Source organism: Saimiri boliviensis, chromosome 1 (assembly GCF_048565385.1).
Source record: "Saimiri boliviensis isolate mSaiBol1 chromosome 1, mSaiBol1.pri, whole genome shotgun sequence".
NCBI lineage: Eukaryota > Metazoa > Chordata > Mammalia > Primates > Cebidae > Saimiri > Saimiri boliviensis.
In genome coordinates, this window is record NC_133449.1 from 259,781,802 (window position 1) to 259,909,932 (window position 128,131).

A 128,131-nucleotide genomic window follows, 5' to 3' on the forward strand; every position below is an offset into this window, starting at 1 on the left:
GTTCACGGACAGCACCACCGAGCCAGAAGCAACATTTGTGCTGGTAAGCCATTTCCTGCTTGTCGAAGTGTACTAGGTCCCAGGCCCTCTGGTTTGTCGAATCTGCGGGTCCCGCGCGAAGCACGTATAGGTAAACTCAGCCGGCAGTTTTTCGTTAGCACTTTCGCTATTTGAACACAGTAGGAAATACCGTTGCGGCTCCTGGCAGTCCTTTTCGCCATCCGAGGACCGTGTCCTAAAGTCGGTGTCATGGTCGCAGCACACGGCGTTTCGTTGGCTTTTTCGCCAGCAGCGCCGAGCGGTGGGGTTTTCTGTCACAGCACTTGTCGCACCGAATTTCTCGGTCCCAGAACCTCTCTTTTCCGAGGGTCGACATTTTCTCCGCGACAGCACCGTTAGTTGCGCCAAAACTGATACTGTTCTCGGCAACCCCTCTGGCTGGCGTCACTCGCAGGCTCCCGGCACTGCTATTTCGCCGAGTCGAGCTCTTTGGTCGCGGCACAGTTTGTTGCTGGATGCCTCCGTTTTCTCGGTGGTGGCGGCGCTCAGGTCGCCGGGTTGAGGGATTTGGAGTCGCAGCCGATTGCGCCGAGTCCGGCGTTTCGGGCGGCGGCGGCGACGCGGGGCTCGGGAGGCCGCTGCTCCTCGCAGTCGGAGGCGGGGGCTGCTTGGGCCTCGTCTCTTCCCAGAGCCGCCAGCGCCCCGCACGGGCTCCGGCTCGGCCTCCAGAACCCAGTCCCGTGGCCGCGCCGCTCGCGCCTCTGTCGCAGGCCCCGGCAGTTTCTCGCGTCGTTGGCTCCTTGGTCCTAGCAAGTTTCGAGTTCTCAGTGCCTGTGATTTCTACCTCTTGTCCAAGTCAATAGCCAAAATGGCCGGGCGCGGTGGCTCAAGCCTGTAATCCCAGCACTTTGGGAGGCCGAGGCGGGTGGATCACGAAGTCAAAAGATCGAGACCGTCCTGGTCAACATGGTGAAACCCCGTCTCTACTAAAAATACAAAAAATTAGCTGGGCATGGTGGCGCGTGCCTGTAATCCCAGCTACTCAGGAGGCTGAGGCAGGAGAATTGCCTGAACCCAGGAGGCGAAGATTGCGGTGAGCCGAGATCGCGCCATTGCACTTCAGCCTGGGTAACAAGAGTGAAACTCCGTCTCAAAAAAAAAAAAAAAAATGTGATTTTCTCAGCCCAGGCAGGTCCCGATTTAGGACAAACCCGGGTTTAGTCTTGGCTGAGATTTCTTGGCCCTAGGCAGTCACTATTTAGCTGTGTAGCAAGGGAGACTTAACTGTGCGATGGTGATTTCTTTTCCTTTCTTTGGTTCTCTTTCTTTTCTGTCTCTTTCTGTCTTGAGAAGGGTCCGGCTCTGTCGCCCAGGCTGCAGTGCAGTGGTGCCATCTCGATCTCGGTTCACTGCAACCTCTGCCTCCTGGGCTGAAGTGATCCTCCCACCCAGCCTCCGGAGTAGCTGGGACCACAGGCACGCACCACCACGCACGGCTAATTTTTTTTGTATTTTTTGTAGAGATGGCGTTTCGCCATGTTGCCTGTGCTGGTCTCAAACTCCTGATTTCTTAGTTCCACCAAGCCAGAGTTTAGTTATTTCTTACCGTAGCAAGTTGAGATTTATTCCAGTTTGCGATTTCTAGTCGTAACAATTCTGGCTTTAACCGTGCCTACATAATTTTTGTAGTAGCAAGTTGCTGTTTCATAATAGGAACCCCCTTTATAGCCATGTGTGCGGTTTATAACTCCTGTATTAATCTGGGTACAGCAAAATGCAATTGAAAAAACAATTTAGTAGTGTCTATAATCATATCAAATTAGATTTCGAAGTAGTCTCGTCCTGGCTATGGTGGTGATTTTTCACTCATATAGAAGTTTGAGTATGTAAGCTACAGGAAATTTTTGGTGTCGCAAGTGCCGGTTTCGCTATGGCTGTTTATCCTGAATCCGAGGAAACTGGATAGGCGCACAAGAGAAGCACGGGTTTAGTGCTAACAAATAGAATGGTAGTATGGCACCATTCGACACTGTTTGCAATTTCTTTGTGTGTGTGTGTGTGTGTGTGTGTGTATCTTGTTCTGGGAGCAAGGTTATTGGTGTATTTTTTTTTCATTTCTATTTGCTTTTAAATTTTTCAGGCCAGGTACGGTGGCCCACACCTGTAATCCTGCAGTTTGGGAGGCCGCGGCGGGCGGATCACAAGGTCTGGAGATCAGACCATTCTGGCTAACACGGTGAAACCCTGTTTCTAGTAAAGATACAAAAAAATCAGCCAGGCGTGGTGGCACGCACCTATAATCCCAGCTACTCGGGAGGCTGAGAAGAATCGCATGAACCCAGGAGGCGGAGTCTGCAGTGAGTCAAGATCGTGCCACTGCACTCCAGCCTGGGCAACAGAGCGAGACTACATCTCAAAAAAAAAAAAAAAAAAATCATTACTTTAATTTAAATGTTACGGTATTTTTTTCTTACCCACTGTCTTTCCTGGTAAAGTAAATGTTGCGTTTATTTTCTACTGATTTTCAGTATCACATCTCAGGTTCCTGCTAACTTGCCTTCTCCCGGGAGCACCAGCGGCGAGCTGGTGCCGACCGACCGTTCGGGTTCTCTTCCGCGGCTCTGCTCCTATGCCAAACTGGCGGTTTCGCATCGCACTTTCGCCAGTAGCGGCGACTTCTTGTTTTCTTGTTTTCTCGGTTGCTGCTCCCTTGGTAGCGCTGAATAAAACAACGTTCCTCGTTCACAAGACTCAAACGTTCTTTGTGGCATCGCTTACTGTGCCCTAGCACCGCTGCTTTTCCCGGGCTGGCTGGCTGTTTCAGTACCGTGATTGGCCAGACTTTCGCTGGCAGGTCGTAGACTTGCTTGGCCTCAGTTTTTCTGTCACTAGCGTATTTCACCAGGTAGGAGCTTTCTCGGTGGAAGCACCGTACAACCTTCCAAGCCCCGGTATTTCTGAGAGACAACAGTTTCTTAGTGGTAATACCTTAACTGAGCCAAAAATATAGTTTGCCGCTGGATACACCGCTAGTTGTTCAGTGTCGGCACTTGCTATTGATGCAGGATTTTGGCTCCTTAGTTAAGTCTGGGTTCTTTTTCTTCCTTTTCTTTTCTTTGTTTTGGAGATGGAGTCTCACGCTGCCACCCAGGCTGGAATGCAAGGTGCCATCTCAGCTCACTGCAACCTCCGCCTCCCAGGTTCAAGAGATTCTCCTGTCTCAGCTTTCCGAATAGCTGGGATTACAGGCACATGCCACCACTCCCGGTTAATTTTTGTATTTTTCGTAGAGACGGGGTTTCACCAAGTCATCGTGTTGGCCAGGCTGGGCTTGAACTCCTGACCTCAGGTAGTCCATCCGCTTCGGCCTCCCAAAGTGCTGAGATTACAGCCGTGAGTCATCGTGCCCGGTCAAGTTCGGGTTTTTGTCTCGTGATCAGGAAGAAATGGGCACGTGGGCATTGAAGAGTAAGTGGAGTAGAATTTATTAAGCGGCAAGGAAAGCTCACAGCAAAAAGAGGGATCCTGAAAGCAGGTTTCGGGTTGCCCCCTTTACATTTGAATATAAGAGCTTTTATATAAAAGCTAATGGGACTGTGTTCCCTGTTTGTGTAAGGTGAGAATTCCTGGTGGCTCCACCACCATTCCCCCTGTCGGCATGCGGGTCCTTAGTCTTCAGAGGGCATATTTAGGCCAGCCCCATGTGCAAGTTCCTTTATTCCAGAGGTTCTTTGGTGACTCTTCCCTTACTGTGTGCCTAAAGCAATCTGGCTAACTCCTTTTACTATGCCCCAGTACCCCGTCTCCTTATACTGGTACTTTCTCAGTTACAGCACTGCTCATTCGCCCAAGCAGGATTGATCTCCGTGGCAGCACCGCTGATGGGTCGATCGATCGTGCCGCTTCTCCTAAACAGTAACTCTAGTTTTGGGGTCCTTGCACTACCATAGCGGTTCTTCATGGGTCATAGACTTGCAGGACATTTGCCAACTCCATCCCATGCTGCCTCCCTAGGTTCGACTGCAGGGCAAACGGAATAAACTCCTGCAAAAGAACAACCTCGAAGGTTAGATATGTAGGAACCACATTTATAGAGGCTTTTCTTTCATTAAAAAAAAAAAAAAAAAAAGCACGCGCGCGCGCACACACACACACACACACACACCCCTGGCCATTAGAAGCATGACATTGAGTAAAATAGATATTATAGTTCTTATTTTAAGACATGTTTTCATAGCTGGTACATGCACTTATATTTATCTACTTGTTTATATAATGCAATAAACCCTAAAATTGACACACTCTAATTTTCATTAGTTATTTCAGAGCAGCATGGCATCCATTTCCTGTTGTTCAATTTCTCTTTCCAGCTCCCTTTATATTTCTTTCTTTCTTTTCTTTTCTTTTTTTTTTTTTTTGAGACAGAGTTTCGCTCTCGTTACCCAGGCTGGAGTGCAATGGCGCGATCTCAGCTCACCGCAGCCTCCGCCTCCTGGGTTCAGGCAATTCTTCTGCCTCAGCCTCCTGAGTAGCTGGGATTACAGGCATGCGCCACCATGCCCAGCTACTTTTTTGTATTTTTAGTAGAGACGGGGTTTCACCATGTTGACCAGGATGGTCTCGATCTCCTGACTCGTGATCCACCCGCCTCGGCCTCCCAAAGTGCTGGGATTACAGGCGTGAGCCACCGCGCCCGGCCCTTTTCTTTTCTTTTATTTTTATTTTTATTTTATTTTTTTGAGACAGAGTCTTGTTCTGTCACCAGGCGCCAGGCTGGAGTGCAGTGGTGCAATCTCAGCTCACTGCAGTCTCCCTCTCCTGGGTTCAAGCAATTCTCCTGCCTCAGCTTCCTGAGTAGCTGGGACTACAGGCACGCGCCACGACGTCCAGCTAATTTTTGTATTTTTTAGTAGAGACGGGGTTTCACCATGTTGGCCAGGACGGTCTTGATCTCTTGACCTCGTGATCCGCCTGCCTCGGCCTTCCAAAGTGCTGGGATTACAGGCGTGAGCCACCACGCCCAGCCTCTTTTTCTTTTTCTTTCTTCTTCTTCTTCTTCTTCTTCTTCTTCTTCTTCTTCTTCTTCTTCTTCTTCTTCTTCTTCTTCTTCTTCTTCTTCTTCTTCTTCTTCCTTCTTCTTCTTCTTCTTCTTCTTCTTCTTCTTCTTCTTCTTCTTCTTCTTCTTCCTCTTCTTCTTCTTCTTCTTTTCTTCTTCTTTCTTCTTTCTTCTCTCTTCTCTCTTCTCTCTTCTCTCTTCTTTTTTTTTTTTTGAGACGGAGTTTCGCTCTTGTTACCCAGGCTGGAGTGCAATGGCACGATCTCGGCTCACCGCAACCTCCGCCTCCTGGGTTCAGGCAATTCTCCTGCCTCAGCCTCCTGAGTAGCTCAGAATACAGGCATGTGCCACCATGCCCAGCTACTTTTTTGTATTTTTAGTAGAGACGGGGTTTCATCATGTTGGCCAGCATGGTCTCGATCTCTTGACCTCGTGATCCACCCGCCTCGGCCTCCCAAAGTGCTGGGATTACAGGCTTGAGCCACCGCGCCCGGCCTCTTTTTTTTTTTTTTTTTTTTAATAAAGACGGGGTCTCACCATGTTGGTCAGGCTGGTCTTGAACTCCCAACCTCAGTTGATCCTCCCGCCTTGGCCTCCAAAGTGCTTGGATTACAGGCATGAGCCACGGAGCCCCGCGCATTTCTATTTTTAAAATGTTATTTTTTTTTTTTTCAAATTCCATCCTGCCTTCTAAAACTGTCTCATCATATTCTCAAATCCTCTGGCTCTGTATATTTTCTGATATCATTTTAAATGGTCATATCTTTTCCTGTTATTTCCCTTTTTTTTTTTTTTTTTGCAATTTTTCGCTATAGAATTGTAGAATTTAAGTCTTCTCATTTTATTTTTGTTGCTCCTAACTAAAAAATTGTTTTCCCTTTAAGCTCTGTTGGGCTCGAGTGCCTGTGATTTCTAAGTCATTTCCAAAAATCTGATTCCATGGTGCCCTCAAAGCCCTCATCTCTATTGCTAACATAGGAGGTGAAAGCTCAGTTCCCTGAGTACCCAAACGCCAGCCACTAGAAGAAACAATGAGGAGAGGGAGAGGAAGAAAAGCAGACGGTAAGACTTCAGAACAGGAAGTGAGAATGGTCACATGGGAAGCCTGCTCCATGTCCAAATCACAAAAACACTTTCCAATTCCACTTTGACAATTTATTGCCATTTTTATATTGATAATTGGTATTTAATCAATCTAACAAGAAGTGCAAGGAAAACACAGTTTTATTCTCATGTTCTATTCAGATTGTAGCACCTAAACTCCTCTACATTCAAATTTAGAACTGTGAATGTGTGAAATAAAAAATGTCCTCATAGCTAGACAAAATTAATGTGAACACCAAGTTTCTGGGTTTAGTTTATAACAACTAAGGTGACAGAAAAGCTTCAACTTCCAAAGGGTGATTGCTACTGCATGTTTTTTCCATCTCTTTCTAAAGACAACCGTTTTTCTGTTCCTGACACACTGCAAGTTGAAGCTGTGGTGATGCATAAATTTTTCTTCTGGGATTCCTGCAGGAAGGAGTGAGTCTCAGATGGTGAAGGCCCCAAAATGGTAGAGATTGTGAGAGAACAGCCTCCTTGTGCCAAGTATGCACTGGTGATGTACTTGAGCCTCCAGTATTGTTGAATCTAGAAGTTTTGCTGAATATTGTTTTGCTGTATCCAATCCATGTGGATTTTTGAGGTGGACGGGCCCTACATTGGCAGAATTCTGCAACTGCCTGGAATGTCTGACCTGGAGCTGATACCCTGGAATCCCATGGTTGTCAATTCAAAAGGCACAGGGCTGGGGGTTGTCCTAAATTTAAGTTCCACCTTCACCCTGTTAATGTAAACTTCAGACCATTGAAGGAATGTTTACTGATGGTTGTTCTCTGCTCTCAGCAGGGAGGCCAAGCTCAGTTTCAAGAGAACCCAAGAACAGTGGCCCACTGCCCCTTCCCACCCTGTTGGTATCCATAGCTACTGAAAGGCTCCCTGGAGTTCTGCCTCCAGCTCTGACCTGGGTACCAGTCCCTTTCATGCTGCTGCTCACCTATGTGTATTTCTAATCCTGACTCCACCCACCTCAAATCTATTTCACAGGTGGAGAATATGGAAGAAGGCTGGAATTAACATGTTCAAAGAACTATGAATTCTGAGAAGATCAAAAAGTTCCTTAGCACATAATATTGATTATGCGAATAGAATTTTTCCAATTGAAAAACCTTGAGGCATTCAAGGGGGAAGAACGAAATATAGAAGGATCTCCACTGCAGAGACTTCTAGCTCCAGGCAGGGCACAGTCTTATGAAAGCCCACAAGAACAGCATGACGGCTCCCACTGGGGTACATGAGCTCCTTCCAGGGCATTGATAGAAAGGATGTATGCAATGAGCCATGACCAAGACTGGGGTCCCTTTCTTTTCTGGGTTCTAGTCTGTTGTAAGTCTTAGTTTTCAGCAATTTCTTGGGGGCATCTGGGGCTCTGAGAGTTGCTCTGGTCATCTATCTGTCCACCTTCTCTGGCTGGCATCTCCTGGCTGGTGCAGGGCCCATTGTTTTGTGTTATCTATAGCAAACACCTATTTTTCAAGTGAGTGTAACTCCTTTGTGGTTTCAGCCATTGGTCCCCAGACATGTGGGTCTCAGTAGCATTTTTGTCCCCATTAAGCTCCAGGAATGACTGTAGCCTATGTAAGCCCAGCATGGCACCCTGAATGCACTGCACTTCATATGTGCACAGAACTGGGGACATTGGCAGTGGTGCTTGAGTCCAGTGAAGTTGTCCAGTGTAGAGTCCCAGCTTCTTTCAGGTTTAAGACTAGTGGCATGTGGGATTCTGGAGATGCTGTCTTCAAGATAGCTCTTCCAAAGATGATGAATGGAACTCCATATTTTAGCCTCCAGATCAGGCCAAGCTATGTGGCTGGTTAGGAAAGGCGGTAAATGATTCAGTCCAGTATGGAGTGTGCTTTTATAGTATATTCTGTCATATACAGAATGGCAGACACCAAAGTCCAGATAGTTGGGAGATGATCACTAATTTGCCTGGAAAAATTACTTCGGGACCTGATAGGATTAAGGTGAAAATCGTAGGCACAATTGAAAGTCAGCAAGGTTGTTATGATTGAATCAGGGAAGAAACAAGGAAGTGAGGGAAATTCCGTGGGAGAGTACAGTTCAGTTACTAACAGTATGTATTGTATGGGAGAAGAATAGTTTTTTCCCTGCCCATTGCCAGGGTCATGACTTAGAATCTTATCACAAAACACATATTAACAAGAGAAAGGCATTAAAAAATTATTTAGTGGGCTGGGCGTGGTGGCTCACACCTGTAATCCAAGCACTTTGGAGGCCAAGGCGGGCAGATCACCTGAGGTGGGAGTTCAAGACCAGCTTGACCAACATGGTGAAACCCCCTCTTTATTTTTAAAAATTAAAAAAAAATAATTAAAAAAAATTAGTGAAGTTTTCCATGACAAGAGAGCCCTCAGAGATGAAGATCAAAGACCCAATGAAAAGTATGTATTTTTATGCTTGAATTTTATGGACAGTCATGTAGAAGTATGAGTGAACAAAAAGTACATTATCTAGTGCTAATAAATGAGCTCTGAGGAAGCCAGAAATGGCTGTCTGTTCAGATTCTTTTTAGCTTCTGGGTGGAAAAGTACCCCTCTGGAATAAGGTTTTTATGTCCTACTTTCAGGGAGGTAGGTCAGAGAATTCTTTTATGGCCAGCTGTCACACAGAAAGGCACAGTGTTTGTGATAATACTGACCTTCTTGCTTCTGTGGTTTTCTCCATTGCCAAGGTACCATGAAACCTTCTCATGGCTGGGTGCAGTGGCATGTGCCTATAGTCCCAGCTATTTGGGAGGCTGAGGCTGGAGGATCTCTTGAGTCCAAGAGTTCTGGGCTGTAGTGCGCTATACCAATCGGGTGTCCGCACTAAGTTCGGCATCAATATGGTGAACTCCCGGGAGCAGGGGACCACCAGGTTGCCTAAGGAGGGGTGAACCAGCCCAGGTCGGAAACGGAGCAGGTCAAATGTCCCCTGCTGATTAGTAGTGGGATTGCGCCTGTGAATAGCCGCTGCACTCCAGCCTGGGCAACATAGCGAGACCTCGTCTCAAGAAAGAAAGAAAGAAAGATGGAAAGAAAGACAGACAGAAAGAAAGAAAGAGAGAGAGCAAGCGAGCGAGAGAGAGACAGAAGAGAGAGGAGAGAGAGAGAGGAGAGAGAGAAAGAAAGAAAGAAAGAAAGAAAGAAAGAAAGAAAGGAAGGAAGGAAGGAAGGAAGGAAGAAAGAAAGGAAGGAAGAAAGAAAGATTAGAAGGAAGGAAGGAAAAGAAACCTTCCCATGAAGTTTCTCTATTCAGGAACTGGGTCGCTGTATTATCTGATTGTCATCATACCAGTCCCTCAGTCCTGAGAACAGATCAGTCCAGTTAAACAGTTAACAGGACTGTCTCAAGTCAGGTGGTGGGATTGCAGATGGGCTTCCACCAGTTAGACCTCTATATGATGCAAGCAATCATTCATTTAATAAGAGAGATTTTCATTGAAACAAAAGAAAAAATTAATGGTTAGAAACAACAATAAACTCAGTTTTTTGAGTCCAGAGGGCAGCCAGTCAGGAATTTCTAAATGTTGTGTTTTGTTTTTTTTTTTGAGACGGAGTTTCGCTCTTGTTACCCAGGCTGGAGTGCAATGGCGTGATCTCGGCTCACCGCAACCTTCGCCTCCTGGGTTCAGGCAATTCTCCTGCCTCAGCCTCCCGAGTAGCTGGGATTACAGGCACACGCCACCATGCCCAGCTGATTTTTTTTATTTTTAGTAGAGACGGGGTTTCACCATGTCGACCAGGATGGTCTCGAACTCTCGACCTCGTGATCCACCCGCCTCGGCCTCCCAAAGTGCTGGGATTACAGGCTTGAGCCACCGCGCCCGGCCCTAAATGTTGTGTTTGAAGCATTTTCAGTTTGATTGGGGGTGAGCAGTGGCAATCTGACAGTATATCCTGGTTTGCAATTTGCATGAGGTATTCTGATGAAATTTCTGAGTAGTCCATACATTAGTTGTGGTGATTTCTCTGCAACCTATATTAAACTATCCAGCTTCAGCTTACAGGACTTCAGGAAAAGCATAGTTTAATTTCAGCAATTCCAAGCCAGAAGGGTAGAAGAAAAATCAGATATATTAGTTTGAAGAGCCATAGGTAGATGTTTTCTTCTTTTCTTCTTCTTCTTCTTCTTTTTTTCTTTTTAGACTAGTCAAATGCAGTAGTGAGAAGGGGGGAAAGAGTAGAACAAGGAGTTCAATCTGTAACTGACTGAACAGTCAATTGAGATAACTCACTACCTTCGGACCAGCCTTTATTTTTTTTATTTTTATTTTTATTTTGTGATGAAGTCTTGCTCTGTCGCCCAGGCTGGAGTACGGTGTCACCATCTCCACTCACTGCAACATTCACTTCTGGTTTCAAGCAATTCTCCTGCCCCTGCCTCCCAAGTAGCTAGGATTACAGGCACACACCACCACACCCAGCTAATTTTTGCATTTTTTTGTAGAGATGGGGTTTCACTTTGCTGGCCAGGCTTGTCTCAAACTCTTGGCCTTAATTGATTCACCCACCTCAGCCTGCCAAAGTGCTGGGATTATGTAAAGGCGTGAGCCAATGTGCCCAGCCCCCTTTATATTTTTCTCTTTTTTGAGACCGTGAGGGAAAGTGTTCTCTTTCCAGGTCCACAAGGGGGCGCAGGTTTAAGGGCAAGAACTTCCCAGTGCCATGCCCCCATCCCATCTCTCTCCAACCAGGAGATTTAACTGTGTCTGTTTTTATTTTCGTAGCGGGAAGAATCAAAAGTCAATCACTCCAGCAGAAGTTCTAAGGAACTATTTTCATTGGCCAGGGGTCTTGGAGAAGGTGGGGGTTCCTCCCACGTTAAAAGTCCCCTTCTTCCACACCCCTTTGGACTCCATGTTTGGATCCCCTTCTACAAACACTCCCTTCGTGGAAGCCGTCTTTCACTCTCCTGGATTTACCCCCTCTGGGGTCCCCCTTCCACCCAGAGGGTCCTCCTCCTCTCCTCTTTTCTTTCTCTATCTAAATAAATCACTTCCTGCAAACACTTGAGTCCGGTATTTACCCTGATCTCCTCTCCCATTCTTGAGAGAGTGATAGACCAAAAACCTGGAGAAACATCCTCTCAGGGGAGCTGAGGGCTCCCCTGAGCCCCAAAACCTCAACAAAAGTCTAGCTTTGTCATTGAGGCTGGAGTGCAGTGGCACAAACAAGGCTCACTGCAACCTCAACCTCCTTGGCTCAAGCAATCCTTTCACCTCTGCCTTCCAAGCAGCTGTGATCACAGGCACATGCCGCCATGCCCAGCTAATTTTTGTACATTTTGTAGCAACGATGTTTCGCCTTTTGCCCAGGCTGGTCTTGAACTTCTGGGCTCAAGAAATCCTCCTGCCTTGGCCTCCCAAACTGCTGGGATTACAGGCGTGAGCTCTGACACCCAGCCCATTGCCAGATAAAAACAAAAAACTCAAGATCTAGTCTAGATTTCAGGTAGATGACAAAACCTCAAAAACAATGAGCTAGAGTCTAATAGGTGCACTGTAGTATTTTTTTCTGAAATTTTTTTCTCTATACTTACCCCCCCCTTTTTTTTAATCAAACATCATCAAAGTATTAGTAATTTGTTTGCAAAATAAATTCAGTGTATTTAAAGTTGGCCTAATTATTTACACAAATGCAGCAGGAACAATGGTTTAGTACACAGGCTCTCTTTAAGTTGGCTTTTGGACCTTTTAATAAGGAGTCTCAAATTAGACTTTTGATAGCCTCTCAAGGCTAGGAAACCCTACCAGGATCTTGGTATTATACTTTGCCTGCAATACCTATAGATTTGGGTGAATTCTCCTTTTGTCAAAGTCCTCCAAATATCCTGACGTTCCTGAGCCTGCCAGGAAGTGACATTTCTTACTCACCTGTAAGGCCAGGAACCCTTTTAAGCCAGGCCAGTGTTTCATGTCTGAGTGTGTTCTATTCCTAAAAACCACAAAAGAAATAAAGCAGTGATATTATATTCTACATGGTAACAACTCTGAACCTTGGTCCTAGCAGTGGAAATATATCTAGGGATTAAGCCCACTCTCCAGAATGTACCCAAGGCCATAGGAAAATAACATGTTTTTAATCAGCACCTCCAGGTATGAGCTGAGGGTTTGTCAGTATAGAGGAAACTGTCACAAGGTGAACCATCTTTTCTTTTGAAGCAGTAAAGGAAGTTCTCATTCTTCCACATTATTTGGTCAAAACATGAGATATGACCCAGTTTTATCGTTTTTGTCATGCTACCTTACATGCATGTAAATCTGTTAAGGCTAACTCAATACTAGTGTTCTCTCTCTCTCTTCTATTGGGTACACAGGGGTCTTTTTGTTGTCATGATTGTTTTATTTCTCCCACAGTGGATATATTCTTCCCCTTTCTTTCCTCCTAGGTGAATTATCCTTAGAAGCAGTCATAGATAGGGCTTCCCAGAAGATGGTTCCATGTGATCAAACAAACTATTGTGTTCAGAGTAGGTTCAGTTCATAGAACCCAATGTTCATACAAGTAGTGGGGAATTTTCTTTAAGAAAAAGAATTAAAAATTTGAGTACAAAATTACAAACCTGTTCAAAGGAATCCTAAAAGCTAAGCTTCCTTAGCTGCATGGCAATTTGCCTCTGACCCTGCATGATACCCAGTAAAGGGCAATGAGGTAGCACAGCACTGAATTGTCTCTTACCCCTTCCTGTTCTACTTACCCTCTCTTTTAACTCTCACTTTCTGAAAAAAACTTTCTGAATTTAAGTGTCACATTGTCCAGGTGTGGTGGCTCATGCCTGTAATCCAAACAATTTGGAGGCCAAGGCAGGTGGATTACCTAAGGTTGGGAGTTCAAGACCAGCCTGACCAACATGGTGAAACCCTGTCTTAAAAAAATAAAATAAAAAAAGTGTCACGTAAGTTTTCACCTTAGTTAATGCTTCCTGGGGAAGCCAGGCCAATAAAATATGCCTCTCTGTTTACCTTATTGATATGCTTTGACTCTTTTCTTCTGCTGTCTGAATCCTCAATAATTCAATCTGTATTGAAAAGATTATGGGGGTACCTATAAAACTAGAATGATTCAGTCCACTATTGACCTTCAAATGGCCCTGAATGAGACATGATACCAGTATTTAATAAGTCTGCCTGAGTGGGGCAGAAAAATAAAAAGACCTTAAGTATCAAGCAGGTGTGAATATTTATATGCCCATTTTATATAACACTCTTGTCAGTCCCTCAGTTTGTTGGTTAGCAAATAGCTCTCATGATCACAGGTGTTAAAATTATAAATAATGTATTGGCATACTGAATCCAACAATATATATTTTTTAAAATACATCATGATCTAGTGTGATTTATTCCATGAACTCAATATTGGTTTAGCACTTCAAAATCAGTTAATATTATTCACCACATCAACATTAAAAGGGAATTAAGCCATGTGATAATATCAGTAGATGTAAAAAACCTTTTAAAAATTTAACCCCTTGTCATTATTTTTAAAAAGCATTTCTTAAATTAGAAAACGTGGATAAACCAAATTTATTTCATTTGGTTCCGTTCTTTTTTTTTTTTTTTTTTTTTTTTTAGACGGAGTTTCGCTCTTGTTACCCAGGCTGGAGTGCAATGGCGCGATCTCTGCTCACCACAACCTCCGGCCTCCTGGGTTCAGGCAATTCTCCTGCCTCAGCCTCCTGAGTAGCTGGGATTACAGGCACGTGCCACCATGCCCAGCTAATTTTTTTGTATTTTTAGTAGAGACGGGGTTTCACCATGTTGACCAGGATGGTCTCAATCTCTTGACCTCGTGATCCACCCGCCTCGGCCTCCCAAAGTGCTGGGATTACAGGCTTGGCCCGGCCCTGATTTTTTTTTAACTTGCAATTTGGTTTGCTATTAATTTTCTAGTTCCTTGAAATGTGATGCCAGGTAATTAATATGTCACCTTTCTACTTTTTTGATGCAGGCACTTAGACTATAAACTGCCCAATTAGTACTGTATTTGCTGTATCTCACAGGTTTTATTATATTGTATTTCTATTTCCATCTTCTTTCCCACAAATTTATAATTTTCATCTTTATTTTCTTTCTGTCTTTTTTTTTTTTTTTTTTTAAGACAGGGTTTCACCATTTTGGCCAGGCTGATCTTGAACTCCTGACCTCAGATGATCTTTTCCTTTTCCTATTTTTTTTTTTTTTTTTTTTTTTTGTATTTTTAGCAGACACAGGGTTTCACCATGTTAGCCAGGTTAGTCTCGAACTCCTAACCTCAAATGATCCGCCCACCTTGGCCTCCCAAAGTGCGTGAGCCACCGCGCCCGGCCTGTAATTTTTTTTTTTTTTTTAATGTATTTTTGGTAGAGGCAGGGTTTCACCATGTTGTCGCGCCCGGCCTGAGTTTACGTTTTTTTTTTTTTTTTTTTTTTTGAGACGGAGTTTCACTCTTGTTACCCAGGCTGGAGTGCAATGGCGCGATCTCGCCTCACTGCAACCTCCGCCTCCTGGGTTCAGGCAATTCTCCTGCCTCAGCCTCCTAAGTAGCTGGGATTACAGGCACGCGCCACCATGCCCAGCTAATTTTTTTGGATTTTTTAGTAGAGACGGGGTTTCACCATGTTGACCAGGATGGTCTCGATCTCTTGACCTCGTGATCCACCCGCCTCGGCCTCCCAAACTGCTGAAATTACAGGCTTGAGCCACTGCGCCCGGCCTTTTTTTTTTTTTTTTTTTTTTTAAGTAATTTTGAGAGTCTCAGCTTGGTGCTCCTTGACTTTCGTTCTTTCAGGGGCGGGGGAGCCAAGTTCCGTCTCAGCCTTGCTGCTGTCAGGACCCGGGTTCTGCCTGGCGGCTCCGCTTCCTTTGTGGAGCTGGCTGTTTTGTATCAGCACGTGTGCCAGCCAGTACCACCCACTGGCGTTTTCTCAGTTGTTGTACCCAACCTGACCTTTCATTTTCGCGTGGGGTCCTTACGTTCTTTGTGCTGTCACTTTCTCGGTACTAGAAACGCTAGTGTCTCCTAGATACTTCCTGAACCCCGTTTTGGCGTACAGAACAGTGATTGCACCGAGATAACCGTTAGCCGGCGCTTTTTCTGTCACAACACATTAAAACAGGTTAAAATACAATATAACGGGTTAAAATACAATATAACGGGTTAAAATATATTAAAATAACGTGATACCGTTAGCCGGCACTTTTTCTGTCACAACACATTAAAACGGGTTAAAATACATTATAACGGGTTAAAACACATTAAAATAACGTGATACCGTTAGCCGGCACTTTTTCTGTCACAACACATTATAACGGGTTAAAATAAAATATAACGGGTTAAAACACATTGTAATGGGTTAAAATACAATATAACTGGTTAAAACACATTATAACGGGTTAAAATACAATATAACGGGTTAAAACACATTATAACGGGTTAAAACACATTATAACGGGTTAAAATACAATATAACGCGTTAAAATACATTAAAATAACGTGATACCGTTAGCCGGCACTTTTTCTGTCACAACATGTTAAAATGGGGTAAAACACATTAAACCGATTAAACACATTAAATCGATTAAAACACATTAAACCGATTAAACACATAAAACGGATTAAAACACATTAAAATGCCACAACACATTTGTCTGTCACAACACGTTTAAACAGAGTCGGTTCATTTCTCCAAACAGGATGTTTAGACGTGGAAGCACCGCTCCTTTCTAGGAGCACGCTGTTTCTCTCTAGCAGCACCGTTTGCGGCGTCTAAACCGATATTTTTGGCAGAACACCCGCTGTCCCCTAGGTGCCGGCGCTTGCCAAGTTCAACACGGTTTCGACTTTGCGAGATCCTTAGTAGCTCAGAGCTCTAGCGGACACTTTTCCGATCGCAGCCATGTTCATTTCCGAAAACAGATGGGTCTCGGCCCTTGAAGCGCTCTTTAATACCTGCGTTCTGTAGCGCTAGTTCTCTGCAAGATTTGCTTAGTGTCTGTTTCATTTCGATTTCTTTTTGTTGGGTAGAAATAGCCCATCCCCCATATCCAGGATCCCACATCCAGCAGGCCGCCTCTGGAAGTTGGTCGGCCCAACAGGACTAGCCAATCGCTTTCCCGCGTCAGCCTGCCAAAAGCCGTACACGCCCCAGCAGCCCGCCAAAACCTAGCCACTCCCCTCTGGCCACAAGGCTCTTCCCTCTTCTTCGTTTAACCTCCACCAACCATCTCCCACTCCAGCCCGCCAAAGCTAAGCCAACCCTTGCACGCCAGATATTCCCCCTCCGCCCATGTCCAACCGCCACCAATCACTCCGCAACACCTCGCCTAAACAGGCCGCCGCCCCTATAAAAACCCTCTCCGGCAGCTGCTGGGTGCAGCTCTTCCCTCTCCCGCTCGAGTTGCCCGCAGATCCCAATAAACCTGGACTCGGCTTAACAACTCCTCGCTCTCATTTGCTTTGGGAAGGGTCTCTGCGGGTCGCACACTTTTCTTGCGATTTTTTTTTTTTTTGTCGAAATTACAGTTCGTTTTGGTGCGTTCTTCGGTAGCGCTAGTTCTCTGCAAGATTTGCTTAGTGTCTGTTTCATTTCGATTTCTTTTTGTTGGGTAGAAATAGCCCATCCCCCATATCCAGGATCCCACATCCAGCAGGCCGCCTCTGGAAGTTGGTCGGCCCAACAGGACTAGCCAATCGCTTTCCCGCGTCAGCCTGCCAAAAGCCGTACACGCCCCAGCAGCCCGCCAAAACCTAGCCACTCCCCTCTGGCCACAAGGCTCTTCCCTCTTCTTCGTTTAACCTCCACCAACCATCTCCCACTCCAGCCCGCCAAAGCTAAGCCAACCCTTGCACGCCAGATATTCCCCCTCCGCCCATGTCCAACCGCCACCAATCACTCCGCAACACCTCGCCTAAACAGGCCGCCGCCCCTATAAAAACCCTCTCCGGCAGCTGCTGGGTGCAGCTCTTCCCTCTCCCGCTCGAGTTGCCCGCAGATCCCAATAAACCTGGACTCGGCTTAACAACTCCTCGCTCTCATTTGCTTTGGGAAGGGTCTCTGCGGGTCGCACACTTTTCTTGCGATTTTTTTTTTTTTTTTTGTCGAAATTACAGTTCGTTTTGGTGCGTTCTTCGGTAGCGCTAGTTCTCTGCAAGATTTGCTTAGTGTCTGTTTCATTTCGATTTCTTTTTGTTGGGTAGAAATAGCCCATCCCCCATATCCAGGATCCCACATCCAGCAGGCCGCCTCTGGAAGTTGGTCGGCCCAACAGGACTAGCCAATCGCTTTCCCGCGTCAGCCTGCCAAAAGCCGTACACGCCCCAGCAGCCCGCCAAAACCTAGCCACTCCCCTCTGGCCACAAGGCTCTTCCCTCTTCTTCGTTTAACCTCCACCAACCATCTCCCACTCCAGCCCGCCAAAGCTAAGCCAACCCTTGCACGCCAGATATTCCCCCTCCGCCCATGTCCAACCGCCACCAATCACCCCGCAACACCTCGCCTAAACAGGCCGCCGCCCCTATAAAAACCCTCTCCGGCAGCTGCTGGGTGCAGCTCTTCCCTCTCCCGCTCGAGTTGCCCGCAGATCCCAATAAACCTGGACTCGGCTTAACAACTCCTCGCTCTCATTTGCTTTGGGAAGGGTCTCTGCGGGTCGCACACTTTTCTTGCGATTTTTTTTTTTTTTGTCGAAATTACAGTTCGTTTTGGTGCGTTCTTCGGTAGCGCTAGTTCTCTGCAAGATTTGCTTAGTGTCTGTTTCATTTCGATTTCTTTTTGTTGGGTAGAAATAGCCCATCCCCCATATCCAGGATCCCACATCCAGCAGGCCGCCTCTGGAAGTTGGTCGGCCCAACAGGACTAGCCAATCGCTTTCCCGCGTCAGCCTGCCAAAAGCCGTACACGCCCCAGCAGCCCGCCAAAACCTAGCCACTCCCCTCTGGCCACAAGGCTCTTCCCTCTTCTTCGTTTAACCTCCACCAACCATCTCCCACTCCAGCCCGCCAAAGCTAAGCCAACCCTTGCACGCCAGATATTCCCCCTCCGCCCATGTCCAACCGCCACCAATCACTCCGCAACACCTCGCCTAAACAGGCCGCCGCCCCTATAAAAACCCTCTCCGGCAGCTGCTGGGTGCAGCTCTTCCCTCTCCCGCTCGAGTTGCCCGCAGATCCCAATAAACCTGGACTCGGCTTAACAACTCCTCGCTCTCATTTGCTTTGGGAAGGGTCTCTGCGGGTCGCACACTTTTCTTGCGATTTTTTTTTTTTTTTTGTCGAAATTACAGTTCGTTTTGGTGCGTTCTTCGGTAGCGCTAGTTCTCTGCAAGATTTGCTTAGTGTCTGTTTCATTTCGATTTCTTTTTGTTGGGTAGAAATAGCCCATCCCCCATATCCAGGATCCCACATCCAGCAGGCCGCCTCTGGAAGTTGGTCGGCCCAACAGGACTAGCCAATCGCTTTCCCGCGTCAGCCTGCCAAAAGCCGTACACGCCCCAGCAGCCCGCCAAAACCTAGCCACTCCCCTCTGGCCACAAGGCTCTTCCCTCTTCTTCGTTTAACCTCCACCAACCATCTCCCACTCCAGCCCGCCAAAGCTAAGCCAACCCTTGCACGCCAGATATTCCCCCTCCGCCCATGTCCAACCGCCACCAATCACCCCGCAACACCTCGCCTAAACAGGCCGCCGCCCCTATAAAAACCCTCTCCGGCAGCTGCTGGGTGCAGCTCTTCCCTCTCCCGCTCGAGTTGCCCGCAGATCCCAATAAACCTGGACTCGGCTTAACAACTCCTCGCTCTCATTTGCTTTGGGAAGGGTCTCTGCGGGTCGCACACTTTTCTTGCGATTTTTTTTTTTTTTTGTCGAAATTACAGTTCGTTTTGGTGCGTTCTTCGGTAGCGCTAGTTCTCTGCAAGATTTGCTTAGTGTCTGTTTCATTTCGATTTCTTTTTGTTGGGTAGAAATAGCCCATCCCCCATATCCAGGATCCCACATCCAGCAGGCCACCTCTGGAAGTTGGTCGGCCCAACAGGACTAGCCAATCGCTTTCCCGCGTCAGCCTGCCAAAAGCCGTACACGCCCCAGCAGCCCGCCAAAACCTAGCCACTCCCCTCTGGCCACAAGGCTCTTCCCTCTTCTTCGTTTAACCTCCACCAACCATCTCCCACTCCAGCCCGCCAAAGCTAAGCCAACCCTTGCACGCCAGATATTCCCCCTCCGCCCATGTCCAACCGCCACCAATCACCCCGCAACACCTCGCCTAAACAGGCCGCCGCCCCTATAAAAACCCTCTCCGGCAGCTGCTGGGTGCAGCTCTTCCCTCTCCCGCTCGAGTTGCCCGCAGATCCCAATAAACCTGGACTCGGCTTAACAACTCCTCGCTCTCATTTGCTTTGGGAAGGGTCTCTGCGGGTCGCACACTTTTCTTGCGATTTTTTTTTTTTTGTCGAAATTACAGTTCGTTTTGGTGCGTTCTTCGGTAGCGCTAGTTCTCTGCAAGATTTGCTTAGTGTCTGTTTCATTTCGATTTCTTTTTGTTGGGTAGAAATAGCCCATCCCCCATATCCAGGATCCCACATCCAGCAGGCCGCCTCTGGAAGTTGGTCGGCCCAACAGGACTAGCCAATCGCTTTCCCGCGTCAGCCTGCCAAAAGCCGTACACGCCCCAGCAGCCCGCCAAAACCTAGCCACTCCCCTCTGGCCACAAGGCTCTTCCCTCTTCTTCGTTTAACCTCCACCAACCATCTCCCACTCCAGCCCGCCAAAGCTAAGCCAACCCTTGCACGCCAGATATTCCCCCTCCGCCCATGTCCAACCGCCACCAATCACTCCGCAACACCTCGCCTAAACAGGCCGCCGCCCCTATAAAAACCCTCTCCGGCAGCTGCTGGGTGCAGCTCTTCCCTCTCCCGCTCGAGTTGCCCGCAGATCCCAATAAACCTGGACTCGGCTTAACAACTCCTCGCTCTCATTTGCTTTGGGAAGGGTCTCTGCGGGTCGCACACTTTTCTTGCGATTTTTTTTTTTTTGTCGAAATTACAGTTCGTTTTGGTGCGTTCTTCGGTAGCGCTAGTTCTCTGCAAGATTTGCTTAGTGTCTGTTTCATTTCGATTTCTTTTTGTTGGGTAGAAATAGCCCATCCCCCATATCCAGGATCCCACATCCAGCAGGCCGCCTCTGGAAGTTGGTCGGCCCAACAGGACTAGCCAATCGCTTTCCCGCGTCAGCCTGCCAAAAGCCGTACACGCCCCAGCAGCCCGCCAAAACCTAGCCACTCCCCTCTGGCCACAAGGCTCTTCCCTCTTCTTCGTTTAACCTCCACCAACCATCTCCCACTCCAGCCCGCCAAAGCTAAGCCAACCCTTGCACGCCAGATATTCCCCCTCCGCCCATGTCCAACCGCCACCAATCACTCCGCAACACCTCGCCTAAACAGGCCGCCGCCCCTATAAAAACCCTCTCCGGCAGCTGCTGGGTGCAGCTCTTCCCTCTCCCGCTCGAGTTGCCCGCAGATCCCAATAAACCTGGACTCGGCTTAACAACTCCTCGCTCTCATTTGCTTTGGGAAGGGTCTCTGCGGGTCGCACACTTTTCTTGCGATTTTTTTTTTTTTGTCGAAATTACAGTTCGTTTTGGTGCGTTCTTCGGTAGCGCTAGTTCTCTGCAAGATTTGCTTAGTGTCTGTTTCATTTCGATTTCTTTTTGTTGGGTAGAAATAGCCCATCCCCCATATCCAGGATCCCACATCCAGCAGGCCGCCTCTGGAAGTTGGTCGGCCCAACAGGACTAGCCAATCGCTTTCCCGCGTCAGCCTGCCAAAAGCCGTACACGCCCCAGCAGCCCGCCAAAACCTAGCCACTCCCCTCTGGCCACAAGGCTCTTCCCTCTTCTTCGTTTAACCTCCACCAACCATCTCCCACTCCAGCCCGCCAAAGCTAAGCCAACCCTTGCACGCCAGATATTCCCCCTCCGCCCATGTCCAACCGCCACCAATCACCCCGCAACACCTCGCCTAAACAGGCCGCCGCCCCTATAAAAACCCTCTCCGGCAGCTGCTGGGTGCAGCTCTTCCCTCTCCCGCTCGAGTTGCCCGCAGATCCCAATAAACCTGGACTCGGCTTAACAACTCCTCGCTCTCATTTGCTTTGGGAAGGGTCTCTGCGGGTCGCACACTTTTCTTGCGATTTTTTTTTTTTTGTCGAAATTACAGTTCGTTTTGGTGCGTTCTTCGGTAGCGCTAGTTCTCTGCAAGATTTGCTTAGTGTCTGTTTCATTTCGATTTCTTTTTGTTGGGTAGAAATAGCCCATCCCCCATATCCAGGATCCCACATCCAGCAGGCCGCCTCTGGAAGTTGGTCGGCCCAACAGGACTAGCCAATCGCTTTCCCGCGTCAGCCTGCCAAAAGCCGTACACGCCCCAGCAGCCCGCCAAAACCCAGCCACTCCCCTCTGGCCACAAGGCTCTTCCCTCTTCTTCGTTTAACCTCCACCAACCATCTCCCACTCCAGCCCGCCAAAGCTAAGCCAACCCTTGCACGCCAGATATTCCCCCTCCGCCCATGTCCAACCGCCACCAATCACTCCGCAACACCTCGCCTAAACAGGCCGCCCCTATAAAAACCCTCTCCGGCAGCTGCTGGGTGCAGCTCTTCCCTCTCCCGCTCGAGTTGCCCGCAGATCCCAATAAACCTGGACTCGGCTTAACAACTCCTCGCTCTCATTTGCTTTGGGAAGGGTCTCTGCGGGTCGCACACTTTTCTTGCGATTTTTTTTTTTTTTGTCGAAATTACAGTTCGTTTTGGTGCGTTCTTCGGTAGCGCTAGTTCTCTGCAAGATTTGCTTAGTGTCTGTTTCATTTCGATTTCTTTTTGTTGGGTAGAAATAGCCCATCCCCCATATCCAGGATCCCACATCCAGCAGGCCGCCTCTGGAAGTTGGTCGGCCCAACAGGACTAGCCAATCGCTTTCCCGCGTCAGCCTGCCAAAAGCCGTACACGCCCCAGCAGCCCGCCAAAACCTAGCCACTCCCCTCTGGCCACAAGGCTCTTCCCTCTTCTTCGTTTAACCTCCACCAACCATCTCCCACTCCAGCCCGCCAAAGCTAAGCCAACCCTTGCACGCCACGATATTCCCCCTCCGCCCATGTCCAACCGCCACCAATCACTCCGCAACACCTCGCCTAAACAGGCCGCCGCCCCTATAAAAACCCTCTCCGGCAGCTGCTGGGTGCAGCTCTTCCCTCTCCCGCTCGAGTTGCCCGCAGATCCCAATAAACCTGGACTCGGCTTAACAACTCCTCGCTCTCATTTGCTTTGGGAAGGGTCTCTGCCGGTCGCACACTTTTCTTGCGATTTTTTTTTTTTTTGTCGAAATTACAGTTCGTTTTGGTGCGTTCGGTAGCGCTATTTCTCTGCAAGATTTGCTTAGTGTCTGTTTTATTTCGATTTCTTTTCTTGCGATTTTTTTTTTGGTCGAAATTACAGTTCGTTTTGGTGCGTTCGGTAGCGCTAGTTTTCTGCAAGATTTGCTTAGTGTCTGTTTCATTTCGATTTCTTTTCTTGCGATTTTTTTTTTTGGTCGAAATTACAGTTCGTTTTGGTTCCATGCGCTCTCTACACTGTTACCGTTTTTCTATTGTCTACTAATTTTCGCGCATTTGTTACTATTGAGTTTCCTAGTTTCCGGCTGGCCTCCGCCCATCCGCTCCGGAGGGCATAAATACCCAGGCTCCTGGATATTTGGTCTGCAGAAGGCTCTCGCTCCTGGATCAGCGGAAACATCTGTTTCCTCGTGGTCTGAGGCTTAAGAGATGGAGCAACATTTTCTTGGCTGTGTGAAGCGTGCCTGGGATTCCGCGGAGGCGGCGCCAGAGCCCCAGCCTCCGCCTATTGTGAGGTCAGAAGACTGTGGGCCGTGGCCTCTTCCTTTGTATCCAGTACTGGGAGAGTGCTCTCTGGACAGCGGTGATTCGGGACTGCTTTCCAGTCCTTGCTGGCGGCTACGCTGGATCTACCCACAAAACGCACTCTTTCCCGGAGTCCAGAGCGTCTTGGAACCAAGTACAGCCCAGCCCGCTGAGTTCAGTTGGCCCGGGACACAGAAGCAGCAAGAGGCACTTGTAGAAGAGGTGGACCAGGCAGAGCAATCTGAGAGACTCGCACTCTGGCAACTTCCCTTGCGCAGTCCTCCCCAGCCCTGGGAGAGACTGGAGGACACCGAGGCCTGTGACAGCGGGCGCCTTTCGGAATGCCACCGTCCTCCAGCCTTCCGTTGGTGGTGCCACCTCCCAGGCTTCTCAGACTGCCTGGAGTGGATTTGTCGCATTGGTTGTGCCGCGTTCTCTGTACCCTGGGCGTGTTGCCCACGGATCTGTGGAGCTAAGCAGCCTTAGATAGCGGCAGAAGCCTTTTTGGATTCTCCTCCTTGAAAAGATTCTCAGTTACCAAATGTCTCCACACAGAAAATAAAAATACATTAAGATGTGCCTTCATTGCTGGTTGTCAATTTTTAAATTCTCTTTTGCTGATGAATCTCCCTTCTGTCAGGTCGCTTATTACTTGCAGTTTCCTTATATTTTAAACATTTATATTTATTTTGTTGCATATTTTATTTTTATGTTTCAACTTTGAGAAATTTTATGATTGTAGAATTCTTAGTTTTGACAAATTTAAAATTTATATTTTTCATTTTATAAGTTTTATTCATACTATTTTTCTAGTTATTGCTTCCTAGATGTATTGTCTTTGTTTTCATTAAATTTTATTTCACATATTTTAGGTTATAATTTTTTTAATTTTAATTGTTAAAATAAAAATTTTTTGTTTTAACAGCTCGTCTGTGTGTGTGTGTGTGTGTGTGTATAGCAATTCATTATGTTTTACACTCAGGAATTTCATTCGTGGCCATAAGACTGAGGGGTTTATCAATCTTTGCTGTTTCTCATGGAAGGACCATGCAACCATTTATACAACTGCACAGATGATCAGTTCTTAATATTACTTATTCAGACAGGGCAGTGTGGCTCATGCCTGTAATCCCAGAACTTTCAACAGTGGAGGCATGGATTGCTTCAGCTCGGGAGTTTGGGACAAGGCTGGGCAACGGGTGAAACCTGTCTCTGCAGAAAATACAAAAATTACCCATTGTGGTGGTGCATACCTGTAGTCTCAGCTACTTGGGAGGCTGAGGTGGGGGACTGCTTGAGGTCAGGAGGTCGAGGCTACAGTGAGTTGGATAGCGCCAATGCACTCCAACACAGTGAGACCCTGTGTCAAAATAAATAAATAATTTCAAAGATTACTTATTCATGAAGCTCAGGGCTAGCAGTGCTCCTGTGTCTTTTTCTTTGGAATAAATAATTTAGCGTGGTTTATAAGTGAACTACCAATTACTTAATCGTACCACACTTGGATTAGCAATTCCAGTTGGTAGAGCAGGTCAGGGTTGGCCCTGCCTGTTTTGTCTCTCTTTTCGGGAGTGTTTAACCTTCTACACTCAGAAGATGGCCCTGATTGTGGTTTATCTGTATAGGGAGTCCGGATTTAAGCAAAACAAGTATCCGTTTATATCTCCTGCGATACAGAGGCTTAATCCTGCATCAAAATATCTTATTCTTAGCGAGTCCTGGGTTAGGGATTTCTTAGAGTAACAAGTGCATGCTTTGATTCTACGTGACCCGGTGAATTCGATTTCTTAGGCTCTTGTAAGTCCAGATTCTTTGGAAACCAGTACTAGCGCAGCCATGCCTGCGACTTCTTAGTCCCAGTAACTTTCGGTTTCATAATAACTTGTCCTGCTTTAGTTATGCCTGAGTTTTAAATATAGAAATCCGGGCATGTCGGTGAAGAAGATTTTCTAGGAGTAGCAAGTACAGGTTTAGTAGTGCCTGCAGTCCCTTTAGAAGTCCCAGTGAGACCAAGCAGATGTTGATATAGGCGTGACAGCGATCTCACAGGTGTGAAACCACACTGTTTAGAAAGGTTTTGCCGGGCGCGGTGGCTCAAGCCTGTAATGCCAGCACTTTGGGAGGCCGAGGCGGGTGGATCACGAGGTTGAGAGATCGAGACCATCCTGGTCAACATGGTGAAACTCCGTCTCTACTAAAACTACAAAAAATTAGTTGGGCATGGTGGCGCGTGCCTGTAATCCCAGCTACTCAGGAGGCTGAGGCAGGAGAATTGCCTGAGCCCAGGAGGCGGAGGTTGCGGTGAGCCGAGATCGCGCCATTGCACTCCAGCCTGGGTAACAAGAGCGAAACTCCATCTCAAAAAAAAAAGAAAGGTTTGGATTTTCTTCTTTGTAGAGTCTGTTTTCTATGTTGTGCTTAGTTTTGAATTTTCATTTGATGAATTTTTTCCAATTTCGGCTCACCGCAACCTCTACCTCCCGCGTTCAAGCGATTCTCCTTGCCTTAGTCTCCTGAGTAGCTGAACCCCGGAGGCGGAGGTTGCGGTGAGCGGAGATCGCGCCACTGCACACTCCAGCCTGGGCGACAGAGGGAGATTCTGTCAAAAGAAAAAAAAAGGCAAAAATTACAGAGAACCAACCCTACAAAGAAGTAATTACAAACCTTGCTAAAAGATGTAAATCCTACGATTAGGACATCTCTGGCACATATAAAACAGCAAATATTACACCTAAGACTGAATTTCCTACGGAAAACGAAAACAATCAAAAACAACAGAAAGCAGTGGTTAAATCTTTTTAACAACGACTAAAAAATCGCAGTAGCTGGTGTATTCCGATTTGGTCTACAAGAAGTCGCGCTCGGCAGGACTTGCTATTGTCAAACCAAGCTTGGTCATCAGAAATATTGCTTGCCGGAATTTCCTGAGTTCCAGGGGAGTTTAACAAAGAAACAAGCGCCTGTCGCAGTGGCTCACGCCTGTAATCCTAGCGCTTACGGAGGCCTAGGCGGGTGGATCGCTTGAGGTCAGGAGTTCAAGACCAGCCTGGTTAACATGGTGAAACCCCGTCTCTACTAAAACACAAAAATTCGCTGGCATGGTGGTGGGCGCCTGTAATTACCAGCTACTCCGGAGGCTGAGGCAGGAGCATCGCTTGAACCCGGGAGGCAGGGATTGCGGTGAGCCCGGGTCGTGCCACTGTACTCCAGCCTGGGCGACAAAGTGAGACTGTGTCTGAAACAACAACACAAGCATAGCTAACGCGGGACTCGATATTGTGAAACCAAACATGGTATAAGAGCTCCCAGGCACTGCTAAATTGGTCATAGCTAAAACCTAAAACTAAATAAATAAATAAATAAAAATAAATAAAAATAAAAATAGCATTCTCTGATTTCTACAGGGGTTAAACATCTGCGCAGCTAAAGCAGGGCTTACTAGTAGGAAACCGGAACTTGGCAGGACTAAGATCCTTGAGGCAAGGCTAACACCCTGGGTTGTTACGATTTGAAATCCTAGGCTACGGGAAACCCGGAGTTGCTGAGAAATGGGTTACAGGATAACTCCAGTTTTCTACGGCGAAACAGTGACTTCCTACGACCTAGAAATCGCAGCCCGGTGTTTGTCCTAAGTGGGGACTTGCTTGGGCTGAGAAATCACACTGTGGCTCTTCCCGGACTTGGACAGCGGGTAGAAATCGCAGACACTGCGAAATCGAAGCTTGCTACACCAAAAAGCCAACAACACGCGAAACCCGCGTCTGCGTCCTGCTACAGAAACGCTGGCGGCGCAGCCACAAGACCGGGTTCCGGAGGCCGAGACACCGCCCGCGCAGCTCCCAGGTCACCAGCTCCGAGGAGCCGCGGGCTCCCCTAGCCCAGCGCCGCCGCCGCAGGGAACTCCAGCCGCGGCGCGACTGGGGATGCTGCGACTCCGAATTCCGAATTCTTCAGATCGGCCTCCCGAGCGCTGCTGTCACCGAGAAAATGGAGGCACCAAGCAAGGAACCGGGCCTAGACTAGGAGACCCCGGCTCGGCGAAATGGCGGTGCCCGGAGCCTGCGAGCGCAGGCAGCCCGCGGAGTTGTCAAGAACGAACATTCGCTTTGGCTCTACCGACGGTGCTGTCACCAAGAAACAGTCGTCTCTGAGAAAAAAGAGAGGTTCGGCCACCGAGAAACGCCGTGCAACAGGTGCTGCGCTGGCAAAACCGCCGGCTCGGCGCCCTGGCAAAAAACCCGTTGAGAACGCCGGCTGCGGCGACCGCGGCCGGCACGAGACGGCCTCGGACGGAGAACGTGACGCGCAGAGCGAGCAGGGCGGCGTTTTGTTCCGCTCAACTAGCGTCGCCGCCGGCGGAAAGCTGTCAGGCCAGTGCTTAGGAAGTGCTTGGAGAAACTGTGATCGGTGGGAGGAGCGGCGCTGGGCGCTGGACCCTCGACTGTGAGAATCTGGCGGCGCTAGGACGGGTCAAGTGCGGAAGGGAGGCAAACGCCAGCGCTACGGCCAAAGACAAATGCGCGTTCTCTGTGTCTTCAACCGTGCAGCCAGCCACCATTCCCAGGCTCGGAGTAACAAGTGGAGAGGTCAGCCACAAACCCGTTCAGGGAAAGGAGTGTCGCTGCGACGGATCGACTGGCCACTGGGTGCAACTTTCTCTGGTGGCCTAGTGACTAGAAAATAAGAACAAAAACGAAATAAAAAACTGCTGTTGGCATTACTCACATTCTCCTTCCTCAAGTCAGTGCCATTAGGCTTACGAAAACATGTATTTTTCTTGACTGAGCCATGATCGGTGATTGCCGAGGCCCCCAGAGACCGACCAAGTGCGATTCTTGGAGGGGAAGGAGCTGGAATAAGGACCAGGAAGGAACAGGGCGGAGGGGCTCGTCCTGGAAGAAAGCCAAAAGCTGTGCCCCGCTTTTGCTGGGTCGCCAACAGCTTTACACTACAGGAAACTGCTCTTGCCATTGCCGTGGCTGGGTCCTGTCACACCACCCATCGGTCCTACACCCTTGTCTCTGTTCAGAGCCCTCAGGGATTCTAGGGGAGCGAGAATCTCTTACCGCATCTCTTTGGAACGCGGAAACTTTAGGTTCAAGATCTTCGTGGAGAATGAAAGGCCCAGTGTCGCTTGACCCAGGTATGAGGCCTGCCCCGCAGATCCAGTCCCTCCCCTACTGGATGGAACTCTGTGGGAATCGCTCCATATTCTGATGCTTAACTCTGTCAAATATCCTTGATATTTGGGGATAGTAGTTCAAAAAAAAAGTCGGGGAGAAAAGGGGTTGCAAGATTCCAGCGTTGGGTGTAGAATTGACAGAGAGATATACACTTCCTCTCTTAAGCCCAGGGAAAAGCTCAAGTGTGATTCTCTGTCTCTAGGATCATGATTTTTGAAATGCGTCATTGATTAATGTTCTTTCTTCCAGGAAATGCAATGCAGGTGAACTTTGAAGTGCTTTAATCCTCCCTCTCCTCACTTTCAATCAGACTGAGGCCTATTTTTTATCTAATAAGAAATATGAGACTGCCACTGCTCAGTAGGAAAATGTTCTTTCCCACAAGCCTTTATATTACAATAAAAATCTGAACTTTGTAAGGTGAGCCCCTGCAGAGACCTACAGAACCTACCACAAACATCTCCATCCACACTCATCATTTCGAATTTTCACCACTGCTGCTTCTGTGCAAACCAGTACTGTCCTTTCCTGGGGGATCCTAGGCAGAGGCCATTCCAGGACAAAGGCAGAGAAGTGAAATCTTTACTGCTGCAATTATTTGTTTGAATGCATGGAAGAGGTGAAAGCCCTGGTAATCCACTGCCCTGCATGCAGCAGAAGCCTGGGTCTAAGAAAAAGTCTGTTGAACTGAGGCTCAGACTGATGCCTGAATTCTTATTTATTTATTTAGAAACAGGGTCTCATCCTGTCACCCAGGCTAGAGTGCAGTGACATGATTACAACACTCCATCTCAAAAAATAAAAAAAATAAAATGATATATACTAGTATGCTAGCCAGAAATGCTTTTTTTTTTTTTTTTTTGAAATGGAGTTTTGCTCTTTGTCCAGGCTGGAGTGTAATGGCTGCAGCCTCTGCCTCCCGGGGTCAAGTGATTCTCTTGCCTCAGCCTCCCAAGAAGCTGGGATTACAGGCATGTGCCACCATGCCCAGTTAATTTTGTATTTTTAGTAGAGATGGGGTTTCTCCATGTTGGTAGGGCTGGTCTCAAACTCCAGACCTCTGGTGATCTGCCCACCTTGGCCTCCCTAAGTGTTGGGATTACAGACCTGAGCCACTGTGCCTGGACACATTTTTTGTTTTAATCTGCATTTCTTTGATTTTAGTGAGCCTAAGCTTATTTTTTCTATAGGTTTGAAGGCAACTTTTCTCTTTATAGAAATTAACCTTTTGTCAGCAAATTAAAATATTTTTCTCAATTTTTATTTGGCTTTAAAATTTAATTATATGTTTTTTTAAAAGGGAAAGTGAACAAAGAACAGCATTGGATATTCAAATGTGTCAGTCCTTTTCTTTGAAAGTTCAGAGTCTACATTCTGTCTTTCCATTATTTTTTTAATGTAATAAAATATAAATAAAAAATTTACTTTTTTAACCATTATTAAATGTGTAGGTCAGTAGCATTAAGCATATTTGCAATGTTATGCTGCTATACCTGAGAGAGTTAGAAGGAAAGCCCACACTCTGAGTTCCAATTTAGAGTCCTTTATTGGCCGGGCATGGTGGCTCACCCCTACAATCCCAGCACTTTGGGAGGCTGAGGTGGATGGATTGCTTGAGGTCAGGAGTTTGAGACCAGCCTGTTCAACATGATAAAACCCCGTCTCTCTCAAAAAAAAAAAAAAAAAAAGAGAGAGAGGCCTTTATTGCCAGCGACCAAGAGTCAGCTCCGAGCTCAAAATCTCTCAGCCCTGAAGAGGAGAATGGGGGATGTGATTTCCTTTTATACCTAACCTAGAAGAGAGAAGAGAGGGAGTCTAGCTGAAGCAGAATTTTACAGAAGCAGAACAAGCAAGTTAGTAGGAGGAAGCTGGTAACCAGGAGGCAGGAGGTTCCCATAGTTGCTGGTTACTAAGAGTATTTCTATACAATTATCAAGGTGGGTAGCGGGGGGACTTTCCATACAATCAATTACCAAGGGGGGATTTTCACAATAGCAGGTAGACTTGTCAAGCAGGATGAGGTTACAACAGTTACAGGTACTGAGAACAGCATGATCCAAACCTCAACAATTCAAGGCTTCGAGTACAGCATGACCCAGTAATGCACCTGAGGGGGCCGTGGCAGGGAGGGCAAAGCTAAGCTGGAGCTTGTCAGGCTTATTTCTAAGATGGAGTCAGGTTAGTTTATTTCAGTGCAACCAGCAAACTGAAACTCTATACCCATAAACAAAAACAGCCTATTACCCCCTACCTCCAGTTCTTGCAAACCACCATTCTCTATAAATTTACCTACTCTAGGTACCTCACACAAGTGAATCATGCAGTGTTTGTTCTTTTTGACTGGCTTGCTTCACTTAACCTGTTATCCTCTGGGTAAATCCACATTGTAGCATGTGTCAGAATTTCCTTCCTTTTTGAGGCTGAATAATGTTCCATTGCACGGATACCGTGTACACATACATATATCCATAGGATGGAACGTTATTCATTCATCCACTGATGGACACCTGGGCTGTCTCCATTTTTTGGCTTTTGTGAATAGTGCTTTTATGAACACAGGTTTATAAATATCTATTCAAATGCCTGCTTTCAAATGTTTGTGTATATCCCCAGCAGGAGAATTGCTGGATCACACGCTAATTCTATTCTCAATTTTTGGAGGAACTGTTATGCTGTTTTCCATAGTAGCTGCACCATTTTATACTCCTGCCAACAGTGCACAAAGTTTCCAAGTGCTCCACATACATACCAATACTTACCTTCTGTTTTAGCTTTTTGTTTGTTTTGATAATAGTCATCCCAGTGGGTGTGAGATGGTTACATTCACTTTCGCAATTGGAAAACTCAACAAAAGCTGAGGACATGAAAGAGTGTAATAAAATGTGTAAAAAAATAAGAAAAATATGTATTTACTTTGAATTTAGTGGTATTTGAACCAGGAGACGTGCCAAGTACCTCTGTAGCAGGAGCAGCCAGGGAAAATGGATCTCTTGAACACCGAATGCAGGAGGAAGAAGGGTTTATTATGTCGGCCAGGAGCCTGAGCAATAATTTGTCCAAAACCCAGCTCGAATAAAAAAGGGAGATTCAGCCTTTATATAGCCTTATACATTAGATATTACAGGTGAAAGATGCTTAGGTTCATAGTTTTAGAAATTGCATGTGAAACGGTTTCTGTTTACAGTTTCAGCAGTCACATAGGAAAGGGCTCCGGTTTATAGTTTAGGACTCATATGTGAAACGGTTTCTGTTGATCGTTTCAGGGGTCACGTAGGAAAGGACTCCGGTTTACAGTTTTCGGAATCACATGTGAAAAGGTTTTCTCTTTACAGTTTCAGAAGTCACAGAGGAAAGGTGTCCGGTTTACAGTTTTAGGACTCACATGTGAAATGGTTTCTTTTTACAGTTTCAGCAGTCACATAGGAAAGGGCTCCCGTTTACAGTTTTAGGACTCACATGTGAAACGGTTTCTGTTTACAGTTTTAGCAGTCACATAGGAAAGGTATTGGGTTTACAGTTTAGGACTCACATGTGAAACGGTTTCTTTTTACAGTTTCGGCAGTCACATAAAAAAGGGCTCCCGGCCGGGCGCGGTGGCTCAAGCCTGTAATCCCAGCACTTTGGGAGGCCGAGGCGGGTGGATCACGAGGTCAAGAGATCGAGACCAGCCTGGTCAACATGGTGAAACCCCGTCTCTACTAAAAATACAAAAAATTAGATGGGCATGGTGGCGTGTGCCTGTAATCCCAGCTACTCAGGAGGCTGAGGCAGGAGAATTGCCTGAACCCAGGAGGCGGAGGTTGCGGTGAGCCGAGATCGTGCCATTGCACTCCAGCCTGGGTTAACAAGAGCGAAACTCCGTCTCAAAAAAAAAAAAAAAAAAAAAGGGCTCCCGTTTACAGTTTTAGGCCTCACACGTGAAACAGTTTCTTTTTACAGTTTCATCAGTCACATAGGAAAGGGCTCCCATTTACAGTTTTAGGACTCACATATGAAACGGTTGCTGTTTATCATTTCAGGGGTCACATAGGAAAGGGCTCCGGTTTACAGTTTTAGGACTCACACGTGAAACGGTTTCTTTTTATAGTTTGATCAGTCACATAGGAAAGGGCTCCCGTTTACAGTTTTAGAACTCATGTGTGAAATGGTTTCTTTTTACAGTTTCAGCAGTCACATAGGAAAGGGCTTGGGTTTACAGTTTAGGACTCGCATGTGAAACGGTTTCTTTTTACAGTTTCATCAGTCACATTGGAAAGGGCTCCCGTTTACAGTTTTAGAACTCATGTGTGAAACGGTTTCTTTTTACAGTTTCAGTAGTCATTTAGGAAAGGGCTTGGGTTTACAGTTTTAGGATTCACATGTGAAACGGTTTCTGTTTACAGTTTCAGCAGTCACATAGGAAAGGTATTGGGTTTACAGGTTAGGACTAACATGTGAAACGGTTTCTTTTCACAGTTTCAGCAGTCACATAGGAAAGGGCTCCTGGTTACAGTTTTAGGGCTCACATGTGAAACGGTTTCTTTTTACAGTTTCAGCAGTCACATAGGAAAGGGCTTGGGTTTACAGTTTAGGATTCACATGTCAAACCGTTTCTTTTTACAGTTTCAGCAGTCCCATAGGAAAGGGCTCCGGTTTAGAGTTTAGGACTCACATGTGAAACGGTTTCTTTTTACAGTTTCAGCAGTCACATAGGGAAGGGCTCCGGTTTACAGTTTTAGGACTCACATGTGAAATGGTTTCTTTTTACAGTTTCAGCAGTCACATAAAAAAGGGCTCCAGTTTACAGTTTTAGGCCTCACACGTGAAACAGTTTCTTTTTACAGTTTCAGCAGTCACATAGAAAAAGGCTCCCGGTTACAGTTTTAGGACTCACATGTGAAATGATTTCTTTTTACAGTTTCAGCAGTCACATAGGAAAGGGCTCCCGTTTTACAGTTTAGGCCTCATATGTGAAACGGTTTCTGTTTATCGTTTCAAGGATGACATAGGAAAGGGATCTGGTTTACAGTTTTAGGACTCACATGTGAAACCGTTTCTTTTTACAGTTTCAGCAGTCCCATAGGAAAGGGCTCCGATTTAGAGTTTAGGACTCACATGTGAAACGGTTTCTTTTTACAGTTTCAGCAGTCACATAGGAAAGGGCTCCCATTTACAGTTTTAGAACTCACATGTGAAATGGTTTCTTTTTACAGTTTCAGCAGTCCCATAGGAAAGGGCTCCTGTTTACAGTTTTAGAACTCATATGTGAAACGGTTTCTTTTTACAGTTTCAGCAGTCACATAGGAAAGGGCTCCCATTTACAGTTTTAGGTCACACATGTGAAACGGTTTCTTTTTACAGTTTCATCAGTCACATAGGAAAGGTCTCCCATTTACAGTTTTAGAACTCACATGTGAAACGGTTTCTTTTTACAGTTTCAGCAATCACATAGGAAAGGGCTCCCGTTTACAGTTTTAGGACTCACATGTCAAATGGTTTCTTTTTACCGTTTTAGGGGTCACCAAAAAAAACGGCTCCGGTTTACAGTTTTATGACTCACATGTGAAACAGTTTTCTCTTTACAGTTTCAGCAGTCACAGAGGAAAGAGCTCCCGTTTACAGTTTTAGGACTCACGTGTGAAACGGTTTCTTTTTACAGTTTCATCAGTGACATAGGAAAGGGCTCCCATTTACAGTTTTAGGACTCACATGTGAAACAGTTTCTTTTTACACTTTCAGCAGTCACATAGGAAAGGGCTCCGGTTTACAGTTTTAGTACTCACTGCTGGGCGTGGTGGCTCATGTCTGTAATCCAAGCACTTTGGAGGTCAAGGTGGGCTGGTCACCTGGCGTGGGGAGTTCAAGAGCAGCCTGACCAACACGGTGAAACCGCATCTTTTAAAAAATAATAAATAATAAATAAATAAATATATATAAAGTACTCACATGTGAAAAGGTTTCTGTTTGCTGGCGGGCTGTGTTGGCGGCAGGAGATGGCGACGTGAAGCTAGGCACCGTCGGGAGTGGAAGTGAGAGCGGTATGGAAGGCAGCCAGGAGAGGCTGGGTGGCGCGGGAGCGTCAGCGGAAGGGGGCGGCTGGGCGGCTTTGGGGTTGGCTCTTCCGCCGGGGGTCGGGGAGATGTTGCTGAACATGGCGCTGCTGGCGCCGGTGCTGCTGGGGGCGCCGGTGCTGCTGGGGGCCTAGCGGCTGTGGGTGCGCTGGGGGCGGCGGGGTCTGGCGGCCGGGGAGGGCAAGGATAGAGGCGTCGCCTCTCTGCCTCGCATGAAGAAGAGGGACTTCAGCTTGGAGTAGGTGCGCCAGTACCACGGTCCCACAACCAGCGCATCCTGCTGGCGGTCAATGGGAAAGCCTTCCACGCGACCAAAGGCAGCAAGTTCTGCGGCCGGCGGGTCCATATGGAATATTAGCTGGTAGGGATGCCTCCAGAGGACTGGCAACATTTTGCCTAAAGATGCACTTAGAGATGAATATGATATCTCAGATTTGAATGCACTACAAATGGAGAATGTTCAAGAATGGGAAATGCAGTTTAAAGAAAAATATGATTATGTAGGCAGTGGAAGAACCATCAGAATATACAGATGAAGAAGATACCAAAGATAACAATAAACAGGATTGAACTTTGTAAACAACCAAAGTCAGGGGCCTTCATAACTGCAATTCTTACTCCCTTTCACAGAATGTCCAGCATCTTTGGGTTTGATTTACCTACTGCGAAAAACATTCAACAAATTGTGTACAAGATAAATGAATCTCACTATGAAGATTTGAATACTAGACATTATTTATGCTGCCAATTCATTTGTTGCAGTTGTTTGTAATGTCTAGTGGGGTTTCATCATCCTGAAAAGAGACAGGGATTTTTTTAAAGAGCAAGAAAGTCACAAGATTATTTCTTTTCTTTCCTTTTTTTCCTTCCTTCCTTTCTCTTTCTTTCTTGTTAAAATATATTGAAGACAACCAGATATGTATTTGATACTCAAGTGTACAATTCTCCTCAAGAAACATCAAGGGACTCCTATGTCACATACTGTGTTTCTATTTTACCATTGGTGAGGGAGGAGACGCGAGCAGGGGAGGTGGCAGGGATACACAACAATTTGAGTAGTTTAGGCTACTGAAATATTAAAATGTGAATTCTCAAGCTTTCTTTTTGGCTTTGTCAGGGAAAAGAAAAATATCTTTATTTCTAAGAAATCTTTGGAAATTGAGAGAAGGAATTTCAAGTGGGTTTAAGTCAGAACTAATTCCCCAATAGAAAGATCATTTGAAACAAGTTTTTAATCCCTTCTCTTTCCTTCCCTTCCCCTCAATCAAATCAATATTAATTGTGCCTTATTTCACTTAACGTAGACTTGAATTATTTTTAGGGAAAGCCCCTATAATGAATTCAGAAGTTACTGCAAGCAGCATTAAGACTGAAGTTGGAGGGCCGGGCGCGGTGGCTCAAGCCTGTAATCCCAGCACTTTGGGAGGCCGAGGCGGGTGGATCACGAGGTCGAGAGATAGAGACCATCCTGGTCAACATGGTGAAACCCCGTCTCTACTAAAAATACAAAAAAATTAGGTGGGCATGGTGGCACGTGCCTGTAATCCCCGCTACTCAAGAGGCTGAGGCAGGAGAATTGCGTGAACCCGGGAGGCGGAGGTTGCGGTGAGCCGAGATCGCGCCATTGCACTCCAGCCTGGGTAACAAGAGCTAAACTCCGTCTCAAAAAAAAAAAAAAAAAAAAAAAAAAAGACTGAAGTTGGAATATTCTGTTGACCACAAAACCTTGATATCTTTCTGTATATATAGAATGTAAAAGGAATATTCAGTGTTAACTGCCGTATATGTAATATACACAAACTTAATTAGCATTGTAATGGCCAAATGCATTTTCCCATGCTTTTCTCTTTTCAAAGAAACTGAAATACAAATCAGTTCTTATCCTCTACAGCTGCCTAATTTTAGGAGTCTGACCCTCCATATCTCACTGGTGTGGGTGCATGGGACTGTGGAGTGGATGTCTGCGTGGGTGTGTCTGAATGTGTGTGAGAGCACCTTGGAAGGGACTCTTTCTGCAGATACTGTAAATACAAGTATCATTTTAATAAAGCATGTACAATAAACTAAAATAAGCTTGAGTTGGACTTTATATAAAACACTGTAAGCCAGTGCATTATGATACAGTTGTAAGATTGTGCATTTGATTCAAGATAAGGAAAATCTTGGAAATGAAAAGCAGACACTGGTTAACCAAGTTTGTACACATTGTACCACATTCAGCATAACTTTAGGAAGAAATTTCACTTTGTGGAACATTCTCTGGAGATCTGAGATTATTCAAGTAAGAATTGGTATATTAAAATATACATATTTTTACTTTATATTTTGATGCCAACTGATTATACAAGATTATAGCACTCCAGGTGGTAGTTATTGAACACAAGACATAAAAATATTATACTAATAGATATTAAGTTATTCCTATGTTGAAAAAGCCCCACATATGTCAGTTAGTTGATTTCATTATTTCTATTTAGGTTCTGGGTTGGGGACAAGTTCACTTAGACAAATTTAACAAGTCACCAGTTAAAGACTTCTGCTGTATAGATCCATGCAGAAGCCATCAAACAAAGGGTAACTTTTAACTGCAACAATAAGCTAAAGTATGTGAAATACTACATTCTATTTGGTCTTGGAGTGTTGTGTAGGAAGTTATCTTTAGCCAAATCTTTGCTGAAGACTGGTTGTGGAGTGTTGGTAAATGCTTTGTGTGTTTTTATGTAAAACGTTTTCTTTTTTCTTTTTTTTCTTTCTTTCTTTTTTTTTTTTTGAGACGGAATTTCGCTCTTGTTACCCAGGCTGGAGTGCAATGGCAGGATCTCGGCTCACCGCAACCTCCGCCTCCTGGGTTCAGGCAATTCTCCTGCCTCAGCCTCCTGAGTAGCTGGGATTACAGGCACGCGCCACCATGCCCAGCTAATTTTTGTATTTTTAGTAGAGACGGGGTTTCACTATGTTGACCAGGATGGTCTCGATCTCTTGACCTCGTGATCCACCCACCTCGGCCTCCCAAAGTGCTGGGATTACAGGCTTGAGCCACCGCGCCTGGCTGTAAAACATTTTCTAAACAAAAAATTTTGTTGCCTGTCTTTGGAAAGCTACACAGGAAATAGTAAGAAAGGGTGAAAAGAAATAAAACACGCAGATGCCTAAGATGTTTATATCTTGTTTTGTATCAACCCAGTGTCTTTTGCCAAGCATGCACTTGCCAAAGAGCTTATACTTTACATTCTCTTATTTTTCTTTATGATCCATAAATGTTTTCTTTTTTTCACTCTCCAAGACACCAGGAAAGAAATTTTTTAAAGATTTCAAGTTACAGCCAGGCGCGGTGGCTCACACCTGTAATCCTAGCACTTTGGGAGGCCGAGGCGGTTGGATCACCTGAGGTCAGGAGTTCAAGACCAGCCTGGCCAAAATGGTAAAACCCCGTCTCAAAAAAAAAAAAAAAAAAAATTCAATTAAAAAAAATTTTTCACGGAAGGCAGAAAACCACACTGCCATGTGTGTACCTATGTATGCAACAATCTTGCATGTTCTTCACATGTACCCCAAAATCTAAAATGCAATAAAAAAAATTTTTTTCCAGTTAAGTTTTTAAAATATCTGTTTATATAAGACCTGAATGATAAAAACAAGTTTAATTATTATTTATTCTTAATCATTTTATAGTTTTTAAAATTATTTTATTTATTTATTTTGAGACAGAGTCTCACTTTGTCATCCAGGCTATACTGCAGTGGGACAATTTCCGCTCACTGTAACCTCCACCTCCGTGGTTCAAGCGATTTTCCTGCCTCAGCCTCACAAGTTCCTGGGGTTACAGGTGGGCACCACCATGCCCAGCTCATTTTTGTATTTTTTAATAGAAATAGGATTTCAACATGTGTTGAGCAACCCAGCCCAGCCCTGTACGTGGGTGCCCTTAGTCCCAGCAGTGACGAAGTGCTGAGAAAAGAAAATGAAGATGGAGACACAAGGGTAGAATTTACAGCACGGGTCCAGGGGACCAACACAAGCGTGGGAACCTCATTGGCCCCAAGCGCTGGGCTCCAAACACTTTTATTACATGCATAATCTCATTGATCTTATGGGCATGGAAGGGGAGGGTGATGGGGTAGAAGGTATGATGGGGGGAGCGGGGGTTGGTGGGTGGGGAGAGCACTTGAGATCCTTCTACATGCTAAACTAGTACTCTGAGTTTATCACCGATTGTTATCAGGGTGCGGCTGCATCAGAAGTGTAGTGGATGAGGAGCCACCCAGTCTGACCACACCCAATGCATCCAGGGGCTTTTATCTCCTGAATAATTAGGACATAGAGCAATTAAAATCACTCCAAATTCCGAGAACCTAGGCAAAGCCTGAGTCGTTCCGTGATCTCTGCCCTGCAAGGCTTTTCTCCTCCTTGCCAGCTCCCATCTGCAAAGACCTTTCCAGATCTTGAGAGCAGAGTCGCCTCCCTTCTCAGAGATCTTTGCACAGGCGTTCTTTAGAAGACGCTCACGCGGTCTCCATGTTGGGAAGGCATTCCTGGGACCACAGCAGTATTCCCTGCTCTGCAGCCACCCCTCGGCGTTCCCCGGTGTTACTGCGCTCTCAGATGGTCTTTACCTTAGGCCTCCTGCTGCTGCTTGATTTCTAATTAACTGCACCAATAATATAATTTAGTTCAGTGTATAAACTTCAGTGTACTCTGAGCCAAGCAAGCTTAGAATTATTTAGCTAGAATTAACATAGGTCTCCCCTGGCCATCTTGACCCACATCAAAATAGGACTAATGCGTTGGGACAGTCTGGTTAAACAGAAAGCAGAAAACAGGTACTAAATGATCTGAACAACAAGAAATAATCCTCGAATGATCTCGGGGTAAACGCTGCAGCTGCATGTGCCACCCACTAGTATTCTTGGGGTAAAGGGGAAATGGGTTTAAAAATTGCCTATAGTATTTTGCTTTTACATTTTTATTTTTTCTTATATCTTGGAATAATTCATGTGTCATAACTTAGAGAATAAAGAGGTCAGCTGAAATACGGGTCAACTAATCTGATATACTCAGGGAGAGATGTAGAAACACAGGGTCAAAGTAAAGCATAATCAGTTAGAGCTCCCTTAAAAATGTTTTGACTACAGACCGGGCACGGTGGCTCAAGCCTGTAATCCCAGCACTTTGGGAGGCCGAGGGGGGTGGATCACGAGGTCAAGAGATCGAGACCATCCTGGTCAACATGGTGAAACCCTGTCTCTACTAAAAATACAAAAATTAGCTGGGCATGGTGGCGTGTGCCTGTAATCCCAGCTACTCAGGAGGCTGAGGCAGGAGAATTGCCTGAACTCAGGAGGCGGATGTTGTGGTGAGCCGAGATCCTGCCATTGCACTCCAGCCTGGGTAACAAGAGCGAAACTCCGTCTCAAAAAAAAAAAAAAAAAAAAAAAAAATGCTTTGACTACATCTTTGGCCAACCTCATAATTTATGGAGTCAATATCATATATATGGGCACTGTATCATCAATAATTAAATAATTAAATCAAAACTAAATCAAAACTTTCATCTTTAGTCATTTCAGTTTGCCTGGAGGCCGCCGGCCATCTTGGGCAGAAGACTAGAAGATTGTAATCTAGATACCTCCCACATGGGTCACTGAAAGCCATTATTTGTTTTCTCTCTGTCCATAGCTGTAATAAACTTTTTTTTTTAAAAATTTTTGAACCAAGATCTCACTATGTAGCTCAGACTAGAATGCCGTGGTACCATCATAGCTCACTTCAGCCTACAACTCCTAGGCTCAAGCAATCCTGTTGCTTCAGCCTCCTGAGTGGCTAGGGATACAGGCCTGAACCACCACACCCCGATAATTAAAATTTTTCTTTTTTTGGTAGAGCTTGTATTTCACTATGTTGCCTGGTCTGGTCTTGAATTTCTGGACTCAAGGATCCTCCTGCCTCAGCCTCTAAAAGCGCTTGGATTACAGATGTAAGCCACCATGCCTAGCCCCTAATAAAGTTGTTCTATTCTTAGAATCTTCTCTCTTGATGGTAATTCCACCTTCAGATTCCTTTTTTTTTTTTTTTTTTTTTTTTTTTGAGACAAGGTCTTGCTCCGTTTCCTAGGTGGGATTGCAGTGGTGAGATCTTAGCTCAGTTACCAAAAGACAAAAAAGGATGTGTGATTGCTTTTCCCCATGGGGAGACCCTTTATATAACCTGCAAATGAAAAAGGTGCTTGAATTAATTAGACATAGGAAGAGTGCGCCCTGGGTCATAAGTGAATTTTTTTGGTTTCATAGAATAATTTATCGGTGGCTCATGCCTGTAATCCCAACACTTTTGGAGGCTGAGTCGGGTAGATCTCCTGAGGTCAGGAGTTCAAGACCAGCCTGGCCAACATGGTGAAACCTCACCTCTACTGAAAATACAAAAATTAGCTGGGTGTGGTGGCAGGCTGTAATCTCAGCTACTCGGGAGGCTAAGGTAGGAGAATCACTTTAACCAGGGAGGTGGAGGTTGCAGTGAGTTGAGACTGCGCCACTGGACTCCAGCCTGGGTGACAAAGCAAGATTCCATCTCAAAAAATAAAAAATAAAAATAAAAAACACCAAACCCCCCCAGAAAAACAAAAAAACAAACAAAATGGATAAAAAAATTCTTAAAAGTGCAGAATATATGTGTTGACCAACTTAATCTCTGACGAAAAAAACTTTTGGCCAGGCTCGGTGCCTCACGCCTGTAATCCTAGCATTTTGGGAGGCCGGGGTGGGTGGGTCACCTGAGGTCAGGAGTTCAAGACCAGCCTGGCCATCAAGGTGAAACCCCATCTAAAAAAAAAAAAAAAAAAAAAAAAAAAGAACAATTTAGACATATTTTATTATTTATTATTTATTAATTTATTTTTGAGACGGAGCCTCTCTCTGTCACCCTGGCTGGAGTGCAGTGGCGCAATCTCGGCTCACTGCAACCTCCGCCTTCCGGTTTCAAGAGAATCTTAGGAATTCAAAGAGGCAGAGGCTGGGACTCTGGCACCACCTCTGCAGAATCCCAAGACAGCTTCACATAGCCAAGAAAATGTTGCTCCATCGCTTAAGCCTCAGAGCAGAAGGACAGAAACGTTTTCACTGATCGAGTAAAGGAGGCAGAGCCTTCAGCACTCCCATCGGCCGGCCTGGGTATTTATGCTCTCCGGAGCTCCTGGGCCGAGGGCACCCAGATATTACGAAACTCAATTGTAACAAATGCAGGAAACTTAGTAGACAAACGAAAAACGATATAATTTTAGAGAGCACATTGAACTAAAACGAATCGTAATTCCGACAGAAAAACATAACTAGAAACGAAACCGAAGTGAGCCCAGGCATGGTGGCTCACGCCTGTAATCCAAACAATTTGGAGGCCAAGGCGGGTGGATCACCTGAGGTCAGGAGTTCAAGACCAGCCTGACCAACATGGTGAAACCTCGTCTTAAAGAAAGAAAGAAAGAAAGAAACCGAAATGAAACGGTCACTAATTAAACCTTACAGAACTCAGGGATTAAAGAGCCTGTGTCCGGGAAATGAGCACTGCTGCCACAGGAAAACTGTCCTCTAGGGCTCTGCACAACTCCCGACCTCGATAACAAGAATCTGGCGGCGCTCGGAATCAGCAAGCGCCAGCACCCAGCGGCTAGCGGTGGTGTTACCAACGAATTACCTGTTTAGGCGCCATAAACCGTGCTGCTAGAAAGAAACTGCGGGCTCTTAGGAGGGGTGCTTCCATCCCGGCATATCCTGTCTGGAGGAATGAACCGGCTGTGCTTGATCCGTCTAATATATTTTAACACCTTTTAATGTGCTATGACAAAAAGCGCGAGTTAACGGCATTACGGAAGTACAGTTCGTAAAGAGGCTCGGTGCAATCACCCTTCTGCACCGTAAAACAGGGTTTAGGAAGTTCCTAAATGATACTAGCGGTGCAAGGACAGACAAAAGGACGGCACGGAGAATTTACTGGCTTGGAATAACCTACCCTATGACTCCGTCTTAGCTGTAAATTCCAAAGTATCTTCCTCCTCCCTACCACAGCCCGGTTGGGTGCATAACTGGGCCACACTGACGGTGTACTTATGTCACGCTGACTGTGCTTATCTTACCAAATTACCAATGTAACTACATCCCGATTGGCAAGCACACCTGCTATTGTGTAAAACTCTCTTTGACCCCCCCCTCCCAACCCCGGTGATTGTTTGGAATACCCTTAGCAACCAGCAATCCTGGGAACCTCTTTCCCCTGGTTACTAGCTAACTTGCCTGTTCTGCTTCTGTGAAATTCCGCTTCAGCTAGGTACCCCCGCCCCTACCTAAATCAAGATATAAAGGGAAATCAAGCCCCTTCCTCGAGGCCGAGAGAACTTTGGGCATTAGCCGTCTCTGGGTCTCCGGCTAATTAATATACGACTCTTAATTTGGAGCTCAGTGCGTGGCGCATTCCTTCTAACTCCCTCGGTTATTAGAGGCTCCGCGTTCGGGAGACGTCACGCTGCGCGCTAAGAACCGTGCCGCAACTGAGAAAACCCCGAGTGGGCGCTACTGACAAAAGCGCTGCTGCGGAGCCGCCAGACAGAAAGCGGGACCTGACAGCAGCAAGGCTGAGACCGAGCTCGGCTCCCCGCACCCTGAGAGAATTCACGAAGCTGTGACACTCAAAATTAGTATAAAAAATACACAGCATTTAAATTGAAATAAAATTTAAAAATAACACATTCTAAAATGCAAGTAAAAAGGCAAAGCAAAACACTGGTAACATCGTTCTGAGAGCAAACGAAAAAAGATAATTTGAAAATAAGCTGAAATTACAGAGAACCTACACTACAATGAAGAAATTACAAATATTGCTAAATGATGAAATTCTACGATTAGGATATCTGTCAGATCTAAACTGGTACACGTTACACCTAAGTCTACATTTCCTACGACAAAACCAAAAACGAAACAAAAACGAAAACCAGCAAAACACCCGAAAACCCAGTCACGGTTAAACCTGTTTACGACTAAAACGTCGTAGTAGCTGGTATATCCCGACTTGGTCCACAGGAGAAAAAAGTCGCATTCGGTAGGACTCGGTATTGCCAAAAGGGGCTTGGTTAACCGGAAATCGCGCTTGCCAGCATTTTCTGCATAGGCCCGGCGCGGTGGCTCACGCTTGTAATCTCAGCACTTTGGGAAGCTGAGGAGGGCGGACCCCAAGGTTAAGAGTTCGAGACCAGCCTGACCAACATGGTGAAATCCCATCTCTACTAAAAATACAAAAATTAGCCGGGCGTGGTGGAGCGCCAGTAGTCCCAGCTACTCATGAGACTGAGGCAGGAGAATCGCTTGAACCCGGGAGGCAGGTTGCAGTGAGCAGAGATGAGGCCACTGCACTCCAGCCTGGGCGATAGAGACTCCGTCTCAAAAAACAAACAAAAAACTCCACCAGCATAGCTAAGGCGGCACTTAATACTGCTCAACCGGTCATTGCTCAACCTAAATAAATCGCATTCGCTGGTACGCAGATTTCTAAAGGACTTAAATATCTGCGCAGCTAAAGCAGGGCTTACTAGTGGGAATCGAGAACTTGCCAGATCTTATAAACTTGAGGCAGGGCTAAGCCGGGTTTGTTGTGTTTAGAAATCAGAGGCTACAGGAAACGCGGAGTTGCTGGAAAATGAGTCACAGGATAATTCTACCGTGACTTCCTACTACCTAGGAATCACAGCCAGAGCTAGAGCGGTTTTCGTGCTGAGTGGGGACTTGCTTGGGCTGAGAAATCACATTTTGGCTACTCCCTGACTTGGATCGGGGGTAGAAATTGCACTCACCTGCTGGGAGCGGTGGTTTATGCTGTAATCCCAGCATTTTGGGAGGCAGAGGCAGACGGATTACTGGAGGTCAGGAGTTGGAGACCAGCCTGGTCAATATGACAAAATCCCGCCTCTACTAAAAATACAAAAATAAATAAAATAAAATAAAACAAAAAAATACAAAAATTAGCCGGGAGTGGTAGCGCGCACCCGTAATAATCCCAGGTCCTCTGGAGGTTGAGGCAGGAGAATCGCTTGAACCCCGGAGGGGAGGTTGCAGTGAGCTGCGATCTCGGGCACAGCAAAATCGAAACCTGTAAGGACCAACAAGCCAACGACGCTCGAAACCGTCGGGTACTGCGACAGAGACGCGAGCGGCGCAGCCACAGGCCGGGGTTCTGGAGGCCGAGGGGTTCTGCGCGGTCTGCGGTGCAGGGGAGAGGCCGCGCCTGCGCAGTTCTCCTGTCACCGACTCCGTCGCACTGGGGAAGCTTCCAATCCCTCAAATCGGCGACCAAAGCGCTGTCGCCCCGAGAAAATGGAGCCGCGGAGCTAAGAGATGTGCGGCGCGACCAACAGGCCTCAGTTCTGCGAAATGTCGGTGCCTGGAGCTTGCGAGTGACGGAGGCCGGCGGGGTTGTCAAGGACAACATTCCTTATGGCGCAACTAAAGACGCTGTCACCAAGAAACCGTGGACTCTGAATAAAAAGAGGGGTTCGGCCACCGAGAAACTGTGCAACGTGTGCGGTGACATCAAAACCGTCCTCTCCCCTCCGCTAGCGAGAAAGCCAACGGAAACGCTGGGGGCTGCCACAGTTAACACCTGGACTAGAGGGCCTCGGATGGAGAACGGGACACCCGGAGCAATCAAGAAAACGTTTTATCCGGCTCAAGCCGAGTGGGCTCTACTGGGCAAAAGCGCTGCTGCAAAACAGCCAGCTCCACACAGAAGAGGAGCCGCCAGACAGAATCTCAGATCTGACAGCAGCAAGGCTGAGACCCAGCTCGGCTCCTCGGCTCCTGAGAGAATTCAAGCCAAGGAGCACAAAGCTGTGATACTCAAAATTAGTAGGAAAAAATACATAATATTTAAATAAAAATAAAATTTAAAAACAAATTCTAAAATGCAAGTAAAAAGGCAAAGCAAACACACTGGTAACTACTGGTAACATCGTTCTCAGAGCAAAAGACACAAAAAGAGAATTTAAAAATAAGCAAAAATTACACAGAACCAACCCTGCAAAGAAGAAATTACAAATATTGCTAAACGATGCAATTCTATGTTAGGATATCTCTGTCATAACTAAACCCGAACATGTGACACATAAGTCTACATTTCCTACGACAAAAACAAAACAAAACAACAACAACAAAAACCCAACAAAACCCCAGTTAATCCAATCACAGTTAAATCAGTTTACAACTGAAATATCGTAGTAGCTGGGTCCACAAGAGGAAAAAGTCGCGCTCTGCGGGACTTACTATCGCCAAACGGAGCTTCGTAAACCAGAAATCGTTTCTGCTGCCATTTCCCGACTTCCATGGAAGTTTGAAAAAACACCAGGCCGGGTGCGGTGGCTCAAGCCTGTAATCCCAGCACTTTGGGAGGCCGAGGCGGGTGAATCACGAGGTCACGAGATCGAGACCATCTTGGTCAACATGGTGAAACCCCGTCTCTACTAAAAATACAAAAAATTAGCTGGGCATGGTGGCGTGTGCCTGTAATCCCAGCTACTCAGGAGGCTGAGGCAGGAGAATTGCCTGAACCCAGGAGGCGGAGGTTGCAGTGAGCCGAGATCTCGCCATTGCACTCCAGCCTGGGTAACAAAAGTGAAACTCCATCTCAAAAAATAAATAAATAAATAAATAAATAAATAAATAAATAAAAAACACCAACATAGCGAAGATGGGACTTGATATTGTGAAACCAGACTTGGTATTGTTGTACTGGACCGAGCATAGAAAGTCAACACCAAAACAAAAGTATGTCAAACTGCAGGTCATTTATTATGCCGGGGACCACGGAGAACTCACGTCTCTCCAACCCATGGCCCTGAGTTCAGGGGAGCGGGGTTTTTAAGCTGAAAAACCACACCCTGGTTTTAGGGTGAGGGGATGCAGGGCAAGCAACTTTTCAGCACTTATTGATAAGCAAAAGCAAGCACTTTTCATAGACAAGGTCAGCAGTAATTGCAAAGAGAATGGGGAAGCCGTTACAGCTTATCTTAAGAACAGCTTTGTCTTTTATAAAATGGCATTTCTCAGGTTCTAACTTTTAGGCTAGCCATGTTACATTCCCCCCACCCCCTTTTTTTTTTACACATTAAATCTTTAATAGGTTTTCTCTTTTTGGCTTAAGGGCCCATAGCTGGATTTTAGAACTATTAACTTGATTGAGTCTATTTTTTTTTGATAAATTTGAGGAGTATATTTAAAAGGCATGGTCCAAATATTAACCCTAGGACCATTAGAGCCAAGGGTCTTGCTAATCTAGTAAGTAGGGACGTTATGCCAAAGACATTTCCTGGCAGTCAGTGATTAACACACAAGATGGGATGAAAAGAGACAACACTATACTGAAAACTACTAACACCCAAGTGTAATTTGCTATAGTTAGCATCAAGTGGCAATTATGAAGCCTGTGGTCCCTAAAATGACCTCAGTCAAAAGTATTTGGTATGGCCCAGGCAATACTTTATACAATAAAATGTAGACACTATTTGCACTAAAAAGCTCTTTTCAGTGGAAGTTACAAGGCAGAACTAGCAAGGAGCAAAAGGGACAGATACACTGCTTTTTTAAAACCAACATATTCTATACATTTATTAAATTTGACAAACATGGTAAATATTAAAGATGTCTGAAACACAGGTCCTGTCCTTAAGGACACAATTTAGTTGATAGACAAGATACACATATATAGACATTTGTTAATACATCTTGAGTAACAGTGTAACCTAATGTATGATTTATTTATTTAAGAACCACTTATTAAGCAGCTACTATGTGCCTGTTACTTTACTGACTTTAGAGAAATAAAAACACCTTTGTGACTTGGAATCTATTGAACAAACAAATATAGCAAGTATGAGATAGGACAGGGGTCTTCAACCCCTGAGCCACTGACTGGTATGGGGAAAATTGTCTTCCATAAAACTGGTCTCTGGTGTCAAAGAGTTTGAGGACTACTGAAATAGTAGGTATAATAGAGATACAGAAGTTTCTACAATTTTTTTTTTTAACCAATTCTATGGATTAACCAGTATTTTTATCTCTTTGGAGAACACTGAAGTCCAGGGCACATTAAATACTCACAGCTAATAGACTATATTTTATAGTTTAACATACATTTTGGTCTCCATGGTAGAGTTATATAAATTTAGCAAGAGTTAACTAGGTTTTTTCCAAACCTGTTTATGCCAGTTGTACTTGTACTTGTCACTTGGATGAAATAATTTAATCAAATATTATATAAACATAAAAAGGAAGAATGTCTTGGTAAGGCAAGACAATAAAGGAGACCCACTAAAAATATTGCTGTCTAATTGGATGTGGGTGAAACAACTGTAAAAGACTGGGGTGGGGATAACAAAAAAATCTAGGATTTTTGCATTCACTCTGTTTTACTGGGAAAACCAAATCTAGAAAGTAAATTTTTTTTTTTTTTTTTGAGACAGAGTTTCGCTCTTGTTACCCAGGCTGGAGTGCAATGGCGAAATCTCGGCTCACCGCAACCTCCGCCTCCCGCGTTCAGGCAATTCTCCTGCCTCAGCCTCCTGAGTAGCTGGGATTACAGGCACGAGCCACCATGCCAGCTAATTTTTTGTATTTTTAGTAGAGATGGGGTTTCACCATGTTGGCCAGGATGGTCTCGATCTCTTGACCTCGTGATCCACCCGCCTCGGCCTCCCAAAGTGCTGGGATTACAGGCTTGAGCCACTGCGCCCGGCCCGAAAGTAATTTTTTTTTTTTTTAAAAAAACCACATGCCGGAGGATTAGGATGGTTACCGCAAAGAGTGCAAAAGTCTTAGCTTCAGGGGGTCTGTTGAAAATGAGACTACCTTTCATTTCGCGTTGGGGGAGGGGGGCCAGTCTTGACATATGAGTGGTGAATCCAGGCAGTTAGTCTGTTCACCTTGATTGCCATGGGGGTGACCAGGATCAGGATGTAGGGTCCCTTCCAGCCAGGAGTTAGTGAATTTTTTTACCAGGACTTCATCCCTGGGCTGGAAGGGGTGTACCAGCTGATCAGTGAGGTCCACTGGGGTAAGTTGAATTTCCCTGATGAGCGGGTGCACCTGGGACTGAACAGGCTGGAGTGCCTGTAAGGAATTAAGAGTGTGTGGTTATGGACTTTAGCAGGTATGGTGTCTGCAAGTTTGGGGAGTAAGGGAGGGGGCCTTTCAAACATAATTTTAAAAGAAATAAAGCCTTTTTTACAGGGAGTACATCGGGTGCAGAGGAGAACAAAAGGAAGCAGGTTGACCCAATTTTCACCAGTTTTTAGAATGAATTTTGTTAAAGTTTTTTATGGTCAGGTTTATCCTTTCAACCTGTCCCGAACTCTGGGGGTGATAGACACAGTGTAGTTTCCAGGATATGCCCAGGGCTTTGGCCAGGCCCTGTGAAACCTGTGCTGTAAATGCAGGGCCATTATCTGATCCCAGTGTTAGGGGCAGGCCAAACTGAGGAACCAGGTCCTGCAACAATCTTTTTGTTACTACCAGTGCAGTTTCTGACCTAGTGGGAAAAGCCTCGACCCATCCATAAAGTGTCTACAAATACAAGGAGGTATTTATAGCCGCATGCTGGGGGCTTTATTTTAGTAAAATCTACCTCCCAGTGTTTTCCTGGGCTAATACACCTAAGTCTTATTCCTGCCTGACTAGGCCTACTGGTTTTTTTTTTTTTTTTTTTTTGGGATTTACCCTGGCACGTACATTACATTGAGTCGTAGTTTTTCTAACAATCTCATGTAAGTGTGGGATGTAGTATCTGGCCCTCAGCAGCTTAGTTTTGATTGTCTTAAGTGAGTGGCCTGGTGTGTGTGTCCTTAACTAGAGTTCATTCTAGAGCCTCAGGGAGCACAATTTTTGTGTCCGGTAGAGTCCATCATCCTGTGGAATCTTGCCATCTCCCTTGTTTTTTAGAGAGTTGGGGCCAGCAGAGTTACAAGAAGAGTCAGAGGTTTTACTAGCCCCAAGGCCACCTGTCTGGCTTGCAGGTCAGCTGTCCTATTTCCCCTTGCCTCTGGTGAATTTCTCTTCTGGTGTTCTTTGCAGTGTATTAATGTCATGGCCTTGGGCTTCCATACAGTCTCTAGTGGGGCTAGGATTTTCTCTTTGTTTTTGATGACTTTTTTCTCTGAGGTAAGCAGCCCTCTTTTTTTATATATGGCTCCATGTACATGGGCCGTGGCAGAGGCATATTGGCTATCAGTGTAGATGTTGACAGTCTTTCCCTCCGCCCAGTCCAAGGCCTTTATCAGAGCTATGAGTTTTGCTTTTTGGGCTGAGGTTCTGTGTGGAAGAGCCTGGGCCCAGATAACTGCTCTAGGGTGACCACAGCTGCCCTGGCATACCTGACTCCGTTGACCATGAAACTGTTGCCATCTGTATACAGTACCTCCTCTGGGTTCCGCAGGGGGATGTCAGTGATATCCGGTCGCGCAGCGTGGAGGACATCTATTGTCTGTTGGCAGTCAGGTGTGGGCTCTTCCGGCTCGCTGTCAGGTAGCAATGTGGCGGGTTTTAAAACTGTGGTTTTTGAAAATTTTATGCAGGGCTCATCCAAAAGTAAGGCCTGGTATTGGACTATGTGGGCATTAGACATCCATTTTCCCAGAGCTCCACAGATTAATGACTCCACCACGTGGGGAGCCACTAAGTTTAACTTCTGCCCCAAAGTTAGCTTGTCTGCCTCCTTGACAAATAGGGCTTTGGCCGCTACCACCTTTAGGCAAGCCGGCCATCCAGAGGCTACAGGATCAAGTCTTTTAGAGAGGTAGGTGACTGGCCGGGACCAGGGTCCCAGAGTTTTGGTGAGCACCCGCTTAGTGACTTTCTGTTTTTTATGCACAAACAACCGGAAAGGTTTAGAGATGTCTGGCAAGGCCAAGGCTGGAGCTGCAGTCAGGGCATTCTTGAGCTTGTTAAAAGCCTGTTGCTCTACCTCTGTCCATGTCAAGGGCTGATTTCCTTCAGTGCAGGCATACAGGGGCTTGGCAAATCCCAAAATTCATAGCCTGCAGTACCCTACTGCCCCAAGGAATTCTTGAACTTGGCATTTCGTGGTGGGGGTGGGTATTTGCAGCACTGCTTGGACTTGGTGGGGTGCCAGTGCCCGGTTGCCTTTCTCTTTAATATAGTCCTGGTAAGTAACTTTTGGCTGGCAGAGTTGGGTCTTTGTTTCCCTAGGCCCCTCTGCTGGATTCCTGGTTCCTGTGAGATAACTCGGGTTTCCTGGAATGTTGTTATCATGGCCTTAGTAACTCTCTTATCTTGCTTGGCCTCTAGGGTGTCTCTATTGTTAAAAATCTTTTGGGCAATCTTTAATAACTGAGTTAAATTTATTTCCTGGAACCCCTCTAATTTTTGCAATTTTTTTTTTTTAACTGTTCCTTTCCCTGGACCTATGTTGGCTTTCAGGGCTTCCTATCTAATTCTTCCTCTTTTTTCTGTGGTGAACAGAATTAGTAATAATTGTAGGCAGTTGTTTCAAGTGGGGCCATGACTCTGGAGTACGGATTTTAAGAGCCCTGCCAAAACCTGGGGCTTCTCAGAGAACGGGGGATGTTGCGCTCCATTGTAAAACCCTGTCACCGCCAATACCTTAAGTTCTCCAGCCTCCCAGCCCAGGGAACTTTCCATTTCAGCAGGTTTCTAACCCTCCCCCCTAGCCATCTCAGCAGTTCCTCAGTACAAACCTCTCTTGGGAACTCTCAGCAGTTCCCCAGCCCCTTCCCTCCTGCACAGCCCCTCACACTGGATGCATCTGCCAGCTTGCAGGCCATAGGAATCCCCTTTGCCATGCCACGGGTGCTGCCAATTTTGGGTTTAGCCCAGTAGCTTTTTTTCCCTTGCTTTTAATAAGGCTCATGCCAGCACTTGGCATTTTGGCCCTCTCTTTGATTTCTATTACCTTCCAGTTATATAAGTCACTTGAAAAGAAGGGTATGTGAACAAAGAATGGGCGACCCCAATTGTCTTCTATTGGGGTTGCCTCATGGAGAGGAAGGACCGCCGGTGGGTGTGAGGCTCTGCTGCAGGTGTGCAGGGTGGACAAGGTTTGGTTACTAGTACTGTTGAGGGGGGTGTTGAGGTCCTGGTTCAGAGGGCCTTGAGTAGGGTGCAGGTAATTCCTGATCCTCCGATGGGGTGAGGAGAATGGCTGGCCCAGAAGGGGCTTTCTTTGGTCTGGCTAACATGACCTGAAGTCTAGCCTGTTTTATGCAGCGTTTCAGCCACTGCTGGGTGGTGGTGGTGGTGGGGGGGGTGGGGTTGTTGGACTAAACCCAACCATTGTTCAATGTACGGAAAATGGTCAGGGTGTCCAGGAGTTTCTGCGACCATTTTTCATATAGCCTGGGTAATTATTAATTTTTTTGAGTGTAGGTCCCAGTGTCGGGCCACCCAGTTTTGAAAGACGGCCATTTTAGATTAGATAAAGAGCAGAGTTCTCCATGGGTTAATTTTATTTCATATTGGCCTGAAAACCCAATCTTGGGGTTGGCCGTCATGCATTGGAAGGGGCTACAAGGCCGGGAGCTAGACAACCCCATTGGTTTTTTTTTTTTTTTTTAAATTTTTGAATTTTCCCCCCAAAGACTACCCAAAGACTACCTTCACTGAGGCTTTGAACCTTGCAGTTGCAGGCCCCAAACCTTAACGACTGTGTTAACAAGCCACTTGTGTTACAAAGGGTTAGAAAGCTTTTTTTTTTTTTTTTTTTTTTTTTTTTTTTTTTTTTTTTGAGACGGAGTTTCACTCTTGTTACCCAGGCTGGAGTGCAATGGCGCGATCTCGGCTCACCGCAACCTCCGCCTCCTGGGTTCAGGCAATTCTCCTGCCTCAGCCTCCTGAGTAGCTGGGATTACAGGCACGTGCCACCATGCCCAGCTAATTTTTTGTATTTTTAGTAGAGACGGGGTTTCACCATGTTGACCAGGTTGGTCTCGATCTCTCGACCTTGTGATCCACCCGACTCAGCCTCCCAAAGTGCTGGGATTACAGGCTTGAGCCACCGTGCCGGCTAGAAAGCTTTTCTTAAAGCCAGATTCTGAATCCAAATCTGCACCCTGAGGCAGTGTGGCCTGCCTCAAAGCCGGGTGGGGCTGCCGGCTGGCAGAGGAAGGGAAAAAAAAAAGCTTTTTGTGTCAGTTTAAAAACTGAGCTTGCAGCCGCTGGGCGGGCTGTGAGTTTTCCGCCCCTGCAGCTTTTGGTCACCTTGACACAGGGAACCTAAAAAAGTATTAAATCCCTCTCTTCGTATCTCTTTTTCTTTTTGTTTTTCTGTCTTTGTCTCTTTTTTCCTACTTTTTTGTCCACTTTTTTTCTCCTCTCTTTTTCTCTGTCTCCTCTCTCCTCTTTTACTTTCTTAGTCCTCTCTTCTCTCTTCTGTCCACTTTCTTTTTTGCTCTCTGTTCTCTGTCTCTCCTCTCTCTTCTCTCCTCTCTGTCTCTCTCTTTTTTTCTTTTTTTTCTCTCTGTGATGCACCACTGGGCACTGCCCATAACAACACTGGACACTTTTCTGGCAGAATAGGCAGTTACCAATTTTCCATCCCAGCCTGAAAAAAGAGTACTCGTAGACCCTGATCTAGGACTTTGTCTCCTACGATCCCAAAGAAACTACTTCCAAGTTGTTAAGGGCACAACTGCCTTCCCGACATGAAATCAGACCCAGCACAGGCAAAAAGTACTCCTTTCCTGGTGGAGGTGGCTGGGAGAATTTACAAGCCACAATAATTATAACAAGGAAGAAAATAAAGACAACTAAAGTTAAGACTATCTGCCACATGGCAAAGGAAGAAAGAGTGAAGCCTCAGTGATAGAAGAAAAAATGAGAAAGAAGGAGAAGAAAGTAATCTCTGCAGGGGTATAATCAATAAAAGTTCCCTGCATCCAGTGGTTCATCAACCACTGTAAAATATCCCCTACCTCAAGGGAAGATGGCCTGAACCAGTGCACGTCTGCTAGCAGGAGTCTAAGAAAACTGACAATTTTACAGACAAGACAGGACCCCATAAAAGAGTGACAGACAAAGGGTGGGTGCCCCCCAGATGGGAGACCACTCAGTTGCCTCTCCGGCCACTTTCCCAAAGGAAATTTCAGGGTGCGTCTTGGCTAAGGTGTGCTCGTATAAACCCCGGGCCTGGTCATCTCAGGATGGAAGTCCAAGTAGGACAGCTCTGAGGTGAATCACCGTTATGCCCTATGACGCTCCCGTGGAACCGCGGGTGGAGGCCCACACAAGCCCCGTAGCCTTTCAGCCGTGGGACTACATATATACACACTCACTCTCTCACTCACACAGAGGTTACGGAAAACAATCAAATGCTGACACCCCCTGCCAGCTACCAGAAGGCTGGCATCCACTACGCCACACCAGAAGGCTGTCGCCCACTGCAACCAGCCACCAGAAGGCTGTCACCCACTATGACAGCCACCAGAAGCCTCAAGTCTCTGTGAGGCTTGCCAGGTCAGAGTTGCAATGACTTGTCAGTCCCCCGACTCAGGCCCTTTCCTTTGAACTAGTTCCCAGTTTCCAGACCAAACTTACCTCCGGAGATCTTTAGGACCCTGAGGAATTTGGGGTGAATGTTGGCCGGGTGGTCGCTTATCCTCTGCGGTGGCACAGGGGCCCTGGGACAGTCAGGGGGCACTTCCCCTAGAAGCTTCCGAGGTGGGAGTGGCTGCCCAGGCAAGACTCTGAGATGGCTTTTGTCTGGTGATGAAAATAAAAGATCTCGGTGGAACCTCCAAATGTACTGGACCAAGCATAGAAAGTCAACACCAAGACAAAAGTATGTCAGATTGCAGGGTCATTTATTAAGCCAGCGACCACGGAGGACTCGCGTCTCTCCAACCCATGGCCCCAAGGTTAAGGGGAGAGGGGTTTTTAAGCTGAAAACCCACATCCTGGTTTTAGGGTGAGGGGATGCAGGGCAAGCAACTTTTCAGCACTTATTGATAAGCAAAAGCAAGCACTTTTCATAGAAGCCAAGGTCAGCAGTTATTGCAAAGAGAATGAGGAAGCCGTTACAGCTTATTTTAAGAACGGCTTTGGGCCAGGCGCAGTGGCTCAAGCCTATAATCCCAGCACTTTGGGAGGCCGAGGCGGGTGGATCATGAGGTCAAGAGATTGAGACCATCCTGGTCAACATGGTGAAACCCTGTCTCTACTAAAAATACAAAAAATTAGCTGGGCATGGTGGCGCATGCCTGTAATCCCAGCTACTCAGGAGGCTGAGGCAGGAGAATTGCCTGAACCCAGGAGGCAGAGGTTGCAGTGAGCAGAGATCTCGCCATTGCACTCCAGCCTGGGTAACAAGAGTGAAACTCCGTCTCAAAAAAAAAAAAAAAAAAAAATCATCAGAGGCTACAGGAAACCCAGAGTTGCTGGGAAATGAGTCACGGGGTAACTCAGCCTTTTTGTGGCCAGACAGCGACTTCTTACGATCTAGAAATTATAGCCAGGGTCAGATCGGTGTTTGTTCCAAGTGGGGACTTGCTTGGGCTGAGAAATCACATTTGGCTACTCCCCGACTTGGAAAAGGGGTAGAAATCTCAGTCACCTGGTGGGCGCAGTAGCTCCTGCTGTAATCCCAGCGCTTTCCGAGGCCAAGGCAGGCGGATTGTTTAAGTCAGGAGTTCGAGACCAGCCTGGTCAGTATGATGAAACACCACCTCTAGTAAAAATGCAAAAATTAGCCGGGCGTGGAGGCGCGCGCGTGTGATCCCAGCTACTCGGGAGTCCAGGAGGCTGAGGAAGGAGAATCAAAACAAACAAAACGAAAATAAATCACAGGCACCCTGAAATTGAAACTTGTTAGGATCGACAAGCCAACGCCAGCGAATCCGCGGGGTCCTGAGACAGAGACGCCAGCGGCGCCGCTACAGGACGGGGTTCTGGAGGCCGAGCCGTTCAGCGGCGTCGCTGGGAAGGGACCGCGCCGCGGCAGCTCCCGGTCACCGGCTCCGGGAGCGGCAGCCTCCCACCCCCAGCGCCGCCGCCGCCCCGGACCCCTGGCTCTGCGCCCCTGGGGAAGCTCCCAATCCCTCAGACCGCAGACCTGAGCGCTGTCACCCCGAGAAAACGGAGGTACCAAGCAACGAGCTGTGCCGCGACCAAGAGACCCCAGTTCTGCGCAGCGTCGGTGCCTGGAGCTTGCGAGCGACGGGGTCGGCGGGGTTGTCAAGGTCAACATTCCTTGTGCGCAACCAACGGCGCTGTCACCAAGAAACGGTGGACTCTGAGATAAAAGAAAGGTTCGGCCACCGAGAAGCTCCGAGCAACAAACAGGTGCTGCGACAGCAAAACCGCCCGCTCCGCTCGGCTGGCGAGAAAGCCGAACTAGAGGGCCTCGGATGGAGAATGTACTCCCGGAGCAAGCAGGAAAACGTTTTGTCTGGGTCGGCTAGCGCCGCTGCAACAGGAAAATAGTCAGGCCAGTGCTGCCAAAGAAGTGCGTGCGAGAAACCGGTCGGGGGAGGAGTGGGAGGAGCCGCCGGGCCTGGGGGAGGAGTGGGAGGAGCCGCCGGGCCAGGGGGAGGAGTGGGAGGAGCCGCCGGGCCAGGGGGAGGAGTGGGAGGAGCCGCCGGGCCAGGGGGAGGAGTGGGAGGAGCCGCCGGGCCAGGGGGAGGAGTGGGAGGAGCCGCGGGGCGCGGGCGCCGCGAGGGTGGGAACATGGCGGCGCTAGGACCCGGCAGGCGCGGGCACGAGGCGAACGCCAGCGGCCCGCGGAAGACTGAGGCGTTTTTGGTCGCCGTCCAGGCTGCAGCGGGCGATCCACCCCCGCCCTGACGAACACGTGCAGCGGTCAGCCGCAGACCCTCCGTGCGGGGAAAGGACGTCGCTGCCACAGAGCCACTGGCCGTTGGGTGCCACTGTCGCTGGTGGTCTAGTGACTAGAAAATAAAATCAAAAACTGCTGCTGGCATTCCTCCCACGCTGCCTCCTCAAGTCAGTGCCTTCAGGCTTCAGAAAACCTGTATTTTTCTTGGCTGAGCCACGATCCCTAGTTACCGAGGGCCCCAGCGACAGACTCAGTGCGATTCGCAGAGGGAAAGGTGCTGGAATAAGGACGGAGAATGGGACGGATTTGGCTTGTCCAGAACGGAAGCAAAACAAATGCAGGTCGCGAACAGCTTTACAGTGCTGGAAGCTGCCCTTCCAGTGGCCGTGCCTGGGTCCTGCCACACCACCCCTCTGTCCTAGGCCTTTGTACCCGTTCAGAGCCATTCCAGGCAAGCGGTCAACAACCGCATCTCTTCTAAACTTGGAGACTCTAGGTCCAAGATCACCGTGAAGAATGAAAGGCACAGTGCCGCTCAACCCAGGCCCCAGGCCTGCCCCGGCTGCCCCTTCCCTTCCCTGCGGGATGGAGCTCTGTGGGAATCGCTCCTTATTCTGACGGTTCACTCTCTCAGATATCCTTGATATTTGGGGATAGTCGTCCAAAAACAGCCAGGGAGAAAAATGGACTCCAAGACTCCAGCGTTGGATGTGGAATTGACAGCGAGACATCCACCTCCTCTCTAAGCCCAGGGAAAAGCTCAAATCGTGGTTCTCCGCACCGTGATCTTTGAAACGCATCACTGATTTATTTTCTTTCTCCTGGGTAATGCAATGCCGGTGAACTGGTAAGTGCTTGAATCCTCCCTTTCTTCACCTTTCAATCAGACTGAGGGAAGAGGTAACCGGTCTTGATGGGAGTCCATAGGAGGCTGCAGGCTGCTTCCCTACAGAGACTGACATCAAAGTAGCTGCAGAATTCAGATTATGATTCCAGTGTGGTTGGACGCAGGGTGGATTCCAGGGAAGTCAGAAAGTGGTCAAATACAATATTGTACTCCTTTGGAGGAGGTCGTAGGAACTTTATAGTATGACAATGGCTAGTATTTGGGTAGAATTAGAGCAGGCTGATAATGGCAGTTTTGTGTGGGTGGCTCTAAGATTCAAATTTCAGGGCAAATTGTGGAGCACATAGGAAAAATGACATAGAGCCTTTCCTATTTCCCTTCCCTGTGTGTCATCCAAAACAACGATAATTTTTCTTCATAGAAAGACTGATATTTTTGTCAATTTCATTAAGAAAATCTTATCAAATCAGGATAACTATAATAGTCAATCTTGTCAGAATATTATTCACCAAATGAAAGTGACACGAAACAGAAAAACGGGGTGGGCAGTAGGTGGGATGAAAGAAAATAAACATTATTTGCATAAGTGCCATAAGAATGTTTTCTTTTGCAACAGAACACCACTGGAGAAACTGGTTATTTTACTAAGGCTTTGACTAAAATGGTGTGCTTTTCTTTAAGGATTCAAACTTGACTTACAGAGCCAATAAAAGCCCTTTGGGAAAAATGGCCTCAAACCTTGTCTACACAGTCCCTATACAGGCTTCCTGACCTGTGGTAAGTAAGGAATGTAACTTTCTGACAGGCCCAGGAGCCCCAAGTAAGCTTGGGACCTCAAGAGGAGGGGAATTTGCCCAACACATTTGATGGTACAAAGCCATGGCTGGGCTCAGCTTTCAAGTCTTATCTGAGAATTTTTCTATGAAACAAAGCTCCATCAAAGTCATTTAAAAAGCCTGTGTGAAGGCCGGGAGCGGTAGCTCAAGCCTGTAATCCCAGCACTTTGGGAGGCCGAGGCGGGTGGATCACGAGGTCAAGAGATTGAGACCATCCTGGTCAACATGGTGAAACCCCGTCTCTACTAAAAATACAAAAAATCATCTGGGCATGGTGGCGCGTGCCTGTAATCCCAGCTACTCAGGAGACTGAGGCAGGAGAATTGCCTGAACACAGGAGGCTGCGGAGGTTGCGGTGAGCCGCGATCGCGCCATTGCACTCCAGCCTGGGTAACAAGAGTGAAACTCCGTCTCAAAAAAAAAAAGCCCGTGTGAAAAATAATTGTTCTTGTGGCACTTTATACAAAAAATTAGACCAAGTATAGTAAAGCAAATAGGTCCTACCATGATTTCTTTATAGTAAAAATGGGGAACTGGAGAGAGACGACTTGTGTTTCAACAACTATAGTACACATTAGATTTTAGTCTTGCCTAATGTTATTTCATTTTTACTATTTTCCATAGTTTGGACTAAATTCTAAAATGTTTCCTGGCTAAAAGTCTCCAAAATAATGTTTTCAATTATTTTCTTCTTTCTTTTTCTTTCCCCTCCCCATTTTTCCTAATTTGAAATCACTGAAAAGTAAACTGTGCTTTCTTAAAGCCCTGCAAACTGAAGCTAGACAACTTAAACTTCAGAAGAAAATAACAGCAACCTACATACACACATTAAACCACTCTCATACCTGCCTACTGATGTATGGACTTCATAGTAATATGGCTTATATTGATTTTCCAGAATTATCCCTTTTTGTTTGCTGCTGTTTTTCTCCTTTCTTCCCCCTATATTCGCTTCACAGGATGTGAGACTTCACATCCTGCTAAAAATGAGCTCTCCTAATAACATGGGTTCTACCCATCTGGGAATAAACCACGCTAGCCGTGAGAGATCAGATGAAACCTGAGACCACAGACTCACTTTTTTGTAAAATGCTTTATCTGAAAGATTTTAAAAAGAAAAGGGGGAAAATAGGAAAATAAATCCCTGCACCCCAAAAATCACTAAGCCAAAGGGAAAAGTCAAGCTGAGAACTGCTTAGGGCAAACCTGCCTTCCATTCTATTCCTAAAAAATATAGCTGTTAAGTTGAAAAAGTTACTTACCTCCCTCACAAGGAATTTCTTTCTGGACAAAGCACAGACAGTGTAGGGCTAAGGGCCCCACAGGGTCGTGGGTATCCCTTATGCTGTGCTGAGGTGCAGGATACGAGAAATAAAGAGACAGGACACAGAAGTACAAGGAAAATGCAGCTGGGCTCAGGGGGAGCACACCACCTATAAGCGGAGACATGTGTGTCCCCGAATATCCAGAAGTGTCTGTATTTATTGAGTACAGGTTAGGGGGCAGGGTAGTGAGTGAAGTCATCTTTAAGGATAGTGATAGGGTTGTGAGCCATAAAACAAGGGGAACACCCCCATTAGGTCACCTAGACTAGGAGGTGGACAGTGAGCAGCAAAGGGCCCACCCATTAGGTCATCAAGGCAAGGAGGTGAGCCATGTGCAGTAAGGGGTCCACCCCCATTAGGTCACCGAGGCATGGAGGTGGGCCATGTGCAGCGAAGAGGGTGCAGTGTGCAATACCTCTATCTATAGGCATGCTACTCCCAAGAAGATCTATAGGAGGATGCTTAAGTAACACAGCAGTGACAGAGCTGACAGGGTCTCCCGCTACCTGCTGGCAGCTTCCAATGAGTTCTATAGGAGGATGCTTTTCGAGCTGGCACAGTAGCAAGAGCTAACAAAGTTCACAGTCACCAAGGTGCGATTATCCAGAGGGGTTTGAGCCCTCAGATGCTCGAGGGATTGCTGGTCTGAGGGCAGCCTTCCACAAGAACTGAAGCAAGGTCCTGCAACTCCTTTATCAGGAGGAGTGGCTCTTGCCCCAAGCCTGCCATACAGCAGGTATCTTTACAATACTGAATGCTGCCGCCTGGGCCATGGATTCTTGTCCTGGTATAACTGTTTTTCCCTTAAATCATGCTCTGCACTGTGTCTGCTCCAGACATTCCTTTGATTATAAGCTGCTTATTCCTTAATTCATGCTCTGTACCGTGTCTATTCCTCTGATTATGAACTAAGATATAGTTTTATATATATATATATATATATATATATATATATATATATGGAAATAACTGAGTGGTAAGATATTCTTTAGGCATTCATTCTATGAACTAATATATGATTGTATATAGAGAGGATTATATAAAGGGAAATAACTGAGTAGTAACACTATAAACTGAGATATTCTTCAAGCCCTAATTCTATAAACTAATATATGATTATATAGAAAGGATTATATAAAAGGAAATAACTGAGTAGTAACACTATAAATGGAGATGTTCTTCAGGCCCTAATTCTATAAACTAATATATGATTATATATAAAGGATTATATAAAAGGAAATAACTGAGTAGTAACACTATAAACTGAGATATTCTTCAGGCGCTAATTGTGCCGGGATTCTGCTTAGCTCTCTTCCTCAGTACCTATATGGGAGGTTACCCACAACATAAGAATTATTTTGATAAAATGTAATGTTTTTCTCAGGCCAGTTACCAAAAGACAACAAAGCTTGTGTGATTGCACTTCCTTAAGGGGGGTCCATTTAGATAACCTGCAAGTGAAAACTAATAAAAGGGTACTTGAATTAATTAGACATAGGAAGAGTGTGACCTGGTTCATAAGTTTTTTGGTTTCACAGAACAATTTGGACATATTTTAAAAAGTCAAGAGCACAGAGTGTTATATTGGAAGAACACATTTCCTTTAGCTCCTAAAGGTAACATAATTTTAGCATCAGACCAGAAACAGCAGTTAGTACCTAAGAAAAAAAAGGAACAAGGCTGACACAAAAGTTGAAGCAGAGTTATTATCTCAGGTCTTAAAGGGGTGAGAAAGCTGAAAACAGTAAGATGCACTAAATGTTGAATGTTTGGGTTCAAAATTAAAATATCTTATAATTTTTTAAGTGTAAATCAGTACTTTGCAAAAATGTTGTTGTTCTAACCATCTTTTGTCTATTAGTGTATTTTTAATATCAAGGCCCAATCTCTAGAAAGACTATTATCATTTCCTCTTATTTATAGCCAACTTAATTACATAGTTTTAAAAAATAACTTCTCTTTATGAACTTCATTACAACTTAAAACATTTATGATATGCTGGCACTTCCTGTTTTATCCTAAACATCCCTTTTTCTTAAATAATCAGTCATTTTAGTTTATGACAAAAATTTACCATACAGAATTCTTTCCCATATAATATTATTTTGCTTTCAGTCTTTCTTACCAAAAATATCTTTTTATATTTTTTACTTTTTTTACATCTCTCTCTCTCTTTTTTTTTTTTTTACTGGTTTGTTTTACCTTGTTTCATAAGTAACCTTTGAATTAGACGAAAAATGTTTTCCTACAATATAATTTTTTAATGAATAACTTTTTAATAAAACTACCTCTATGCCAGGCACTGTTCTAAGTGCTATTCATGATTACTTATTTAATCTTCATAATCACCCTATGAGATGATTATGTTACTCTTTTTAATCCACATGTCTTAGTTCAGGTTGCTGTAACAAAATAATAGACTGGCTAATTTATAAACAACAGAAGTCTATTGCTCATTGTTCTGGAGGCTGGGAAGTCTAAGATCAATGCACCAGCAGATTCAGTGTCTAATGAGGGCTCACTGCCTCACCTTTGGCACCTTCTTTCTGTGTCCTCACATGGTGGAAAGAGACACAAGCTCCTTCAGGCCTATTTTATACGGTCACAAATCCCATTCGGGAGGACAGAAACCTCGTGACTTCATCAATTCCTGAAGTACCCACCTTTTTTAATTTTTATTTTTTATTGTACTTTAGGTTCTGGGGTACATGTGCAGATCATGCAGGTTTGTTGCATAGGTGCGTACATAACCAGGTGGTTTGCTGTCTCCATTCCCCCTTTTTCTATATCTGGCATTTCTCCCCAGGTTATCCCTCCCCACCCTGCTCAGCCTCCCCACTCCCTGCTGTTCCTCCCCTCACCCACCCCGCAACTGACCCCAGTGTGATTCTCCTCTCCCTGAGTCCACATCTTCTCATTGTTCAACACCTGCCTGTGAGTGAGAACGTGTGGTGTTTGGTTTTCTGTTCTTGTGTCAGTTTGCTGAGAATGATAGTTTCCAGATTCATCTAAGTCTCTACAAAGGACACAAAACATCATTTTTGATGGCTGTATAGTATTCCATGGTGTATATGTGCCACATTGTCTTTGTCATCTATCATTGATGGGCATTTGGGTTGATTCCAGGTCTTTGCTATTGTACACAGTGCCGTGATGAACATATATGTTTTTATAATAGAATGATTTATAGTCCTTTGGATATATACCCAGCAATGGGATTGCTGAGTCAAATGGAATTTCTATTTCTAGATCCTTGAGAAATTGCCACACTGTCTTCCACAATGGTTGAACTAATTTACACTCCCACCAATAGTGTAAGAGTGTTCCTATTTCTCCACATCCTCTCCAGCAACTGTTGTCTCCAGATTTTAAAATTATTGCCATTCTAACTAGGGTGAGATGATACCTCAATGTAGTTTTGATTTGCATTTCTCTAATGACCAGTGATGATGAGCATTTTTTCATATGTTTGTTGGCCTCATGTATGTCTTCTTTTGAGAAGTATCTGTTCATATCCTTTGCCCACTTTTTTTTATTTATTTATTTATTTATTTTTTTTTGAGACGGAGTTTCACTCTTGTTACCCAGGCTGGAGTGCAATGGCGCAATCTCGGCTCACCGCAACCTCCGCCTCCTGGGTTCAGGCAATTCTCCTGCCTCAGCCTCCTGAGTAGCTGGGATTACAGGCACGCGCCACCATGCCCAGCTAATTTTTAGTATTTTTAGTAGAGACGGGGTTTCACCATGTTGACCAGGATGGTCTCGATCTCTTGACCTCGTGATCCACCCGCCTCGGCCTCCCAAAGTGCTGGGATTACAGGCTTGAGCCACCGCGCCCGGCCCTTTGCCCACTTTTTAACCGGTTTGTTTGTTTTTCTTGTATATCTGTTTTAGTTCTTTGTAGATTCTAGATATTAGCCCTTTGTTAGATGGGTAGATTGCAAAAGTTTTTTCCCATTCTGTTGGTTGTTGGTTCACTCTAGTGATTGTTTCTTTTGCTGTACAGAAGCTCTGAAGTTTAATTAGATCCCATTTGTCTATCTTGGTTTTTGTTGCCATTGCTTTTGGTGTTTAAGTCATGATGTCCTTGCGTATTCCTATGTCCTGGATGGTTTTGCCTAGGTTTTCTTCTAGGGTTTTTATGGTGTTAGGTTTTATGTTTAAATCTTTAATCCATCTGGAGTAAATTTTAGTGTAAGGTGTCAGGAAGGGGTCCAGTTTCTGCTTTCTGCACATGGCTAGCCAGTTTTCCTAACACAATTTATTAAACATGGAGTCCTTTCTCCATTGCTTGTTTTTGTCAGGTTTGTCAAAGATCAGATAGTTGTAGATGTGTGGTGATGTTTCCAAGACCTCTATTCTGTTCCTTTGGTCTATGTCTCCGTTTTGGTACCAGTACCATGCTGTTTTGATTACTGTAGCCTTGTGGCATAGTTTGAAGTCTGGCAGCATGATGCCTCTGGCTTTGTTCTTTTTGCTTAGGATTGTCTTGGCTCTGCTAGCTCTCTTGTGGTTCCATATGAAATTTAAAGTGTTTTTTTCCCAGTTCTGTGAAGAAGGTAATTGGTAGCTTGATGGGGATAGCATTGAATCTATAAATTACTTTGGGCAGTATGGTCATTTTCACTATACTGATTCTTCCTAACCATGAGCATGGAATGTTTTTCCATCTATTTGTGTCCTCTCTTTGAGCAGTGGTTTGTAGTTCTCTTTGAAGAGGTCCTTCACATCCTTTGTTAGTTGTATTCCTAGGTATTTTATTCTCATTGTAGCAATTGTGAATGGGTGATTGCTCTTGATTTGGTCTCTGTTAGTCTGTTATTGATGTATAGGAATGCTTGTGATTTCTGCACATTGATTTTGTATCCTGAGACTTTGCTGAAGTTGCTTATCAGTTTCAGGAGATTTGGGGCTGAGATGATGGGGTCTTCTAAATATACAGTCATGTCGTCTGCAAATAGAGACAATTTGACTTCCTCCTTTCCTGTTTGAATACGCTTTATTTCTTTTTCTTGCCTGATTGATCTGTCTAGAACTCCCAGTACTATATTGTAGAGGAGTGGTGAGCGAGGGCATCCTTGTCTGGTGCCTGATTTCAAAGGGAATGCTTCCAGTTTTTGCCCATTCAGTATGATATTGGCTGTGGGTTTGTCATAAATAGCTTTTATTATTTTATGATACATTACATTGAATGTATCATAAAATAATATATAAGCTCTTCATGCTAAAAACTCTCAATAAACTAGGTTTATTGTTAAAGTCTCTCAGTATTATTGTGTGGGAGTCTAAATTTCCTTTTAGGATATTAAGAACTTGCTTTATGTATCTGAGTGCTCCTGTGTTGGGTGCGTATATATTCAGGATAGTTAGGTCTTCTTGTTGGATTGATCATTTTACCATTATGTAGTGCCCTTCTTTGTCTCTTTTGATCTTTGTTGGTTTGAAGTCCGTTTTACCAGAGACTAGGATTGCAACCCCTGCTTTTTTTTGTTCTCTATTTGCTTGGTAAATCTTCTTCCATCCCTTTATTTTAAGTCTGTGTGTGTCTTTGCACATGAGATATGTTTCCTGAATACAGCACACTGATGGGTTTTGACTTTTTATCCAGTTTGCCTGTCTGTGTCTTTTGATCTCGGTGTTTAGGTCATTTACATTCAATGTTACTATTGTTATGTGTGAATTTGATCCTGCCATTTTGTTACTGGCTGGTTTTCTTGCCTATTAGTTGACTCAATTTCTTCATCACATTATTGGTCTTTGCCATTTGGTATGCTTTTGTAGTGGCCAGTACTTGTTCCTTTCCACGTTTAGTGTTTCTTTCAGGAGCTCTTGTAAGGCAGGTCTCATGGTGAAGAACTCTCTCAGTAATTGCTTGTCCATAAAGGATTTTATTTATCCTTCAATTATGAAGCTTAGTTTGACTGTACATGAGATTCTGGGTTGCAAATTCATTTCTTTATGGATGTTGAATATTGGCCCCCATTCTCTTCTGGCTTGTAGGGTTTCTGCAGAGAGATCCGCTCTGAGTCTGATTGGCTTCCCTTTGTGGGTAACCTGTCCTTTTTCTCTGGCTGCCCTTAGCATTTTTCCTTCATTTCAACCCTGGTGAGTCTGACGATTATGTGCCTTGGGGTTGCTCTTCTTGAGGAATATATTTGTGGAGTTCTCTGTATTTCTTGGATTTGAATGTTGGACTGCCTTGCTAGGCTGGGGGAGTTCTCCTGGATATCCTGGAGAGTGTTTCCCTGCTTGGATTCATTCTTCCTGTCATATTCAGGTACATTGATCAAGCATAGATTAGGTCTTTTCACATAATCTCATATTTCTTGGAGGCTTTGTTCATTTCTTTTCACTTTTTTTCTCTTGTCTTACCTTCTCTTTTTATTTCATTGAGTTGGTCTTCAATCTCTAATATCCTTTCTTCTGTTTGATTGATTTGGCTATTAAAACTTGTGTTTTTTTCTTTTTCTTTTTCTTTTTTTTTTAAATACGTTATCTGATTCAACGAAGTTGCTTGTGACATTGATGAATGAGTGAAGTTCCAATGTTCTGTGTGGAAGCTGTAAGACATGTCAGCCTAATTCATACTATTTGTATGAGTGGGAGAAACGTGTGTCACACTCAATAATTACGCACTTTTTGAGACTGAGCTAATAGATGGGGGTTTGCCTCTGCTTGTCAAATCATGGTCCAATGCAGCCCGGATTGGCTTACAGATCGGAGTTTGCTGTGAGAATCGATTAGCTCTGTGAATGTGAAATAGCATATCGTGTATCTCACTATACGTAGTTTTCGTGCTGTGTTTTTCAGCTCCATCAAGTTGTTTATGTTTTTCGCTAAGCTGGTTATTCTAGTTAGCATTTTGTCTAACCCTTTTTTCAAGGTTTTTAGTTTCTTTGCATTTGGTTAGAACGTGTTCCTTTAGCTCAGAAAGTTTGTTATGATCCACCTTCTGAAGCCTGTTTCTGTCAATTCATCTAACTCTTTCTCAGTTGTGTTGTGTTCAGTGAGGAGTTGCGATCCCTTGAAGGAGAAGAGGAGTTCTGGTCTTTGATTGTTTCATCTTTTTTGCACTGTTTTTTCCCCCATCTTCATGGATTTATCTAGCTCTGATCTCAGGAGCTGCTTGATGAGGTCACTTGTCTGCCTGTCAAGGCCTACTGGGTTTCCAGGGACTCCTTCAGGTACTAGGTAGGCTTCCTGTGTCTTTTTTGTTCACACTGGGAGGTTAGGCCTGCCTCTTTAATGGTGGGCACCCCTCCTTCTGCCGACCTGGAGGCGCTGCTGGGTTGTCAAGGACACCATCCTGTTGCTATGGAGGCTTCTAGTGTTTTTTGTTAAAACATGATGCCTAGTCCTGCCTCTTTAATGGCGGGTTGCTCCTTTCCTCCATGGAGCTGGATCATTCAGGTTCAGCTCAGACTTGAGTTACTGGCTGTGGAACCCATTAGAGTTAGTGCTTCAGCCTGTTGGGATTTGCGGGGGAGGGACCTACCCAGCCACACCAGGTATCTTCCCACTTTCAGCTTCCTCTCTCTCCCGGCTAGGGGAGGGAGTGATAGCTCAGTCTGCAGGCTCACTGGGTAGGCTTACTTACAGGCTTATACGTTTGTTTGCTTAGATCTGTGCGACAATCCGGGGCACTGTCATGGATTGCTATTCAACTCTGCACTTGTAATTCCCGGTGTTGGTGTTTTGACTGACAAAGATCCCTTGTTCTGTGGATTGCTGAGGTTCTGGGGGAAGCCCCGTATCTGGACCGGGGTGAGGGAGGGGAGCCCCGGACTCACCAGTCAGATGCACTTTCTGGATGAAGTAGCACCCCTCCCCACCTCGGTCTGCCTTGCCTAGGCTTTGCTCACTGTCCGATCAGACCAGTTGAAATGCCTTGGTTGGAGCTAGGAGATCTTTTGACTTCTGCATCTCTCTTGCTGGGTTTTGTGCACTGGAGTTGTCTCTATCTGGCTAACTGCTGAAGTACCGCTCCTGCAATATTTTTTTAAATTGAAAATGATCCAGACATTTAATAACTATCCATTGTTTAATTTAAATTACCTTTACGTTTTTTTGTTGTTGTTTTTGGAGACTTTGTTACCCAGGCTGGAAGACAGTGGCGCTTCCTAGTCTCACTACAACATCTGCCTTCTGAGTTCAAGCTATTCTCTTGCCTCAGCCTCCTGAATAGCTAGGATTGCAGGCACACACAACCCTGCTCAGCTACTTTTTGCATTTTTAGTAGAGATGGCATTTCATCGTGTTGGCCAGGCTGGTCTCCAAATCCTGACCTCAAGTGATCCACCCACTTTGGCCTGCCAAAGTGTTGAGATTACAGGCCTGAGCCACTGTGCCCAGCCCTAACTTGAAGATTCAAAGTTATATAAGTTTACTTATCAGCACTTATTTCATTATTTACCTAATTAATTTTAAAAATAGTTTACCTAGATTACTTATGAAACCTGTGATACTAGAAAAAGCTAGCCATCATTTAAAGCCATGAAACTACCTTTCTAAAATTAAAACAGTGAGAAAATTATGACAGTGAATGAGATCTCACCTAACCAACTCTATCTTACCTTTAACCTCCAAACACCCTTGATCACTTCTGAGCATAGGCCAATCTAACTCTGGGAGAAATTTAGTTTACAGTTTATATGATAATATCCCTTCCCCAAACCAAACCATCCTTATAAAACTATTGAAAGCCCACCAGGAAGAAAGAAAAAAGAAAAAAAAAAAAAAAAAAAAAGAAGAAGACAAAAAAAAAAATAAAAAAAAATAAAAAAAGAAAAAAACTAAAAAACAAAAGAAAAAAGAAAAAAAAGAAAAAAAATTAAAACAAACAAACAAACAAACAAAAATAAAAGAAAAAAAAAAAGAAAGAAAAAAAGAAAGAAAAAAAAAAAAAAAAAAAAGAAAGCCCACCAGGTTAGGAGGATGAGAGAGACCTGCATTCTGGTTAGATGTAGGCATAGTTAAATGATTACCAGCCATTATTCCATTGGTCACAAGATTTGCAACTTCCCTAATTACTGAAACCTAAATTTGGCTTTTCAAGATGACTTTTCAGACCTTTGCATTTCTGATGATCAGATGTCCCCAACAGCATCAGCCACTCCTATGTGGCCCCCACTCAAGAAATGAACTGAGTGCTGGAGGACTGTTTTCTACACCCATGACTGCCCACTAACCAAGAAGCAGCACCCATTTTCTAGCCCCCTTCTGCCAAACTATTCTTGAAAATCCCTGGCCTCTGAATTTTCTGGGAAGCTGATTTGAGTAATAATAAAATTCAAGTCTCCAATTTAGGTGACCCTACATGTATTAAACTGTTTATTACAACTCCCCTGTCTAGATAAATCAGCTCTGTCTGGGCAGTAGGCAAAACAAACACCTAGGCCAGTTACAGTTATGTCCCTGTGAACCATTGTGATAGCCTGTGAATATCAGGTGTTTACCTAAGTAAGAACCTTAAAGTTAAATAAATGGGTTTTTCTTTTCTGTCAGTAACCCAGGATTTAGCTGTTTTCATTAAAGCAATGCTAAATGCCTTATTTACCAAAATTACACACACAAAGATAATTTTGTTTTGGGCTGCATTTATAGCTTAATAACCTTCATGCCAAATTTTCATGCTTTATATTATCTAGTGGAAATAAATATAAAACCACGGACCAACAAATCTAAACAATAATGTATGTTGACAATTCTGAAGCCATTTCTAATTTTATAGTCAGCTTACTTGTTAAAGATTTACTTGAATCTTGTCATCTTGGGAAAGCATTTTGGCCTAAAGTTTCTATTTTTCTGATAAAGTATTGAATTGAAGCCACCAACAAGGGATGGAAAGCAGTTCCAAATCACACCTCTCCTAGTACTGGATACAAAGGTTGAGGCCTACAATCCTCTGGGACTCTGGGGCCACCTCTGCGAATCCCAAGCCTGCTTCATAGGGCCAAAAAAATGTTGCTCCATCGCTTACCCTCAGGCCAGGAGGACACAAGCGTTTGCGCTGATCAAGGAGGCTGAGCCTTCAGCACTACCCTCAGCCCGGGTATTTATGCTCTCCGGAGCTCGTGGGAGGCAAGCCAGATATGAAACTCAATAGTAACAAAGGCATGAAAATTAGACAAATGAAAACCGATTAATTTTTAGAGAGTACATAGAACCAAAACAAACCATAATTCGGACAAAACACACACACACACACACACACACACACACACACACACACACACAACAGCATAGCGAGAAAATAACCCGAAATGAAACGAACGCTAAGCTAACCTTGCAGAGAACTAACGCTACAGATCGCAAGGGTTAAAGAGCGCTTCAGGTGCCAAGAAGCATCTGTTTCCGGGAAATGAGCATGGCTGCCATCGGAAAACCCTTCGCTAGGGCTGTGGCTACTAACGACCTTGCTAAACAGAAACTGGCGCGTGGAATTTAGCAAACTCCGGCACCTAGTGGATAGCCGAGGTATTGCCACGCGAGTATTCGTTCAGGCGCCGTCAACGGTGCTGCTGGAGAGAAACCGCGTGCTCTGTTAAAGGAGCGGAGCTTCCACGCCTAAACGTCCTGTTTGGAGGAATGAACAGAGTCCGTTTAAATGTGTTGTGACATTTTAATGTGTTTTAATCTGTTTAATCCGTTTAATGTGTTTTAGCCTGTTTTAATGTGTGCTGACAGAAAAGCGCCGGCTGACGGTATTACGGAAGTACTAGGGCGTATGGCAGCTGGGTGCGATCACCGTTCTGCACCATAAAACCTGGTTCAGGAAGTTCCTACGAGATTTACTGGTACTAGGACCGAGAAAGTGACAGCACAGATAACGTACCGGCCACTGGAACGGGACACTTTACGTCGGGCGCTAAGAACGGTGCAGCAACCGAGAAAACGCCAAGTGGGCGCTGGCGGCGAAAGCTGTAGAAATCTGGGTACCAGCGAAAGCAGGGCTTACTGGTAGCAAACCAGAACCTGGCCAGGACTAAGAAAGTCGAGGCAGGGCTAACTCCAGCTTTGTTAAAATGAGAAATCTGAGGCTACGGCAAGCCTGGAGTTGCTGAAAAATGAGCCACAGGCTAACTCTGCCTTTATCTGCTTAAACAGTGACTTCCTACGACCTAGAGATCGCAGCCAGGGCTAGACCGGTGTTTGTCTTAAGTTGGGACTTGCTTGGGCGGAGAAATCACATTATGGTTATTCCCCGACTTGAACAGCGGGTGGAAATTCCAGGCACCGCGAAATCGAAACTTGCTGGGACCAAGAAGCCAGCGACGCCCGAAACCGCGGCGCCGCCACAGGACTGGGGTCCGGGGGCCGAGCCGGAGCCCGTGCGGCTGCGCTGGGAAGAGATGGCGCCCGGCAGCGCCCCTGTCACCCGCTCGGAGGAGCGGCGGGCTCCCCCAGCCCAGGCCCGCCGCCGCCAGGGAAAGCCAGGCTCGGCGCAACGGGAAGCTGCGACCCCGAATCCCTCAGATCGGAGACCGGAGCGCTGCGGCCACACAGGAAATGCAGACGCCGAGCGACGGGTCGTGCCGCGACCAAGAGACCCCGGTTCGGCGAAACGGCGGTGCCGGGCGCCTGCGAGTGACACTAGTGGCGGGGTCGTCAAGGAAAGCATTCGTTACGGTCGAACCAACGACGCTGTCACCAAGAAACCGCTGACTCGGAAAAAAAGACGTTCCGCCACCGAGAAACTCCGTGCGACACGTGTCACTTGTGCTGTGACAGAAAAACCGCCGACTCCGCGCTGTTGGCGAAACGGGAGCCGGGTGCTGCCACCGTGACACCCGGACTAGAGGCCCTCGGATGGCGAACGTGACGCACAGAGCGAGCAGGAAAACATTTCCTTCCGCTCAACTAGCGCCGCCGCAACCGGAAACGTGTCGGACCAGTGCTGCCAGTGAAGTGCGTGAGAGAAACCGGCGATCCGCGGAGGAGCCGCGTGGGGCGCTGGGCCGCGCGCGTGTGTGAATCTAGCGGCGCTAGGACCCGGCAAGCGCGGGCTCCAGGCGAACGCCGGCAATGTTGCCTAAAACAAAACCGCGTTCTTTTGGCTGCCAGCGATCGCTCCCAGACTCTGAGAAACTAGCCGGAGACCCTCGGTTCCGGGAAAGGAACGGGGCTGCGACGCATCGATTGGTCGCTTTCTCTGGTGCAACTTTCTCTGGTGGCCTAGTGACTAGAAAATAAAAACAAAAACGAGCCGGGCGCGGTGGCTCAAGCCTGTAATCCCAGCACTTTGGGAGGCCGAGGCGGGTGGATCACGAGGTCGAGAGATCGAGACCATCCTGGTCAACATGGTGAAACCCCGTCTCTACTTAAAATACAAAACATTAGCTGGGCATGGTGGCACGTGCCTGTAATCCCAGCTACTCAGGAGGCTGAGGCAGGAGAATTGCTTGAACCCAGGAGGCGGAGGTTGCGGTGAGCCGAGATCGTGCCATTGCACTCCAGCCTGGGTAACAAGAGCGAAACTCCGTCTCAAAAAAAAAAAAAAAAAAAAAAAGCCGAAATCAAAAACTGCTACTGGCATTACTCCCACTCTCCCTCCTCAAGTTAGTGCCTTCGGGTTTAAGAAAACCTGTACTTTTCTTGGCTGAACCTTGATTCTTAATTATCGAGGGCCCCAGCGACGGACCCAGCATGATTCGCAGAGAGAAAGGAGCTGGAATAAGGAGCCGGAATGGGGCGGATGTGGCTCCTCCGGGAGGAACGTAAAAGCCCTGCGGATCGCGGACAGCTTGACACTGCAGGAAGCTGCTCTTCTAATGGCTGTGGCTGGTCCTTCCACACCACACCCCCGTCCCAGGCTTTTGTCCGCGTTCAGAGCCCTCAAGGAGTCTGGGAGCGGTCGACAAGCACATCTCTTCGGAGCTTGGAAGCTCTAGGTCCGAGATCTCCGTGGAGAATGAAAGGCACAGTGCTGCTCGACCCTGGCCTCAGGCCTGCCCCGCCGGTCTAGTCCCTCCCCTGCGGGATGGAACTCTGGGAATCGCTCCTTATTCTGACGGTTCACTCTGTCAAATACCCTTGATATTTGGGGATAGTAGTTCAAAAACAACGGGGGAGAAAAATGGGCTGCAAGACTCTGCTTTGGACATGGAACTGACAGGAGACATCCACCTCCTCTCTAAGCCCAGGGAAAAGCTCGAGTTGTGGTTCTGTCTCTAGTATCAGGATTTTTGAAATGCATCATTTATTTATTTTCTTTCTTCCCGGAAATGCAGTGCAGGTGAATTGTTAAGTGCTTGAATATCCTCCCTCTCCTCACTTTTCAAACTGAGACCTACATCCTTTCTGATGGGAAATATGGTCCTGCCACTGTCCAGTAAGAAAATGTCCTTTCCCACAAGCATTTATATTTCAAAAAAACAAAAAACAAAAAAACCTGCACTATCTGAGTTGAGCCTGCAAGGAGACCTACAGATCCTACCATGAGCATCTGTGTTCACACTCATCATTTCCCATTTTCACCACTGCTGCTCCTATGCAAACCAGTACTGTCCTTTTCTGGGGGATTTTAGGCAGAGGCCATGCCAGAACAAAGGCAGAGAATGCCCTGCCAGATAAGGAAATCCATTTTGGCCTTGAAATACTCACACTTTCTCAAGGGATTTGCCTCAATTTCTCCATCCCATCATACCTCTTCTTCAGCTAGCCAAAACCTTCCCTGTTGTTTGAGGCCTATCCAATTGCCTCCTGGTCCTGTGGGTGGGAGAATAAGGGAAAACTGCACTGCTCCCACCCAAAAAGTTACAGCCTCTTTACCAATAGATCAGTATGGAGTCATTGCAAAGCAAAACAACTACCACCTGTCTTCTCTTCCCATTTCTACCCCAGCTTCCCATCTCAGCAAAAAAGCTGGGATTAGCAACCCCTAGACAGAAGGGGTAATCTGTTTTGAAGGTAGTCCAGAGGAGGCTGCAGGCTGCTCCCCTACAGACTGACATCAAGATAGTTCCAGAATTCAGATTCTAATTTCAGTGTGGTTGGAGGCGGGGTAGATTCCAGGGAGGTCAGAAAGAGATATAGTACAGGATTGTGCTCCTTGGGAGGCAGTCATAGGAACTTTGCAGTATGACAATGGCTAGAGATTGGGTAGACTTGGAGCAGACTTGCAATGGCAGTTTTGTGAGGGTGGGAGGACCTGGATTGAAACTTGAGGGCAAATTGTGGAGCCCATATGACATATGATGTATTTCCTATTTCCCTTCCTGATGTGTCATCCAAAACAAATACACAATAAAGAATTAAGAAAGACTGAAATTTGTGTTGTATTTCATTAAGAAAAATCTAATCAAATCAAGATAAATGTAATGATAAATCTTGTTAAAGATATGCAAGTGACACAAAACAGAGAAAGAGGGGGTAGACGGTGGGAGGGACCAAAGAAGGGAAAAGTCTCCAACACTCAGGCCGTGTGCGCAGGTGAACCTGCTGGCCAGTTGCTATGTTGGAGGAAGCTGTGCAACTAATGAATGAGGAGGCAGGAATCCACATTAATACTTTCCCGATACAGAGAAACTGTTGGTTTTAACAATCTGCTTCTTTGTCAGGTATTGACTCTTGATTTTAGGCTCAGAAAAAAATTTAACACTTAAACCCAGTAAGTCTAGTAGAGTAGGTAGAAACAAAGACCATGGAGGAGGCTAGACAGAAAGTAAAAGGCAAAAATGCCCCAGGGAAAATCACCTGGAATTAGAAAGTGAAGAATTTTGCTTGGTGCCAAAGCAGAACTCAACTAGGTCACTAGGTTCACCCATGAGAAAAAAACGAACCATTTGCTGTTGGTCTCTGGGACTGAAGATTCCCCTTTCCCCCTTCCTGCCTATTCTCTGTTTGACATTCACTGTGTCGCTGAAAGTTTTCTTGGTTGTTGTTGTTGTTTTCGTAGGCCTGTGACTACCACACCAATGCACTTCCACATGTGTTCTCTTTCCTGGTTACTTCAGGACTTTCTTCTTCCTGGTTCCATTTGCTTCTAGTAATTTAGGGCTGTATTGACTGACAGGTTCCAAGAACTTCTGAAAAAGTCTTGACTGACAATTAAATGTGTGTGTGTCTTTTCCATGGGAGAAAAATCAGTGGTGATTTGGGACATTGTGAACTTGGGATTCTGAAAGCAGAATTCTGATTTAACAGTGTAACAGAATTCATGAATGTCATGGTGCTAATTTGAACAAATAGCAGCTCCGTGAGAGGAATATGCTTTTCCTTAAATCTAGGGAACACCAGGAGGATCTTTCTAGATGGACTTCCCTGGAAACCTCTGAGGAAAGTGAAAGGGAAGATGCCATTTCTCCTGGGAATGAGGATGCTGATGTAGAGGATGACAGATAATATGCCATGAAGTATTCAGTCACCTGGATAGATTTAGGGTTAGTATAGTTAAGGAAGAAAGGAGGGAAAAGAAAGAAGATGAAGAAAGGAAGCCAGAAAGGATAAAATGTATTTTAAGATAAAATTTCTGCATTGTACTAAAGTAATAATTTTTCTGGCTGTCATTAGCCAAGATGAGGGATCCTCAAGTTGCCTAAGACTGGATTTAGAATTGTCTGGGGGCTTCCAAAAAAGGCGTTCAGTAAATAAGAAGGAATACATGGCTATAGCCTCAGGGTCTGAGCTGAAGGTATAGATTTGTGTGAATTTTGATGGGCATGGTGGCCTGGCCTATAATCCCAGCACTTTGTGAGTCTGAGGTGGAGAATTGCTTGAGCTCAGGTGTTTGAGACCAGCTGGGGACCATGAGGAAACTCTGCCTCTACAAAGCATAAAAAAAATTTACCCAAGGTGGTGGCATGCACCTTGGTGCCAGCTACTGGAGAGGCTGAGGTGAGACAACTGCTGAAGTCCAGGAGGTCGAGACTGCAGTGAGCCTTGTCTGTGGCACTACACTCAGGCCTGGGCCACAGAGCGAGACTCTGTCTCAAGTAGGAGAAAGAAAAGACTTATGTGAATTTGGTGCTCCTTTGTATTTCAAAATAGGGAAATAGATAAGTGAATGTATGGAATAAAGAGTTTGAGATGCCGGACCCCAGTGAACTCAATTGATTTGAAGGTCTGACTTTAACCTTTCTAGGCTGGACAGTCTGGAATGACTCAAATGTTTCTAGTGCAGCTAAAACTTTGCCTCCATTGAAGTGAGCCTATAGAGGACTTGAAGGTACTTAGAGTGGATCTGAGAGGTATCTGCTTCCAGAATAAATTAGAATACCTGGATTTGAGCCATAATCAGATGGCTGTTAAGGGGTTACTTGAAGAGATATGATTCTTAAATTCATCGTATTGAATTCCGCTGAATATTTTAAGTATTTGTAAGTTGGATTGTATTATGGAAGTACGTGGTAAAAATAGCCATGCAGAGAAATATGTAGATATGGGACTTCAGAGTCTGATTATTAAAAAAATAAGTGGAGCAGCACTGGGGAACCCCTGTTCGTGTTTTAGACGTCTATTCTTTCATTAGAGTGTAACTGCTATCCTCTGAACCTTATTTTTGAAAAAATTTATTTACAGATCTGAAAAACATTGATGAATATATACCAAGAACGAGCCTCCTGATTCCAAGACCCCATTCAAAGGACTAAGCTTCAGTCTAATAAGATGTGTAGGCTTGGAGCCAATGGGGTCCAATAGGAGGTCCAATCGACCAAGGCCCCAGACTCATGAAAAACCTCAAATTTAGATGTTAGATTTTTCCTCCAAATGAGATTGTAAACTACAGCCACAGAGCTTCATGGATGGGAATGAAAACGGTCATGTCTTAACTGCACATGCTTGCATCACAGCTGAGGGACGCCAATAAGCAACCCACTTTGGGTTTTCTACCCCAGGTTCACTTGACACACTAGGCTAAAGGATTGAAGGCTATCTTGTGCCAGGTGGAGACAGGAAAAGAGCCCAGGCTGTTCTAGCAAGCTCCCCCTTATTTTAGGATGTTGCACTCCCAGCACATTCTACAGTTATTCTGGAGGACTACAAGCAAGGAAGTGGGAGAACTGGGTTGGTCCAAAGCCACCCAATGAACTTTTCTGCAATCAGTTTAGTTATTATAGTGAAAAGATATTTCTTAAAAGAAGACATACAGATAGCCAACAGATACATAAAATATTCTCTCCATCACTAATAATCAGAGAAATGGAAATTTAAACCTCAATGAGAACCTTTGGATCCTCCCTCCCCACCAGGTTTTTGTTACTGTTAACAGCACAGATACCAACATTCTTTTACATATTTCCTGGTATATATTTATGTGAAGATAGTATATTTCCTAGTTTACAGGATGCCAAAGTCATTCTTTGAATGACTGTTTTGATAAACAAGACTAATTTAACATTGTTGGTTCCATAAGAATAACTAATTTTTCTTGGGAGTGTACTCTGAAATTGAATTGGTAGGTTTTGAGATATGTGACTTGCAGCTTCATGAGACAACAGATTGTTTCTCAAAGTGATAGTACCAATACATGTTACCACTTATAATATGTAAGATACTCTAAAGTTTCATATACTGTCTAACACTTGGTATTGTCTGGTATTTAACATTTAATCATTGAAAGGGTAAAATAGCAGTGGCCCACAATTGTTGTGCAGTCAGACAGTTTAACCCCATATGGACATTGTTGATTGCCACAGGATTCCCTCCACAGATGCTCCCTCCTGGTTCATCATTTTGGTCTCTCATATTCTGTTCTTGATTACCATTGTTACAAGATAATCCTGACACTGTAAAATCCTCCCAAACCGAGAAGGAGCTAAGGTCCATTTTGTGTATGCACCACTTATGATACTGCAAATTGAAGGCTATTGGAAAGTTTGCTTTTTGAATGCAGTTCAGCCAGTTCTAGCTAAGATGTAAATATTGGAAGTTCATTTGAAACTGAAGGAAAAAATGGTTAAAAACAAGCTTTAGATATAAAACTACTATGGAAACTGCTTTAGCCAAAGGTTTGGTCCACGGCGTTAATTGGATTACCTATCAAGGCAGATAAAGAAGTTTAGCCATGTGGACAGATTCCAATTTTGTTCTGTCCTGAAATAATTTGGATCCAGCTGTCTTTTGTAAAATAATGGGTTTATGATGCCATGTCATGACTAGAGTTTCACGGTGACATCTATTTGATCTTTGTGTGTATGGATACGTGTTTCTATGTGTTTCTGTGCATGTTATATGTATTAGGTTATATGTTATGTCTACAATGGCACCATATTGGCTTATAAGTAAATGAGTGTTCATAAATTTAGTAAGAAAGTCCAGTACTCACTTCGGCAGCACATATACTAAAATTGGAACGATACAGAGAAGATTAGCATGGCCCCCTGTGCAAGGATGACACACAAATTCGTGAAGCATTCCATATTTTTTATTATTTTTTTTAAAAAGAAAGAAGGTCCAAAAGCTTTTCAAATTTGCGTGAATTTAGTAATCTTTTAAAATAAGCTTTTAAATTATTGACAAAACAAAAATAGAAATGTCTGGAATTGTCAGCATACATTTTTGCCTGGGTTTACTAATTAAATAAGTTTTGTGTTTGCCTTTGCTAAATATTTTAATGTGCTAGGATTTTACATGAAAGTTATAAGACCATAAACTCAATGAAAAACAGAATAATCTTTCTTTGAATGAATTTTTTGATAAATAAGACTGACTTAACATTGTTGGTTCCATAAGAACAGCTAATTTTTCTGAATTATAAGCAAAATTGCCCATGTGTTTAAGATTTTTGCTTAGGTGAACACCTGATTTTCACAGACTATGCAAATGGTTAACAAAGAAATAACTTGGAGCAATGATTACCTTTATCTAATGTCTTAGTTCTAAAAACTAATTTAGATAAACTGCTAAAAATGAATAAACCGAGTAAATATAAATGGAATCAATGCTTGTAGATGAACTTTTTTTTTTTTTTTTTTTTTTTTGAGACGGAGTTTCGCTCTTGTTACCCAGGCTGGAGTGCAATGGCGCGATCTTGGCTCACCGCAACCTCCGCCTCCTGGGTTCAGGCAATTCTCCTGCCTCAGCCTCCTGAGTAGCTGGGATTACAGGCACGCACCACCACGCCCAGCTAGTTTTTTGTATTTTTAGTAGAGACGGGGTTTCACCATGTTGACCAGGATGGTCTTGATCTCTCGACCTCGTGATCCACCCGCCTCGGCCTCCCAAAGTGCTGGGATTACAGGCTTGAGCCACTGCGCCCGGCCGTAGATGAACTTTTAATGTAATTTAAAATCTTAAAATTATTTCAGATACCATTGAATGTCTGGGTCATTTCTAATTTAAAAAGAATTGTGACATAGGGCATGGGTCACACTTTTGAATCCATTAATGTGAAATAAAATCTGTGCTATGAGTTAAGCATTAGCGGACTTAAACGAGCTGAATAAGGTCTGAGTCTGGAAAGTAATTGCTATAAAAAGAGGATGCCTGTATACTTGCCCCCACATAGGCAAGCAATGAATGTGAAACAATACCACCTGAATATTTGGGCACTGAAGTAACCCAAATAATTCAGGGTACTGGAGTGAGATGCTGTCTCAAGATTAATTAATTAATTAATTAATGCATTGTATTTTCTCCTGCACTTTCTTTCTTTCTTTTTTTTTTATTTTTTAAATCTCTATCCTCTGAAATGCCTGAAGAAATGAGTCTCAGTTGCTGCAGGGCCTGAGATGGGCAGAGGTTATGAGAGTATCACATAGACTTGGTGCTATGGGCTGAATTGTGTCCCCCAGAATTCATGATAATTTTGATTAGCTAATCCACAAGGTAATGGTATTTAGAGATGGAACCTTTGGGAGACAATTATGTTTAGGCGAGGTTATGAGGTTGGGGCTTTCATAATGGGATTAGCGGCTTTCTGAGAAAAGGAAGAGACACGTCCTTCTCATTCTCTCCCCTTCTCTCTCTCTCTCTTTCTCCCACTTTCTCTCTTTCTCTCATTCTCCCTTTGTGCTGTGTGAGAACACAGCTACAATATGGCTATTGCATGACAGAAGGAGGCACTCACCAAGAGCTGAATCACTGACATTTTGATCTTGGACTTCCAGATCCTGGGCAAGACTCACCAGAGCAGACTTCTGTAGCTGCCTGGAACTCTCTGATCTCGAGTTAATGCCCTAAAATCCTGTGGTTGTCAACTCAGAAGGCATAAGGCTAAGACTCTTCCTGTGATCCTCTTTAATCTGCCTCCACTTCTTCTTTTTGTTTTGTTTTGTTTGGATTTTCAAGTAAGAAGTTTATTTTTCCAGTTAACATAACCAGCCCATGGTACAGCACACTAAATCATGAACTACAAATCTAAGCAAGGTAATACCTTTATTAGGTTGCAAAACTTTGGCAAATCAATACAGTATATTTTATTACAATAAAAGTATATATTTTAAGAGTCATATATTGTTTTAGTGATAATTTTAACTCCACATGTATTTAAGTACTAAACCAAAACACTGTTTTTTTGTTTTGTTTGTTTGTTTTTTTGAGACAAAGTCTCACTCTGTCACCAGGCTGGAGTGTAGTGGTGCGATCTTGGCTTATTGCAACCTCCACCTCCCGGGTTCAAAAAATTCTCCTGCCTCAGCCTCCAAAGTAGCTGGGACTACAGGGGCATGCCACCATGCCCAGCTGGTTTTTATATTTTTAGTAGAGACAGAGTTTCACCATATTGGCCAGGATGGTTTTGATCTCTTGACCTCGGGATCCACCCGCCTTTGCCTCCCAAAGTGCTGGGATTACAGGCATGAACCATTGCGCCTAGCCTGTTTGTTTGTTTTATGATATAGAGTCTCACCCTGTCACCGGGGCTGAAGTAAAATGCCTCGATCTCGGTTTACTGCAACCTCTGCCTACTGGGTTCAAGCAGTTCTCCTGCCTCAGCCTACCAACTAGCTGGGATTACAGGTACCTGCCACCATGCCTGGCTAATTTTTTTTATTTTTAGTAGAAACGGGGTTTCACTATGTTGGCCAGGCTAGTCTTGAACTCCTGACCTTCTGATCTGCCCGCCTCAGCCTCTCAAAGTGCTCGGATTATAGGCGTGAACCACAGCACCCAGCAAACACCCAGCTTGCAAAGCAAGTTGTTTTATACAAATTAGTATGTTTGAAAGCTATACAAGTTCTCCTTTTAAATTGAATTTTCTCATGCAAGCTGTTGAAGTTTACAGCAGTAGGGCAATTGTTTGTATATAAGTGATGGTTCTGTTTTATTCTGGGGTTGGACCAAAGCCAGGTAGGGTTCCAATGCATGAAAAGCTTTAAAATTCTATCTTAAGTTGATATAATGTCAATGCAAACTTCCAAGTACTTAAAAAAAAAAGTTAAAGTTTTGCTTATACATTATTGGTGACAGTATAAATTAGTTCAACCTTTGTGGAAAACAGTATGGTGATTCCTCAAAGACCAAAAAACCAGAAATACCGTTTGACACAGCAATCCCATTACTAGTATGTACCAAAGGAATATAAATTGTTCTACCATAAAGACCATGCATGCATGTGTACTGTTCACAATAGCAAAGACGTGGAATCCACCTAAATGTTCTTTTTGGTAGACTGGATAAAGAAAATGTAGTATATATGTAACCAGGGTTTTTTTTTTGGGGGGGTGCTGGTGAGGCACAGCTCCCCCCAAGAGAATGCTGTGGGTTTTTGGCCTCCAATTTCTTAAAGAATAAGAGATGGGACCACTGCAAGTGCGCTGTATGCTTATAAAAGTAAATACTGGACACAGGAAGTGTTGCAGAAAGGTGATTTTATTTAGGTAGAGAAAAGAGAAGGAAAGGAGAAGAAGAGAAAGACTCCACGAAGAGTGTGGACGGGGATTCCAGAGGGGAAATCCCGGAGGGAAAATAGAGCTTCTTACTATGTGGGAGAGGATTCCATAAAGCTGGAAATCCGGCATGGGTGAAGGAGCAGGGGAATTTATCCTGGGAGAAATGGCCACCTTCCCAAGTTTCTCTGGCTAATGAAAGGAGTTCCTTTAAATTTCTGCTGGGGTGGTCGACTCTTAGTTTCTTCCCATGCCTGCGAAATTCAAACATAAACCGTTAAATCTTTTGGATGGAGAGAGATGGGTGGGGGGCATGGCGCTGGGAAATTCTTGCCCTTAAAACTATGCCCCCTCATGGACCCGAAAAGAGAACACATTCCCTCACATATACACATGGTATATTATTCAGCCATAAAAAAGATCATGTCTTTTGCAGGAACATAAATGTAGCTGGAGGCCATTATTCTGAGCAAGCCTAAAGGAACAGAAAAGCAAATACCACATGTTCTCACTTATAAGCTGGAGCTGAATGATGAGAACACGTGGACACAAAGAAGGGAACACCAGACACTGGGGCCTATGGAAGGGTGGACGGTGGAAGGAGGGAGAGGATCAGGAAAAATAATAATGGGCACCAGGCTTCATACCTGGGTGATAAAATAATGTGTACAACAAACCCCCATGATACATTTTTACCGAAATAACAAACCTGCAGATGTATTCTGAATTTAAAATAAATATTAAGAAGAATAATTTCTTTCAACAATTGTTAAATTTTTCATAAACACTGGAATTTCCAATATTAGACAATTATTTCAAACAACACTAATTTCAGACGATCCCTTTTATTTAGACACAATGAATCTCTTTTTTGATCTAAAGTCATTGTCTTATATCAACCTACTTAAAAAAAATTCTACTTAAAATATATTTATAGTTTTAAAATAAATATATTACCAGCTTGGAGATACATAGGGTACTTGTCTACACATGTTCATTATCAATTCTCTACCAAGGCTGCTGCAGCCTCCACCAGAGTTCTTATGACTCCTCTTGTGGACGCCATCAATTCTTCATTCTTAACATGTAATTTATGTATGACCCATTCCAGTAAATCTCTTTTTCTTTCCAACGTGGGACCCTTGGTGGGTAGTGCCTAAAAACATGGAAGCAACTACAGGTTTCTGACCATGGCAAGTGAAACTGAGGGGTTTCCATGTGGAGAGGGCTGATCACCATCCCCCAGTCCTCTTAAGGAATCTGGGTCTTTTTTATTTCTTTTCCTTCCTTTCTTTTTCAGTCTTTCAGCAGCTGTTTCCTTGTAGCACCTTAGAAAGTGAGAGCAATTGGCTGATATCACTCCTGGTACTGCCTGAAGGCCTAGAAATGAATGGGAATAACTGCCCTGCCCCAAAGGGGGAAGGATCTTTTAAGATATTTTCTGGAAGTGGTCCCTAACCCTACAAGCGACACAGCTCTGAGCAAACTCGCACACATTTTAGGCAATTTAAAACTTCTTTTCTTACTAAATTCTTCTCTTCCTCTATTCAACTGGCTGAGGGCAAAGGAAACCCACCCAGCCTCCAGTTCTTGTCATTAAAGTTCATGGACTGGGAAGCATGGCAAGTGTCATCAAATTATAAGGATGCTAAAAGTCGGGGATTACACCCAGGTATAAAAGGAAAGCTCATAGCAGGCTCTGGAGGGAACACATGCAAAGTGGCACTGATGCTCACCTAAGTAAGCCCAGAGATGTCTGGAATTCTAAGATTGGACCCCATAGAAGGAAGGATGCTGCAGGGGATCCTGTGGACCTCAACCTGCCCAAAGGGGATGCCCTTGGCAAAGGTTCTGAAGTCTTGTATTAAGTCCTTCTTAGAATTTTATCTCACAGTTGCAATGCTGCTTGACCACAGAATTGTTTAGAATCTTTCTAATGGGAAAGTTGGATAGCATTGCATGTATCCAGGCTTTTGTGCTGTTGTTGTAAGCACAGGCCTGATTAACATGTGGTGCCCTCCTTTGGTACTGTTTGGCCCCAGTGCTCCTTGCAATCTGGGGAGGTTTAGCCTTTGAAATCAAACTGCCATGGAGACGGCTTTATCCAAAATTTTGGTTAACAGCCTTCTTTGTGTTGGAGATAAAAATGCTTGATGCTTCAAAGTGGAACCAACACTCAGGCAAAAGTTTTCTCAGCAAGGCAATTTACTTCTATAGAAGGGTGCCTCCAGCATACAAGGCAGAGACAAGAGAGAGCACCTAGAACAAAGGAGAGTAGCAGTAGAGATTTTAGGCAGTAGACATTTTAGATTGGTACAGCCCTCTGGGGAGGCCCAGGCTGGATCTCTTGTGGTCCAGCTGATATCTGCCCATTGAGAGCATATTTCCCAACTTGGGGTGTCCTGGTGCCCCTGCCATGAGCAGGATGCAGGGTCAGTGGCTTCCCTGTATGGACAGAGATATTTTTCTAAAGTGGAGATTTGTCTTGCCATTCATCTTCCTCACAGTATAAGAAGGCAAGCATCAAAGATAATGATTTGAGGTGAGTCTGACCTAGTTACATTGATAACAAAGTGTCAGCAATAGAATGAGAAAAGAGAAAAAGTAATAGAATAAATGAAAGAGAGTTAAGCTTTTCTTAGTTTGAGTTTGAGAGGGCTTTCCCCCTGGATAATGGCCTATGACTCTGGAGGTGGTGGTGTTTTCTTGACTTGGGTGTGATGGGTCTATCCTTTTCCTGCTCTCTGGACTCAGGCAGTTGCAGTGGTTTGAAGCACCAGGGAAGGCCCTTCCCTGACTGGCTCAAGTTCCTCCTTATTCCAGCTTTTGATGAGGACACTTTTGTTGTAGGAAAAGGAAGAGTAGAGGAAAGACCAAGTATATAATTCCTGAGGGAAAGACTATTTTTAACTGCGCAATAGGAAGGCATTTGGTAACTAAGTCTTTAGAACTAATTTGCTTAGGTGGTTCTTTAAGGTAGTATGATATTTTTATTTAATGTCTAGGGCTTGGGATAGCTTTTTAATAATAAGCACTGTCAAATAGGTGCTATTGCTTTAGTTAATATTTTCTATTAGCCTAAACTTGAGCACTATGTTTTTATTTAATGCTTTAACTATATTATTGGCCATTGCATTTGAAAAGGGAATAGCTTTGATCTAGTGAGTGAGGTAATCTACTATTATTAATAAGTATTTTAGACGAACTATTCGAGGCATCTTTGTGTAATCAATCTGGGTACTTTGGTATGGTCTTAAGCCTGGACTCTTTCCCTTAAGAGGTAATCTGTAGTTTCTGTAGTTTGTTTATTAGTAAGCAACTATCTGTAACTTGTTTGGCTAGGATATAAATTCTTATATATTTGTAAACTCTGAAAACTGCGTCACACATGGCTTGGGGTCCCTAACGGGTCCTCTGATGCAGATGGGACAGGATTTCTTTTATAAAGGGGTTTGGACAACATTTCTTTTTGGTCTGGCAATATCTGTTTTCCTTCTGAGTTCTCATTAGCACCCATTTCTATTAGCTTTTCTTTCTCAGTAGAAGAGAAAATGGGGATCATTGTAGGAGCAGGGAGGTAAGGAGTTAAGTGGAAAACAGGCATAGAAGAAACGGCAGCTTGCTTGGCTTATCTGATCTGCTAAGTTATTTTCCTGACTCTTAAAAGGCAGATTTTTCTGGTGTCCAGGGACATGGACAATAGCTATTTCTTTTGGCAACTGAGGGTAACTCAGTGATTAACTCTTTGTGAACAAGGTTTTGATCTTTTCTATTAAGAAGATCTTGTTCAGTTTAAAATTTTTCTAAATGTTAAGAGCCACCCTAAAGGTGTACTTAGAATCAGTATAGATGCTTCCTTCCTGGTTTTGCAGGTAATTTAAGTCTTGACTCAGTTGCAAACAAGTCACAAGTTTGGGTAGACTAGTTATTCGACAATTTTCTTGACTCTATTTCTTTAAGAGCTTTTCCATTAATTACTGAATATCTGTTGTACCTTTTTGCTCAATCATGTGGGAAGACCCATCTATAAATGAATGCCACCCTCTTTTAAAGATGGGGAGGCCCATTTTTTGAATTGGGCCTGACCTTTGTGTGATAGTCAATTAAATCAAAACATGTGTATTCTCTTTTTAGATTTAGACTCCCTGTTAAGAAACCTACTAGGTTAGGTTTGGTGGTTAGTGTGAAATTATCTCTTTTTAACAGAATAGCCTTGTACTTTAAGATTCTTGAGTCAATAAACCACCTTTTTGCTTTTTTAAAAAAAAGATAGTTCTAGCTTGATGAGGCGTGCTTACAATTAAATTTCCTCCAAAGATTAGGTTTTGACTCACTCCTTTTACCCTTGGAGGGTAAAAGACATGTCACTGCCACCAACATAGGACAAAATCTATTTCCTCTTGGGAGGCAGGTCGCCCACTAGCAACATTTGCTATTAAAAGTTCACAAATCCATTCTTCATTTGATCCAAAATTTGGACAGAAAACTAATAGTTTGGGGATTGGTTCTTGAGTCCAAATGAAACAGCAATGCCTTATCATTTGTTGCTTTTTCTTATGTTTAGTCTTTTTATTACCTCTCCGATGTTTTAACATGAGACCTAGGGGTCTATAGGGCCGGGAGGCGGTCTTTGTTACTAATTTTATCCTTTTTAATCTTGTCTTGCTTGAGGTATTTCCCATATTGGGTCTTATGCTCAATCTATTGCCTTAGAAATGCCTCGCCTATCTTTCTCTAGAGGCTTGCTACTGCTATTAGGCTCAACGTTTCATATAAAAAATGTCTTGCCTATCCTTTAGCCCCACCTGCTGGAGGTTCCTTGCACCTTTCTCTCCCTTATCTCTGGCCGCTTTCCTGAGGCAAATTAGGTTCCTCTTAGCCTAGGTTCTTAGCAAGCATTGGCGGGCCTAGGTTCTTAGCAAGCATTGGCGGGTCTGTACAAACCCCAACATTACGATCCCTGCAGGAGGGATCCATTAGCCTTATGAGGTAACCACGGAACCACAACTGAACTCACTCCGCACAGCGGTAGTGCTTGACGGTTCACACACTTTGAACCTCCAGAATCCTGACCACCAAGAAAACGGTTTGCAGCCCCGTGGCTTTTTTTTTTTTTTTTTTTTGACCTTGGTCTGTGCACAGAGTTACTTCGTCGCTGAGGTATCTGAACCTCCTTTCAACAAGCTGCTGGCCAGCTTCTTTCCCGTGTCGCCGAGTCCAAGTTTATTCGTCGCACCCGGTGGGTCTCGACTACTTTACTCCTGAGGCCACTGTAAAGAGGCAGCGCGGTGTGCCTCCGCATGAGAGAGGCCAGAGACCCTTCCCCAGAGAAGAACGGGGATCCCAGATGAGCCCCCAGATTGTTGGAGATAAAAATGCTTGGTGCGGCAAAGTGGAACTAACACTCAGGCAAAGTTTTCTCAGCAAGGTAATTTACTTCTACAGAAGGGCGCCTACTGCATGCAGGGCAGAGACAAGACAGAGCGCCCAGAACAAAGGAGAGTAGCAGTTTTTATTCCTAACGCAGACCTTATTGCAGTGTTTTCCCCAGCCCCACCACGGTCTGGTGTCAGTCCGCGCAATCTAGGCTAATTCCAATTGACATCATCAAAGGAGGCAAGGGTGGGATTTTGACGGGAAAAACCGGTACATAGGTGATGGGAAATGCTTGGGCGTGTTTGGCCACAGCAGAGATAGGGAGGGCTGATAGATGAATCGGTAAGATTACTTTTTAGCATAGAACGAAGAACCCGAAACCAGAAACCAAAACCCTTTGAAGAGGAACTAATTTTTTTTTTTTTTTTTTTTTTTTTTTTTTTTTTTTTTAACAACACTTGGATTATCTATTGGGGCAAAGCAAAACGGGCAAGCTTGTATTGCTATCTCATGGCTAAGGTTTCAAGCTATTGGGTCTTTGTTTATGTGTGTGTAGACATGTCTAGATGTGTTTATTTGTATGTACACTTATTGCTACATGTTGTGTCTAACAAACTGGCTTATAAGTAAAAGAGTGCTCATAAATTAAATCTAAGCAATTTTCAAGTTCACGTGACCTAAGTATAACTTTACTATACAAGCTAGCTTTAAAATTATTGGTGGAATAAAAATTGAAAAGGTCTTCAGAATTTTCAGCATACATTTTATTTGAATTTTGTGTTTGCCTTTGCTGGATATTTTTAAATGTCAGTGTTAATTCAATCTGGGAAGTGCGTGGGGCGACCCTGCCTCCCATTCTATTCAAAGAGTCAGTGAGATAAATGCATGTTTGATTGCTTCTTTTGGAAAGGCTAATCAGAAACTCAAAAGAAGGCTACAGTTTGTCTCCCACCGGTGAAAAGAAAGCTACCAAGCCCCCTCCTTCTCTCAAGTTGCCTTGCCTTTCTGGACCAAACCAGAAGTTCATTTTACGCATGTAGATTGATGTTTTGACCATCTCTCTTGTTAAAAGTTAAGTACAGTGAATAGGATCATTGTTTTAGGTAAACTTTTTGTGTAAATTAAACCTTAAAGTTGTTTTTAAGACTCATTTGATATCTGGGACTTTTCCAATTAAAAAAGGGTTGTAATATGGAGAAATGTGTTTCTAAAATTGTGGAATTGTTCTTATCTATAAATGTCTATATCTGATAGCTCAGGATTTCTTGCTGTTTAAGGTTTCACTGAAGTTTAGTTTACTAAGGATAAAAATTTTAGTTAACACGTAATTCTACCTACAAAATATTCCAGAAGAGCTTGTTACTAGTGAAAAAAAAAATTTTTGTCTAATTCAGAAGTTATCTAATAATTAGTTCGAATTACAGATTTGAAAAGATTATTTATGAAACAATATAGTAAGGAATCATTAAGTAGGGGAGAAAGATGTGGAAAAGTTTAAATAATAAAATATTCTTTAAAACCTGATAGAGAATTGGAGACATTTGGCTAATATTTTCATAGTTAAAGCTCTTAGTCTTGATTAAAGTAAAATAGGAAGTATTAAAAATGCATCAGCAGCTTGACAATTGTTTTTTAATATAGTTATGCATGAAGCTGAATTTAGCGTGGAACAAAATTTCACACATTTGCATTGCTTCCCACTATGTTTACTGTTTTGTGCGGATAGCGCTAGAGTACTTACTGGTCATGTGTCTAAAATGGATTTCTTGATTACACAGAATGTATGATGATACTGATGAACTTAAGGATATTAATTGTTTATCAGGAATAAAATATTCATTATGTGGGTTTTTTGGTGCCCCAGGTAACACTGTAACCTCCAGGGTAAATTAAGCAGAAAAATTTTGGGTTGATTGCCTGCTTATTTGTTTTTCCTTCTAGTTTTTATTTGTTTGCTATTTATTCTCCTCTGGCTTTGCTTGTGTATGCATATATATATATATATATATCTCCATGATTTTTTTTTTAGTTCCTAGCAGAAGGTTTATGTTTAGTTCTGTGTTCCTATGCATTTCTAGCAAATCACCATTGTTCCGTTTATCTGAAGTTCCTAAGCTATTTTTGTCAAGCCTGCAGGAGTTAATGGAACAGCCAGCTTTTTATCAATAAACTAATTTTTTGGATGTTAGGCTTCCCGATTCTTAAAGTGTGTTGAATATGCTCTCACAAATAGAATTTGATTCATATTTCTCTTTCTTCCTAGATTCTCCAAAATTTGTTAACTATCTCTGAAGATTCTTAATTCATGGCAATGTGTCTGTTTGCATACAGTCAAGCATGGTTGTCAGGGCTGCTCAGGGAGAGAGAACCCAAAAACCTGGCATGCTGGCAAAAGGGTAAGGATTTCTTACCAGTTTCTCTCCTCTTTCTCTTTGTGTAAACTCTGTGTAAACTGGATAAATACAAAGTAAAAGTCACTTTGTACTTCTTCTGTAAAGTTTTAATTAATTGGCTTAATAATAATAATAATAGCTTAAATCAAATATTTTGTCAGAAAAGTAGAAAGTGTAATGACTTTTAGTTTATATGATGCTAGCATCTTTGGGAAATAAAGATGGTTTTCAAGATTGTTGGTAACATACAAATAAATGTCTTCAAAATGTAAACATGTTGTCTAAATTATGTTCAAATTTAGGTTGCTAAATGCTTTAAGGTCATAAACTGCTTCTTTGGCTTTTGAAAATTGTTTACATTGACTGCCTTCCAGCTAGGTAAGGCCTGGGGACATCTGGAGTTGGCCAAGTCCTAACTATGCTGGTAACAGTTAAACCTTATTAGAACATCACTTATCAGATTTTATATTAAAGTTAAAATTGCTAAGACTCACCATTGTAACACACAATTAAGGCTAATAAAAACGGTTTTACTTGCAAGGTGTGTAAGAACAGTAGAGAGAGAGAGAGAGAGAGAGAGAGAGAGAGAGAGAGAGAGAGACTGTGTGTGTGTTTAAAGGTTATAAAAGGTTTTTGCTCTTTAAAAATGAGTCATCATTTTGGTAAAATAAATAATTTATAGTAATCTGAAATTCCAAAATCAAACGTAGTTTCAAAATTGTCTTTCCTAATGCCTGGCTTTCTGGATAGTTGAGGGCACCTGAAAACATCCAGAAAAGAGGTAGGGATTATTTGATGTGTTTGGTTACATGGGATTGCCAAAATGATGTTCAATCCTCTTTAGGTTATATTTCTGTGAATAATACTAATATGTATTCCAAAATTGTATGGGATTTCTAAAATTCTAATGTCTAAGTATATGCTGCAAATCACAATTATAGTTATAATGTTAAGTTATTGTAAACCACACAGATAACCAAATTTCCCTGTATAAAGCTACTAACTGAAGTAAAACAAAAAATTAATTAAATATCAAGAAAATATTTTCATGTTAAACCAGTTAATACTGAAATTACTTAAAATAGTTTATAACTAATGCTTAATCCCCATATTCCTGGGAAAACAATTAAAGCTTCAGGTATATTTGGTCACCCACTGGGCCATTTAAACATTTATAAAGGGATTTGATTTGATTGTTATTTTCACTGCATGTTTTCTGGTTGTATAAAAGCTTTACTATGCAAGAGGGCTGATGTTTTAACAGTAGATTATTATGCTACAGTGTATTTTCACCAGGTAAAGAAAGCTTTTTATGGTTTGAATCTCCTGGAAACATCAGAGAAAGACTGTCCTTGCCATCCACATGACAACAAAACTTGGGGATCTTGAACTGTGGGGTTCATAATCTCACAACTGAGAAGAGACCCTCCAGGCTCTTGGAGCTGTACACTCATGGGAAACCTTGGGATAAGACTAACCAGGGAAGTTTCTTCCCAGAAGAAGATGGCATCCTTTGGGTTCATGGTCTCACAACTAAGAAGGGTTTCTGCACATGTTTGGAACTGTGCACTCATCGGAACCCTTGAGGTCAAGCTAACCAGGGAAATTACTCCCAAGAAGATGGCATCCTTGATGTGAACAGCTTTCCTAAATTCACAGATTAAGACTTCTACTGTCATGAAACTCTTATCTTTGAATGCTTTCTCTTGCTTATGCCTCTATGAACAACAGAAGTGGAAAAGGGGTCCATTATGTGCACTAAAGGGGTGTACTTTTATTTGTGAAGGGGTCTACAACCAGCTTTCTACATGGATTAACTTATAACCTGATATATTAAAGATGAAAGCCCAGTGTTGGTAAGAAACTTTAATGGTACATATGTTGCCTCGTAATCAATCAATAACACAACACGCCTTTTAACCCACATCATGGGCTAAAGAGAACATTGCCAGGCTGGACGTGGTGGCTCATGCCTATAATCCTAGCGCTTTGGAAGGCCAAGGCAGGTGGGTTACCTGAGGTCAGGTGTTCGAGACCAGCCTGGCCACAGTCTTACCTAAATGAGAACCTGACAAAAAAGGGGGAATTTTTAAGCCAAAATTCTGGGAGTCCATTGTTTTGGACTAATCTCATGCACTAGGCACCAACAAATCAAACCAAAATGTACTAAGTCTTTAAGGAAACACATGGATTCTAGAACAAACCAAGTTTTTTTTTCTTCTTCTGCAAATCTTTGTAACAAACATTTCTAACAGCATAGGTATCCACTCTCTGAAGTTCCCTTTAAATCTTTTAACCAGATTCATTTCCTCTTGCCTAGAGACCACCAAGCTTCAGATCATGTGACGAAAGTTCCAGCCAGTTCCATGTGGAGACACCGCCTCTAGCCATCAAGGAGCTACCCTGCCTTCACTAGATGGAGCAGGGTGAGAGTTCCATGATCCCCAATAGGAATGGACAATGCCCCAAGTCAGCATGAAGCAGTTAAAGAAAAAAGACCATCAGTCTCTCTGCCTCCCATGAAGATTTATGGGGATCACATCTCTCAGAGGGGAGATAAGGCAGGAAAATAGGGTCTGGAGGCAGGGAACATAAAGCTGATTCCCAATTCAGCTATAACAGGAATATCCTCTCCATGGGGCATACACTGAGTAAATGAATGTTACTTTACTTCATCCTCTTCATTTACGATGGGCATACCCCCAGTAGGAAGTATTTAAACTCATAAAAACTCTGTAACAGAGCCTTTGAGACCCTATGCCCAGGCCCACTACCACACTGTGGTGTGTACTTTTGTTTTCAATAAATCCCTTCATTCCTTCCTTGCTTTGCTTGTGCGTTTGTCCAATTCTTTGTTCAAGATGCCAAGAACCTGGACACCCTCCACAGTTAACATTAGGAACCCTGAGGCACAGCAGGAAGGGAGTGGCCAGTAGCCGAGTGTTACCGCCTGAGCTCCGTTTCTTGTCAGATCAGCGGAGACATTAGATTCTCATGGGTGTATTGAACCTTGTGGTAAACTCTCATGCAAGGGATCTACCTTGCACACTCTGCCTGAGAATCTGATGCCCGATGATCTAGAGGTAAACCAGATTCATCTCAAAACTATCCCTGTCTACCAACCCCCCATCTATGGAAAAATTGTCGTCCATGCAACCAGTCCCTTGTGCCACAAAGGTTGGGGACCGTTGATTTAAAGAACACTGTTAATAATGTCTGTTCCCTGACTTCGTCTGGAGGGTCACAGTCAGATTTTTTTTTTTTTTTTTCCCACAGTCAGTTTTAAAGCAACTCTAGCAAGTGATCCACCCAGCTGTCCCCTCCCACCCTGCTACTAGCCACAGCTCCTCAAAACTCCCCTGGAATTTAGACTACCGCATGATTGTGCCGCTGCACACCAGCCGAAGCGACCCAGGGAGAGCAGAAAGACACCAGCTCAAAAAAAAAAAAAAAAAAGGCTCTGAGCTGTCCCCTTTCGTCTGCTTCAGGACCATCTATACCAATCTTGATTTACCAGCTTGAAATCAATTCCACTGGTGAAGAATAGGGAAAGGCTTTATTGAATACATGAACAGTTTCAATGGAAGAACCATAGCAATTTTGAGAAGATCTAAAAGAAGAGTTCCTTAGCACATTGCATGGTATTCATTATGTAAAAAGAGTTTTTCTAAATGAAAAATGTTTAGGGTGTTCAGGAGAGGAAGAACAAGTTAAGGCATGTTCTCCACAGCAGATACCTCCAGGCTCTTATGCGTGCAGGGCACAGTTCCAGCGTAAAAGTCCGCAGGGACAGAATGAGGGCCCCCACTGGGGTACCTCGGGCTCCTTCCAGGGCAGCGGTTGAAGCAGGTGGTGCTGCAGGCCTGCAGAAAGGCGGGGGATCCTCTCCTTTCCGGGTTCCTTCCAGATGGAATCCTGGTTTTTCAGCAGCTTCCAGGTGCAGAGTGCGCCCTGGGCGTGTGTCCTTCTGCCTCCGCAGGCGCTGGCATCTCCAGGCAGCTTCAGGCCACCCTGGACCCCACCGTCAGTGGCATCTGCGTCTTCTTGAGGTGACTGGAACCCGTCTGTGGTTTCAGCGAGTGACTCCTGGACATGGGTGTTTCGCGGGCGTTTTCGGTCTCTCTCATCTCCGGGAAGGGCTCTGTGCCTGGTGGAGGCGCAGTGCAGCAGCCAGCTCGCAGCTGAGCTCCTGTGGAGCAGATGGCATTGGCAGGAGTGGCGGCTCAGCACAGGGAAGTTATCCATTGCCCAGGCCCAGGCTTGCTCTCGGTTCAGGTCCCATGGAATGTGGGGCTCTGGACCTGCCTGCCTCCAAGACAGCTCTTCCAGGGTTGATGTGTGCTCCATAGCTTCAGCCTCCCAAGGCTTGACCAGGCTCAGCTGTAGCTGGTCTAGGAAAAGAGCGAATGGCTCAGTCCCTCTCCGACTGTGGGCTTTTATAGCAGAATGTCTTGTATAAGAAGTCGTAAACCAAAATCCAATCATGTGGGGATTAACACTTATTTACTTTGCTAATTGCTTCAGACTGTGATAGGATTAGGGTGAAGATTTCATCATTCCTGAAGGCACTTTAAAAACCCTTTGGGTTTTTATTGGATTAGGCAGTAATAAGGTGGGGCAGGGTGTGAGAGAATGGGTCCAGTTATTGGCAGTTTTCTTATATCAATAAGAAATTGGCAGTTTGAAATATTTCAATATTTTGCAATTTGGTGAGATGTTAGGTATACATCTCTAATAGATGTTTTATCAAATTAAGGAAATTCACTGTTTCTAATTTGCTAAGATGACTTTTATATTATTAATAAAGCAGGGTTGAATTTTTTAAAAGATTTTTTTTGTAGCTACTGAGATTATCATTTATATTTTCTGCTGTTAATGTGGAGAATAATAGAGATTGATTTTTAAAGTTTCAAACGAATGTTGAGCTTCCAATAAACTCCATTAGATTATCATGCATTTTTTTTTAAAAAGTATATTACTGGATTCAGAATGTTAACACACTGTTTACAGTTTTGCCATGTGACTGGGAGAGATATTGGATAATCAAAAAATTGAGGAGGGGGCGTTAGTGTGATGCATGAAATGGGCATATAAATATTTAAATTTGTTGATATTTAAAAAGGCCTTTCTATATATGTAGTTGTTCCACTCATTCAAAGACTTTTCAAATATAGGGAACATGTCTCATTTGTAGCATTTCAAGAGTGAAGATTGGCCTGAATCATTCTATTTTTGAAGGCACTCTGAAATAAATTTTAATACAGAGTGAATTTTTGAGGATTCCAACAGCTGGGAAAAAACATTAAGGAACATGAGGTGAGCAGAGAGGCATATTTTAATGGCCTGGCTTCCCCCCCACAAAATCACTGAAATAAACACTCCAGTGAGATTGCTTTATTCAAGAGTTCTGTTCTTAGGAAGTGGGAGTGAGAAGAAAGAGAAGGACAGCGATGAGCATATTCAGTGCTGTGCTTCCTAGCTGTCCAAGCTTGATATCAAGCATGACCAGAGGCGACTTTACTACTGACTCAATAAAGTTTAACTGTAACGCAAACTTCGAACGAGTTTGTAAAACATTTGTCCTAAAACATTTTCCTAATTCTCTCAAAGAGAATCCCCTACTACCTGTATGAACACTGACTCCACAAATTTGAAGCCGCTCTGAACAATAATAGTTGTTTGATCTCATGAAACCATCTTCTGAGAGGCCTTATGAAAAACTGCTTCTCTGCACAGTCCACTTAGGAGGAAGAAAAGGACGGAATATATCCACTGTTGAAGAAATAACACAGTTGTCACAACAAAAGACTGCTGCATACCAAATAGAAGAGAGAGGGAACAGTAGTTTTGAGTTGGCATTCACAGATTTACATGCCTGTAAGGTAGCCTGACAACTACAAAGTTAGCCACATCTCATACATTTTAGCAGAGCAGGGGGAAGCAGGGTGAATTCCTTTCTCTCTTCAAAAAAGAGAGAACACCTTACAATGGTATCTTCCTATCTGCTGAGAGACATTCAGTTCATTCAGGAGGTACTTTAAGAAACATCTACATATTTGTCCCATGACCTTGGATAAATTACTACATTGTATAAACTTGAGATTCAGCTTTATCTTTAGAGGGATTAATCTAAATTCCAATGGTTCAACTAAGAATTCAGACTCACCATATTAAATGTGAGGTTACTGGTGTATTTCTCTTAAGGTTTTTAGGAAAAGAAACAAAACACTCTCAAATAGTATAAGCATAAAAAGATTTATTATGGTATAAATGTCACTTAAAAATCTGATAGAGGCCAGGTATGGTGGCTCATACCTGTAATCCGATCACTTTGGGAGGCTGAGGCAGGAGAATTGCCTGAACCCAGGAGGTGAAGGTTGCGGTGAGCCGAGATCATGCCATTGCACTCCAGCCTGGGTAACAAGAGCAAAATTCTGTCTCAAAAAAAAAAAAAAGAAATTACATGTGAAAGGGTCTTGGGTTTACAGCTTTAGAAATTACATGTGAAAGGGTCTTGGGTTCACAGCCCAAGGGTCTTGGGTTTAGAAATTACGTGTGAAAGGTCTTGGTCCATGGAGTAGGCATGGGGTATGTGGCTTAGGTGGGGATTTGATCTTGTGTAGGTAAAAACAATGCCTTCCAGAAAGATTCCTCCATACCATGCCTGCGATCTATAGGAGAGGTACTGTGGTAAGCAGCAGGGTCTTATTTTTAACCTGGCTGATGGTGCCAACCAGTCCTCCTTCTGGCTGACTTCTAGCTTCTCCTTTTGAGATGCAATGTAGAAGGCTGAAGAAGATTAAAGGTCTCCTTCCTCATTCCCCTCTTTGAGACCCCCACTCTATAATATTAGTGAGAAGTCGCACTCTCATTCTTATTTTCCTAATCCTCCAAAGAAACTGATGGATAATGATTTATGTAATATACTTGTGATGTCATTTTCTGGCTACAGGGGGAGTAAACAAGGGAGTAGCAAGCAAACACCTATTATTATTATTATAACACTTATTATGAGAATCCTGAATCCTCCTAAGGATGAGAACCAACCTCCAAACAAGGACTTGGTTCAATCCGTGCCGTACCTGCACAGGCACTTTGCCAGTTTGGTCATGTCTCTTACAACATCCTCAATGGCTTGACCCTGGTCGTCTATGTAGGCAGCAGCTGGTTAGATTGAATTTTTCACAGACTCCTCCTTCAGCTGCCAGCAAATAATCTAAGGCCAGCTGGTTCTGATAAATTGCATTTCTCATTTGAGTTTCTTGTCCAGCCAAAAGGGACAGAACTTGGCCTGTTTCATTAGTATTTCCAAAACAGCCTGCAACTGGATGATCCAATTGAGCATGTAAATAGGGGTCCGGTATCCCCATGAGCCATCCTCTGCCCATGTGGCCGGCCCATAATACTCAATAATTCTCTCTGGTGGCCACTCATCATCTTTCCATTCACCTATCTTTAGACTTCTTTTCTCCCAGGCAGAGTAGACTGGATATCCTAACAACTCACCTGTCTTAACAGACAATAGAAAAAAAGAAGGCTTGATGATCCCTATGACACAGCTACCTGTCCATCTTTCAGGCAGCTGTGTGTTATGTTCTATGTCCGCCTATCCAGTACAACCTAGGTGGGGCTGTACCCAGGATGATTCCAAGCATCCTGTAATTTTGAAAATTTTAGGAGGGGGTTCTTTTCTGTATAGTTTGAGCTCCATCAGGTTACGGTATCTACTGTTCCATTATATAGCCGCTGCCCTAAGCAGCTAAGCTTTCCAACTGGAAGAGTGAAGTCTGTTCTTTCTCTGGCCGAACGGTATTGTCCAATAATCAAAACTTTTAAAATCCAGAAACTGTTGGTTTGAATCCTTTGAACTGAGGTCAGGTCAGGGATAGGATCAGAGGGTAATAACTCACTGGCTTCCCATGGCCATCTATCACCCATAGTGATCCCTCCACATACATAGCACGAGGTGACATTAAGGGAGTGGGCCACATTTTCAGCAAGTTGGTGGAACAAGTTGTCTTTTTCAGAAGCTCCACCATTGGCTCATTTAATATATCACAGAAGTGCTGGTATGCTGGCCGGGCTGATTGTTTCTGGATTTTCCCCTGAATCCAGATGCTGACTCCAGAGTCACATCCTTTTCCATCATTTCCTAGCACTATATTCTCCCCTTTTTCCCACTTGGGGTCTTGGGGGTTCATGATTATTAATTCTACTGAGTTACAATGTCCTGAGATGCAGAGGACATTACCCCATGGAATGGTGTCCCTCCCTTTTACAAGGTGAATGGGATCATTTGTATTATTTTTCCAAGTGGCCCAGATGACGCATGATCCCAAAATGCATTTATTGCACCAGTAGCTTTTCTGGCAGATGTAATTATGCTCTCTTGGGTAACTTTGTTCCCATCCGAGGGAACCACAGCACCCCCTACTGGAATGATAGGCATTTGATGGCTGCACAGGCATCAAACCTTAGGGTAACCTGTTTTGGGCTTCCCTTCTCCTCTATTTTAGCTATTAGCTTAGTAGGGCTGTTTCATCACCCTGTTAGAAGTTTAATTTCAAAAGTCATGTGCGTAGGTGGCTTTGATGGTTTATAGCAGACATTGGGCTGTCCATTCCCTGGATTACACACATTATACTGAGTATCATTATATAAATAGGTTCCCTTCTGTGTCCCTGTACATTCATAATTACTGTAGAATAAAAGAATGGCAGTCACTTTACGTCCTACCTTAGTAACCTGGTGCACACACTGAGAGCATTCTTCAAAATTAGTTAATGTCCCCACTGCCCTACTGTACAAGTCCAAATATTAAGAAGAGTAAGTCCCACGATGAACTTCCTCATGCTTCAGCCATGCGTGTACCAGCCAGCTTCCGGGATGTGGCTGGAACAGGGCTTCTTGCTCTTCTTAAGGTGATTCTGCAGTCATTGTCTGGGTCTGGTCTAGCTTCCCAAGTTTCAGCTGCTGCAGGTTTGACGTGGCTGTGGTAGATCCAGGCTGGGATTCTCTCTACCTTTACAGCTGTGGAAGTGGTCAGGATCCAGGTTTGGGATCCTTTCCACCTGGCTTCGGAGGGACTGCATCCCAGTCCTTTAATCACATGTGATTACCTGGTGAGAAAGGGTGAACTGGGGAGATAAGCTTACAGGGCATCTTTCATTTACCCAGGATGAAATATCTTGAGTGATTTTCCCTAGAGCTTGCAGCTGTCATCCTAGCTTAATCTTCCCCCACTCCTGAGGAGTTCCCAGGGGTGCCCACAGTATGAGAGGGAGCCTATGATATAAGACTTCATAGAGGGAACATTGGGAGTACATCTAATGTTGAATAACACCAAAGGAAGTGCCTGTACCCACTTTAATTGTTTTCTGACACATTTTCCCTAAGCTCTGTATCCGCTCCACCATTTGCTTGGAGAAAGTCCTTTCCCTCCTGAATTTAACAGTCCTTTTTCTTTGTATGGTGCTCCATGTACTTGAAGAGTTAGAAAGGCATACCTGGAATTAGTATAAAAGTTCACAGTCATATCTTCCTCAGTTCTAGGGCTCTGGGTCAGATCAGTAAGTTCAGCCTTCTGAGCCGAAGTACCCTGAGGCCATGGCACAGTCCGGTCCCTATTACTCCTCTAGCAGGCTCAGGTATTCAGTTAACCTAGCATTTGTTAACAAATGATGTCCTTTGGTATTCATTAGAGTTACTACTGTGTGGGGTGCTTTGATATTTAAATTTTGCCCTACAGTTGATGTTAGAACTTTAACTGCCATTTTTTCTTTTTCTGACACATACAGAGTGAGAGGCTTTGATAAATCCGGTAGCCCCAAAGTTGGAGGTAACATAAGTTTTGCTTTCTGTTCCTGCTAGGCCTGACACTGCTGGGATCCACCATTTAAAGGGTTCCTGGCCGGGCGCGGTGGCTCAAGCCTGTAATCCCAGCACTTTGGGAGGCCGAGGCGGGTGGATCACGAGGTCAAGAGATCAAGACCATCCTGGTCAACGTGGTGAAACCCCGTCTCTACTAAAAATACAAAAAACTAGCTGGGCCTGGTGGCACGTGCCTGTAATCCCAGCTACTCAGGAGGCTGAGGCAGGAGAATTGCCTGAACCCAGGAGGCGGAGGTTGCAGTCAGCCGAGATCGCGCCATTGCACTCCAGCCTGGGTAACAAGAGCGAAACTCGGTCTCAAAAACAATAAATAAATAAATAAATAAAGGGTTCCTTGTCTCCTTGTCTTCCTTCTTTGTTACATTGTATAGGGTTTGGTCAGTACTGCAAGGCTTGGAATCCACAATTTACAGAAACCACGACTCCCAGGAACTCTTTTGCCTGCCTTTTAGTTTCAGGTTCTGGCAGGTTGCGAATGACTTGTTTCCTCTCTGCTCCTAGTCTGCACTCTCCCTGCCGGACGGTGAACTCCAGATATTGAACTTGCAATTCGCAAATCTGGGCTTTCTTTTTAGACACTGTAAAGTGTATAAGTGGGGATAAATCCACACTCCTCCAGGGGCCAAAGTAAAGCATTTGTTTCTTTAGCGCACCCGACTGCCGTGGGGTGTCCCAGTAAAAGGTCACCAGCATATTGGAGCAGCATAAAACCTAAGTTCTTAGCAAAAAATTTCTGGGGGGGTCACAGGCTAGTGCCTCCCCAAAGATGGTGAGAGAGTTCTTCAACCCCTGGGAAGCCGGGTCCAGGTGTATTGGGTGGTCGCACCTGTTTCTGGATTTTCCCATTGAAACGCAAATAGTTTCTGACCCTCTGAGGCCAGTTCGATGCTAAAGAAAGCATCCTTTAAGTTCAAGCAAGTGAACCAACTATCCTCTGCTGGCAATAATCCTAACTGTGTGCATGAGTTGGGTGCAAGTGAGTGCAAAGTTAGTGCAGCCTGATTAACCACACACAAGTCCTGCACTGGGCTGCAGTCTTTGCTCCCTGGTTTAGGAGTAGGCAAGTGAGGGAGAGTTCCATGGAGACTGGCAAGGAACTGTAAAAGTCCTTTAAGCATTTTAGGTGGACCTGAATGCCTGTTAGTGCCTCTCGGGGAACTGGATATTGCTTTTGCCTAACCGGCTGAGCCCCAGGCTTGACTTTTAATGAACACAGGGGCCTGGTTGATTACAAGTCCTTGCCAATTGTCCTCTGCCTGGACCTGTGGCCATTGCTTGGCTAGGGCAAGGGGTTGATTTTCATCCTGGTTAGGAAGAGTCTCCACCCCTCCTCCCGAAGGACTGTGAGAGCCTTGCTAATCCCTGCCTGAGGCAGTTTTAGCTTCTGGGATCCCTTATCAGTGAGGTGATAGCAGTAGTTCTTAGTTTGCATAATAAGTCTCTCCCCAAGGGAGGTAGGGGCAGTCCAGCATATACAAGAACTGATGTATAACTTCATGGCTTCCTGCCGAACAGGTCTGAGGCAAACAGAAAGACTGTTTCTCTGACACACTGGTATCTCCAACAATATTGGTTGTTTCCTTTGATGCGGGGTTACAGGACTGTCATCTGGACCATGGGCTCTTTAGAGGCAAATGAGCCTGGCCCCCCTTTCAGTCCAGTGACCCTTTCATCAGACTGAACAGAGCTCCTCCACTTTTGTCTGAAGCCTGGTGCTTAAGATCTCCCTGTTTTCCTGTTAGCTGGGGGCACTTGTCCTTCCAGTGTCCCACTTCCCTACAGTAAGCACACTGGTCATGCTGCAGGTGCAGGCAAGTAGACTGGGGTGGCTTTTCAGGAGTCCCACCTTTCCCCGCCCTCTTGGGGGGCACTCCTTTAATAGTGGCTGCTATCAAGTTGGCATTTTGTTGAGCTTGACACTCGCTTTCTCTACGACTTTCTCTATGGCTTACCACGTCTCTATTCACAAACACCTGGTTAGCTAGTTCCAATAACTGTGAAGTATTCATGCCTGCAAATCCTACCTGTTTCTGCAATTTTCTCCTAATGTCTTCTGCACACTGACTAATGCCATATTTATCATACGTTTGTTTTTGGGGCCCTCAGGATCGAAAGGAGTGTACATGCTATAGGCTTCACACAGCCTTTCATAAAATTGAGTGGGGCTTTCCTCTCTTCTTTGAGTCATAGAGAAGTGAGCATCAGGCTCCACAAAATGCTGACTTGATAGCTGCCACTATTAAAGGAGTGCCCCCAAGAAGCTCTCAGGATAGAAAGGTGTATACATACATAGGTTACACACGGCCTTTCATAAAATTGTGCGGGCTTTCCTATTTTCCTTGAGTAACCTCAGAGACTTTATTGATGTTTGTAGCCCTCTGGGCTCCCTTTTTCAATCCTTCCAGTAAGGCCTCTCTGTACTGGATTAACCTCTGCATGCCCTCTGGGGTATCTTGACCCTGACATACTCTTGGGGGTTCTGATAATCTGCAGGAACATATTCCTCCAACCATTTAGAAGTGGCTTGGAGTACTCTTCATCATTCATCCACGTTCAAAAGATATATAAGCAGCTGATACATAATCAGCCCAAGTAGGGTTCTAAGTCTGAATAATAGTTCGCAGTAGGTCAATGAGAGCCTGTGGCTTCTCGGTATAAGACAGGTTGTTATATTTCCAGTTGAGAAGATCAGCCAAGGTGAATGGTAGGTACGTGAAAACATGCCTTTCTACCATGTGGCTGTTCTCATCCCCTCCTGTATACCTTTGCTCTGTTAAAGGCATCTGCACCCCTGCCTTGGGTCACTGATGGGAAGTGGGCAGCTATGGGAGAAGTCTCTCTGCCTTCTTTCTTGTCTACTCTGGGTGGTTTAGGGGTGTGCAATTCTGGCAGGAGTGCTGAGGTTTCAGGCCCAGAGGCAGGGAGTCCTTGAGGAGAAGGGGGTATTATTGGCAAAAACCCTTCTGCTGTTGGATCTGCCAGGACCTTAGGAGTTGGTGTCTCTGCCACTGAATCTGCCAGGACCTTGGGAGTCCATGTCTCTCGGCAGGTAGAATGGGGTTTTTTCCTAGCTGCCTGTCCCATCACCACTAGCATGGTTGCTGCCTGTCCTTTCAGCCACTCTGGAGGGTTTAGAATGAGCTACAACCATGAATTTATGTACAGGAATTGATCAGGGTGTCCTGGCTCGCCACATATAAGCTCATGCCATACTTTGGAGACAAGAGACCTGTCTAGGCTCTCCTCTGAGGGCCAATTCACCCCAAATGCTGGCCAGTCTACCTCACGTAAAGTCCTTAGCTTCTCTAGTGTCATAGTTACTTCATAAACCCCACCAAATCCCTTCTTGAAATGTTTCAGCATGGTGCCTAAAGAAGTGGGCTTGCTATGAGTGTGACCCATGTTTATGCACAGAAAGACAGTGCTCACAGACAGTTAAGAGAATGTTGCCACAGCAGTTCCTGCCCAGCAAGGTGTGCCACACTCTCTGTATCACATTCACTTCAGGCTGGCAGAATTGCTCCCCGCCCCCCGGCTTCTCCGGGAGTGTTTTAAATGCTATTTGGCATTGGCATGTTCGTTAATCCCTTCACAACACCTAGATTGTTAAGATGTCTCTTCTAATAGTTGTACGCGGATCGTCTCTAATCCCCAAAAGTCCCACAAGTCACTCGGAGCTTGGGGTCCCCTCTAACAGTTCTGCTGCTCCCACATTTCATGGCTGAAGAGTTCAGTTGGACCCCTCTATTCATCACTCACAAGAATCGCACTCCTCCCTCCACCCATCACGAGGGTCCCCACTTGGGTGTGAGGAGCTCCCTTCAGGGCATTGGTTGAAGGCAGTGGTGCTGTTGATGCAAGAGTACCCCCAGAATTGGAGTTCAGCCAGGGAAGCTGAGTGGACACTTTGCTTGTGCCAGAAAGAATTTAAGGGCAAGCCAACAGAGTAATGTGGAAGCAAGTTTATTAAGGAAACGAAGGAACAAGAAGAAGGCTACCTTGTAGTCAGGGTAGCACCAGCGGATGAGGCAGCTAGCTGGCTATTTTACGGCCAGTTCTTGGTTATATGCTAAATGAGGGCTGGATTATTTCTTTAGTTACCTAGGAAAGAGGCAGGAGCTTGTGGACTAGGGGTTTCTCCCCCTTACAGAACATACACAGTAACTTTTGGGCATTACCACGACATTTGTAAACAGCCATTGCTCAGATGGTAGTGTCTTTTAGCATTCCAATGCATAAAAATTAACATATAATGAGCAATGAAGGTAACCAGAGGTTGTTTTTGTATTATTCGGGCTTTAGCTGGTTTGGGCTCTTTTTTTTTTTTTTTTTTTTTTTTTTTTAAAGGAATCTTCTGTGGGATATTGTGACCTGTGTGTGTCTTGGGGACCTAGCCTCCTGTTTTTCTCAAGAAACTGGTCCTGCCAAACTCCTGTCTCACTGTGAGCCACGAGCAAGATAAGATTTTTTTCCCTTTCTGGGTTCTTCTGTATTTCAGGCCTTGATTGTGAGCAGTTTATGGAGGCATCCTGGGTATGTGTGTGTTCAACTCTGAAAGTGTTGGAATCTTATCTGATTAGGACCGGCCAATTGGCAAGAAGAACATAACAGTGTAAACTGGTGTTTCCTGTTGTGAGGCTGTATAGAACACCTTTCCTGTGTTCAGGAGCCCTTGGATTACACAATTCCATATCGCTTTCAGATTGGCCAGCCCAGAGGGACCCATAGTGGGTAATCTAACCTGGGTGTTGCACACAGAGGCAGCCCTAAGGGAGCCAAAGCCAGGGCTGCATTCATACTTTCTTTATCCCCTAGACCTTTAAAAGGTTTCAAACAGAAATCACCGTCATGTCATCTAAGATAATTAACTTTTCTTATAATTGGGAAATCTTTAAGGTACTTTGGAGAAAAAGAACTAAATAAGGAATAATCGCCATCATAGAGATGTTGTGGTTTGAATGTTTGTCCATTCTGAAAGTGATGTTGAAACTTAATTCCTAGTGTAACAATATTGAGAGATGGAGCCTTTAAGAAGTGATTGGGGCTGGGTGTGGTGACTCATGCCTGTAATCCCAGCACTTTGGGAAGCCGAGGTGAGCAGATCACGAGGTCAGGAGTTCGAGACCAGCCTTGCCAACATGGTGAAACCCCATCTCTACTAAAAATACAAAAATTAGCTAGGCATAGAGGTGTGTGCCTATAACCCCAGCTACTTGGGAAACTGAGGCAGGAGAACTGCTTGAACTGGGACCAGGAAGGCAGAGGTTGCAATGAGGCGAGATCATGCCACTGCACTCCAGCCTGGGTTACAGAGTAAGACTCCGACTCAAAAAAAAAAAAAAAAAAAGTGATTGGGTCTTGAGGGCTCTGCCCTTTTGATATCTCAATCCATTTATGGATTAATCATTAATCAGTTAATAGAATAATGGGTTATCAGAGGAGTGGGAGTGTGGTTTTATAAGAGGGATATAAGCAGAACAATTATGTGTACATAGGAGATAGCTCTGCTTTGTTCTGTTGTTGGACAAAAGCAAGGTAGGGTTCTAATATGTAAAAAGCTTTAAAAATCTACCTTAAGGTGACTCAATGTCAATACAAACTTTCAAGTACTTAAAAAAATCAAAATTTTGCTTATACATTATTGGTGAGAGAGTAAATCAGTTTATCCATTGTAGAAAACAGTGTGGTTACTCCCCCAAGACCAAAAAAAAAAAAAAAAAAATAGACAGAAATACCATTTGATCCAGTAATACCATTACTGGGTTTGTACCAAAGTGTTTGTACAAATTGTTATAGCATAAAGATACATACTCGTGTTTGTTCATTGCACATAAACATTCATGCAATAGCAAAGACAGTAAATCAACCTAACTGATCATTAATGATAAACTGGATAAAGAAAATGTGGTACATATACACCATGGAATACTATGCAGCCATAAAGAGGACGAAATGATGTTTTTTGCAGGAATGTAGACAGAGCTGGAGGTCAATATCCTTAGGACACTAATGCTGGAACAAAAAAGCACATACCACATGTTCTCACTTATAAGCCAGAGCTAAATGGTGAGAACACATGGACACACAAAGGAACAACAGATACTGGAGTCTATTGAGGGGTGGATGGTGGAAGGAGGGAGAAGATCAGGAAAAGTAACTAATGGGCACTAGGCTTCATACCTGGGTGATAGAATAATGTATACGACAAACCCCCATGACACAAGTTTACCGAAATAACAAATAACAAATCTGTACCCCAAACTTAAAAGTTAAAAATAACTTCTTTAAAAAATTGTTAAAATTTTACATAAACTCAAAATTAGAGTCATTTCAGACAACATTAATCTCAGATGATCCCTTTTATTTAGACACCATGCCTCTCTTTGTTTTGATCTAAATTCACAGTCTTTTATCAGCCTACTTTTTAAAAATTTTGCTTAAAATATATTTTTAAAATAAATATATTGCTAGCTTGGAGAGATGTGGAGTACTTGTCTACACATGTTTATTATCAATTCTCTACAAAGTCTGCTGCAGCCTCCATGGAGTTCTTATGCCTCCTTTTGCAGAAGCCGTCAATTCTTCAGTCTTAATAGGTAATTTAGTATGACTCATTCCAGTGTTTCTTGCCGTTTATTAGCATTTGGAGATACCATTCTTGCCATCAGTCCTTCAAGGCAACTGCTGAGGCTGACTGCTTTCATAATGATTATAGCTTCTTGAGTCAAAATATGTATATATTTTCTGGGTACAGATGATGTGGTTTGCATGTAAGTCTCTCATCTGCTGAAACCATATTTGTAAGTGAAATATTAGTAGATTTAAGTTCCATTGTCTTCTCTACAGGATTAATTACAGAATATTCTAGCATGTATGTTTTGGTTCTTGCTACCCCAATAAGAGACCTGCAGTTCCCAGTCTTTTCGGAGAAGTCTGCATCTGTACAACTCTCCAGAGGGATTTATATGTCTCTCCAACACATCAACCCACACCGTGCTCGGGTTCATAGGGCTTGGGTATTTGTGCATTGCAGCTGCTGTAACAGTTTCCCACAAGTGGTTAAGGTCGTGCTCTCAAGTCCAGATCTTCATGGTGCAGGCAGTTGAGAGATGCGTGGGCGGCGCAGGGGAAAATTAGACTAAGAGACTACACCTGCCCCACCCCACCCATAGCACCCTAGGATACTTTGCAGTGCTCAGGTGCCATTGACCCCACGGGAAGTACATCCCAAAGCCAGCCTTCAGCCCTTATTATAATTTAACATTTAAAGCAGATGTCCCCAACACCCCAGGCAGCGGATCGGTTTGGGTTTGTGGCCTTTTAGGTCATAGCAGGAAGTGAGTGGCAGGCAAGGGAGCATCACTGCCTGAGCTCCCCCTCCTGTCAGATCAGCGGAGACGTTAGATTCTCATAGGAGCGCCAACCCTATTGTGAACTTACGCGCTCCTCCTGAGAATCTGATGCCTCATGATCTGAGGTAGAACAGCTTAACCTGAAACTATCCCTGTCTCTCCACCTGCCACCCATAGAAAAATTATCTCCCATGCAACCAGTCCCTGGTGCTAAAAATGTTGGGGACCCCTGATTTAAAGAACACTGTTAATGTCTGTTCCCTGCCCTTATCTGGAGGGCCACAGTCAGTTTTGAAGCAACTCGAGCAAGCGATCCACCCAGCTGTCCCCTCCCACCCTGTTAGTAGCCACAGCTCCTCAACTCCTCAAATCCCCTGGAATTTAGACTAAAGCATGATTGTGCCACTGCATGCCAGCCTGAACAACCCAGCCAGACACATCTAAAAAAAAAAAAAAAAAAAAAAAAAAAAAAAAAAAAAAAAGCTTGAGCTGGATCCCTGCCCTCTTTCTGTCTGCTGCAGGCCTGTCTATACCAATCTTAACTTACCAGCTCAAAATCAATTTCGTAGGTGGAGAATAAGGGAAAGGCTTTAATCAAAGTGTACAAAGTGTACAGTTTCAAGGTAAGAACCATAGCAATTTTGAGTAGATCTAAAAAAAACAGTTCCTAAGCATATTACATATTATTCATTCCATGAAGGGAGTTTTTCTAAATGAAAAAATGTTTAGGACGTTCAGGAGAGGAAGAACAAATAAAGGCATGTTCTCCACGCAGAGACCTCCGGACTCTTTTGCATGCAGGGCACAGTTCCAGTGTAAAAGTCTGCAGGGACAGCATGAGGGTCCCCAGTGGGGTGCCTTGAGCTCCTTCCAGGGCAGTGGTTGAAGTGGGGTGGGCTGCAGGCCTGCAGAGAGGGGTTCCTCTCCTTTCTGGGTTCCTTCCAGATGGAATTGTGGGTTTTCAGTAGCTTTGGGGGTGGCCTGGATTGCAGAGGGTGCCCTGGGCATGCGTCCTTCCACCTCCGCAGGTGCTGGCATCTCCAGGCAGCTTCAGGCCACTATGGGCCCTACCGTCGGTAGCATCTGTATCTTCTTGAGTTGATTGAAGCCTATTTGTGGTTTCAGCCATTGACTCCTGAACATGGGCATCTCGAAGGCATTTCTGGCTCCTCTCATCTCTGGGAAAGGCTCTGTGCCCTGTGCAGGTGCAGTGCCACAGCCAGTGCACAGGAGAGCTCCTGCAGAACTGATGGCATTGGCAGGAGTGGCGGCTCAGTCCAGGGAAGACCCACAAAGACAAAGGAAAGCTTCCAGATAGCTGACCACATGGAAGTTTCTGGAGGGTCATACGCCCAGGGAGGGCACGTGTATTAGTGTGTTCTTATGCTGCTAATAAAGACATACCCACGACTGGGTAATTGATAAAGGAAAGAGGTTTAATTGACTCACAGTTCCACATGGCTGGAACTATGAGTTCCAGCCTCACAGTCATGATGGATGGCAAAGAAGGAGTAAAGTCATGTTTTACATGGTGACAGGCAAGACAGCATGTGCAGGGGAACTCCATTTTATTTTATTTTATTTTTGAGACGGAGTCTTGCTCTGTTGCCAGGCTGGAGTGCAGTGGTGCAGTCTCACCTCACTGCAACCTCCACCTGCCAGGTTCAAGAGATTCTCCTGCCTCAGCCTCCCAAGTAGCTGGGATTACAGGCACCTGCCACCAATCACCGATAATTTTTTTGTAGTTTTAGTAGAGACGGCGTTTCACCATGTTGGCTAAGTTAGTCTCCAACTCCTGCCCTTGTGATCCGCCCACCTTGGCCTCCTGTAGTGCTGGGATTATAGGCATTAGCCACTGCATTCAGCCAGGAACTCCCCTTTATAAAACCATCAGATCTCCTGAGACTTACTTACTATCATGAGAACAGCATGGGAAAAACCTGTTCTCATGATTCAATTACCTCCCACCAGGCCCCTTCCATGACACATGGTGGGGACACAGCAAAACTATATTAGCATGGAAGCTCCACACCCCTTCTCCCTCCCATACCTTGCCCTGTGTGTGTCCTCATCTGTATCCTTTGTAATATCCTTTACAATAAACCAGTAAACACAAGTAAATGATTTCCTGAGTTCTGTGAGCTGCTCTAGCAAGTTAATCAAATCCAAAGAGGGGCTTGGGGGAAATACAACCTAAAGCAGGTCAGTCAGAAGTTACAGAGGCCCCGACTTGGAATTGGTGTCTGAAGCTGTGGGCAATCTTGTGGGACTAAACCCTCAACCTGTGGGATCTGATGCTATCTCCAGTAGTGCCAGAATTGAACTGTAAGACACCTAGTTGGTGCCTGCTATATGGATATATATGTATTTATCTTCTATATGATGCCTTAGAGTAACAGCAGAAAATAACTATTCTGTCTTATTACTATTTCTTTAAATAACCAAAGAAAAGATTTCTTCTCCCTTGTACTTTGGAAAAATTCTCTGATCCTTTTATTGAGATAATAAACCAGTCTTTGAGACATTATCAATTCTCATAAAAGTCTGGGTTTATAATAAGACAGAATCAGTCAAGTTACATAATCAAATTTATGAACCATTCAAACTGAAAGCTCCACACTTTCAGGATGAAGACGACCTGAGTAAATGGGTACAGGGTTTAGGACAGTGCCTGGCACAACATACCTACTCTCTAACTAGTAACTGCTGTGGCTGCTGCTATAAGTTCCACAGAGAAGTCCTACTGGAATATCTGACCATGGTTCCTTCAGTGAATTCAATTTCCTCCGTCAGCTTGCTTCTCCTTTACAGTTGGTCCAAGGTAAATACTCAGGCAGTCTTAAACTTGGTTCTGGAGAAATGTCTTTGCTTCAGAGGCATTCCGGTCTGCCTATTGCCACAGGCTGCTTCAGACTGCAAAGCAAGACTTTGCTCAAGACTCTCCACCACCCCTACCTCTCTGGTTGTACACTGACTTTGCTTTCACAGATTCCAGAAAATACAGCCCCAGTTCTCTTAGAGATTCTATGAACTCTGAACACAAGACTTGAAGTGAAGGGGAAGCCCTTCCTTCCCTCCTTCCTGGTTAGGGAGTGGGAAACATGATTGTATTGTCAAAGCCTACTTCTAAGATAATCTTTTCTCATGGCCCATTTTGTAACCTTGAGGCGAATGTTAGGTTAAGGGTTCTGACACCAGATTTTGTACATTTCCTTTGCATATTCTGTGTAGGTTGCATGACTATATATCATGGTAGGTTTGGGACTGTCCAGTTTTATGCTTATTGTAGAAACAACAGTAGAACTATAGTCCTTTTCATTCAAATATGTCCTGGTTTGAACAGTAAATTATGTAGTGACTATTGCCATATGTGATCTAGTGCTTCACTTTGGAGTGAGGAGTTACCTGCTCGGTATAGTTTACTACTCAGATCTTTGGTGCTTCAGTGGAAGCAAGAAATGTAGAAAATTTGTTGGTGGTGATCCTTTTTATATTTCATATCAGACTTCATTTGTACAGCTTATTTTTTATTTTCCAAATTCTCATTTTTTTGTTTCCAAATGCTTACAAACAAGAAAGTTTGTTTTTTTACTGACTCAAAAACAAAGTTACATTCACTGGTTTAATGACTCTTTCCATATCAATAATCAAATAGGTAATTGTAATTATATTGATAGAAAATTTTAGAGACCATATTAACAAAAATTATATTTACTTGAGAAAATTAAAGAAAAACAATTTCTCTCAGACAGATTATATCCAAACTCAGTATAAGGACCCAGAATTCTAGACTCAGGCAGCATCTTTCGGGGGGAGACCAGGAGAAAAAATTTCAAGGGTTCAGCAGTCTCACCTGTATTAAGGTGTCATAAGCTGAAATGCCCTGTGGTATAGGCAGAGTAACGTGCCCCAAAGACATCCACATCTTTATTCCCAGAACCTGTGAAGATGTCACCTGACATGGTGGAAGGGACTTTGTAGATGTCATTAAATTCAGGCTCTTGAGTATAGGAGATAATCCTGGATTATCCATTAGGCCTAAAGTAGTCATAAGTCCTCATAAGAGAAAGCAGGAAGTTCAGAGTCAGAGAAGGATTTGAAGATACTGCACTGTTGGCCTTGAAGATGGAGGAAGAGGTCATAAATTAAAGAAGGCAGCCTGCCTCTAGAAGCTGAAAAACATAGAAAACAGATTGTTCCCCAGAACCTCCAAAGAAACAGCCCTGCTGTCATCTTAACCTCGAAGAATGTTAGATAATAAATTTGTGTTGTTTTAAGTTACTAAGTTTGTGGTCATTTGTCACAGCACCCATAGAAAACTAATATATGTTGGCCAGTTCCTTGATGTCTTCTTCTCACATAATCTTATATTCAGTCACACCATTGGCCTTTTCTAAAGGTCTCTTTAACAGTAACTTGAACTCCTCTTTACTCTTACTTTCAAACATCCCACCCTCTCACTATCTTATTTTTCCAGCTCATTTCTACAAGTACCCAGACTTCTACAGTTTTGACCCCAGAAAGGCCTCTGATTCTTTGATCTTACACCTTTTCACTTTCCCCATTTCCTTCTCATCTTTTTTTCTCTATGCCCAACCTAAATCCCATGTTTAATTATTATCTCCACACTCTTACACAAACCCTCAACATCCTTGCCCCTTTCCCATGTTGCTAAACTCGGTGAAACCACAACCCTGGTTAAATGCATATCTGTTAAACAATCACAGATACCTGCACAGTTGAAAATGCTTAAAAAGCACACATACACACACACACATCCCGGCTGGGCTTGGTGGCTCATGTCCGTAATCCCAGCATTTTAGGAGGCTGAGTTGAGTGGATCCCTTAAGGTCAGGAGTTTGAGACCTGCCTGGCCAACATGATGAAACCCCATCTCTACAAAAATACAAAATAGGTTGGCGTAGTGGTGTGCACCTGTAATCCTAGCTACTCGGGAGGCTGAGGCAGGAGAATTGCTTGAACCAGGAAGTGGAGGTTGCAGTGAGCTGAGATCAGGACACTGTACTCCAGCCTGGGTAACAAAGCAAGATTCTGTCTCCAAAAAAAAACCACACATCCCACCATACTCGCTGACCTCATTGGAAATGTATGGTCACCAACTTCAAGTCCTCATCGTACCTTATTTGACCTCTCAGCAGCGTTTGACACAGTTGATTAACCTCCTTGACATGTTCACTTGGTTGAAAATATGCATACCCGTTTTCTCTCACCTTTAAAATTTGCCCTTCTCTGCTGTTCTCCATATAGCTGAAAATAGATTGGAAACACATTAAATATGTGTTTAATATCTATAGTGATACTAAAAAATAACTCATTGAACACATAGAAAGTTTTTACAAAGTCCATAATGATACTATAAAATAACTCATTATACACATGGAAAGTTTTTAGAACACCAAAAAGTTATTGGGAAACTGGAAAACAAAAGAAAACCATTAAATCTTTTTCTTGATTTTCTTGCACAACTATATTTCAGTACAAAAAAATAGTTGATAAGAAAATGCCCCTCTTTTGTAAGAAGTCTATCTAATAAAGGAAAGAGAAAATTAAAACATCATCATTTTGTAATCCCTAATGAAGAAATGAATCTAGATGGGGTCCTTTAATGGCTCCTGAAATCATCAAGTGATAGTCTGATGGGGAACTTTATAATCAATGGATTTGGTCGACACTTTTAAGACCGTTAAATGGAGACAACCAGACAATAAAATGTTACAATAGGAGTCTACAGCTCAATCTAAAAAGTATTCCCTTCACAAAAACTCAAACTTCAATTTGATCTCGCTTCACTCATAACTACCAACCAAGAGAATTACACCCTGGGGATGTAATTACTCAAATCTAGAATGTCAAATTTACAACAGAATTTCTTTAACGAATACATTTAAGAAAAAGTAGAGGGGATTCAAAAGTAGGGAGGTGAAGAAAAAAAAAAGAAAAAGTAGAGGGGAGACTATTATAGATTTTTTAAAAAGAGAGAGAGGCCAGGTGCACTGAATGCCTGTAATCCTAATACTTTGGGAGGCTGAGGCAGGAGGATTGTTTGAGGCTAGGAGTTTGAGATCACCCTGGGCAACATAGCAAGTTCCTGTTTCTATAAGAAACATATATTTTTAAAAATTAGCCAATTGTGATGGCAAGCACCTGTAGTCTTAGCCACACAGAAGGCTGATGCAGGAGGGTTGCTGGAGCCAGGAGTTCAAGGCTGTAGTGAACGATGATGGCACCACTACATTCCAGTCTGAGTGATAGAGTAAGACCCTGTCTATATCTATATCTATATCTGTCTGTATATACAAGGCACATACATATCTATATATATCTATATATAGATATATGTGCATATATAGACAGACTGTTTTGGGCAGGTTCTCTAGAAAGTAGAGGCTGAAGCTAGGATTAGGATGCCAGCAGCTCACTTGGGTTGTGCACACTGAAGTCAGTCATTGGGAAGGAGGGAAGGAGTGTGAAGTGACAGGTGCCATTTTGCTGCCTCTGCCTTCACACGCCAGGAAGTCAGCAGGTGGCTACTTGGAGCAGGGCTTCTCCAGGTGGATTGTAAGGAAAAGCCATACCTTGGACAGTCCACTGAAGAAAAAAGAAGTCGCTTATTCGCTTGGTCCCTGTTCTTCACCGGTCATATCTGACCCTCCGAGGAGCTAACTCCTGCACTTCTGGATTGTCACATTCAGTCTCCCGTCCTTTCTGGACATCAGCTCCTATACTTCATGGGGAAATGTTCCACCCAAGATTAAAAGTAGCATTAAACCTAGAGGGAGAAAGAAAGGTCATTGGAAAGATGCGTAAGTTTGTGTCTCAAAACAGCTCACTCCCTTTCCCACGCAGATCCACTCATACACTCCCTATATATCCAGCTCCCAAGTCACAATATGGGATTCCTTTTTATCCCTTGGGAACAAAAATGTTCTCACTCTTTTCATGTGAGGAGAGGTTCAGGTCTAACTAATCACAGACGCTTCTTCAAGGCAGCTAATCATGATCTCTTAGAAGAGGAAGGCAAGACGGTAAAGCAAACACATCGTTCCCAAACCACCTCTGTTGCCGGCCCTCAAGGCAGTTAAATTGCTCCCCAATGCCGCCACTAGGTGGAGCAACAGGACCAGGTGGGATTCCGTATGGTCTCAGTAAGTAAGGGTGGTAGATGAATACCAGCGGAAAATACGTTAGGAGATAATCTGTACAGTAAAGCTTCAGCAAATATTTTCTTTTCTTCTTCTTTTTTTTTTTTTTTTTGATACGGAGTTTCTCTCTTGTTACCCAGGCTGGAGTGCAATGGCGCAATCTCGGCTCACTGCAACCTCCGCCTCCTGGGTTCAGGCAATTCTCCTGCCTCAGCCTCCTGAGTAGCTGGGATTACAGGCACGCGCCACCATGCCCAGCTAATTTTTTGTATTTTTAGTAGAGACGGGGTTTCACCTTGTTGACCAGGATGGTCTCGATCTCTTGACCTCGTGATCCACCCGCCTTGGCCTCCCAAAGTGCTGGGATTACAGGCTTGAGCCACCGCACCCGGCAGCAAATACTTTCTTTCTTTCTTTTTTTATACTCTGTGACTCCAGCCAAAGGTTTTAAATACACTTAAAGGTATACTAATTAGTAAAGTGTTGTGTGCATGTGGGATGAGGGGAGGGGGTGTGGGAGGATGGCCGACCATTTTTAACTCATCTTGAAACAGTTTTCTTTACCCTGGAATTTTAGTTTATCTAGTTCTCTTTGATTTTACAGCTCTCCAAATCCCCTAAATATATGATGGTTTTAAATTTCCAGTTTTTTCCAAATCTTATGGTGAAATATTGGCTTATGGGATTTACTTCATTCTGCTTAGAAGAGTTCTCATATTAACTTGTAGGGCTCAGTGGCTCACATCTGTGATGCCAGCACTTTGGGAGGTCGAGGAGGGCAGATTGCTTGAGGCCAGGAGGTCAAGACCAGCCTGGCCAACATGATGAAACCCCCTCTCTACTAAAAATAAAAAAATTAGCTGGAGTCATGGTGCTGCACACTTGTAATCCCAGCTACTCGGAAGGCTGAGGCACGAGAATCACTTGAAGCCAGGAGTCTGAGGTTGCAGTGAGCCGGGATTGCACCACTGCACTCCAGCCTGGGCAACAAAGTGAGACTCCATTTCAAAAAAAAAAAAAAAAAAAAAGAGTTCTCATATTAACTTGTAACATAGTCATATTTTCTCATTAAAACCATTACCTTTGCTTATGTAAATTTAATGTTTTTTAAGGTCAAAAAGAAAAAAATAAGAAAAAAAAACCCATAACCCTAAATTATATCATCCTTCAACTTTCCCATTTCTCCTGTATTTCATAATCATTATTTTTTTTTTTTTGCAGAGTTGTCAATATTTACCCTCTTCTTTTTCCCTTTCCCAGTCACATTTCTACCACAATTCCTCAAAAGGTTCTCTTCTTCAAATCACCATCATCTCTTCCTAATCACTACATCTAATGCACATTTTCAATCATTATTTCACTTGACTTCTCAACTGCACTGAAATTACTGCACACTCTCTCCTTCCTGAAAGCTCTTCTTTCCTCTGCATCTGTGACATTACGTTCTTATGCTTTTCTTTCTTCCCCACTAGCTATTCCTTGTTATTTGCTAGTCTCAGTTTCTGGGTCTAGTTCTTATATTCCAGAATTCTTCAGGATAATATTTCTGTTCTTTTTATTCCTCACTGTTTGCAGGATAACATATCATTTTATTCAGTAACTTTTTTGTTTGTTTTTAACCCCATATGTTTACTGCCATTTAATCTAGGACTGTGCTATATAAAATAACTTTGGAGGTAATAGAATTGTGGACTTAATGAGAATTGCAATGCAGTAGGAGTCTTTCAAGGAGTTTCTGTTAGATTGCACCAAAAGTAATGTTTCAGTCCTCTGTTTATATACAGGTGATGGCAGCTCAGTATGTGCTCAGAAGTTACATCAATTGTGTTCAGAATTACGTTACGTGTGCTCAGAAGTTACATGCAAACAAAATCTCATCAAGGTTTGGATGTGGGGGTACATGTGGTTATAGATTACAGAGGTGTAATCATTAATCCTGTTGCACATTATCTTTTGTACAGAAAGAGGCAAGGACCGGAATCATTGAACTTATCTTTTATAAAAAATGCACTGATTCAGGCAAGAGACATGGGAGCCTGTGCTCTCATTTTCAAGGCATTCTTTTGGAGGGCTGTGCTCAGTCACTGAGTCAGGGACTCTGTGAAATTCTGCTGGCAAGAAGAATGAGCAAACACAGCTTCTTACGTTTACTACTATATTTCACAGAAATATTCTGTACCTGCATTGTATAATATAGTAGTCCTTTGCCACCAGGATAGTGAGCACTTGAAATGTGATACTGTGACTCGGAATTAAATTGTAAATTTTGTTTAATATTGATAAATTTACATTTAGATAGCCACATATGGCTAGTGGTTACTGTATTTCATAGCCACACAGCCCACATTTAGACCTGGAGGTATTGTTTTATGGAAGAGCTATATTAGAAAAATCAGAAAAAACGCTTTTTGACATTTCATGTGGGAAATCAGGACATTGAAGAAGTCATAACCAGAAGGAAGATGTGGGCTATATATTACATAAGAGGCTGAGGTTTCTTGCAGGGAGTGGCAGGAGCATGACAAGGAAGAAAGGTCACTGGGGCTGGGGTGAGATATTTGACCCAGCGTCAGGAGCCACATCAGTGCCTCATATAATCTAATCTCCATTCAGGTGAGCGCCACGCCCTGTCTGAGCAAAGACACTATGACAACTGTCCTTTCTCTTGTGATACTATTGACAGCAGCCAGCAACTCACCCATAACTATCCAACAGCAGATACATCATTCTGTGCCCTCATATTTTGATCAGTAATAATCTGACTTACCTTCATGTGGACAACATGAAACAGCATATGAAATGAACGCCAAAAGTCAGCCTCACTACTTAAAATATTTATGCGAATTTGAAATTTTCAACACAGATTTAATTTGTTTTTATTATCTGTGTTGATTTGTTTTTTTCCCCCTCTCTGGTATGTTGCTAATTTTCCTGTGTCATTTTCTTCACTTTGTTAAATCCGAGGATAAACTCAAATTGGAGCATGCATGGTTCCTTTCCTCATATGCTTTTTGCTACTGAGCTGTTCTGGTGCCAGTGAGCTGACTGCCTCTTCTACTTCCTGTTATTGTATGAAAATGGTATTTAAAAGCTTGGCTTTCAACAACTATTTAGACAGGTTTAAAAAACATTCAATAGCAATCCCCAAGTGACATTTCAGTAATGGCTTCATATAGCCTGAAAATCAGAGAGTAGGTCAGTTTCTTTAAGGAGACTTGCTATCTGGGAGTTCACTTGTCTCTGGAATCTACTTTCCAAGACCCTGCCTTCACCTGTCAACCATCTTTCAGTCACCCATGCTCAATTCACTCATTTGTTTAGCAAATATTTATTGAACTTGCACTAAGTGCTAGGTCTAGTTCTAGCTGCTGGGCATATAGCATTTAATAATGAACAATTTCCTTGCCTTCATGTAGGAGAGAGGAGAAAGAACAATAAACAAATAAATATATAAAATACTGTTACGAAAAGTAAGAGGAAATATAACTATGTTAATAGGCTGCAGAGTAAGGAGATGGAGGGGTGGTTATTTAAGATGAAGGAGTCACAGGAGATCTCTCTGGGAAGGTGACAGCAGAGCAGGCATTGGAAAGATGGGAGAGTGTGAGCCACATGAATGTCTAGGGAGAATGATGTTCTAGACAGAGCAACAGTCCAGCACAGAATGAGCTTGGTCTGCTGTAGGAAAAGGAAGCAGGTCAATTTGGTCAAACTGGCAGAAGTGAGGAAGAGAATAAAAAGAGATGAAGCTGGAGAAATAGGCAAAAGCCAGTTTTTTTAGACCTTATAGGACACGGTAAGAAGTTTGGTTTCATTCAAAGTGTTACGGGAAGATGGGTATGGTGGCTGACTCCTATAATCACAAAACTTTGGGAGGTCAAGGCAGGAAAATTGTTTGGACCTAGGAGTTGGAGGACAGCCTGAGCTCACACCTGTAATCCCAGCACTTTGGGAGGCCAAGGTGGGCGGATCACCTGAGGTTGGGAGTTTGAGACCAGCCTGACCAACATGGAGAAACCCTGTCCTACTATAAATGCAAAATTAACCAGGCGTGGTGGCCCATGGCTGTAATCCCAGCTACTCATGAGGCTGAGGCAGGAGAATTGCTTGAACCAGGGAGGTGGAGGTTGTGGTGAGCCAAGATGGTGTCATTGCACTTCAGCCTGGGCAACAAGAGTGAAACTCTGTCTCAAAAAAAAAAAAAAAAAAAGAATTTTAGCCAAAGGACATAACAAATATAAATATGTACACACCCACATAAAAGCACCTACATATATAAAGTAAACAGTAATAGAGCTGAAGGAAGAGATAGACTGTAACACAACAATAATGGTAAGACATTGTTATACTCCACTTGCAGCAAGGGACAGATCATCCAGATAGAAAAATCAATAAGAAAACACCAGCCTTAGACTACACGTTAGACCAAATGGGCTTGACAGACATGTACAGGACGTTTCTTGCAATAGCAGCAGAATACACATTCTTCTTAAACACCCAAGGAACATTCTCCAGGATAGATCACATATAATCATACACACGTCACAAAATTTGTCATAACTAATTTAGGAAGATTAAAATCATATCAAATATCTTTTTTGAACAGAATCAGAAATCAAGAGAAATTTTGTAAAACTCACAAACACATAGAAATACTCAATAAAAGATCTAGTCTGTAATCCAGAACTACTGAGTCAAAGCTTCCAAGTGTAAGGACTAAGAATCTTTGTTTTAAAAATTTCTGATATTGCAAGTTGAGTAATATGAAATCACAAATCTGGATAGAACTAGTGATAACATTTGGTAGATTTTATCCCAAATTATTCTTTGTGAATAATTTTATTTATTCATTTTAACACAATTATGGGAAAATATTGTATATTGTGTTGTGTATTAAGACAGAACCCCAAGCCCAGTTAGCTTACGGAAATAGTTTATTGGCTTATGACAGAGAAGTCTAAAGTTGGTTCTGACTTAAATTACTACTCAATCCAGTGTCTGATATCTTCACCATATTTATTAATTAAGGTCTTTCTTTCCTTTCATCAAATTCTAGGAAGAAAAGGTCCAGGACTTGCTTTCATTAGCCTGACTTTCATGATGTACCAAGGAAATGAGTTACCTTAATTTAATCTAATTCGCCTTCTAGACCTATATTGGTTGGAGTCAAAGCACCACTTGAAACACACGAGATGTTTTTCCTACAGGAAAGGGAAGTTCTATTAGCAGAAGAAGGAGGGGAAGGACATGTTGATCAGAAGGAAACAGCAGATGTCATTAACACGAGCTACACAGTTCTGCTTCCTGCTGTTTCCCTTAATATTGTGTATTCATCACTTTTTCATATCCTCTAAAATTCTTTGAAAATCTGATATTTTATTATCACACAATATTCTACTTTATATGGATAGTCTATTGGTTATCTATTGTTGCAAAACAAATTACCCCTGACAGTGTAAAACAACAAAATATTTATCATATTCTATAGTTTCTCAGTGTTAGGAATATCAGGGTGGCTTCTCTGGGTAGTTCTGGCCACAGTCTGTCATGAGTTTGCAGTCAAGCTGTCTGCTAAAGGGAAGATGTTGGTCAAAGTGCACAAAATTTCAGTTATATAAGATAAATAAGTCCTAGAGACCTACTGTACAGCATACTGTCTGCAGTTAACAATACTGTACTGAATATCTAATTTTCTGTGAGCATAGATCCTAAGTACTCTTATCACACACAAAAAAAATATAGAATAAAAGAGGCTCCTGCCTTTCTGCCCCAGGCTATCTCCTTGAATATCCACTGCTGACTGCAGGGACCTCAGTAAGGCATCCTTACATTACCTTTCCCTGCTTCTGCATGTCCTTCTCCAGGTTCTCTTGATCTGTCTCCCTAGTAGATGTTTTAAAATAACTGCTTCACCTAGTCCTTGTCTCAGGGTCCTGCTTTCAAGAGAATACAAAACAAATCACCCTTTAAAAATGGTTTTAAAAATTACATAGCATCAGCTGGGCGTGGTGGCTCATGTCTGTAATCCCAGCACTTTGGGAGTGTGAGGCGGGTGGATCACGAGGTCAGGAGATTGAGACCATCCTGGCTAACACAGTGAAACCCCTTCTCTACTAAAAATACAAAAACTTAGCCTGGCATTGTGACATGCACCTGTAGTCCCAGCTACTCGGGAGGCTGAGGCAGGAGAATTGCTTGAACCTGGGAGGCGGAGGTTGCAGTGAGCTAAGACCATGCCACTGGATGAAAGAGCGAGACTCTGCCTCAAAAAAATAATTATGACAGGGCACGGTGGCTCACACCTGTAATCCCAGCACTTTGGGAGGCTGAGGTGGGTGGATCATGAGGTCAAGAGACGGAGACCATCCTAGGCAACATGGTGAAACCCTGTCTCTACTAAAAATACAAAAATTAGCTGGGTGTGGTGGCGAATGCTTGTAGTCCCAGCTGCTTGGGAGGCTGAGGTGGTGTAAGAATCACTTGAACCCAGGAGGCAGAGGTTGCAGTGAGCCAAGATTGCGCCACTGCACTCCAGCCTGGCAACAGAGCAAGACTCTGTCTCAAAAAATAAATAAATAAATAAATAATTACATAGCATCAATATTTTAAAAAATTATGTAGCAGTCATCTTGTTGAACTAAACTCCAAGTCCCAGAAAAGGGAACAAGGATTCTTTACTATCATACTGTAGCAGGAGCGGCCATGGTAAACGGATCTCTCAGACACCAAATATTGGAGGGAGGAGTTTATTCGGCCGGTAGCCAGGTGGCATATTTGCCTAATATCCAAGCTCGTCTAACAAAGAAAGTTTCCTTCTTTTTTTTTTTTTTTTTTTTCTGAGACGGAGTTTTGCTCTTGTTACTCAGGCTGGAGTGCAATGGCACGATCTCGGCTCACCGCAACCTCCGCCTCCTGGGTTCAGGCAATTCTCCTGCCTCAGCCTCCTGAGTAGCTGGGATTACAGGCACGCGCCACGATGCCCAGCTAATTTTTTGTATTTTTAGTAGAGACGGGGTTTCACCATGTTGACCAGGATGGTCTCGATCTCTTGATCTCGTGATCCACCTGCCTCGGCCTCCCAAAGTGCTGGGATTATAGGCTTGAGCCACCGTGCCCAGCTGAAGTTTCCTTCTTTATATAGGCTTATACTTTAGATGTTACACATGGAAGAATCTTAGGTTTATAGCTTAACATATGAAACGGGTCTCAGTTTACAGTCTTAGGAATTACATATGAAAAGGGCTTTGGTTTACAGTCTTAGGAATGAAAAGGGGAAGCTTATAGTCTTAGGAAAAGGGAAGTTGATCTGAGATGCCTGGGTCTCCCTCTTCAACACTAAGTAAATATAATACTGTATACATGCCCTGTCTTACTATGCTTTTGAATTAGTTAAAAACCATCCCCATATTTCCTTTAGTAAACACATTGTAGCCAGTTCCACAATACATGCTAATAGAAAACACTGCTTTACAGATATGGAATATTCTAAGCTATGTATTTCAAAGACTGCAAGAGATTTTCCTCTAAGAAAATGAGAGTAATTAAGATCCTCTATATTTGGCATCCTCTTTACTGGGATGATGAAGGCCTCCAGCTTTTTGGCAGGTCAAGTCATTAAGGAAACCTATGCAGCCATTTGACAGGAAGGATTATACACTGACTACAGTTATCACTGGTCCAGAGGCAGAACATGCCAAAACTACTATTCAGGATAATTTTGAAGTTGTCGATGTGTCAATTTCAGTAAACAGAGAAACAAAGGACAGCCTGAAGTTTCCTGCGATGAGGATGTGTGAACCCCCACTATTCTATGCAAGTCCACTTGAAGAAGTGGCTTCGAGGACGGGTGTGGTGGCTCACGCCTGTAATCCCAGCACTTTTGGAAGCTGAGGTGGGTGGATCACCTGAGTTTGGGAGTTTGAGACCAGCCTGACCAACATGGAGAAAACGTATCTCTACTAAAAATAAAAAAAAAAAAAATTAGCTAGGCATGGTGGTCCATGTCTGTAATCCCAGCTAATTGGAAGGCTGAGGTAGGTGAATCACTTGAATCCAGGAGGCTGAGGTTGCAGTGAGCTGAGATGGCGCCAATGCACTCCAGCCTGGGTAATGGGCAAAAATCTGTCTTAAAAAAAAAAAAAGAGAAGTGGCTTCAAATCAACTCTAAATTACTCAGGGCATATGGGAAGAGGGGAAGGAAGTTGATACTCCATTAGTCCTCTTTGTACATATTTTGACAAATTGTGTATAATTTATGCAGTAGAAATTTATGTGAAAAATTCTGAATAAATCAACATGCTATCATTGTTTACAATCACTGTAAAATTGTGGAAGAGTATATCCATTTACTCATGCAGAGATAAAACAGTTTTAAATTTATATTTTAACATCATTGAAATTCTCAACTTACAAAAAGAACTCCTAGCCAATCTCTTAGTCCAGCTGTCTGTTAAAACACTTGTTCATTTGGGAGCTTAACTGAAAATACAATTATCAAGGAAATTGGCAGAATTATAACTATCACCTTATAGTGACTCAACATATATTAAAAGGTTAAGGTGAAATGTATAACAAAATGCTAATATTTAAACACTGCAACTATTTTAGTGAAGTAGAAAATACTTCTACCATAAAAGGAATCAGTCTAATTTATGTACACATTTTTCACATATTGGCTTTTGTGGTAAATGACAAATTACTTGTGTTTCGAAAATGAATGACATGATTTTAGCTAAAAGCATGGAAACTTGCAGATCTAGCAAGCATTTGCAGCATTGGAGTGAGCAAATAAAGATGTGCTTTTTAGAAAACACTGTCTTAAAAAAACTTCTCAGACTTTTATTACTACTTTCAAGGGCACCTGGAGCACCTGAAGACTCTGGAGTAGGGTACGCTGATTTGGACTGCAGTGTCTTTCTCCTGGAAATCTGCCTGGGTCATTTGGTGCAAATCAAGGCTGAGGCCCTGGTAATCTAGAATAATCACCCTCCCAGTACCTGCCTATCATAAAGAGCATAAAAGAGCCTCAGAGATGAGTTCTTAGCAAAGTCCACTCTAGAGGCACGTCTCTTACAAGTGGATCCTGCAGAGCGATATATTTGATTAGCATTTGTAGACTGAAGTTTCTGTTTGTGAGGTCAGAATTGGACTGTCTGCTGCTCCTGCCTGTGCTGAGGCCTGATCAGAAATTGGGCGGTAGATCACCAGGAAGTTTTACTTTAAGCTCCAAGTCAGAGAATTTTAATCTTTCTGTTTTCTAGACTATACTCACCATCCCCATGGAGATGGAAATCCACCCCATCTTCCCCTACATGCACACACACACACACACACACACACACACATTCCTCATGTACCTCGTTAGAATAGTGAAGTAAACAACATGAAAGCACATTCTTAGCTTCTCTCTCTCTCTCAGCGCACATGCACACACAAACACACATGCACAAACACACTAGCACACACGTCCATGAGCAGAAAATAGACTTATTGGCACAGTTTACTGAGCACAGTCCTATCAATGCTTTTTTTGTTTTTGACATCTAATGATTTCAGTTGTGGGTTATACCTAGAGAAGAGCTAAATATCAGGATAAACATCTTCTCTTCTCTTTCCTAGTCTTTCCATCTTCCTCATTGAAAGTGCTAAATGCTGAATTCACAAGCAATTCTTCTGCCTCAGCCTCCTGAGTAGCTGGGACTACAGGCATGCACCACCATGCCCTGCTAATTTTTATGTTTTTAGTAGAGAAGAGGTTTCATCACGCTGGCCAGGATGGTCTTGATCTCTTGACTTTGTGATCACCTGCCTCAGCCTTACAAAGTGCTGGGATTACAGGTGTGAGCCACTGTGCCCGGCCTGAATTCCCAATTTTTTTTTTTTTTTTTGAGACAGTGTCTCATTCTGTTGCCAGGCTGGAGTGCAGTGGTGTGATCTTGGCTCACTGCAACTTCCGTCTCCTGAGCTCAAGTGATTCCTCTGCCTCAGCCTCCTCAGTAGCTGGAACTACAGGTGCACGCCATGACTCCCAACTAATTTTTAGTATTTTAATAGAGACAGGTTTTTATCATGTTGGCTAGGATGATCTCTATCTCCTGAACTTGTGATCTGCCTGCCTCGGCCTCCCAAAGTTCTGGGATTACAGGTGTGAGCCACCGCACCCAGCCTGAATTCCCAACTTCTATAGGAAAGCCAGTTTATCTTTTCTAGATCCTAACACTCAAACTTTTAAGTAGCTGGCTTCAGTTCTTAAAATAAAATTGGTAACTTTTTTCTTTTAACCTACCTTTTAAAAAAGTACCCAAAAGGGAGTTCTTTTTGCATTTTGGGCAATTCATTTTAGGATTAAAATAATTCAAAAAAATGTGTGAATATGTATCTTGGTCAACAAAACAGCAGCTGTAATTCCAGCATGCAGCCTGTCAGTGGAGCAGAGACATCTGGTTTTTGTGTAACGGTAGCTTTTGTTTAGTTTTCTTAATTCTATGGTGGACAAAATGTCTGTTGCTATAATTGATACTGAAAAATTTTCAGGGTTAGCTTTCTTCCTCTTCCCTTCCTTTTTGTCTCTATTTTATTTTCTTTAAGTTTAGAGTCATAGTATGAGGATTTTTAGGGATATTACTGATATTACTGCCCCAGCAAGAACACCACCATCACAGAGATTCTGCTTTGATCCCAGGGACAACTCTGATGCCTTTCACTTTCTGTGCTCTTCCTACTGACCTTGAGTCCTCAGTGGTTAGAAGGTCACTTGCTTTAAAGATAACTTGATAAAACAGCCAAGAGGGACTCAAAGGTTTGAGCATTCTGTTCCCCTCTGGCCTTTGTCCCAGCCCATGCCATATCATCTTGAGTTTAGCAGGCCTCCATCTAAAAGTTTAGATGTTACTTAACTTTTTAAAAATTCCCCCTCACCTTTTTAGTCAGCTGTCATTATCCCATTTACTTATCAGGAAATTGTTGCTCAGAGAGTTTAAAGAGCTTCACAAAGTTATTCAGCTAGTACCAAGCAGAGACAACATTAAATGCAGTTTTTCTGCTTGAAATAAAAGCATTGGCCTTCCAAGACTGTTTATCATGAACATGCTTTCTTAGCTGAAAGGGAAAGCACATGTGTTGATAAGATTCACATATGGTGTCCCCTAACAGAACACTTGAAGTCGTGATCATCCTGGACGAACTGGGAGGCCCATTGATTGAACTCCTATTTCACAATAGCCTCTTTTCTCATCTCATTCATGACCCCCATATGTGGGAGGTCTCAGCTCACTGCTAGAAAGGAAGCAATATGACAAATGGAGTCATACCAGTCAGGCTGCTTTATTTGACTGTCTGGTTTTGTGTTTGTTGTGTTTTCGTTTCCTCCAAGGTGTAAACAGTGAAAGACCTCAAATTATGGAGTGCTGCAAGAATTTTCCTGTTCTCCTTATCATTGTTTTTACATGGAATTTGAGCACATGAGATTGCTAACTGGACAATTTTCTTGAGTAAAGCAAAACAGTTCTGATTTCCCTATTTGCCTTACGTCATAGTTTGAAAGCCTACTAATTGCTAATGTAATTGTCTGTTTATTTATTTCTCCCTTTTAATAATAGATTTTTTAAAGAAAAGTTGTTAACCCAGAAAGAAATTGTAATTGCTGGGGCTTCAGGCTGGGAGAGTTTTCGGATTCCTCTGAAATTACACAGCAAGTGGGCATCCATGTGCTTTAGGAGTGAGTAGTCTTCTAATTACCTTCTGCATTATATAGGAGGCAGGTGGCTCAGGCCTCCACAGGAATGACTTTCAACCTTGCTAGTCTGCTCACCAAGGTTGCTTTTCCTGGACTGACCTCTGGCTTTTGACCCCTCTGCAGACTGAGACCTCTGCTTAATCAATTTCCTGTTTTCAGCTTGGGGTCGAGCTCCCACCCCAGGGCTCTGCTTCCTTTTTCTCCTCTGTGGTCCCAGGAAGAGGAAGGCTGACGCCTCAGAGGAAACAAACTGTCCAAGTCAAGGGCATAGATAGTTGGATCAGCTCTCCTCACTGGGGACAGTGGGTGGACATCCTGAGGATAGATTCTGAATCTTGAATGTTTGGGAATCTGGGGGCAGAGGAAAGGGCCTGGGAGGAAAGAAATTCATCAAACCAAAGGGTCTGGCAAAAGAGGCCATAGGATCATACTTAGGGCTAGAAAAACCTGTGTTCCAGAACCAGTGAAGGAGAGTAAAGGAATGACATCTGTCCTGACATAGTGGTCTGTGAGGGTACCCTCAGGTCTAATGAGGAATTTTATATGAATTTTCCACTAAGTTGTTAACTTCAGATTTGTTTATTGTCCAAAGCATGAAGCTCTCAAAATTTCCAAGTCATTTCTTCTATTTATTTATTTATGGGCACCTTTTAACATGGGTAGGAAGAAGGGATGTGAACACATCCCAGCCCCATGCTGAGGCATGTTTTTTCTCAATGTACCACTGGTACCTAACTCAGATCAGTGTAAGTGACCTGTGTGAGCTTGGACAAGCGTCTGAAACTGACTTTCTTCCTATGTAAGTGTGGGAGAAAATACCTGCTTTGTCTTCCTTATAAGGTTGTCATGAGGATTAAATTGGTTAATATATTTTCATTTATTTTAGTTTTTCAAGTTTTTATCAAGGGATTGAATTTTGCTCACTGTTCTGCAACCTTTGAGGACCTCAGTGAACAAGACAGACAAGGACCCTGACATCAAAGCCATTTGTATTCCACAGTGCCTCAGTACTTTTCATTTTTTAAAGAATTAGGTGACCATTTGTTCAGTTCTAATCTTGTCTAGAAATCCAACTTACAAAATAAATAAAAAAGAAGTGAGATCAGGGGCTAAAGTTCTGCTTGCTTATCCTAGCCCCAGCTTCCTGGTGGACTTTGGAAGCACAGTTTGGAAGCTACATCAAGACATTTCTTCACACATGCAGGAGACAAAAATTAGACCCAGAAGAGGAAAAACAATCTCTACAACATGACTCTCAGGAATCCCCATTTCTAGGGGAAGAGGGAGGACACCACATCAAGGGAGTACCCTATGTGACAAAAGAATCTGAACAGCAGCCTTTGAGTCCTAGGTCTTCGCTCTGACATAGTCAGTTCCTTCTCTACCCAGATGAGAAGGAACCAGAAAAACAATTCTGGTAATATGACAAAACAAGATTCTTTAACACACCCCAAAGAGCACACCAGCTCACCGGCAGTGGATCTAAACAAAGACAAAAATCTGAATTGCCAGGAAAAAAAAAAAAATCAGAAGGTCAATTATTAAGCAAATCAAGGAAGCACCAGAGAAAGGTGAAATCCAACTTAAAGAAATGAAAAAACATGATACAGGACATGAAAGGAAAGCTCTTCAGTGAAATAGACAGCACAAGTAAAAAACAACTTCTGGAAATCGAGGACACACGTAGAGAAATGCAAATGCACTGGAAAGTCTCAGCAATAGTATTAAATAAGCAGAAGAAAAAACTTTAGAGCTTGAAGACAAGGCTTTTTAATAATCCATCAAAGACAAAGAAAAAAGAATGTAGAAGAATGCCTCCAAGAAGTTTAGGACTATGTTAAACATACAAACCTCAGAATAACTGGTGTTCTGAGGAAGAAGAGAAGTCTAAAAGTTTGGAAAACATATTTAAGGGAATAATCAAGGAATGCATCCCCAGTCTTGCTAGAGATTTAGACATCTAAATACAAGAAACTCAAAGAACACCTGGGAAATTCATCACAAGAAGATCATAACCTAGGCACATAGTCATCAGGTTATCTAATGTCAAGATGAAAGTAAGAATTTTAAGAGCTGTGAAGCAAAAGCATGAGGTAACCTATAAAGGAAAGCCTATCAAATTAACAGCAGATTTCTAAGCAGAAACCCTGTAGCTAGAAAGGATTGGGGTTCTCATTTTTAGCACCCTTAAACAAAACAATTATCAGCCAAGAATTTTGTATTCAGTGAAATTAAGCTTCATAAATGAAGGAAAGACACAGCTTTTCCAGACAAACAAATGCTGAGAGAATTTGCCATCACCAAGCAAGCACTACAAGAACTGCTAAAAGGAGCTCTAAATCCTGAAACAAATGCTCAAAATACACCAAAACAGACTCTACTTAAAGCATAAATCTCACAGGACTTATAGAACAATAATACAGTGGGAAAAAAAATGCTATTCAGGCAACAAATAGCACGATGAATAGAATAGTACCTGACATCTCAATATTAACATTGAATATAAATGGCCTAAATGCACCCTGTACAAGATACAGAATGGCAGAATGATCAAGAATTAACCAATCAAGTTTCTGCTGTCTTCAGGAGATTCACCTAACACATAAGGACTCACACAAACTTAAGGTAAAGAGGTGGAAAAAGATATCCCTTGCAAATAAACCCTAAAGGGGAACAGGAGTAGTTATTCTTATATGAGACTAAACAAACTTTAAAGCAAAAGCAGTTAAAAAAGGAGGAACATTATATAATGATAAAATGACTATTCCAACAGGATAATAATCACAATTCTAGATATATATGCACATAACATTGGAACTCCAAAATTTATAAAACAATTACTACTCAATATAAGAAATGAGATAAATGGCAACACAGTAATAGTGGGGGACTTTATTACTCCACTGACAGCACTAGAAATGTCATCAAGACAGAAAGTCAACAAAGAAACAATGGGCTTAAGCTATAAATGGGCTTAACAGATATTTACAGAACATTCTACAGATATCTACAGAACATTGCTCAGCACATGAAACGTTTTCCAAGATAAGATCATATGATAGGGCACAAAACAAGTCTTAATAAACTTAAAAAAATCGAAATTGTATCAAGTACTCCCTCAGACCACAGTGGAATAAAATTATAAAATTCAGTTCAGAGCAGAACAAAATGAATTTTTTTTTTTTTTTTTTTTGAGACGGAGTTTTGCTCTTGTTACCCAGGCTGGAGTGCAATGGCATGATCTCGGCTCACCACAACCTCCACCTCCTGGGTTCAGGCAATTCTCCTGCATCAGCCTCCTGAGTAGCTGGGATTACAGGCACGAGCCACCATGCCCAGCTAATTTT

At 43.8% G+C, this 128,131-nt stretch overlaps 1 protein-coding gene, 1 non-coding gene and 2 pseudogenes across 2 annotated transcripts; 3 read left to right on the forward strand and 1 right to left on the reverse strand.

Moving 5' to 3' along the window:
- The first annotated feature begins 22,385 nt into the window (after nucleotides 1-22,385).
- On the forward strand, nucleotides 22,386-23,835 carry ANXA2R (annexin A2 receptor). The gene has a single exon (XM_003925890.4). The coding sequence runs from the start codon at nucleotides 22,944-22,946 to the stop codon at nucleotides 23,523-23,525; it is 582 nt and encodes a 193-aa protein (XP_003925939.2). The 5' UTR covers nucleotides 22,386-22,943; the 3' UTR covers nucleotides 23,526-23,835.
- Nucleotides 23,836-30,238: 6,403 nt separating this feature from the next.
- Nucleotides 30,239-35,276, forward strand: LOC101041091 (membrane-associated progesterone receptor component 2 pseudogene; annotated as a pseudogene).
- A 41,770-nt stretch (nucleotides 35,277-77,046) lies between these two features.
- LOC101042039 (PRELI domain containing protein 3B-like) lies at nucleotides 77,047-105,626 on the reverse strand (annotated as a pseudogene).
- LOC120365605 (U6 spliceosomal RNA) lies at nucleotides 77,366-77,473 on the forward strand. Its single transcript, XR_005580496.1, has one exon. It is a non-coding gene; the product is annotated as a U6 spliceosomal RNA (small nuclear RNA).
- Nucleotides 105,627-128,131: the final 22,505 nt, after the last annotated feature.

What these genes read in the sequence shown, in the direction of transcription:
- ANXA2R (XM_003925890.4), top strand. Translation starts at nt 22,944, where the DNA reads ATGGAGCAACATTTTCTTGGCTGTGTGAAGCGTGCCTGGGATTCCGCG.